This window comes from Paroedura picta, chromosome 8 (assembly GCF_049243985.1).
Source record: "Paroedura picta isolate Pp20150507F chromosome 8, Ppicta_v3.0, whole genome shotgun sequence".
Lineage (NCBI taxonomy): Eukaryota > Metazoa > Chordata > Lepidosauria > Squamata > Gekkonidae > Paroedura > Paroedura picta.
The window spans coordinates 40,649,774-40,793,952 of NC_135376.1; the positions used below are offsets into that span (position 1 = coordinate 40,649,774).

General features: G+C 40.5%; 4 protein-coding genes across 14 annotated transcripts in view; 2 read left to right on the top strand and 2 right to left on the bottom strand.

The window, feature by feature from the left end:
- Window positions 1-9,074: 9,074 nt before the first annotated feature.
- Window positions 9,075-83,374, top strand: GIGYF2 (GRB10 interacting GYF protein 2). 3 transcript variants are annotated; one of them, XM_077349287.1, is made up of 28 exons: window positions 9,075-9,182; window positions 19,483-19,538; window positions 27,711-27,840; window positions 30,448-30,543; window positions 32,508-32,616; window positions 35,554-35,665; window positions 38,221-38,261; window positions 56,639-56,818; window positions 60,699-60,916; window positions 61,004-61,166; window positions 61,249-61,446; window positions 63,724-63,905; window positions 66,176-66,335; window positions 67,019-67,185; window positions 68,186-68,277; window positions 68,796-68,897; window positions 69,514-69,614; window positions 71,299-71,399; window positions 72,071-72,226; window positions 73,153-73,311; window positions 74,034-74,270; window positions 74,764-74,886; window positions 78,600-78,809; window positions 78,963-79,171; window positions 79,505-79,659; window positions 80,082-80,242; window positions 80,549-80,696; window positions 81,692-83,374. In XM_077349287.1, exons 2-28 carry the CDS (start codon window positions 19,498-19,500, stop codon window positions 81,757-81,759), a joined length of 3,819 nt encoding a protein of 1,272 aa, XP_077205402.1. In that variant the 5' UTR covers window positions 9,075-9,182; window positions 19,483-19,497; the 3' UTR covers window positions 81,760-83,374. The 3 variants fall into 3 exon arrangements, with proteins under 3 accessions (XP_077205402.1, XP_077205401.1, XP_077205400.1); XM_077349286.1 differs by lacking the exon at window positions 9,075-9,182 and adding an exon at window positions 9,513-9,866 and having other exon boundaries at window positions 61,007-61,166; XM_077349285.1 differs by lacking the exon at window positions 9,075-9,182 and adding an exon at window positions 9,524-9,866.
- KCNJ13 (potassium inwardly rectifying channel subfamily J member 13) lies at window positions 41,396-57,084 on the bottom strand. 5 transcript variants are annotated; one of them, XM_077349300.1, is made up of 4 exons: window positions 52,617-54,110; window positions 46,136-46,187; window positions 45,089-45,569; window positions 41,396-43,747 (listed from the first exon to the last, which is right to left on the bottom strand). In XM_077349300.1, the coding sequence occupies exons 3-4, from the start codon at window positions 45,564-45,566 to the stop codon at window positions 43,128-43,130; spliced, it is 1,098 nt and encodes a 365-aa protein (XP_077205415.1). In that variant the 5' UTR covers window positions 45,567-45,569; window positions 46,136-46,187; window positions 52,617-54,110; the 3' UTR covers window positions 41,396-43,127. The 5 variants fall into 5 exon arrangements, with proteins under 5 accessions (XP_077205415.1, XP_077205416.1, XP_077205418.1 ...); XM_077349301.1 differs by lacking the exons at window positions 46,136-46,187; window positions 52,617-54,110 and adding an exon at window positions 57,015-57,084; XM_077349303.1 differs by lacking the exon at window positions 46,136-46,187 and having other exon boundaries at window positions 45,089-45,566.
- Window positions 83,375-86,243: 2,869 nt separating the features above from the next.
- SNORC (secondary ossification center associated regulator of chondrocyte maturation) lies at window positions 86,244-101,833 on the top strand. 2 transcript variants are annotated; one of them, XM_077349304.1, is made up of 3 exons: window positions 86,244-86,550; window positions 99,445-99,627; window positions 101,697-101,833. In XM_077349304.1, the coding sequence occupies exons 1-3, from the start codon at window positions 86,478-86,480 to the stop codon at window positions 101,804-101,806; spliced, it is 366 nt and encodes a 121-aa protein (XP_077205419.1). In that variant the 5' UTR covers window positions 86,244-86,477; the 3' UTR covers window positions 101,807-101,833. The 2 variants fall into 2 exon arrangements, with proteins under 2 accessions (XP_077205419.1, XP_077205420.1); XM_077349305.1 differs by having other exon boundaries at window positions 86,249-86,550; window positions 99,448-99,627.
- Window positions 101,834-104,031: 2,198 nt separating this feature from the next.
- NGEF (neuronal guanine nucleotide exchange factor) overlaps window positions 104,032-144,179 on the bottom strand; it is a 67,165-nt gene continuing 27,017 nt past the window's right edge. For 3 of the 4 annotated variants that reach the window (XM_077349294.1, XM_077349295.1, XM_077349296.1), the window contains 13 exons: window positions 138,563-138,802; window positions 137,667-137,809; window positions 132,653-132,927; window positions 124,495-124,655; window positions 122,840-122,992; window positions 120,745-120,874; window positions 119,845-119,919; window positions 117,210-117,299; window positions 115,360-115,523; window positions 113,615-113,770; window positions 109,584-109,663; window positions 106,205-106,309; window positions 104,032-105,778 (listed from right to left, as the gene is read on the bottom strand). In XM_077349294.1, the coding sequence (XP_077205409.1) occupies window positions 105,606-105,778; window positions 106,205-106,309; window positions 109,584-109,663; window positions 113,615-113,770; window positions 115,360-115,523; window positions 117,210-117,299; window positions 119,845-119,919; window positions 120,745-120,874; window positions 122,840-122,992; window positions 124,495-124,655; window positions 132,653-132,927; window positions 137,667-137,809; window positions 138,563-138,802 (1,945 nt within the window). In that variant the 3' untranslated portion in view covers window positions 104,032-105,605. Of the gene's footprint in view, window positions 105,779-106,204; window positions 106,310-109,583; window positions 109,664-113,614; window positions 113,771-115,359; window positions 115,524-117,209; window positions 117,300-119,844; window positions 119,920-120,744; window positions 120,875-122,839; window positions 122,993-124,494; window positions 124,656-132,652; window positions 132,928-137,666; window positions 137,810-138,137; window positions 138,305-138,562; window positions 138,803-144,179 lie in introns of those variants that run through there. The other variant, XM_077349297.1, reaches the window with a different exon arrangement.

Below are 144,179 nucleotides of genomic sequence, written 5' to 3' on the forward strand. Positions count from 1 at the left end.
GTCAGTACGAGCTTAAATGGACTCTGGGGAATGGCAGAGGACAGGAAGGCCTGGAGGATCATTGTCCATCGGGTCGCGATGGGTCAGACACGACTTTGCACCTAACAACATCAAATAAAATAAATACATTTTTTTAGCTTTAAGATGTTTAGGATTATTTCTGACTTTTCCTCTCATTGTAATTCTTATGATCTTGTTCAGGACATGAGAGCATTCTGTGTGAGGGGCAGACCAAGGCTCCTAGATTCCGTTTTGAAGCCAAACTCCTTGGACTGCATAAGCACCTATGCAGCTGACTTGAGGCTATTCCTATTACACATTCTCCTCAAATGGCCTTAATAATAAAAGCATTCTTTGCTCTAAGCACGGCCTTCTGAAAGGAAACCATCAAACCTTTTTGATTGCATGGAGTCAAGTAGGTACCACTTGTGGTCATCTACCCTATTGACATTCAGTGTTTACTTAAGCTACTTTACAGCACCCATCGTCTCCCAAATAGCATTGTTATTATTTTTATTGTTGTTGTTCTTATTATTTAAATGTATTCCCCGCCACTCCCAGCAAGCTGGCTCGTGACCAGTTACAGAATTAGAAAAACCCATAATACAATAATCCCCTTTAAAAACCCAGTTAAATTTACAAATTACAATGGCAAGCATGGCGGCAAAACAATCCACCTACCTCTGCCAGGGCTACAAGGCAGTGTCTGCTGGCTATCACTAATGGAGCAAAAATAGCATAAGAGTGATCCTTAGTAAGAAATTCAGTTGTAAACAACTTTATCATGATTCCTTTGTGCAAAATGGTAAATTGTGCTTTCAGTGCTGGGAGTTCTGATTTTCTATCTGTACTCCATGGCCTGAATATTCTGCCTCCTCCTGCCCCCCCTCCCCAATTAAGATATCCATTTGTCCAATCTGACACTGATCAAAAATCACTATTAGTCTCCCTGCCAATTCTGCCTGAGCTCATGACTTCTATTTAATTCTTTTCTTCTTTCAGTGGAGTGTTTCTATGCTCAGGCATGTGGTAACTGAGTCCTAGAGAGCAGGAGCTCATGGATAGCATAAAAATACATTTGACAGTATGTTGCACCTGTGAAAGGTAAAAAGCGATTTGCATGGAATAGACTGAGGATAGACTGGAATCCAATTATATGAATGGAACAAATACTTAAATGGAGGAGAAAACTCAGGAAGTTTGCAATGCCTGAAAAGGCTACAAAAGCTGAAAACAAAACATGCTGCATGTTTAAAGGAGGTGATCTATTCCACCACAGAAGGAAGAATTATGTTACTGGTGTCTTTGTTGTGACTAATATCCATTCTATGGGAGCTGCAACAGCAACATATTCCAGTACACCTGAGGTAGACTTTGAGTTCTACAGTACTTATAAGTAAAAGTGTTGAATTGACAGAGCTACTCTTATTAATATAAACCGTAGTCCAGGGGTAGTCAAACTGCGGCCCTCCAGATGTCCATGGACTACAATTCCCAGGAGCCCCCTGCCAGCATTCGCTGGGAATTGTAGTCCATGGACATCTGGAGGGCCGCAGTTTGACTACCCCTGCCGTAGTCATTTCTTGGCCACTTCCTACAGTGTCAGTCATTTGAGCTGGAAATTTTCTCCCATTCCCTGATATTATCCCAGGTTAAGTGAGAAAGGGCACAAAGCTGGAAAGGCTAAAAACATTTGATTGAGCAGCTGCACTTGTGGTATGCAAGAGAGATCATATAATGGCAAATCTCATTGTCCAATACTCCAATGCTAGGAAAAGTCAAAGGATGCAAAAAAAAAAAAAATAGGAAGAACTGACATGATAAATTAATTTTATTATTTATTTATTTACTTATTTCTATACCACCCTCCCTTGCAGTTCAGGGCGATTTATATCACAAATTCGCAGTTGACAACTTCATCCAATTTTGGTACAGTACATAATAATCAAACTCATTAACTTGTAAATTTGTAAAACTTGCAACTTGTAAACATTGTAATCATCCAAACTGTTAACTATACAATCTCACAAATCTGCCATTTAATGAGGTGGCTGGCCTTGACATTGCCTCGTGCTACATCAGGTGGCATACCTGGTAGAGGAGGGTTCTAGAGGGCCACAGTTGATGCTATTGGTTCACTGGCCTCAACCAAAACCTTGGTGGAAGAGAAGAAGAGTTGGTTCTTATATGTTGCTTTTCTATACCCGAAGGAGTCTCAAAGCAGTTTACAGTCACCTTCCCTTTCCTCTCCCCACAACAGACACCCTGTGAGGGAGGTGAGGCTGAGAGAACCCTTATCTGCTCAGTCAGAATAACTTTCTCAGTGCTGTAGCAAGCCCAAAGTCACCCAGCTGGCTGCATGTGGAGGAGCGAGGAATTTATCATGGCTCACTCCTAACCACTACACCAAGCTGCCTCTTCAACACCCTCCATACCTGGAAGTAGTTCTCCCTTTGCTGCTATCGACTCTACTTCCAGCCCTGTGCTGAAGATAAGGTCCAGGGTGTGGCCTATCTGATGGGAGCGGCCAGTATCAAATTGTCAGGGCTCTGGTGTCACCATGGCTCACACCAGTTCTATCCAGTTTTCAGAGGACAACAGCTCAGCATGAACATTGACGTCTACCAGGATCAGTAGTTTGGGGAACTGCAACGTCTAGGCCACCGCTGGCTTCAGCAGGGCTGGATGCGTTGGATGTGTAGTACACCAACCAGATGGCCAAGCTCTCAGCTGCATCCTCCCCAAGGCCAACAAATGCAATGCCTGGAATCAATGACGCATGGAGGGCTCTGAAAGAGTAATCCTCCTGGATTGGAATTGCCACCCCTCCCCCTCCTCCCCTGCATTCCACGACTGATGGAGTTCTTTTAAGGCAATTGTTTCACCCTCCCTGGCTCAGGTTTCCATAATGCACACCAGGTCTACCCTCTGTTTTGCAAAGTAAGCTTGCAGTGTGGAGGCTTTGTTGTTGATCGACCTGGCATTGCACAGCATCAGTGTTAGAGGTGGTTTTTTAGCCTTAGCCTCCACCCCTATGACTCAAGGGATGGGTCGGAGATTTCTATAAAGAAAGCCACAACCCTCAGATTTCATGACCAGAGTAAGGCTGTTAATTATAGGACAGCATTTACACACACGTCAAATAAAACTACTGTAATGTCAGCTGGCAGTGTTTTAGTGTGTAAAGAGTAAGTAATTTAAAAATCATACTGATAAATGAGAAAGATAATGCATGATGGACAAACCGGGGATAAGCATTTTTGAAATGTTTTCCTGTCCCCACCCATCCATGTATTCCAGATTAAAACTGGAGGCTGTTGATCTTGCTTTAAATCAGAAACTGACTATCTTTATGTCATATTTAATGACTAACATTCAGGTTAAGCCTTGTAATTTGTGGTTTACAGTTACAATTATGAAGGTATAGATTCTTTCGTTAGGGCTTTAGTCACTGACCATTTGCTTAATGGTGCATTTGGCTGAAGCTTTCCCTTATACTTTTAAGGACAGGGCAAACTAATAACCCCCCACAAAACATGTTCAATAAGAATCCTGCCTTGTATTGATTGATAAATTCATAGGCCATTTTTCAGGGGCTCCTTAGAAGGCCTTATATAATAAAATCATTAAGTAATTTTAACACAAAATAACAGCACTGGACCTGCTTATTAAAATAAAGATCAATCAGTTCTCAGTGTGATAAAAATCAAAACAGAGTTTCTAGCCAATTTGACAGAGGAAGATATTCCAAATAAAGTAACAAGATATTCAGCATAGATGTAAACCATCAAATAGTATATATTGATCCTTTTTTTCAAGCAGGCAGTGTCTCCTCATCTGAAATTTTATTTAAATGAGAATGTCTATGAAACCATATTTATTTTAAATGACTTATTCTCCTTTGACATCTATTCTCATCAGCAGCTATAGGAAGAAATAATCAGGGTAACCTAAACACACACATGGAAGGGGAAGTTTCTTCCATAATGCACTCCCTTGTCTGTGGCATATTACACTGCTTACAAACTCATTTTTAAATTGCAAGAAGGGGAACTGTCACCTCTGCGGGCAGTGTTGGTGCAACCCACCCAAGAGTCTACTCCCTTATTTTCATCCCTGCTTCTGTTGAACTGACCTTTGCCAGGCAATGGAAAAGAGTCTTCCTCTCCTACTTTCAGGCTTCCCCTGTCATTGTTTGCCCTCTAGTGGCACAAGTGGAACTGATAAAAAAAAATCTAGCAATCTTCTTATATTGGCCCTTTCTGCATGCCTGCAGATTACTTTTGATTATCATTAAATTAAATTGGGGTGCTTCCAATTCAAATCCTGTGTTTGCAATCTACACCTTTAAAAAAATCTGACTTTGCAGAGCATGTGTCCTGCATACTACTGAGAAAAAAGCAGATAGGTTGCCAGTGCTGAGGGTTTTGTTTTGTTTTTTGCAGCAGCAGTGTGGTTGATCTCTCTTAGTTTGTCAGTTTCGTCCAGGGCATGTTTTTCGAAACTGTAAGAAAAGATTCTTCCAGCTGCATTTACTGTCGGGTAGCCATCTTGGAAAAAGAAGAAGAGTTGCTTTATATATGCCTCTTTTCTCTACCAGAAAAAAGTCTCAAAGTGGCTTACAATCGCCTTCCCTTTTCTCTCACCACAGCAGAAACCCTGTGAGGTAGATGAGGCTGGAATTACTGCTCGGTCAGGACACCTTTATTAGTGCTGTGGTGAGCCCAAGGCTACCTGGATGGCTGCATGTTGAAAAGGGAATGAAACCTGGCTCACCAGACTAGAAATCGGCACTCCTAACCACTACAGCAAGCTGGCAAAAAAATCCCCCCCCCCCATCATTGCTTACTTTCGCCATCTTGCTAATTTCATGGTTTTTTTTTAAAAAAAAGACTTATTCCAAGTCTAAGGATGCATTGGTGCCTCACAATTCTTGATTTAAAAAAAAATCCTTGGTTTAAAAAAAATGAGGGAAATATTTATATGGTATGTGGGTGTGCTGTGTAAAGTTTAAAGGGATGTATGCCCTCTATTGAGAATACTTTGAGAATCTATATTTTGAGAATACTATTGAGAATCCCAGAAAGACGAAAACACTGCAGGAGGTCTAAGAAGCCTATTTGGATGAACAGAGGAACTAAGAAAGAAAAGGGAGATGTTCAGGAAATGGAGGGAAGTACAGAGCTCTAAAGAAGAGTACCTACAGGTTACTAGGCACTGTAGATCAATCATCAGAAAGGCCAAAGCTGAGAGTGAGCTAAGATTGGCCAGGGAAGCCCATTGTAACAAGAAAAGATATTTCAGTTATGTGAGGAGCAAACGTAAAGTAAAGGAGGCAATAAGCCCACTGTTGGGTGCAGATGGACAAACTCTAACGGAGGAAAAGCAGAAAGGCTCAGCGCCTATTTTACATCTGTTTTTTTCCCCACAGGTCAAAGGGTTTAGGCACATCTAGAGTTGGCAGTAGCCAAGGGATAACGTCTGGGTGGCAGGTTGACATGGACAGAGAGATTGTTGAGAGGCGTTTAGCTGCACTGGATGAGTTCAAATCCCCTGGGCTGGATGAAATGTACCCGAGAGTGCTCAAAGAACTTTCCAGAGAACTTGCAGAACCCTTGTCCATCATCTTTGGGATCTCTTTAAGGACTGGAGATGTCCTGGAGGACTGGAAGAGAACAAACGTTATTCCGATCTTCAAAAAAGGGAGGAAGGATGACTCGGGAGACCAGTGAGTCTGACCTCTGTTGTAGGCAAGATAATGGAGCAGATATTAAAGGGAGCGGTCTGCAAACATCTGCAGGACAATTTGGTGATCCAAGGAAGTCAGCATGGATTTGTCTCCAACAGATCCTGTCAGACCAACCTGGTTTCCTTTTTTGACCAAGTAACAGGTTTGCTGGATTGGGGAAATTCGGTTGATGTCGTTTACTTGTATTTTACTAAAGCTTTTGATAAGGTTCCCCATGATGTTCTGATGGATAAATTGAAGGACTGCAATCTGGATTTTCAGATAGGTGGATAAGGAATTGGTTAGAGAACCGCACTCAAAGAGTTGTTGACAATGGTATTTCATCAGACTGGAGGGAGGCGAATAGCAGGGTACCTCAGGGCTCGGTCCGGTACTTTTTAACATATTTATTAATGATCTAGATGAGGGGGTGGAGGGACTACTCATCAAGTTTGCAGATGACACTAAATTAGGAGGACTGGCAAATACTCCAGAAGATAGAGACAGAGTTCAACGAGATCTGAACACAATGGAAAAATGGGTAAATTAGAACAAGATGCAATTTAATAAAGATAAGTGTAAAGTTCTGCATCTGGGTCAGAAAAATGAAAAACATGCCTACTGGATGAGGGATACGCTTCTAGGTAACACTGTATGTGAACGAGACCTTGGGGTACTTGTGGATTGTAAGCTAAATATGAGCAGGCAGTGTGATGCAGTGGTAAAAAAGGCGAATGTCATTTTGGGCTGTATCAACAGGGGCATCACATCAAAATCACAAGATGCCATAGTCCCATTGTATACGGCACTGGTCAGACCATACCTGGAGTACTGTGTGCAGTTCTGGAGGCCTCACTTCAAGAAGGACGTGGATAAAATTGAAAGGATACAGAACAGAGCAACGAGGATGATCTGGGGCCAAGGGACCAAGCCCTATGAAGATAGGTTGAGGGACTTGGGAATGTTCAGCCTGGAGAAAAGGAGGTTGAGAGGGGACATGATAGCCCTATTTAAATATCTGAAAGGTTGTCACTTAGAGGAGGGCAAGATGCTGTTTCCGGTGGCTGCAGAGGAAAGGACACGCAGTAATGGGTTTAAACTACAAGTACAACGATATAGGCTAGATATCAGGAAAAAAAATTCACAGTCAGAGTAGTTCAGCAGTGGAATAGGCTGCCTAAGGAGGTGGTGAGCTCCCCCTCACTGGCAATCTTCAATCAAAGGTTGGATACACACTTTTCTTGGATGCTTTAGGACAGGGGTAGTCAACCTGTGGTCCTCCAGATGTTCATGGACTACAATTCCCATGAGCCCTTGCCAGCAAATGCTGGCAGGGACTCATGGGAATTGTAGTCCATGGACATTTGGAGGACCACAGGTTGTCTACCCCTGCTTTAGGATGCTTTGGGCTGATCCTGTGTTGAGCAGGGGGTTGGACTAGATGTCCTGTGTGGCCCTTTCCAACTCTATGATTCTGTAATTCCATGACTTACTGCAAGAGGAGCAAATAGACTTTCAAGGCAGCGTGCCTACTTCAGCTCACTGTGTCTGTCTTCCTGGGGTAACCCCTTTCAGGCTGAAACTCAGAAACTGAGAAGCTGTTCAAGGTACAGTCAGTTTAAAACACCAGCTTTTCAAAAGCAAAAAGTGTGAAGGCTATCTGATTATCAGTTTTCTGCATTGATTTTCAATGCAGTCAATGGTTCAGTTTGGAGAGTATTAGGCTGAAGATCAAAATGTCCCTGGTTCAATCCAGATTTGGGCACTAACTTTCCTCCCTTTCCCCCTTCCTCATCCTGCATGCCGCCTTCCGGTACATATAATAATTTAGAAGAATAATTCAGACTGGTCCCCTGAACCACCAATCCTTCCATCAAGGCAAAGGACATCAATCCTAATTTTCTTCCTACCTTCCCTGTACCCAGCTTAGGAAATAACTTAGCAGAGCAATGCAAGAAGGCAAATGAGTAATTTAAAATAAATATGGTTTCATATACAATAGCTATTGTAGACCAAGTAGTCGCCTTATGTACACAGGTGGGAGTCGATATCACAGACAGAGTAGTTCAGCAGAGGAATAGGCTGCCTAAGGAGGTGGTGAGCTCCCCCTCACTGGCAGTCTTCAAGCAAAGGTTGGATACACACTTTTCTTGGATGCTTTAGGATGCTTAGGGCTAATCCTGCGTTGAGCAGGGGGTTGGACTAGATGGCCTGTATGGCCCCTTCCAACTCTATGATTCTATGATAATTTTCATTAGCAATAATAAGTTTTGACAGTACATTCAAACTGATTTCTCTATTATACAACGGATCTTCTGGTCAGACCCTATCTGGGCTGTACCTACGACTTCATAGTTGTGATGTTGCCAACTGATTGCCATCAATACACATACCAGGGACTAGTTAAGAGCAGCAGGTTCTAATCCGGTGAGCCAGGCTTGATTCCCTGCTCCTCCACATGAAGTCATAGAATCATAGAGTTGGAAGGGGCCATACAGGCCATCTAGTCCAATCCCCTGCTCAACGCAGGATCAGCCCAAAGCATCCTAAAGCAAGTCCTTAGAACTGCTTGCACACAGCAGTTCTGTCAGAACTCTCCACCTATCTAACAGGGTGTATATTGTTGGAAGAGGAAGGAAAGGAGAACATAAGGAGTTTGAGACTCCATCTGGTAGTGAAAAGCGGGATATATAAAAAAAAACAACTTCTACCATGTCCCCTGCAAACTACTTAACTGTAAGGTAAAGGTAAAGGTATCCCCTGTGCAAGCACCGAGTCATGTCTGACCCTTGGGGTGACGCCCTCTAGCGTTTTCATGGCAGACTCAATACGGGGTGGTTTGCCAGTGCCTTCCCCAGTCATTACCGTTTACCCCCCAGCAGCAAGCTGGGTACTACTTAACTGTAGGGGAAGGGTTAATCTCTAGAGGATGCTGAATGGCTGAGACTAAGACGAGTTGCAAAAATGGTAGATATTTATTAATGATAAAGGCACTAACTATCTTATACGGTGAAATAATTTCAGCATTTTTTTATTTGTGGGGATTCCAAGCAGAGCCGCAAATGACGGGAGCACAGCCTTGAAATATCTCTCTGCGTTGGGCATTAGTTACCACAGAAGGCACCATCGCCAGAGTAAGGGCCGCGTCTGTCCGGCGTAATCCTTCCTGGTTAGTTAACGCGGCGTGGCAAGGCTGCTGCCCAGCGCTGCTGCTCTTTCGGCGGGGGGGGGGGGGGAGGCAAGAATGGCCGGCCCTCCAGTCGGCGTTACCGGCCAAGTTCCGAAGCCCGCTGTCGCCCAGGCGGACGTTTCTGTCCCCAGCCTGCGGGGAGAAGGGGAGGAGCCACGGTCAGAGCGGGTCACCTGACCTTGCGTGTCGACGCAGCAGCCATCTTGTGTTGTTGGGGCTAAGAATTGGTTTTGGATTCGAGAGACTCTCCGTCCGCGACCTCAGGTAAACCGAGTCTCGGTGGCCTCACGTTTCCCCTTTTAGGCGCGACTGTCTTGCAGAGTGTCTGCTTCCCTCTCCCGGTCTGGGCCTGTCCCTTTGCTGCAGTCCTTCCTGGGGAAAAGACGTAGGCCTCCCATGAAGCACCGGCCTCTCGTATGCGTCCTGTCCCACGGAGGCGCATGGGAAGTGGCGGAACAGTTCGGCATGTCAGGTTGTTAGCCGTGCTAGTTGGTGGGGGAGCGGAAGGAAGTGTTGGTGTGTCTGATCCTGTCTTGGGCTCCGGCCCGCCTCCAGACAGCTGTGGGCCTTGCCTTCTCCATGCGGTATGTTGGCAGCAACTGCTGGAGTGTGGTGGGCGGATGATACCGGGCTACAGATACTCGGCGGACAGTTACGGAGGAGCTTATAACTTCTCTGAGTTCTTGTGTCGACCCTCCTGCCTTCTTCCTGTGGGACCCTGCCTCATTCTGGAGGAAAGCACCCTTCTTTCACTTCCTACTCCATGGTTGTGGGTTGCCGGAATCGAGAAAGAAGATCGACTTCAACACCATGACAGTTCCTTCTCAGGGAGCCAATGACTGAAGAGTTGTAATAGCAAAGTGTGTATATATGGTTGTGTGCGAGTTTCGGGAAATGGAGGATCATGTTCAATTTAGGAGAGCTTCAGGGTGTTGTTTAAATAAAAGGGTAAGTAATACATGGAGTGAGGTTATTGTAATAGAATGTGGGTATTCTTAGCAGTTCTTGCTGAGAAGTAATCTTGGGAACTGTATAATGTGGAACATTCCTGTAAAGGTTATCTACATTTATTTTGCTAAAATATAGAATCCAAGCATAGTATCTTCATCTGTCATTTGGAAATACATTGTGATGTCTATAATAATGTAGTGATTAAAAAATCTCACCTGTTCAGAATCTATGCACTGTGTCTTTTCAACTTATCTGTTAGTAGTTTTATTTACAGGGATTTTAGGGTGCAGTGTTACTACTCATAACTGTCAATGAAATGAAAAGTGGGGATCTGATACTTATACTTAAGTAATAGTTGTTCCATGGTTTGTAGAAGATATTCTTACACACCCCGCTAACTAGTACTATTACACTACTTGCAATCATCATGGGTTTTTTTGGTTTGTAAGAAGTGAAACAAATTCTATGAATCTGTTTAATAATTTTCTTAATTATGTTATATAAAAGAATAGGAACAAAATTGAGTTTAAGTTTAGAAGTTTAAAATATCAAGATAGTCCATCTTTCATTGTAACGTAACTGAAAAAAATGAGAAGGCATGCTGAACTTTGCTCTTACAGGTGTATGCAAACACTGTTTAAATTTACAGAAGACTTTGTCTCAATTTTTCATAATGTAACAAGATTCCAAGGAAACAGTGTCACTATAAAGTGGCTTGAGGTGAAATTTCAAGCATTTAATGAATAAAGAACTGTGTAGTTTTTGCTTTCTTGCTTTGAAAAGTAATTAGCCTTTGTTTTTAATGACAGTCTTTGTAATATCCTTTCATACACTACACTGTCATCCAAAACAGACTTATCCCCTTCTGAGTGTGTTGAGGCTAGTAAATTTAGAAGTGTGTGGCATTGCTAGTCTTTCCTACTAACACTCTTAACAAAAACTTCCATAGTATGAAAGAATTCAAAAGCTCATTTTTTAATAAAACCTGACCAAGTTTACTGGTTTTTGTGTGTATGTGCGCAGCATGCTATGATAATTGAATGTCTATGCTGAAGAACAGTCATCCATCCATCCCCTCAATAAGAACCTTACTACTTATGTATAGTGTGTTAAACTGTTTTTGTTAAACTGTTTTGTTAAACTGTTTAATTAATCACATTGTTATAAATGTTGACATGATCATCTGCTAAACTATTTTGTGTAACCCTAGTGGACTACAGTACTGAAGTAGTTCTTTGTCTCTGATAGGCTTTAGATAGCTCATCTGTCCTCTCTGTGCCTACTCTTTTACCCTCCTTTGGTTTGTCATCTACAGTTTCTTTGAACCAAACAACAATGTTGCTTGTTGTAGTTTACTTCCTGGGTGCATCTTATTGTGACTCATCTAGAAAGTGCTTCAAATACTGTGTGTTGTGGTGTGTTCAAGAGCTGAGCTCTTAACAAAAAAGAGCAAAAAGTTTTGGTAGAGAAAACATAATGTTACCTAATAGAGAAGGTTTGGCTCCAAGCTATGAATGGGCATTTAAGCAGAGATAGTGGTTCTACTTTGCAGGACAGTACCAGTAACACTGCATTGTTAGTGGATTACCCAAAAGGGATTGCATGATTTGATTCAAGGAGCATGCCCAGGTCAAAAACGTTTGATCAGGTTGGGACAGAATATACTTTGAAGCAGCATAGAGTAGATAATGCACACAGGAAGTCTGTGTAGGAAGAAAATACAGGATTGGGGCAATAATAGAAGATTTAGAGAAAGTGGGTTCAAAGGCTGCAGGGAAACTTTTCAGCACAAGTTCTAAAATACAAGCAGGTACTCTATAGTAGGATAATCACCAGATTGTGAACAGTATTTTTGTTTTTCAAAAACTCTTTTAAGCTAAGGTGAACAGTAATCAGGTACAGCTAGGAGGACTTTCAATATCAGTTTTTTAGTCCCACGTAGTGGTAGAGTATGCATAAGGTACTGTGTCCAGACAGTATGTCAATGCCCATGCAGTTTCTGAGGAAACACTAAATAAGGTTTGACCTTTACTTGGTTGATTATAATAGGTAAACTAGCTGATTATAATAGGCAAACTAGCTGGATAAAGGTATAAAAAATAAATATTAACAATTAAGAGCCACAATTTAAAAGTATAAAATATGCTACAGTTTAATGTAAATAAAACCAAATTAAACTGCAGCAAATTTTAGCTTCCTGATGTGTCAACTTTTAAAATTATTTATTGTCTGGATTCAGTTCAAACCTTAAAGTTAATCCTTTTGTTTATTGTTTCAAGACAGTGAATAGGATACTATGGGATTCTTAACATCCAGCTGTGTATATTATTATGAATGTACTGATTGCGCTCTGTAGCTACAGATGGTCTTGCTTAGTGGCTTTGTGTGTGTGTGTATGTATAATAGAATAAATTTTGGTTTGAAATCCTAATAATTGTTACATGTAGACCCATGATCTGGGCATACTGTGAAACTGCAATTACACAAGTATGGCTGTAAACATCTGAGAACTTTCCCTACTTACGTCTCAAGAGCGATCCCAACCACTGTAAGAATAATTAATGGGTCATATTGTCATAATGCACTGAGAAGTATTGAACTAACATCATCATTCTTCTTGTTAACCATCATGTTTATCTATCCATCAGGGTTATTAATGTTGTCTTCATCCAGTTTATAATTCTGAAGACAGACTGAAATGGGTGGAGAAGGAATTTCTCATCCAGAATATTCTGGAATTGCTATGCTACCACGTTTAACTTCTGTCCCAAGAAAGGGACAGTTAAATACTGGTTTAAAATTAGCTATATTGTCAGTGTTCATAAATGGTTGATTAAGCAGAGGTCTCATCATCACCCCCTTACATGAACATCTGATTCCTTTCAGTTAGTGAGCTTAACTAAAACACTGTTTAGGTTCCTCAGTCCCAATCTGTCTTTCTATACCCTCAAGGTCCAGAGACAGAATTAAAAATGACTATGCGCGTTTTCTAAATATGCATATTTCATTTAGAAATATTTTCTTGGAACCTGTTTTGGATTCATGTACAAGCCAGTATTTGAAATAGCTGCATAAAATTACAAAGATATTATTTTCATACTTCTTTGAACATAGATTTTTCTCTGATGTCTGTATCTACTGTAGTGGCACTTTTTTGAAAGCATCCTAAGAAAGTTCAGTTGTTAGCACTAGTTTCAATTCTAGGCTTACTTGTATGTGTGTAGATGCTCTAGTTCAGTGGTTCTCAACCTGGGGGTCGGGACCCCTTTGAGAGTTGAACAACCCTTTCATAAGGGTTGCGACAAAGCAAGCAGCTTGGCCGGGGGGGGGGGGTGCACCATCTACTCAACAGCCTTGCAGGGTAGATCGAGATAGAGTGTTCGTCTGATTGGAGCAATGGAAAACAGCAAGATTGGCATGGTAGGACAAAAGACAGAACTGAACTGAGAAACCCGGGGAAAAAACAATTTATATACAATCATGAACAATGGATCTTCATGCCATTGGTCAGTTTAATTTCTGTGAAAGTACATTTCCATAATTTTATGGTTGGCGGTCACCACAACATGAGGAACATTAAAGGGTTGTGGCATTAGGAAGGTTGAGAACTACTGCTCTAGTTCCTTAAAACTGTGGTTAGCAGAGAAAGATAGTTGGAGAATGTGAAGAGGCCATAGATCATCACCTTCTAAAGGTCGCCTTCTAAAAGTGCAACACTGGAAATGGATAAGATCAGCAGCTGTCTGTCTGTTCATGATCATTGTCAGTGGTGGCTCCTGCCTAGTGGAATGGCCAGCTTGGGAGGATGACTGTCATTCTGCAGAATGTGCAAAACAGTAATGTTCAATTAGAAATTTTAAAATAGAGATTAGAAAAAAAATAGACACCTCCTTTGTCATAGAACAGGATTGTCATTAAGTGCAATGACTATTATAGGAATTTTTACTGCATTGCCTTTACCTTATAATTCACTTTCTCTGTTTATAGGATACCTTGCCTTAGTTTTTGTTCACTAATTCTATAAACTTAATCCTATTGCATTGTTCATTGGTTATCTTACACTATTGGACTGTACTGTTTTATATCCTGTAATAATCTGCCTTGAGTCTCAGGATAAAAGTGGGACTATAAAGTAAGAAATTTAATAGAGGTGAAATGGGGAAAAACCCTACTTTATTATGATAAGGAGCATGCTGAATGAAGTCAGTTGCCATGGCACAGTTTTGGAGGCAAGACTAGGCTTTAGGATTCTCTTTTACTTTGCTTCATGATCCTACTATCTTCCCCAGTGGCTTTGAATAGGAAGGCCTAAATAACTAGGAGGTGTTATCTGCATCTGAGGGATTCATGAATGTTGATTGGCTTCAGTCGCTAGCCATGTTTTTGTGTTTGTACTTTAACCCCTCTCCAAAACATCTGACTTACAAAAGACTCTGGAAAGCATTGGTCCTCACATTTTTCTGGCACATGAAAGAACTCTGAGAGACATTGGTGTAGGATTTTGTGCCAGACTAAGAAATCTTCTCAGAAACAGCAAATATATCTACTACATCTTCTGAGGACTGCCAAAGCATGGCATGAGGTGAGTGAATTAACTTCTCAGAGGACTTGGTGTGGGGAGTTCCCTCACTTCATGCTGTACTTTGGAAATGATCAGAAGGAGTAAGAGCTTCTTACTTTCCCCATAGTCCATTGGAAAACAGTTTCCTCTCTGCTTCCAGGTGTCCAGAGCCCACTTGGAGGTGAGAGAAAAAGTTATTTGTCTTAGGCTGCTGTCTAAATGTATGCCTATTCTCTCTAGAACAGAGCCGTAGGGGAGGGCAGTATAGAAATCTAAATAAATAATAAATAGTGTGTATATCAAATTTGTTTAGGAAATGTGTTTAGTACTTTAAACTGATTCTTGGAAATGTATTTGAAATATTTTTATTTATTTATTTATTTTTATTTATTATTATATTATTATATATCCTTATCCATTGTTGTTCCTCTATATATTTCTGAAACATCCTAGGGGGTGGGATGTGTCCGGCTGTCCAAGTTGGAATAGGGCCAATCAGGGTGCAGCCAGCTTTGTCCTGATTGGCCCTGCCCCTACGGCTCCTGCCCTCCGGCCCTGGACTCTAGCCTCTTTGCTCTCAGACGCCTCAGTGCCTGGAGCCAGCAGCAGGTGAGAGGGCCCTGGGCAAAGGGTCGTGGTGGAGGGCTTGCTAATGAGGGTCTGCTGACTGCCTGCTAAGGAGCTCTGTCTCGGCCCTGCTAATGAGCCGCCCAGCCCCCGCCCGCCCCACTTGATTTGGCTGCGAGCTGCCGCCCAAAGCCACCTTAAGCTGCCTGGCCAGGGACCAGGGGAGGGGTTTGAAGCTAGTTATTTATAATATATATATATAATACAATATGTAATATTATGTAAAGGTAAAGGTATCCCTTGTGCAAACACCGAGTCATGTCTGACCCTTGGGGTGACGCCATCCAGGGTTTTCATGGCAGACTCAATACGGGGTGGTTTGCTAGTGCCTTCCCCAGTCATTACCGTTTACCCCCCAGCAAGCTGGGTACTCATTTTACCAACCTCGGAAGGATGGAAGGCTGAGTCAACTTTGAGCTGGCTGCTGGGATTGAACTCCCAGCCTCATGGGCAGAGCTTTCAGACTGCATTTCTGCTGCCTTACCACTCTGTGCCACAACAGGCTCTTATATATTATTATATATGTTATGAAGTTTAGATTCTTGTTCTATCAAGAATATTAATATTATGAAAAACATTCTTATGTAACTTATATTTTAATTATTTGGCATTCAAGAGTGATTTTGAAAAAAAAATCTGTTACAGTTAAGATGCAACCTTTTCACATAAATATTATAGGATATTTATGTAAAGTAGTAACCTTAAATCTAACCATTATCAGTTAGTCAAAGGAAAGAATACCTTTTATTTATTTATTTTATTTATTTATTTATCATACTTATATACCGCCCTCCCCGGTGATGAGATGCAATTACACATTTCTTGATGCATCTTTTCAGGACAGTATGACTTCTTTATGCAGTGGGTTGTCTTTGTAGCTATTTGCTCTTTGGGAACTGTGACTGGGTAGTGGTTCTGCATTTCTTCCTTGTTTGCTGCTTGACCAGTAGTTTTGTGGGTACACAATTTCCAGGCAGTTTGCAAAGAGTATAAGTTGGATTCTGCCAGCTTTCTCTTAGCATTTATTTTGATCTTCAGAATGCTTTGCCAAGTATGGTGTGGAGGGGATGTGCGTGGACTGATAGCCCTGTGGGATAAATGGTTGCAGTGAGGGCAAGGATTGGATGAAAATCCAACCTTATGTATATCCAGCTCTAAATTTGTTATAAGAATGTGGTTGACCTAGCAAGTGTATTTTCTTCATCCTCATCAAGGTGTTCATCAGGATGTTGGAATAAGGAATAATTAATGTGTTGATAGAAAAGTTGTTGGTTGTATAATAAAGTTTTGGTATATATTAATTGCAGGTAATAAAACAGTTTGTTAATATATCAATGGAGTGGGAGAAATAGAGGAAATGCATTCTCTGAAGTAGACTGCTAATCTTTGTAGCAGTGGATGTGCTGATGAAAGGGTCTGTAAAAAGGTAAAGGTATCCACTGTGCAAGCCCTGAGTCACGTCTGACCCTTGGGGTGACGCCCTCTAGCGTTTTCATGGCAGACTCAATACGGGGTGGTTTGCCAGTGCCTTCCCCAGTCATTACCATTTACCCCCCAGCAAGCTGGGTACTCATTTTACTGACCTCGGAAGGATGGAAAGCTGAGTCAACTTTGAGCCAGCTGCTGGGATTGAACTCCCAGCCTCATGGGCAAAGCTTTCAGATGGCTGCCTTACCACTCTGCGCCACAAGAGGCTCTTAAGAGTCTGTAGGGAGGTGGAATTTCTCTTGAGGAGGTGTTGCTGAGGGTATGTGACCTCTGTAGCCAGAAATATCTTTTTAAGACTGGCTAAGGACTGTTTCCTATGTGTTGCTCTCTTCTGCCAGTATTATTCCCTGTCATTGTGGATGAAATATGCATTCATTTTCCCCATTGGAGTTTGAGGGGCATTTTGAGAGGAGTTGAGGGTTCTGTCTCTCACTGTCACACACAGATACACATGTTCACTATCCCTAGATCTTGTGCAAGTGTATAGGCTCTTTGTTGTTGGCAAATGCCTCACCCCCAAGTTAGCTGTAGATCCCTGCCTGCCATTATACCACTTTACTATTTATTTAAAATATTTTATTGTACCTTTCAACTAGTTTAGCTTTACTAATAGAGGGGACAAGATATGGGTCCATGAGGAATTGGATGGAAAAGCAGAACAGTATATTTATTGGAAATGGTTCTGTTCTACCTTTCCTTCCAATTAAGCAGTGAATGTTAAAAGCTTCCAGCATTAGAACATTTCCAGTGTTAATTTAAAATACAAATATGTGTAAAATAGTTAAAACAAATATATACTATATCCTATGGCACAACTATCGCCCACCATTCTTTTGATCATCTTTTCATTGCATAACGCTCTGGCCAGTGTCCATCTTGATCGTGTCTAGCCGTCATGTTCTTTGTCATTCTGGTTTCCTTTTACCACGGATTGGGTAGGGAGCCCTTAAGGTTCCCTGTTTCAAGAGCTTCCCCTAAACAATTTAATACTCAGAGATTTGAGAAGATCAGATTCTTCTGAAGTGTCAGCTGCTTTCAACATTCCAACATTGTAGTTCATAGTTTATTAATTTGCCACTAATTTACCTTTTGTATATATCTGTACTCTCATGATTCTTGTTTTATTTTGCCTGCCCACGAAAGCTCACATCTTTGTTGGTCTTAAAGGTGCTATTGTACTCAATTGTAGTTAAAAGTTAAATTAGTAATTAGTAGTTCATAGTAGTTCATTAGTAGAGTTTGTATCTTTTGGGTGCAGGAAGACTGAAGATTGCTTTTTGAACCTTTTCTTCATAATTGCCTGATCATTTGAGGTTTTATGGTTAATAGAGCTAAATGCTAGAGTTAATGGAGTTCTCATGCTAGCAAAGTTATGCTCAAAATCCTACAAGCTAGGCTCCAGCAATATGTGGACCTAGAACTTCCAGAAGTACAGGCAGGATTTCAAAGAGGCAGAGGAACTAGAGATCAAATTGCCAACATACGCTGGATCATGGAGAAAGCTAGGGAGTTCCAGAAGAACATCTACTTCTGCTTCATTGATTATGCTAAAGCCTTTGATTGTGTGGAGCACAACAAATTATGGCAAGTTATTAAAGAGATGGGAATACCAGAGCATCTTATTTGTCTCTTGAGAAACCTATATGCAAGTCAAGAAGCAACAGTGAGAACCAGGCATGGAATCACTGATTGGTTCAAAATTGAGAAAGGAGTTCGGCAGAGAAAGGCTGTATACTGTCGCCTTGCCTATTTATCTTGTATGCGGAGCACATCGTGAGAAAGACGGGGTTAGATGAGTCACAAATTGGGATCTGATTGCAGGGAGAAATATCACCAACCTCAGATACGCAGATGATACCATTCTAATGGCAGAAAGTGAAGAGGAACTAAAGATCCTGTTGATGCGGGTGAAGGAGGAGAGTGCAAAAGTTGGCTTGAAACTCAACATCAAGAAAACGAAGATCATGTAATCCGGCCCTCTCAATTCCTGGCAAATAGATGGTGAAGAAATGGAGATAGTAACAGATTTTATTTTCCTGGGCTCCAAGATCATTGCAGATGGGGACTGCAGCAAAGAAATTAAAAGACGCTTGCTCCTGGGGAGGAAAGTTATGGCAAATCTAGACAGCATCCTAAAAAGGCCAAGTGTCAAAGAATTGAGGCTTTTGAACTCTGGTGCTGGAGAAGTCTCTTGCGAGTCCCTTGGACTGCAAGGCAAACAAACCGGTCAGTCCTAGAGGAGATCAGCCCGGACTGCTCCTTAGAAGGCCAGATCCTGAAGATGAAACTCAAATACTTTGGCCACCTCATGAGAAGGAAGGACTCCCTGGAGAAGAGCCTAATGCTGGGAGCGATTGAGGGCAAAAGAAGAAGGGGACAACAGAGAATGAGGTGGCTAGATGGAGTCACTGAAGCAATAGGTGCAAACTTAAATGGACTCCGGGGAATGGTAGAGGACAGGAAGGCCTGGAGGATCATTGTCCATGGGGTCGCGATGGGTCGGACACGACTTTGCACCGAACAACAACAAGAGTTAAATAACTTCCCTGCCATTTCTGTACATACTCTGCTGATCTTAATGAGTTTTCTGTTTTCTTTTGACTACGCTTCATGGGAATTATTTGAGATATATTGTGCAATGTTAAGAAATTTCTCAGGCTATAGTCTGATCCCAATCCATGGGTACCTTTCATATATTTATATATTTTTCAGATTATGAACCTAAGGGAAGGAATCTCGAACATTATAGGGATTTTTATAAGTAGTGATAACAGAATGCAACCCCACAAGCCTTTCTGTCCTTTTGGGGAAGGAGGGAGAATTTCTCTTTGTTCTGAGCATCATTTGTTTCAACTTCCTCTGTATTTGGTGTTTAGCTTTAACTTTTCTTGTGTTAAAATGATATTTTTGATGCATTATCTTGTATTTCTTTTTCAGGTTTACTTAAAAAAAATGGCAGCAGAAACTCAGACGCTTAACTTTGGGCCTGAATGGTGAGTATCCTGTTTGTATGTGCATAGAACCGCCCCCCCCCCCCCCCCGATTTGGCTAATGTCTGGTTTAGGTGCCTTGGTTAGCTTTTTTAAAAATATTTAATTACATCCTAAAAGCCAATATCCTGTTGTCACTGTGTTAAGTTAATTTTATGTTATGTAGGGACATTCATATAGAACAGGGATTCCCAACCAGGGGTCCATGGGGCTCTCGAGGTTCCCTGGCCTTTCCCCTTCCTGCCTTAATGGACGTGACCACAAGGTAGGGAACTGACTGCTTCCATTGCTCCCTGTCCCGCTCCCCCCCCCCATTCTCCCTCGAGCCTGCCTATTAATGCAGTTAGTGATGTCACTTTTGGTGACATACCACTTTTGGGGTGTATGAAAATATTTTATTCAATGTAGAAGGAAAAGGTCAGGTAAAATGAAGGGTCGAAAGTTCTGAGCTAACTCAATATTAGTAACTCTGAGGTGAATTCATTACATACACAGACTTTAGTTCTTATGTATCAAATTAATGAGAGTTTTTAAAGCTATTCACAGTTAATTAAATCTTTATGTTAAAAGGCTTTTATTCCAGTGTTTTTCCAAACACTCTACTACACTTTCTTTGAGTATTCTCTGACTCTTTTGGTTTCCAGAAGGCTGGTACACTCCAGTCTCCCCTTCTCTTGAAATACCAGTACTTGAGTTTTTAACTGACTTCTACAGGCAGTTTTTACCCACACCAGATCACGAATCTCATTACTCTTCAGAGCTGACTCCCTGTTTGAGTGGGTAGGGAATTTTCTTTTCTCTTTTGGAAGATCTATTCCCTTTCTTTGACTTGAGTGGGAGTTTCTGTCTGACTCCTCATTCATCCTTGACAAAATTTCCCAGTCCTGTCTGTGATAAACTACTGTCAGTCAAGGCTGAATTTCAAGTGAATTTTCCTCCTCAGCATTCAGCTTTATAATCTCCCTCTGCTCAGCTGATGCTAACCAATCAGATCTCTTGGATGTAAGATGTGCAGGCTGACCTCTGACAGCGTGACCAAGGGAAGAGAGAGAGAGTGCATAAGGAGATGGTCAGAGGGAAGGAGGAGGAACTAATTAACTTCTTCCCCTTCCCAGTCCCTAGGCCATTTTATATATTTCACAGGGAAATCATTGAAAAATCATTCTAAGCAGCATCTTGCTAGCATAGTCTTAAAAACCTTTAACCAAATGGAAAAAAAGGTTATTTATGTTGCATTTTCATGCTAGTATTAAACACTTTAGATGTCTGGGACCCACATCAATCCAGCTTCCATCCTGGCAGTAGAGTGGAGGCAACTTTGGTCTCCCTGATAGATGATCTGCAGAGACAGCTGGACTGGGGTGGGTCAGCGTTTCTCAAATTATTAGATCTTATGACAGCGTGAAGTCTCATCGACTCGAGCATATGGGGGTGGCCCACCAGTGGGTTACTTCCTTTCTCCATGGTTGAGGACAAAGGTTGCAATCTATCTCTTGATGGACAACTGACCGACTCACTGGCTGGATGTTTTAAAGCTGTGTTGAGGTGGCTTAAGGGTAGTGGTCTGAAGCTGAACTCTTTGAAGTCGGAGGTCCTGTGGCTGGGGAGAAAAGGCCCATAGTGGGATGGAGTGACACAGTCTACTGATGTAACAGAATTGATTTTTGCTATATATTCCCGGTCATGTAAGAAGATCATAGTCTGACGAAGAGTATTTGCACTTGAAAGCTCACACCCTGAATAAATCTTTGTTGGTCTTAAAGGTGCTACTGGACTCTGATTTTATTGTGCTACTTCAGACTAACACAGCTATGCATTTGAATCTACTCCTGGATGGAGTGTAACTAATAACTCCTCTCTGGCCCTGGAGCACCTGGTGATTCATGAGACGGTTAGGGTTGAGTGCTCTGGCACGCTTTGGCCACTTTGGCGCGCACCGATACCCGAGATGGTCAGTGCCGCAGCCCGGATGGCAAGGGTAGTGGCAGTATGTGAGCTGGCACCCATGCACAGGCTAGCATGCCGCTTCCGGTGCCACCCCTACCCTCTGTGCTGCGGCGCTGGCCTCCTCAGGCATTGGTGCTCATGGAAGTGCGCCAAAGGGCTCAACCCTAGCGACGGTCACTTCTAGACTGGATTATTATAATTTGCTTTATATGGGCTGCCCTTGGCTGTAATCTGGAAGTTACAACTGGTCCAAAATATGACTGTACAGATCTAGTACAAGATGCCATGGACGACTCACATAAGAGCATTATTGTAGCTGCTGCATTGGTTCCCAGCTGAGTTCTGAGTTCAGTTTTGGTACTCACCTTTAAGGCATTTGCAGTCCAGAACCTGCGTATCTCAGGGACCATCTGTCTGAGTAGGTTCCCTGGAGAACACTTAAGTCAGCTATGGCCAATTGACTAGGAGCCCTCATCCCCAAAGAAGTGGGATTGGCCTCAACAAGGGCTAGGGCTTTTTTAACCCTGGCCCTTACCTGGTGGAATGAGCTTCCAGAGAACATCAGGGCCCTGATAAAACTAGCAAAGTTCCTCAGGGCCTGTAAGAAAGAGTTTTTCTGCCCAGGGGATGGTTGAGGTTAGTACATATGGAAGATCCGAAACATCAGTGAGCCTCCCCTGCCAGTTTGGCTTCTCCTGTATTTCCCCTTCCTTGTTGCAGGAGGTGTTTTTTTATCAGATAGTAATTCTGCATAAACCAACTGGATGGCAGCACACTATTATTGTTAATTAACTTTGAATGTATTTTAAAACCATTTTAATAGATTCATTGTTATATGGTTTTATTGTTGTAGTGTTGTAAGCTACCATGAGATGACTGGTTCAAGAGGGGTGGGCTATAAATATAAATAAATAAATAAATGACTAATACTAGTGTTTGGAGACATGCATAAGTTCAGGCTAGTGGCCAAGAGACGTGACTATTAAACACATAAACCGACTACATGCCACATGGTGAAACTAAGTTGTCCTTGGGTGGAGCAATATTATATAAGTCTGTTCATTAAGTCTTGTATGCTAATTTACTGTTATTCCAATCTTACCAACCATATTAATCCAATCTCAACTATAATTGCCCAATTACTTATTTATTTTGACTCTAACTACCTCATACTTGCAACACCCCCACCCCATGTAATGGTTGAAGAACTGTGCATAAACACAAGAGCTTAAACCTTCAAAAAAACTTTGTTGGTCATAAAGGTGCCACTGGACTCAAACTTTGTTCTGCTGCTTCAGACCAACCCAGCTACCCACCTGATTATAAGAGAACCATTGCACAATGCCGTTCTTTTGCCACATAGGATATTTGGAATACCTTATATCTGGAATACCTGCCTTGGTACTGGCCCATATGTCATAGTGTGTATGTATATACAGAAATTTGACTGCTGAGCAAGGCCTTGGAGACACTGTTTTAATGTGGTTCAAGGTTATAGACTTAGATATATTGAATTATTGATCCTGTATTATTGGTTCAAGATTGTAACCTAGAAATATCAAAATGGATCAGGACTTTTTATTTCAAATATTTACAAAAAGCCAATGTTTTTAAATCAGTTTTAGTATACTTTGTGATTAAATGGTTAATATATTTCTCAATTTTTCCGTCTCGCTCAACCTTTGAGTACCCAACATTAATAAAGGCTACTATATGGCTTTTGGTTTTAGATTTTGTTATAGGCTGAAGTGGCTACCTATTTTTTATTATTAACGCTGTCTCTCAGCGAGATTAAGGATGAATTCACATGACACGTAATCAGACTGTAGGCCCCATCAAAGTCAGTATTGTTTGCTCTGTCTGATGACAGCTCCCCAGGGTCCCAGGCAGCTTACTTTCTTCAGCTATTCTTATAATTAAATTTTTGCTGCTTCTGCTCAGGTAGCAGAGTTGTGGCTAGCTCCATTCACCCACTAGTGAGAAACCTTTCCTAGTATTTAGTCGAGAGATGAGCAAAGGAAAGACTCGGGGGACTGTGCCTACTCAAAGACCCAGCACAAAAGCCTCAGTGGTGACAAAGAGGGACTTCAAGTAGTTGGCTGAGAGGCTGCTCAAGGCTTGTGGGTTTGGGACTCAGAAGGCGGCATATGTAGGCATGCAATGGGCAGCTGCTACGGAATGAGCCCCCTGAGGTGTCTGGGGTGGGCTCCTCCACTGCCTGCCAGTCTCAGGAGGTGGACAACACAGAGTGTGGTGGGAGTCATGAGGGGCTGGTGTACCCCATCAGTGAGACTGCTCCGGTCTCTGGGAAATCCCAGAGGAGATCAGGGCCCTGATGGGACTAAAACAGTTCTGCAGGGCCTGCAAAAGGGAGCTCCTCCACCAGGCATTTGGCTGAGGCCAGGCCAACCAACCATCATCTGCAGGGTCTCTGCCTCCCCTCGCCCCCAAAACTGACTAAGACTCCTGGACCTGTTCGAGTTACCACTGTTTATGTTATGATATACTGTTATGTTATACTGTCACCTGGTTCATCAATTAATAATATTCATGTTATTATATGTATGGTTTCATGCATGGTTTCAGTTATATGGAAACTGCTCTGAGCCTTCGGAGAGGGCAGTATATAAATATGAATAAATAAAATAAATAAAAATCCCTAGCTGTGGGGCAGAACTCTTGCAGGAGCCAAGGCCTGTGAGTTGGCATCTGCCATAATGGCAGTGTTCACTTCCCCCCATCGGCACAGACCATAGCCTCCAACATGGGGTCTTGGTCAGATTCCACCCAGACAGTTCTGCCTCTGGCTGCCCAGGCGATCATGATGCCTGTTGCCATCCAGCCTGCAATTGCACAGGCAACAGCACTTCCCATTATAGAGCATCGTGTAGGTTTTTCCAGCTGCCCAGTTTTTCACACAAGGAGCAACTGTGATGGCCACTCCCACCAGCCCCCAGTTTTTGGCACTGATCCCAGGCCAGGGAGCAACTTTGATGGCCTTTCCCGTGCCTCAGACCTTCCTTTAGGGCCAGGGCAGCAAGGTATAACCTTTCACAAGCTGTTAGTGGCAGCTGTTAGGGGGGACCTGGTTCTTCCAACTGGTGTGCCCCCCCTCTTTCCACTGGATACAGTGTAAACCTCTCAGTCTCTTATACAGGGGGGAAGAGAGAGAAGCCTAGGGGGCAGGCCACTTAAGGCAGGGGAGAAGGAATTCCCTCCCGGGACCAATTCCCTCCTCCCAAGAAACAAAGGGCAACATGTGCCAGTCACCATCCCTCAGACTCTTCGACTGAGGCCTTCCATTTGTGCTTCGATCTATTGAGGGGAGGCAGGAAGAAGAGGACACTGATCATCACAATACTGCGTCACTGACCTGATACAAATTTGGCAAGCAATTTTTTTTTATTTTTACTAATGTAGGTGACCCAAATTTAACCTCCAAATTCAAGCCAGTAGCTTCAGTGGCTCGAATTTGGAGGTTAAATTGGGGTCACCTACATTAGTAAAAAAAAAAATGTTGCTTACCAAATTTCGACTTACAAATTGCTTCAGAAATTTTGAGATTTTTCTGATACCAATCATACCCTCTGTCATGCTTAATTTGTTAAGTTGTTAATTCATGTGAAAGGGGAAGGTTACTAGTACAAGTTTACTCAAATGACATAAGAACAAGTGCCACAAGGGGGCAACAAACTACAAAGCAATATTGTAAGTTCTAAATATGCCATTATAACATGTTTCACATCTTATGCTACCTTTTGTGAAAAATTGGTTGCCTATGCTGGACATCAGTTAAGCAGTTCTTTACATACATAAACTCATCATAATTAGGTATACCAGTATTTAATAAACATTTCAAAGGAAACAAACCACAGTATTTCAGTTTGCAGCTGTCAAAATATAGTGTGGAATCAGGTACAAAATTATACTTTATATAAAGGTCTTGGATAAGCAGAACTTTTAACTTCCTCTCTCACTGTCAGATATTATAGTCACAACTGTTATGTATGAGAGTGGGAAAATAGTGTAGGGGGGGTGAAGGGATGATAATTTAAGGGAAGCATGAAGGGAAGGGCATTCCCTGCCTTTTCCATACCCTAACAGCTAGGGGGGCCCAGATCAGACATTAGACAGCTGATCCTGCAAAACATGGTTTGGAGCAATGGGAAAGTGCTGCAGGATTACATGCTTCTTCATTTCGCTCCCTCCTCCATGATGTTGTGATTGGAGTTTACTTTCATATTTGAATCTAATAGCTATGCTTAGGAGGTAGATGTGAATTCTTTGTACATCATACAAAACTATGAGCAACTCAGGAAAGGGGAGATGTTAGAACATGAAATCCCAAAGCATGTTCCTCATCATCCAGATCTTGGTTTGTAAGTCATCTAAATAAAAGTATTTTTTTAGTTAAAATGCCAGAACTAAGAGTTAGATAAGACATCAGAAAAATGTATATTTCTTAAGTTTTGAACAGTCAAACTTGGCTTGAATCAAAAAATTCCCCCCCCCCCCTTCTGAAACAAGACCCATGTTTGGGGGGGTGAGAGGAACTATGTAAATAGAGCAGATCTGTCTACTGTATCCTCAATAACTTGGATGACTAGTTTAGAATAAGAGTAAAAGATGGCGGTACATACTCTGGTCCCAACCAGAATGAATATAGGGATTATTTTACACATATTGGGTTTGTCCAGGCTTCTATATTCTTCAGTTTTCAAGAGCTAGAAAGCAGCAGGCAGGACAGAGACCTGCTGCTTTCATGCTGCAATCCATTGTAGAGCAGGCTGTGAAGGTAAACAGCTTGGTAAAGACAGGCAAGAGGATAGCATTTCTGTGCACTGTGGAGTGCTTCCTGCATGCTCAGCTAGTCTCTGTAACTCCTAAAAGATGTTGAAAGCATTTCTTTCTAACCTTTAACCTGCAGATCAGTGTATACATAGTTCTTTACTAAATAGTGAGTTCTTTGACAGGCTGCATCTGTGGTGGTTGAACCTTTATGGTCCAAAGCCAGTGCAGAGTACAGTAGCCTACCACTGTCCATGTTCTGAGAAATTAGAGACGGGGGATTTCACAACAGAGAGGTGGGTATTGACAGCAAGAGAATGCATGTATTTTTTAAAAATTATAATCATATATTTTCATTACGTTGTTTATTTCAGATTCAAACATTTCTGAATAAGACCCTTTCCCCTCCCTAAAAAGACTTAGGTATGGGGCTTCTACTAGTTGTTTGGAATTGTTTTTACTTTTTCCATTGTACAGTTGACCTCCCATACCACATTACAAAGTTTTTTTGAAACTCCCTTTGGATCTAGAAGTAATTATCCATACATTATATGGGCAGGGCTACTATTAGAGGAAAAACAAGTGTAAAGCCTAGTGTAAAAACTAGTTTTGTGGTTCTTTGGATCCTGGCCATCTTCTTCCTTTCCCCTGTATTTCCAAATCTTATTGGCTAGGTGCAGTATTGGGATGACATGTGTTATTCAGAATCATAATGGGAATGGCCTTGTGGTTAGTTCAGGTATGCCTGAGTGGCTAACAGGTCTTTGTTAACCTTCCAGAACCAAACTGGAATAAACAACAGGCTGTACTGGGGTTTCCAAACTGTGTGACTGTGGTCTGGTAATTTTAGTCCCTGATGTTTTGCCAGCAACTGTGGCTGTCATGTAGGATATGGCAAGATAGGAATTTTTCCATGCCAAAGTATGGAGTGTGCTAACGTTTTTTGCCATACCTCTGAAGATGCCAGCCATAGTTACTGGTGAAACCACTACGGAGGGTGGCAAATAAATAAATAAATACATAAATAAATACATACATAAATAAATACTAGCAAGTAAGATAACCATCAAAGATTAAAACTACCAGACCATGGCCACACAGCCTGGAAAACCCACAACAATCAGCTGACTCCAGTTTTGAAAAGGCTTTGACAATTCATGGAATAAATTACTTCAGGTACAACTAAACCCTATATGATATCAAACCAAAAAAACATAATAATACCTGGTATGTGTGCATACTGTGTGAAGTGTATTTAAGAGTATTTTATGAATACTAAGGCCTTTGCTCTTAAGTTAGGTAAAATAGTTTTCTCCAGCTACTTCTATACGATTGAAAGGAGTTTAAATTGGTAATTTTGGTACACTAGAAGTCCACCTTCTGATTTCATAGAAGCAACTTGTCACTTTAATTTTCTTTTTAAATTTTTTTTTGTTATAGGCTGCGAGCTTTGTCTAGTGGTGGAAGTGTGACATCTCCACCTCTGTCTCCAGCTTTGCCAAAATATAAATTAGCAGATTACCGCTATGGAAGAGAAGAAATGTTAGCACTTTTCATGAAAGATAATAAGGTAAGTAGCAATAGAAGGGCTGGTCAGTAAATTTGGGAAGCAATATATTTTAATACCTGATCAAAGAAAAAACAATGCTTATTTCTAGATAAAAATCAAATACTGGAAACAAAATCATTCAGTCAAGGAAACCCCATATATATTTCAGTCAAGGAAACCCCATATCCTTATCCATCCATTGTTCTTCTTAATATTTGTGAAACAGCCCTAAGGGTGGAGAGTGTCCTGGCTGTCCGAGTTGGAATAGGGCCAATCAGGGTGCAGCCAGCTTTGCCCTGCACCTACAGCTCCCGCCCTCCCTCCCTGGACGCAGGCCACTTTGCTCTCAGACGCTACAGGAGCCAGCCTGTAAGAGAGAGACACAGAGAGCCCTATCAAACCGCAAACCAGTCCTGATTACCTTCTACAGCTCCTGCTGCGAGAGAGCAGCCCAAAGGAGCCCTCATTCCCTGCTACAAATAGCCCTGATTACCTCGTATGGCTCCTGCTGCAATGGAGAGAGAGAGATATATCTACGCCTGCCGGTGTCCCCTGGGTCCTAGTGCCCATTACATTCCTGGTTGCAATGGGCTTTCTTGCTAGTGTTTGTGTGTGTATATATATATGTGTATATATGTGTGTGTGTGTGTGTGTATATATATATATAATATTTTGTAAAACAAGCATTTTGAAAATATGTTCAAACTATTTGTAGTCATCATATAAATCAGCACAGCATAAACTTATACATCCAGTAGTCAGAATGTACTAAGTGTGATTAGTCCAGCTGTGAACTGTAGTTCATGTAAGAAGTGATGGATTATGCAGGTGTATAAATATGAATAGCTTGAAGAAAGAACAACTTAAAAATAATTTTATGCCTCTCTTATTCACTTTGATATGTCTTTTGACCCCCAAATAGTATCAGTTTTATATAGGAAAGTGTTGGCCATGGAGTGGGGAGGCCTGGGTTCAGATCTCAACACAGTAAAACTTACTTATTTCCTAAATTTGTATTCCATGCTGCCTTACGTGACTCAGGATGAATCACATAATTTTTAAAAGTTCATACAATTTAAAATACCATTTAAAACCAAATTTACATTAAAATCCAGGATGTAGCCTATGCTAATGTTGCCCTAAGTCCTAGTCCAGGACTGGGGAGGGCATTGCCAACTAATCAACTAGTTCATTCAGGTTTATATGAGAGGACTTCTAGAGATCAAATGTTGATTCTTGTTGGGCCTCAACTGTATGTCTGGCAGGACAGCTCTTTCTTGCAAGCCCAGTGGAACTGTTGTAGATCCCACAGGGCCTGCCATCCTTTGGCAGAATGTTCCACCAAGCTAGAGACAGGGTCAAAAAGGCCCTGCTTCTGTGGTTAAGTCCAATTTGATCTCTTTAGTGCCAGGGACCCTATATTGATTACTAGACCTTAGTGCTCTTTGGGGGATATAATAGAAGAGGTGGTCCCAAAGATATGAGGGTCCCAGGCCATTAAGGGCATTGAAGGTAAGAACCAAAACTTTGGATCTCATTCGGTCTTCAATCTGGAGCTAGTGCAGCTGTGTAAGTACCAGTTTTATGTGGGCTATCCATGGCGTCCCTGTAAGGACCCAGCCTGCTGTGTTCCGAATCAGTCTCAAGGATAGGCCTGTGTAAAGCAAATTACGATAATCAAGCCTGGAAGTGAACAGTGGCTAGGTCGGACATTGACAGATAGGATGCCAGCTGCCGCACCTGGCAGATATGGCAGGCAGTATTTGTAACCTGGGTCTCCATCAATAGTGAGGGATCCAGTGTCACACCCAGGCTCCTGATGGTCCCCAAAGATGTTAGTTAGATCCCATGAAGAACTGTTGATGTTAACAGCCTCTCAGCCTCATCTCCATTTCAGTGATATTGCAATAATAAAATGGAATCGTTGTGGTGTAGTGGTTGGATTAGGATCTGGGAGACCCAGGTTTGAATACCCACTGTCATGGAAAATTTCTGGTTGATTTTGGGACAGTCAGACACTCATTCTAACCTACCTTGCAGAGTTGTTGTGAGGATAAAATGGGAGAGAATGTTGTAAGCCACTTTGGGTTTCCATTGGAAAGAAAAGTGGGGTATAAATGAAGTAAATAAACATCCTCCTAATCTAGACCCCAATCTCAAATATTTGCTACTTGCCCACCTGGGAGCACAATTATCCATCTTATCAAAGGCCCATTTCCTTTTTTTGCAGCAATAGTAGCAAATTCCATATTCCAATCTGCTCCAATGAACTTCATTCCCCTTGACACTAATTTAGAGGGACTGGGCAGGAAAAACTGCTGTGGCATGCTGTAGCAGCCATCAGCAAACAGGTTCTCTTTCTCTGTAGGAACAAGGATCATGAAGATGTTTAGTTGATTTATGTGCTGAGTGTTAGGGACAGTGTGGGAGACAAGAACACAGTTAACTGTAGTATTGGAAATGTTTGATTTCTAGCTATGACTGGATAAATATTACAAGATGTAAAATGAAAGCAGAACAAAATACCTTAAGTTCTTCATGCTTTTTTGACCACAGTGTCTTTCTTTGGCATTTGTGTTTTGAGGTTCAGTGTTTTCCCCTTACCTCCCCTCCCCAATTAACTTCCAGGTACCCTCAGACCTTCTGGATAAGGAGTTTCTGCCCATTCTACAGGAAGAGCCCCTACCACCATTGGCACTAGTACCTTTTACAGAAGAAGAACAGGTTGGTTTCAAGTAAATGAAAAATGAGTTCTTAAGTCTTACATTTGATAATTGCAAGAAGGCTAGAATATACAGATACCAAAGCACATCTCATAAATAGATACAAGCAGTACTGATGTTGTTTGCATATTTTGAGAGACGTATAGCATCAAAGCTGATAGACTTGTAAGAAGAAGGCAGGACCGATACCTCTTGGGTTTGTACTGAGTGAGCAATCAATGTTTCCCTGGAACTTCTCTTGTGTGCTGCAAAGCGTACTCCTAACATGCAAGCAGTTGTGGCTGTAGCACTCTAAAAGAAAGGAAACTTAATTTCCATTGCCACACACATATGTATACGTATGTATGTACACAAGCCATCCCTTTCATTTTAGGAGTCATCGGTGGTAAATAAGAAAATTGGGTAACCCCAGCACTGAGTTGTCAAAAGTAGCGATTTCCACTTTCCCTTCTTGTTCCTTAGCTGTGAGGGGGAACAGCCAGGCTCCCCCTACACCACAGTCAGTTACCTGCACAGAATGAGAACTTGCCAATCTGTGCCATTTCCACTTTAAAGACAACCTACATAGTGCTGTGAATAGGATATTGAGCAAGGAATGAGAAGACCTTGATCTAAATCTGTACTCAGGATTTGGAGGCTCACCAAGTGGCCTTTAGCCAACTGCAGTCTCTCAGGCTATTCTAGAGGCAGTGAGGATGAAATGAAGAGACCGTGTAGTATTTCCAGAACTTAAAAGAAGATGGTTCAAGCAAATGTTCTAAATCTCCAGATTTTCCTTCATTCTATCACCAACAAGACAATGACATTTCAAGGAGTCTCCCATTCTTCCATATCACAAATGAGGACCTGAAGGGAGCACATAGTACACAAATATTAGTAACTAACAAAGAGGAGTTCTGTGCTGCTGGTGTTAATACGGTGAGGGGGATAAGAAGGGGAAATTTTGCATTCTCTATGCATATATGTATACACAAGTGCTCCCTTCTTCCCCAACCTTAAGAAAGGGGTAACTGTGTTCACAGTTAGCATCATACTGTGCCTTCTTAGAGGTATGGAACTTAGTTGCCAGTCATTCTCAGCTGCTAGGAGTGCTTTAAAATTGAGCTGTGGTAGCAGGAAATTGGTCAGGCTTTGCAGCACTATGATTGTGGTTGGAGTTAGTTCAAAATCATGACATTCTCACATATTCCTTAAATTTTGTGATTAATTTGAATAATTATTTTGTACTGGTCTGAAATATTACAAAGCCAACAAAACATTAATTTGACTAGGCAATCTTACTAATAAAAGGACCATGTCAAAAAAGGCATCTGATTGCTGAGAAAGGGGGGGGGGATTTTTTCTTGCTATTGGGAATTTCCATCATAGAAACATGCAAGTGATCACATAACTGACATCCTAGATGTTGTAGAACATCCTACTTTGAAAAATGAAATGCAAATTCAGGATTCAGGTTGATAAAAATTGGAAGGCAGTATCATATTGGAAGTTCAACTGCTTCCCTGGCCACTTGCTATGTGTCTCACATTTATTATTAATTAATTATTATTAATTAGATTTATTTCCCGCCAATCCCCATAGGCTCGTTGCGGGTCACAACAGTCCTACCCCCATTAAAATACCCATTAAAAGACTTTAATATTTCTATCCTTTTCTTCCACTGTGGAGCCTAAGGTGGTGCACATGAATATCTATTTTATTCTCACAACCACCTAGTGAAGCTGAGAGTAATTTAGCTGTCATCCACTGTGCATTGCCAAATAAGGGTTTCAATCCAGGTGTTCCAGGTCCTATTTTGATGCTCATTTACCATTGCATTCTACCATATCGACTTGGTAACTCATATGGAAGTGATTTCAGTTGCAGGTAATATTTTATACCCCAGCAAGGAAGTGGCACGATAGATCTGATTTTTATGTTTTTGTTGTTATAAAATAATTTGCTCCTGTTCCCTTTCTTTGGCAGAGAAATTTCTCTATGTCTGTAAATAGTGCTGCCGTCATGCGATTGACGGGACGAGGAGGAGGAACAGTGGTAGGGGCTCCTCGAGGTCGAAGTTCCTCTAGAGGCCGAGGTGAGATGTTTTGTGAACACTAACACCATTGTAGTGGGAATGCATGCATTTGTAGAATTTTATGAAACTTAACCAGTTCACCCACTATAAAGGGTTTGGGGATATGTAATCACATGGCTTTCCTTATTCTGGAAAGAAGTGGAGGAAATGTTTTGAGTAATTAAATACAAGTGAGAAAACCTGCTGAAAAGAACTGGCAAGAAGGCACCCAGTTCTCAAAAAACATACAGAGGAGAGTCGTGGTATCATAAGGTAACCATATGACTTTTTTTCTGTTTTTACTGATATTACTATTCATAAAATTAATAATAGGAGAATATGTGAAGTGTTTTTTTGATATGATTTGAGACTAGGTGTGGTGAAACCCTGAACTCAGAAGATAGAACAGGCTGTAAATAATGATATTGAACCACTAAAGGTAAAGGTAAAGGTATCCCCTGTGCAAGCACCGTGTCATGTCTGACCCTTGGGGTGCCGCCCTCTTAGCGTTTTCATGGCAGACTCAATACGGAGTGGTTTGCCAGTGCCTTCCCCAGTCATTACCATTTACCCCCCAGCAAGCTGGGTACTCATTTTACCGACCTCAGAAGGATGGAAGGCTGAGTCAACCTTGAGCTGGCTGCTGGGATTGAACTCCCAGCCTCATGGGCAGAACTTTCAGACTGCATGTCTGCTGCCTTACCACTCTGCACCACAAGAGGCTCATTGAACCAATAGCAGATGATAAAAAAGGAAATGAGACCTTATGTCCTAGCACAGTAGTCTTAATCTCGCTGTTCAAAATGAAGTAGTATTAACCTGCCCACCTCTCTTGAGAAAGCACAGAAATTTGAAACTAAGGTATGTATGAATTCAGTTTAACAGCCAGGGGAAGGATTATAGAGACACTGGTTAATTGTATAGCTCCCATTGAGTCTACTTAGATTGTGATAGAATTGAGCAATGATATTCCTGTATTGATTCTACCACTGCAGGCAAAGTGATATTACCAGTCAAACTTTCCATCCAAGTTTGTGCTGCTTAGAATGGGATAGCGGCAAGAAAGTTGAGTGCAACATATGTTTGCTGTTAAAAGCAACAGAAATAACCACCATGTTATTATTCCCTCCCTTTTTCTAGTTTAACTCCTAATGACTTCAGCTGGTATGAATCTGATGTGGGAATGGGAATAAAACTATATGTGGGAAGTGTAAGAATGGAATTATTCAGTATTTTGTTTCCTTTGGGGGTGATGGAATATTCTTAGCTTGGCTTCCTTCCCTTTAATGTTCTCGCTAGGGAATATAGAATGCAAAGGAGCAGAAGTAGGGAAATAGGAGAGAGGAGTGCAAAGTGTTGTATCTGCACCCATCCCTTGTGCTCTCTTGCTCTCTGTGCATTAGATTCCACAAGTGGGCCACCAATTCCCAGCAGCTAGTACTTTGCTGGAAAGCCATGCTCTGTAAAGAAACAATGAGGGTTGACTTCATGAGAAAATTATATAAATTCAATTTTGGCGCAGGAAAAACCTCTGATCATGGTGATCCCGAAGGAACTTTGTAAGGATTACTAGATATTAACTGCAATAAACTGTCTATTTATTGATTAGGTGGTATCACAACAATTAAAATTCTTGTATCACCTAAACTACTTTTTCTATTTAACAGGATACCATTAATGGATAGGCCAGTAATAATTAAACAGTGGCTGAAATGGAAGCTTGGATTAATTGGCAAGGAAAACATTCTCAGATAACAGCAGTAACATGTTATCTGGGAATCCAGATTAGTGCTTGATATTTTCAAGCAGCTTGGCGTAACATGATGCTGAGGTGGTCAGCAATTGAAGCATTACCTAAGAGGAAACTGATTCTCCTTGTCTGATTTCAAGAATGAAAATTCAGTTTAGATTTATATCTCTTGGTTTGAAACAATTTAGTCTCCTTTGAGTCCAAGGATATCCTCACTGATAACAGTGAACAGCTACATGATTTAAACCACTTAAGATATATGCAGCAGTGGGAGGAGGCTGACCAATATTCTATCAAGAGCCTAGAACAAAATAAGAAAATATTATATATTGAAATAGTAGAAAGGATGGGAGAAAAGCAACCCAATAGGTTAGGCATGTTTTATCAGTATTGAAAAAGTATAATGAATATGCTTAAACCTGTTTTGAAAAGAAAATGTATGTGGAGAGGAAGGATATTATAGAACCAAGAATCCCTTAATTATAGATACTTTGTAAAGTGGATAAAGATCAGAAAAAGTATTGTAGTCAGTGAGGACCCAGTATAGTGATGTATGCTGGTGTCATATATTTCTGCTAAGCAGTTTCATATATTTTGGGAATGTTCTATGGCTAGTATTGAATTCAACACAGGAAATTACAGGATACAATATCCCACCTGACCCTAAGATGACTTTACTATGACCGTTTATGCACTGGAGGTTTCATGCCAGGCTGCAGGCTGGAGTTTTAGTCGTGGCAGTCTGCCCCACCTCTTCCTGCACCCACACGGGGGAGCATTTGGCCCAATGTACCTCATCTGCCCCCGATTTGTGCTCCTGCACGGGTGCTGGGGCAGTGAAGTTCCCAGTGCGTAAACGGTCTATGGTACCTTTAGCAGTCAGATGGAGGATTCAGATGTGATGATATTGAGTTTATTAATTACTATTAACTGCCCCATGCTAGAAAGAGAGAGAGCCTCATATGATTTCTATTTCATTGTACAATATCACGTGGTTTGCTTTTTTAAGCAAATACATTAGACATTTCTCACTTTAATATTTAGGCAGTTTTATTGTAAGATGGACCTATGTTATTTAAAAACAATTTAAAAGATAGGACTGGACCTTATGTAGTTTTTTTTCAAGGTATTGTAATTCATTATTATACATTGTTGTTTTGTATATGTTTATATTTAGTTTTTCCCCAAATACCATTTTATCTTTTTAGGCAGAGGCAGAGGTGAAGGTGGTTTCTACCAAAGAAGTTTTGATGAAGTTGAGAGCAGTTTTGGCCGTGGAGGAGGCAGAGAAATGCATAGATCACAGAGTTGGGAGGAAAGGTAATTTTAAAAACTTATGCATTTAAACTGGTTTGGATCTCTTTTGGACTTGGATAATTGACTTTTTAGAGAGCCTGCGGGGTATAGTGCTTAAGAGACGTGGCTTCTAATATGGCAAAACAGGTTTGATTCCTTGTTCCTCCACACACAGCCAGCTGGGTGACCTTGGGCTTGTCACAGCCCTGATTGTGCTGTTCTGACCGAGCTGTCTTGTCAGAAGCTCTCTAAGCCCCACCTACCTCTTTCGTGGGAAGAGGAAGGGAAGGCAATTGTAAGCCACTTTGAGACTCTTTCAGGCAGTGGAAAGTGAGGTATAAAAACCAACACTTCTACAATTCTAGCTGTCCGTGCAAGTTCACAGTTTTAGGGGGCCTTGTTGTATATTTTATTTTTTAGATGTATACCTGTAAATGATAAAGGTAAATGTGATAAACTTATTTATCCAAACACTTTTATAATGCTAATACTGGGGTGAAGGAGTTCAGATGGGCTTCAGCTCCTTATACTTGGGGGAGGAGGCAGTTTTTTCCTATACAGTGTGTGAAATGGCCCTAAGATTCTTACTGTTTAGAAAATCGTGAGGTTGTGATTTGATAGTACAGTACAGCTTTTTCTTATGAGCACAACTGGATAAATGAGTAACAAAATGCAATTAAAAATGGGATGGTATTTAGCAAGATGTTATCCCATTGGGAATATGGAAAAAACATGAAATTTCATGAAATCGTTAATTTAGTACAAGCCTATAATCACAAAGAGAATGAGGAACTATTGAGTATGCATTTGTAGATAAATGATTTGGGAACAAATTAAAGTCAATAAGAACTAGTTGTGCACGCCAAGAAGCATTTTGTTACAGTTTCATATCTAGGTTTTGGGAGGGAAAATTTTACTGTGTGCTTCATTTTGGGTAAGGTATTACTAGTTCAGATTAAAAATCTGTGATGTGTTTTCATGTTTCATGATTACTTTCTGTGCAGTACAGAGTTCCTTGTTTTTCATGCAGAGGCAATTCTAGGTCTCTTGTGTAGCATTCATGACACATAACCACCAAATTTGCACAGAACACAATCCTCAATCTCTTCCCCAGACCCCTGAAATCCTAGCTATATGTGGCAAAACAGCTGTTTTCTTGGGTCCCAATAAAGTAGCATATTTCTCTACATGCATACTGCAGACATAGTTTTTTCTAATGAACAACTAAACTGAGGGTCTCCCATGCAGCATTTATAACACACAATGCTTCCAAAATTACATGGAACTGTAATTTTATCCCTCTCCTCTTCAGACACCCCTAAATCTCAGCCATATGATGTAAAGTGGCACTGTTTTATCAGGCCCTCAAAAAGTAGTGCATTCTTGTTCCTGCTGTATTAGAAAACATCCAAGCTTGAAACTTGTGTTTTTGGGGGGAAGGATAGTTCCATTTCACTAAGAATCTCAGATTCCTAATACTATTCTGGGAACCTAAGGCATTGTCCCAAAACAATGGTTTTCATGTATAGCTTTGGCTTAAGATTTGTGTTATGAACACCACTGGTAAGAACTATAAAACAAGTTAAGTGACCTCCAGGAGGCCTAATGGTTAATTCATGGCTTCAGATCTGTTCTGTTTGAACAGCAGGTGCCAGCAGTACACAGCAAACTGCTTTTAAGTTTGAGGGGAATTTCTAAAGCCGTTGGTGGCTTGTCATGGAGGCCAATGGTTCAAAGAAGAGAGAACAGACACAATCCTCTTGTGTTGAGCCTGATTTGTTCTTTATATTCCATCCAAAGAAGACCATACTAATCAGTCGAAATAAATCAATAGTTCAATGGAAACAAGTACAGTAATTTATCAAGATAAGGTGAAATCTCCTCTGAAACTCTGACTGCAAAAATATTGCTTATATTTTTGCAGGAGGCAGACATCCTGCAAAATAGGGATTTTCACACTATATTTTGTAAATAACTTTGTAATTTCAGAAGTAACTCATTTTAAAAATCTGGATGAAAAAGTCAGGAAGGTACAAACATAGTGTAGCAGAGAAATCAGATTAATAACTGAATGAATATGGATTGCTTTCCCCACTGAAATTGACAAAACTGAAGGCATAATGTTTAAGAAGAGTTGTTTCTTATATGCTGCTTTTCTCTATCAGAAGAAGTCTCAAAGCAGGTTACAGTCACTTTCCCTTTCCTCTCCCTGCAATAGACACCCTATGAGGGAGGTGAAGCTGAGAACACTCTGATATTACTGCCCAGTCAGAACAACTCTATCAATTCTGTTCCATGTGGAGGAGCGGGAAAATCAAACCTGGCTCTCCAGTTTAGAAGTCAGCATTCCTAACCAACCACTATACCATTAAAGTCTTATGTAATGTAATTAATGCTGGATTATTTGGGCAAATGGATAGTTAAAATTGATGGTCTTCATCTTTTTAATCTAAAATTTGTCAGTCAAAGTAATGCAATTAAAAAGTATCATTGAAATAACTTTTCTTCTAAACTTCGAAATTTTTAAAAAGTTCAGTTGTTCTTGAATGCTTATGTAAAATTGCTTTTTGAATTTTCAGGGGTGACAGGAGATTTGAAAAACCAGGGCGAAAAGAGCCAGGTATGTGTATGTATTTTTTTAAATTGCTGTGTAGATATGACAGTCTATATTTTATAAACAGTATGAAATTCATGTATCTATCTAGAATATAGAAACAATTTTGGTGTTTAGTTTATAGTGTCGTTAAGCTAATAGGATACAGGCTAGTCTGAAGGAAATAAGGGAAAGTGGTTTTTCTGAAGACAATGTTAATTATTTAATATTTTATCTCATTTAAAATTGATCCTTTTAATGTTGAGGTTGTTATGTTATAATTACTGTAAAGCATAATCCTTAATCTTTGGTAGCCCAAAGATTCCCATCCAAATAACACTGTGAGTTGTATCTGGCATGAAGACCCTCTCCTGCTGGCAGAAGTCTCACTTTGATAGCAGAATGAAGTTTTAGATGATCATTTGTTTAATTACTACTCAGATCACCTATTGAAAACTATAACAGAAACAGTTTTGTCAAATGATCGGTCTAGATTATTTACTGATTCATACAGGAAGTGTTCTCCTTTGTATTATGACAATATTCCTACAACTTCTTTTAGAGTTGCTAATTATTTGGTTACTATCAAAAATCCTAAACACAGACATTTACTTCTTTTGGAAAGATGTAATTTATTCTCAACAACCAAATACACCAGAAGGCTTAAAGGTATTCCTTGGAATCAAATTATTCTTGTTATTCTGGAGCAGTAGAGACCATTTCACATTTGCCATTATGTCGTCCTTTGCTGATACTAGGCGTGATATATTAGGATCTCTTCTCAACTCTGACATTCAGTGCTCTAATCATTACATTATTCTGAAACTGTTAAATTATATGGACTGGCTGGAAGTTATTGATTTGCTGTGTTCTTGTTTTCTTCATAATCCCACCAACCTATGGTTGAAGGGATTGGAAATGACAAAATTCTAGAGATTGTTGAACTACATTTAATTTGGACTTAAGTTGGTTTGGATTGCATAGTCTACCAGATGGTTGGCCAGAAGAGTGCAAGTTTGTAACAAGACAATATTAATGTGCATCACAAGTTAACACATCATCTTTCCAGTTTTTGATCGTTTGAACTAATAAAAAGTATTTGAATGAAAGTTCTTCCTGTTCTTTAAAGAAAAAGAAACAGCAGAGTTCTTTCTTTGTTTCCCTCTAGCATTATGGTATGCTTTTTAGAGTTGTTCGTGGTTTTTTGGTAACAGTTCCACTGCTGGCAGGTAGAAGAGAGAATCCATAGACTCTTTTAATAGTGTCAGCAGCAGCTAAGCTCCCATTCCTGCAGAAAGTCAGGAGGATTTGAGAACCTAACTTAGATTTGCCCTCCACTGTATGAGATTTTTTTTAGATATCTAAACCCTGTATTTTGTAACAATGCCAGATTTCTATGGTGATCTGTGCCTGAAAATTGTGTAAATCTTCATCTGTTTTAATGCCCTTTGAATCCCCTTTAAAGCATCTAAGTTATTTGGTTTGCTGTTCTATTTTAGTTCTTATGAATTAGTCTGGTACGGCAGAATTAAAAGGCATGTTTCTAAATCTATTGTTTTTAGTCGTTCATAGCTTTAATTCTTTTCGTTCCTTCAAGGCTGTTTGTTAAGCTTAGTGATGTTTGTTGTATGCTATGTTAATATTTGGGAGTTTTTTCCCATTTTTATAGCACTTTTCATTGTGTAAATGCTAAAGGATTTCATTAATTTTTCCTAATAAATTCCTGTAGGGTAAATTAGGCTATAAAATAACATGTCAAAGCATAAACTGGTGAGATTTAGGGCTGAGGAGGTACTTGGAGAGACTGATTCCACAATCTCTCTGCTACAAAATAGAAGTTACACAATTTTTAGTTATTGTTCCCTTGGAAACAGCAATTTATTACTTCATATATGTTGATGACTGCAGTATTTTACAAAGCATCCTCTGGAGATAGGACACAAAATGATGGAAGGGTATCCAGAGCAATTTTGGGCTATTTTGGTAGAATCCTGAGAGTCAGTGGGATGATGATTTAAAGTGTTTCTGCATTCCAACCTTTGTAGAGAGAAATGTGAAAACACTTCAAATGTAGAAATGAGAGATCCATTTTATTTTAAATTGTAATCTGCAGAGGGATAATAAAGGCAACAAAAGATTCTTAGTTTTTCTCATCTAAATATTTTTGGTGGATACTCTTGGACAAGTCAGCAGTTCAGAGGAAATCATGGCAAACTTATATGACAAGATCATTTTAAGGTTAAATGAGATTGTAGATCATCTTTTAATTATCCATTGTCTAGATAAAAGATGTTTAAAAGAAAACAAGGTCAGGATCCAGTGGAAGCAAAGCAATTTTCCAGTTGTTAGTGGAATTTATTTAAGCATATTGTCAACTCCATCTGTATTGAAATCAATAGGATAGAAATGTATTTAATTTTTAGTGGATTGTATCCAAGGGAAAATGGACAAATTTATTGAGGAAGCAGCAGGAAATTGAAAGTCGTTGAGTTAATGTTAATTACAGGTATAGCTCAAATGCTCACTTCCCACAGAGGTAGACCTTGTGCAGTGCCTTGTGGAACTGGGGCCCTGTCACATGAAAACTCATGCAGTGATAAAGTAGTTAGTGCCAGAAGACTCTTTGGTGCAGGTCTCAGAATGTTAGGATATTTCCAATGTTGTCCTCAGTGCAGCCTAGGGTAACTGCACTGGAAGTTGCATATGTGTGGTGCTTAAATATATGCAGATAGCTACAGATACTTATTATTGGTTTACACGAACAATTTGAATTTGTAAATTGGTATCTAAATCAGAAATTAGATTAGAATGATAAAACAGACCGAAAGACACTCTGCACATGTAGAAAACTATGAAAGAAAACTATTATGACAGGAATATTTAGTCTTTAAATAGAATTTTCCAGCAGTTTTATTGTACACATTGAATATATTAAGCAGTGGGCTCTCTTGAAATACTTGTTTAAATTTTAGTGGGTGGATGGATGGTTGGATGGTGATTTTTATTGTTAGGGCATCAAAAAGGTTAAAACTGCACACAGATTCTTTAAAAAAACACAATTTTAATTTGACTGATAATATTGTAAAGGGAAGAGAAATCTTTAACGTGACCATGATGAACAAAGAATATAGTGAGCATAAATGCAATTTAATGTGTATTAATCTAAAATTGTGATTGCTGTTGCTACTCCATCTCTGCATTGGGCTATACCATTATTACAGTTCACTGTGAATGAAAGTTTAAAGCCTTAGCACAGTCAAGGGAATAATATGTTCAAAATCCTATAAGAGAACATGAGGATCTACTGCTACAGTTCCAGATATAAATTACTTCTTGTCATGACTGCTTTCTCTCTTATGCTCAGTTGCAGAATGAACTTCCTCCCATCTGGGTACATGCTGACTACAATAACAGGTGTTTACATGGAACATCAGCATTAGTAGCATTAATTTAAAAATATTTTAGTTTTCTTAAGAAATTTGAGTTGCTGGAAGCTGACAGACTGTCCATCATGACCAGCTAGTTTTCCAGAGGCCTCTCCCCCCCATGTTGATAACAGACTATGACCTCCAAATGTTTACCTTCAGATATAAAGCTGTTCTTTAGATTTGGTAAAGAGAAACACAGTTTCTTAGAAAATACTTTCATGATATGGTTTGATAACAAGACATCAAAACTAGTATATACATATAAATACATTTATCCATGTTCAAGAGCTAAAAGCGAGGCTCTTCATAATTACAAGTCAATAACTAAAAGGCCATTTGAAAGTAAAAATATTGATACTTATGTTTTCTGACAGGAACCTTTTAATTGTCCTTCCACATAAAATATTTAGTGATGTTGATGATTCTTGGTAGTTTGAATAGAGAGATTATTGAGGAACCCATAAGTGTTTCTTTGACCCTTCAAAAACAGTGTTCATTTTCAAAAATGTCATTAATTCTGGTAAATGATTCTAATAACATGGAGCAAACCTGGCACATAGTCATTAGTTTAAAGCCTCATAGTAAGCTTCATGTTTGTAGAATTATTCTAGGGTCACCAGCATTATTTGAACTGAGTATCTGCTCAACAGTGTGTTCTTCTGATATCAGGATTACAGGTTTAGACTCATAGCTGATACAAGAGATGTTGATTGTCCTTCATAAGAGAATTACAAATCAGTTTCTTTCTTTGCTAAATATATTGCTTGTTTATAATTTTGAAAAGAGTCCAGGTTTAGAGTGTTGCGAGTCTAATATACATCAAGGTTCTTGTCGTTCACTTTCAACACAGAAATGCCTACGGATGTTGAACTTGTTCTTAGCTGCTGGAACAAATGCTTCAGCAAATGCTTGTGATTTTTCTTAATAAACAAGCACAGCAGGCTTGCAATTTCATTGCCACAGAAAATACTAGCAACATTCTTCATGGCATGTTTAGACATCAGCATATTCTCTTGTAACCATTATAGCAAGAAATAACTAATTCAAAGAATCTGAGGGCTTTTGAACTTTCCAGGTGAAAATTCTTTTTTAGTGGAGATAGTTTACTAAAGTTTTGTCCATTTTGCTACAGATTTTACTCTCCTGTACTTCAGATTTTTGCCAAACTGTGGGTCTTGAAGTCTCTTGTTTCAGGGTCAGTGCAGTTTTAATCATAGTCTACTGAATTCAGCAGGTAGCACTTCTGTTTTCCCAGAATTTTTGTAGTGCTGTTTGTCCCTGACTGTTTTTGTACAGTTAATCCAGTGGCTCATCACCATGAACATACTATGCTCTTTATTTTGCACACTTTTCTGAAGTCAAAGTTATTGAGGGGAAAAAAAGAATATAAGGACATGGTGAGGAAGAAGAAAATATTGACATGGTACTCTAGTCCAATGAAAAAGAATAATACCACTTTTGAAGTCTATTCTGTCAGACGAGTCTCACAGATCTGGAAGTTATCAATATGCTGTCCATTGATGCGGATCTCCATATCAGTCCTCTTCAAACTTTTTGAGTCTGCAGCTGGAAGTTCTGGGACTGTCTTATCAAAATTCTCCATCTTGATTTGATATTCCCCTTTGGAGCCTCGAGCTAACATGGAGGCAAAGTGGTGGTGTAACATGATCTCAGATGGTAGGTAGGATGTCCTCCTTTGACATGTTTCTCCTGTGCCCTCCTGTGTGGCTGAAAGGAAAACTACTAGCTCAAAATGACGATGAGCCTCCCTTTGTAGGAGAATGGCTAGAGGGCTAGATGGAGTTATAGAGTGATAATAGGTTAAGGGGAAAATGAAGAATGGGCATTCTTCAGAAGTGATGCTGTCCAGATGAAAATCCACGCTTGTTTGATACAATTGACCATTTTCCCGTTCTTCATAAAGCACTGCAGAAATCCGAACACTGGTGAGTGGACTTGGGCGAGTATTAGCCACTTGGAACATTAGGTATGGCTTTCCTTCTCTGTGTGTCACTACTGCAGAGTAAGTGAACCGGATAGACAGAGCTCGGTTCTTTGGGCGGGCAATTTTTGCTACAAATGCACCTAAATAAAAAGAGAATTGGAATATTGATCATACTGTTAAGCATAGTTTCATGGTGTGTAGAAGACACAATCTGACCACCATTAGGAAGTTGGTTCTGTATTTGATTAATGTTAATGCTAGTATTAATATTTGCATTATATTTAATAGTAATTCCAGAATTATATAGGTCTGCCACAGCGATTACTATAACATAAAAACACTGTTGACGGGCAACTTAAAAAAACAACCAATGGTTGATATTTTCCAGTTTTTTTGCCACCATCTTGGTTACCTTTATTACAGAGAAGAATAAGAGCCAGCAGCTGATTTGTAGTTTAGAGTTTTGTGTTACACCTACATCTACTATCTGGTAGGCGTAACGTGTAATAAATCTTTACTTATATTACACTGACCCTTAAGCTTATAGTGATAGGAAATAACCTAAATTTTTCTGTACTAGCTCATTTAAAATGGCTTTAAATAAAATAGAGCTTGAAAACCGTCTAATGTTTAATGACACTTTGTCAGTAAAATATCTTAAGCTGCACTACTAAGTACAGTTACCAGGAAATATATAGAGTTTTACTGTTCATTTTAAGCCACACACACGTATATGGGCAGTTCCATTGAAATCTATAAAAAAGATACCATTAACTGTTCTTACACACTGTGGTAATATAGGAAAGAGAGTTCAAATTAAAACACTTCTTATTTGGAAGTTTGAAGAACTGTACAGTTGGAATAATTACACATAAGCCATACAGTACTACACAATGAATTTTTTAGATTGAAGTGGGCAGCCGTGTTGGTCTGAAGCAGAACAAAGTTTGAGCCGAGCAGCGCATTTAAGACCAACAAAATTTTATTCAAGGAATAAACTTTCATGTGCATGCATACTTACTTATAGACACAATAAAATGGGTTACCAGTCCATGCTTATAGGTAAAGTGTGTGCAGTAAATTAACATACAGCATAATGAAAATGTTTAACAAATTCCAGAGCCAAACAGGAATAACAACCTTAATTTATAAAGTTACCATTTGTATGGGTTTGATTCCAAAGGATAACATAGTGGAGGAAATAAATTTGTCAAAATGGGTGATTAATGGTCAGATGTATCTAATTGTGGACTGCTAAGAACAAATAACTTAGTTAACAGTTTTCAGTTCCTATCACTACATTGCTGTACTCTTTCTCACACTATAAAACCTTGTCAAACCATTCAGAAATACATTTTGTATTTTTAAGAATGCTCCATAGCATAACTATGTCCAATCCTTTGACCCCCTCCATTGCTGTCATAACATTTTTATTTAAATAATAACTCAAAGTATTTAATAGTGAAATAAGAACTAATTACCTGTGATGAAAGCTTCCAGCATGAGTCCCAATACCATTTGTATAGCCAGTAGAGCAATTGCACTTGGGCAGTCTCCACTTGGAAACATAGTGCCATAACCAATAGTGAGCTGTGTCTCCAGTGAGAATGAAAATGCAGCTGTAAAGCTGGTGATGTACTTTACGCAAATAGTGTGGTTTTCAGGTGGGGAATCATGATCAATTTCCAGATCCCCATTCATCTCTGCTAGTAGATACCAGAGAACAGCAAAGACCAGCCAGTGGAGGACAAAAGAAGCAGAAAATACTAGCATCATCCATCTCCAGCGCATGTCCATTAAGATTCCCCAAGCATCTTTCAGGTATGCAAGGCCTTTCCCATGAGCACCCTCCATCTGGAGAGTGCTATGCCCATCTTTCGTGACCATTCTCGGGTATCGTTGGGCAAGGAGAGGAGCACTAGGTTTGGTGTTATTGCCTTCTATCACTTCCGTCCTCATCTTCTGAAAATGAAAATAAAAAACTGTTGGATGCTTGTTTATTTGTAGCTCAGATGATGATCAGAGAGTCTGACACATTGGCAGTAGACCAGATGCCACCTGCAGCTAGCCAAGGGAGTCTTAAAACATGCCGTTCTGAGAAAATTAACTTTGGAGAGCCGGGTTTGCCACTGCTTTCATGGCACAGTAACGATCATCTAAAAAACATTAAAGATCAGATTACTTTTTTCAGTTTTCTATATCATTTAGAAATGTAAGCTCTTCTTTCTGATTCTAATTCATGTTTTCTTATGGGTTTGATATTATAGTTCTGAGATAGTTAAGTAGTATTAGAAGTCAGATTTCTGAAATTCAAGTTTAGTTTGTTTTACGAAAAGTTGCAGATAGGCAGTTTAATATTAAACAAGGTAACTAGTCTTCTAAATTCTTTTAAAGATGTATATAATATTTTTATGGTCTTAAGACCATTGTATTATTTTTATTGCATGAAACTTTTTTGGGGGGGGGGGCTATCTAAAGATTTTGAGTACTAATAGCTGTGATATTTTTATCGTCTAGAATTGTGGTACCTGGGTTATAGCCTCTTCTGCTGAACATACTCAGGCCACTGCTGATGTAAAGCTGCATTAAAAAGGGGATAGAGAATAATACGGAAAATATTATGCAATTATATAAACTGAGAGGAAACCCCGAGGAAAGAAGTCGAACTCTAAATCAAATATGTCAACAAGAAAAATTGAGTGAGGGAAGCATCTGTTGGACTCAGTTTCTAGTTAGGCTGACTGGTTTTCAGAACTACTTTAGTTCCTGTAGGAGGTTTTTAAAACCTCTAAAAATCAGGCCACTTTTTATGAGCTGGACTTGTTACAGCTCAAGAATGCTCAGATGTGAAAACCATACTATAACAAAAAACAAAATATCCAGTTGTTTTCTACTATAGATCTGCTAAATAAAAAAGTTTTGCTATATAAAGTAGTGCTGCTGATAAATGATATTGCTGTAGGTTACTGAGTTCGGATAACCTTAATAACTGATGATAAAATTGAAACTATATTCAGATTATTGGACTTCGATGTACAGCAGAGCTTTTGTACAGTATATATACAACATGGGAACTTGCACAAAGGTAGTAATGGGTTAGTAAATTTTCCTGGTAATCCTCTGGCTGTATATACTTTAGGGGAAAATGCAGTTCTTTTCCTATACATTTCCTCTTCTTCTCCCCTCATGTACACATGTATAATTTATTGTTTTAAAATGTATGTATTTTAATGTGTTACAGTCTGTTTTTTCTCTTCTGTGACTAGTGCAGATAATCTGATTTTAAGTTTTTATGTTCTGTTTTTCCAGTGTTAAAAGTACAAATCAATCGGTCTTTCTCCTTTGGAAAAGCGTTTAGGTAAACTCTAGCATTGGTCTGGCTACTGCAGATATTTAGTCTAGCTAGATATTTAGTCTAAAGTCTAGCATTGGTCTGTCTGCTGATGCCCTAGAAGTTTTGAGTTTGGGTTTTCCTACAGTCATTAAAACCTATGGCAATTTTCTCATTAATATGGAATGTGAATGTCAAACTTTTACAGGGATGGGCAAAAAATTGGCTCATGATCCAAAATTGGCTCTGTTCATAGCCCCCAAACCAGTGTTCAGGAATGGTGCCTTCCCCAAACATTTACTGGAGCTTTGTCTGGTTTGGTTCAGTTGTTCAGGCCATTTGAACCTAACAGCTAAGCAGGGTAGGTTTGTTCATCAGCTGTTAGATTTAAATGGCTGTGAGCCATTCCAAGCATGTGAAACTAAACAAACCGGTGAAAAAACTCACAGCCATTTCAGTCTGACAGCTGATGGATGCACCCATTCCACTGTTAGTCTGAAATGGCTACCAGCTATTTAAACCTAACAGCATGGTGGGTACACCCATAAACTGTTAGGTTTAAATGGCTGCCAACCATTTAACCTTTCCTGGACAATCTCCCCCCCCCTACTTTCACAACTGGAAGGAAGAGGGATCCAAACTAGCTAATATGGTTCAAGAAAAATCCAGTTAAGTTCAGGAGCCACTCTGAAGTGGAAGTTTTAGGTTTGTGCCCATCCTTAAACTTTTGTGCAGCCAATTGTCTATTATTAGCCAGCTGGTTCCAAGATTGTTTTCCTAGAACCTGTATCAGTAGCTTGGTACAGGTTTCCTAGAGATGTAATTATGACAATGAAAATGGTTTAACTGTATTCTTAAATCTGCAGGATAATGTCCTCTGCATTTAAACATGTCTTTCCCCCATATTGCTACTTTTGTTACAAAAATAATTTCAGTGTGCCATACCAAGATACCAGGAATTAATTTATGTATAGTGTGAAACAGTATTTAATGTGTAGCTCATATGTAATTGCCATGATGATTATCTCCTGTAACATGTTTTTACTTGGGCAGTATTCACTACTACACAACCTACTGCTCCCAAGCCTTTATATCTAGTTTTTGGGTTGGGTCACCATTCTGTGCCACAGATATATAGTTTAGTTCTTGCTGAAATCCTGTGGATTAGAAATTGTTGTGCTTTTTAAAATTCCATGTCCTGTAGCTGGGAGTAATAAGACCAGGGCCAGTGCATAAAGCCAATGGTACCAAAGAAGACTATTTAACAGCAATACTTTGTAGTTGTATGGCACTTTAGAATTTTCTGAAAGGTTTCACACTTTCTCAGCCATCCTTATAAAAACCCTGTTAAGTAGGTCAGAATGATTATCCTCAAATTGCAGGGCTAAGTATGAGTTCATAACAGAGGCAGGTTTGAAGTGCAGTTCCTTACTTGCTACTCTGCTGGTTCTGTGAAGAATGGGGTGGAATGTAGAAAGTGTCTATTTCATTCCAGAATAATTGATACTCCCTTATTTAAGGGGAGGCTTTGTTTCCATTGGGAAACACAGGATGTTTACTTTAGTATTCTGTTACTGAAGCTATATGATAAACGAAAAGTAAGTTGAAAGCTAGCAAAGAGCTGTCCTATGATGCTGGATGTGCAAAGTTTTAAATTATATGTAGACTGTGTTCATTTCAGCGCACCACAGCTACCATGCCCAGAATGATCAAATTGTGCTCAACTGGAATTGTGGGGTTATGTTTTTGACCAAAGGGGGTTGAGCTGATTGAAGATATAGTAGGGATTTATAGGCCTTTTATTATACATGGCAGCTATGGGCAGTGCCTACAATGGCAGTGGCATTTAGTGCTGCTGATTCTAATTCATCTTTTACAACTTATAACATTAATTATTAGCCTTAATATTAAAACTTCATTATACCAATCAATTACTATGGAGAAGAGTATACTTAATAACAGCATGCTGCTTGCATAGATATATGTGCCAAATTCAGCATTCAACTAGGCCAGACTTTGTGAACTATGGTTTCGTGAAACCCTGGGGTACCTTTCCCAAATGGGTGGGAATTAAATAATTTTTAATATATTTTTTTAATTTCTTAACATTTATTGAGTGATATGACCATATATGGTCATGTTGACACACCTCCCCCTTCCAAAATGGCCAATGATGGGCCCGGAGGTGATGGAAAGGAGAAGGGCTCTGGGTGGGTATGTAGACAGCTATATTTCCCAACCATATTCAGCATGATTTCACCACTTCTGGGGTTTCTCAAAGCCTAAAGAATGTTTCAGGGGTTTCTCAGCGGTAAAAAAGTTTTGAAAGGCTGAGTCAGGCATTCCAGTATCTTTGAGATCAGCTCATATCAACATTTTGTACTTGCCTTAGTGAATTTAGGTTTCCCAGTAAAATAGAATTAAATGGGTTTAGACAATGGACTTCTGCTTTGGGGGCTGCATGTTGAGAAGGCTAAAATGCATGTGTGTAATAGAGCAAGAGCATCCATTGACACTCCTTATCCCAAAATTCTCTTTGTACTTATGGTTATTAGGAGTAGTCAATAGGATTTTTTAAAAAAATACAATCTTACAGTATTCAAAAAGGCCCCTGTACACTGGAGGGCTAGAGTAGTACATATATATCATGCGCATTTGCCCTCCCCCCAAAAAAAAGCCAACTTGAAGTACTGAAAGTGGCTAATGAAGTTATGTCTCCTCCCCTAATAGACATGTGAGAAGGAGTATGTTATTTCTGTTAAGGAAATAAGAGCCTTGTTGGATCTGCCCAAGGGCCTCCTTTCTAGTACTGACCAAGCAGATGTTTCTAGAAAGCTCTCAACTAGGGTATGCTGCATTTCCCCAACAACAAGTATTTATATGTTCCATTTAGTTGTTTTACCTACTAGTGATTTTGTGTATCTATCTTCCATAAAACCAGCTAATTCCTTTCTGAAGACTGCTAAAACTGCTAAGGAGCAATTGATGAGGGAGTTTGTGAAAAGTTTTCTGGAAGTCAAAGTAAACAAAACTAGTGGACGCTTGTTAGCTCTTAAAGTAATAGTTCAGGAATAGTCTTTTGGTTGCTGTACATTGTTAAGAAAAGTACAAGTAACAGACCAAGCCTGTTACTGAGTTTATATTACAAAAGGGAGTTATAGCAAGGGATGAATCAGTGTTCCACTTTTTCCAACAAGTTGGCTTTGCCCTGTGGTCTGCCTTTCTGGAGAATTTCTCACATTAATTTTCAAATCCACATGTGTTCAGTTTACCACAGTATTCAGTTTGAATCCTAAAACTATTTAAGTAGGAATGTTAACTCTGTCAGTCACATCAAGATTACTTTTACATCTTGAGTTGATTGCAGATTGGTACAAATTGGAAAACTGACAAATGGTGCACGTTCAAATCAGTAAAATTCAAAGAATGGCAGAGCACTAACTCATTCATGCCAGTCTTCCAGCAAAATCAGGTAATTCACAATCTCAAAATTCTAAAGGAAAATTTTGTAAGAATCCCTAGTTATACGGAAAGCTACTATAATTTATTTTGTTTTCCAAAATATATACTCTGTTGTTGTGCCCATACAGGGGACACTAGGGCAAGTAACAAGTTAAAACATATATGATAAAACCACATTATAAAACTATTTAAATTAGCTCAAAATATCATTAAAACCAAAACTAATACAGAAAGTAAAAACAGTTCAAAACACTGGTCAGGAAGGACGATTCACTGAGGGAAGGCCAAACAAAACAAAACAAGTCTTTACCACAGGGGGAAAATGGCAACCGTTACAGCTTTTCATGCACATGTGGCTGTAGAGTTTATTTGGCTTGTTGTACTAATCTGAAAATATTCTTTGTTGTAATGATTTGTGCAGCTTTTATATAGTTATGTCACTGACTTTTTATTTAGAGTGAGCAACAGTTATCCCAAGGAAGCAGCCATTGCACCTCTGCTTTCCTATTACCATTCATCTTCCACTATGCTCATTTGCCTACATTCTTATCGTGCCACTTTCTCTTATGAGAGCCTGTATCAGTTCTTTAAAGCCAAAATGAAGGGAATGTGTATTGGGCCATGCTGCATTTTCATTTATCCTTACTGCCAGAGCTAGAGCCAGTGTATGGGATGACACCATGATTAAACTGGGAATGTGGATTGTAAGAGTCTAGGCAAAATAATTTTGCCTTAGTTGGTATGCTTTTGAGTAACCTAGATAAAATAAATGAGGCATGTCGCTCAACATGTTGCTCTAGTCACAGGCTATTTAAATTTTGTATTCCTAAATCGGAGGGGGAGATACATATATCTAAATATCAGTTGAATATCAGTCGAATATCAAGTGAGTCTAAATATCATTTGAATATAAATAGGGTCTGTTACATCGACTTTATCCCTTCACATTTACTGAGGTTTAAGGTACTCATGATGAGAATGTGGAACAAAGAATTAGCAGAAGCTTAAGTGGTAGATTTGCTATAGGTCAAACACTTTTTTTTTGTATTCTGCATAGAGAGGGGGCTGTGTTTGATCCTGACATTCTAAATCTGATCAAAAGCTCAATCCTGAGGTTCACTGCTACTGAACAGAAGTACTGGATCCAACATACCTATAGTTAAACAAAGGCTGCATCACAAGACATAGCACTAAATCTGTGGTGGCATTACAGGTTCACATAGAAATTCAGATAGTTAACAATTAGATGCCAGAAATGCATTACCAGATTTTTAGAAGTTTTAAAGTCTTTAAAAAATACCCCAGTGAAATATTGCTGTGCTTTTTTCTTTCTTTCAAATCTCTATGTGCCATTCACTTGGCTCCTTCAGACTACATCTCCTGTTTACCCTCTGGTGAATGCAGGATTGCAAGCCAGGCTGAACTGCTAAGGAATCATTTAGATTCAAAATGTGCAGTATGTCTCCCACAGCACATTTGTATCCAACAGAGGAAAAAAGATATTTCAGCCAGCTTGAGAATTACTTGATAGTAGAAAACAAGAGGAACTGCAATAATCCCAGTGATGGTTATTTCATATTATTACAGAATTTGCTGGTTAATGCCTACATTTTTCAAATTGATGAAGTTATATTGAAACTAAGGTAACAAAATAATCTTTTCAAAATTTTTAGCAATAAAGATGAAAGATTGGGCCTGGAATTAATTTTTTTAAATATCTTGAATCCTTAAAATAAATGTTGTTAACCTAAACTGTGTTAAGTACACAGTCATATAGTTGTTTCAGGACTATGAACTTCCAGCCAGTTTTCTTAAATGCTTACTTTTAAGATAGTTGTAGGAATTTTGACAGACTATTTAAAATTTTAGTGGAGATTAAAATCTGACTCTAATGGTAGGGCAGTTAATTTGTGAAGAAATGTCTCTTTGGAACTAAACAGCCAGGAATAACATCATATTTTTGCTAATTAAAACTAGATTGCCATGGAAGATGCTGTGGTTATTTTGAATGATCTACCTGTATAGAAAATGAGTTTTTGCTCTGGAAGTTGTCTGAACACAAAGGGAAGTTTAAAAGACCAAATGAAATAATCACTAATTATTTTTTAAACAGAAAATCTTTTCAGTCTGCTAAATCCTCAAAAATCAATTTTTGTCTTAAACTACACAGCTAGAAATATGAAAAAAGTGATGCTCTGTTAGCATCATGTACTTACCAGTATCCTTGTTGATTTATCTGCCTGGCAGGGAAAGGGAGGGAGGTATATAGCGTGGATAGGGAAATCGGACCAAACTTTCTTCTATATACAGGGATCCCAAGGGAATGAAGAAGAAAAAAGTTTTGGCATTTAGTATGGAAGGATGTTTGTTCAAAATGGGCGTACAGGTCTCATTCCATGGTTTATAATGTGGGGGGTTGGTTTTCATATGAAGCTGATGTGATTGGTCATTTGGTCTGCAGGGGGGCCAATTAGCTGTGGTCATGTGGAAAAGAATGCTGGTTTGTTGGAGCTTTCTTTACCCTAGCAGCTGTGGAGAGATTCATAAGAACTTACTAGGAGAAAGTAGTGAATTTCCCCCCTCTTAATCAGGATGGGGTTTTTTGGTTTGCATAATCTTATTTAAGGTTTTACTTGAAAGTTCAAAGGAATGAAATCCTTCAGAACTGTTTTCCATTTAGCTTTTTTTGTTACAGACTTGTAAAGTATTCACACTTCGTAATATTTTCAAGTAAGAAAGTCAGGTAGGTTGAGGTGAAGGTATAGTTTCTGTTTCACTTTCCTCCAGCCTCTTTAGATCTTTTTTATTGCTGTGTTTTGAGATTGGCAAACATGTCTCCCATAGGGAATACCGATAAGCAGTAAAACAGGATTCCTACTTAGACTGCTACGTGCTTATGCCTGTAGGTGTCAAGGCCTCTGTAATCGACTGGAGCATTATTTTGCCATGCCTGCTTAGCTTGTTTTATTCCTAGGACTGCCTTGAAATCAGGGGAAGTAGAAATATGTATATAAGCTGGGATGGAAGGCATTGTTACAGCGATCTTAAGATAAAAATTATATAAATTTTGCAACTTGTAAATCTGTGATCTTCCAGATTTATGCTGCATGGAATTTAGTGTGTAGCAACTGACTAGTAAAGACAGTAGCTGAAAACTACCTTAAAGGTCCACCTTCCAGAACCACTTACGTGATCTGTGAGGGTTACTTTGTAGTGCAGCAACATTTCACATTTTTCCTTAGTTAGCTGCTGATTGAACGTCAGACATAAGAGGATCTGAGGAACAAAGACTGTGATTGTTTGCAGTAAAAGTACTGAAGACCTGCTGTGAAAATTATTAATGTAGACCAATATAATGCTACTTAGAAACTAAAATCTCCTTCATGTTTCTCCTTTTAAAAAAAAACCCTATAAAATACAAAACATTAATTCTAGATTTCATTAGTGGAGAACATTTTAATACATGTTGGGGCATGGCACCATAAAACTGAGAGACACGCTTTGTGACGTTCTTGGTGATGAGGAGATACTTCACTCATTTAAGTCATTTAATTCTATCCAAATCCCTTAGTGTAAGATTGTGGTTTTATTTTTAAAATACAGGTACTGTATGTATTTGGTGGTAGTTTTATACCAGTTCCTTTTTTTAAAAATTGTCTCATAATGTAGATATATTTGCATGTATGCTTTAAAAGCTTTGAAAATTTAGTCTGTGCCATAGATTAGGATGTTGAGCAGTATGCTTCAGTATGAAAGGAAACCTGCCATATCGTGTTTAGTCTTTTTCCAAAACTTCAGCAACATGTACTCGTGTGTAAGAAAATCTTGCAAAATTTGGAAATATTTGCTCTGCAGTGTTGCTCTTGTTCAAGTAAAAATCCTTTGATTGTAGGAGGAAGAAGCACATCTACATAGGAAATTTTCTAGGCTGTACAAATTGAATCAAGATGGAACAAATGCTGGTCTGGATTCGTCTTAGAAATCATTGCTAGATCCACATCTCTTTAAGTTGAATGCTGTTTCAGGGGTGTGTGAATAGGGTGATCTTTTCTGCTAAAAAAGCCAGATATATCAATTTCTACTCATCCATCACAAGTTCCATTTTACTTTGGGAAATTTGTCCATGCTTTACTTTGGGAAGTTTGTCCATTTTACTATGGGAAGTGTGTCACAATGTATTTATCTCAACATGAGAGATACTAGAAGTCCGTTTTATTATATTAGGGAACAATATGGGTGTTTGTGTAACTTATAGAAAGATTGTTGACATTGCTGTTTGCTATTCTAGTAAAAAATCCTCAGTAAACAAGTTCTCAAAAGATTGTATTCCAGAGCACCACTTTAGTACTTTGAAGTTAGTCCCTTTTAAAACTTCAGATTACATAGCTGTAGACTTTGTTGGCTGGATATCTTTGTTGTATCTGAACTTTTCCATAAACACCATAGCTGGCTTTGGGTCAGACATGGAATGCAGGTGCCCTTTCACTGCTCCTTCTCCTCAGGAAGTCCAGTCAATTAGTTTGAGGCAAAGCCACAGATCTTTTTTTTTTCTTTTCATCCTGGGAAATCATGGCCAAACACCAACCTCTGTGTTAAATAATTTAAACCCACTAAAACACAAGGGGTATAAACTTACATACATATTTAAGGAACTTTGGGTTTTGCAAAACATTTTTTAAAAATACAATGACCAAGTCTCTGTTTGGTTCCTCATTTTTCAGTAACTTCCGAATATAATAGCTAACATTTTTAATCTAATTTCATGCAGCTTTCTGTAACTATATTTTGATTTGTTGACATATTTGTGTTTTTTTAAAGTAGTAATCTTGCTGAATTTTAGACATTCTAATTTGAAAATAATCGCTCTAAATTAATTGTGGCACTCACTAGAAAGCATGCATAGGGTCACAACCTTAAATGTGACTATGCTTCTCCCCCCCCTCCCACACACACACACATTTTCTTCTAACTTTCATTCTAACTGAAATCATTGCAGCCATATAGAATGCTATGGCTGTTGCAGAGCGAGATGTCAAATATTTAGGTAAGAGATGTGCATTTGTGGCTCCTCTTTTTTTGTTGTGTCTCCTAAAACATGTATGAATCACGTTAAGAAAGAATGGGTGGTCCAGAGTCACCTAGTGACCTTAAGAGGTGAATGTGGAACAGTACCTGAGTTTCACAGATATTCTAACCTCTACACAGTACTGGCTTCTCCATATCATTATTTGAAATGCAATGTTCTACATTTCTACAAAAGCCAGTTTGGAGTAGTGGTTAAGAATGGCAGCTTCTAATCTGGCAAGCATGCAGCCAGCTGGGTGACCTTGGGTTTGTCACAGCCCTGATAGTGCTGTTCTGATCAAGCAGTACTGTCAGGAGCTCTCTCAGTCTCACCTACTTCACAAGGTGCCTGTTGTGGGGGGGGGGGGAAGGCGATTGGAAGCTGCTTTGAGACTCCTTTGGACAATAAGAAATGGGATATAAAAACCAACTCTTCTTCTACATGCATTAATCATATGTAACGCTAGCAATTTCATGTTGCCCTTTGACCCTGCACTTGCTACTGATCAGAATATAATTCATCCAGAATTTCTGTAATTATTAATGTAAAATAAGATCATGTTGAATGATCCCTAACAGATGTTAAATAGGAAAGAATAAAGCTTTTCAAATGAGTTGGATAATGCAGTGTTTAAGAACACGTCCCATGCAAACAAAAACAGAATTGCTGTGCCATGATAAACTTTGCAGTGACTAGGAATAGTGTCTAGATAATGCTGAAAAGCGATCTCATTGAACATCAGGTGGCATGAAACTGTTTATGCAAACAAACTCTGCAGATGCTCCTCCATCACTTGTTGCTGAGTGAACTTTTGACATTCTTAAATGGTTACAGCTGTGCTGGAGCACAATCCTGTGCTGGAGCACAGTCCTGTGCAGAGTTGCTCCAGTCTAAACTCATTGGTTTCAAAATGAAACGAGTGGGCTTACAGTGGAGTAAAAGCATAGTGTTGCCCTGGAAATCTCCTTTAAAATTTTAAATCTTAAAATTCTAAATTTGGTTTTTATCCTACAAACTCCACAGAAGAATTTGTCCTTAGAAGAAAGGCAAAGAAAAATACCTTTGGTCTTCTATCCTTTCCTTTGTGATCTAAATTGTGCAGTTCTTAAATTACATTCCAGATACTCTTCATGATGAATATATTTATCACATGCACACTTATTTTGTTTGCAGCAAGACCGAACTTTGAGGAAGGTGGAACAGTAGCAACAGGAAGGAAGCATGAATTTATACGCTCTGAGAGCGAAAACTGGCGCATCTTCAGGGAAGAGCAAAATGGTGAAGATGATGATGGAGGCTGGAGACTGGCTGGTTCACGGAGGGATGGCGAGAGGTGGCGTCCTCATAGCCCAGGTGAGAAGAAATATAAGGAAGGGAAATCGCAAACTGGTCAAAAGAGCAGGGAGTAAACAAAGTTTGGAAGGAAAAAAATATTTGAAAATCTCTATAAAACTGCCCTGTGATGGAAATAATCACCTAAAGTTTTGAAATGAAAAAAACTTCAATAATTCTCTACTAATATATAAGACAATAATTGAGCTATTCTTACCTTCTATGATATTTTTTCCACCAAATGTTCTCCAGGTCTGATTTCTACTAAGAATCCATCAGGATCCTGAGGCTGCAGTATTATCAGATGCTTTCTGTTACTTGGAAAGAATGTTTGTCACAGAGAATGCTGCATTGTGTGTCTTCCTGACGTCAGACATAACTGATAAATGCACAATAAAGCAGCAGTGTGTCTAACTTAGACAGTATTAAAACAGCTGAACCAGCACCTCATGATGATCAGATGTGAGAGACTTGGTTAGGACATGAGTATCTTGCTTAAAAAACAAAGAACACTACTGAATCACATATTTTTTAATTCAGAAAGGCTGTCTACATGACAGGCTCGTGTCTAGATTATTCCTGAGGCTGAAGCACTGTTAGATACTTTCCACTACTTACCCACTAGACAGAAATACATGTATTAAAGAATGCTGCATTATGTATTGTATGAACATTCTGTAGCTTCCCCTTAGTTCAGAAATAAATTTAAGGAAATTGTTGAAATTTTAGTTTATACTAAACCAAGTATATAAAGTAAGATCAAAAAATGTTAGTTTGCTGTAGGATCAGGTGGTAGTAGTTCAGGTTTTACAAGACTAACAAAAGTAGCTTTATACTATGAGATCTGTATACCCTATTAAAACAGAATTCTGTTCAAGGATTACAATAATACTTGATCTCTCTGTCTTTATAAATCTCTCCATGTTCCAACTTGCAGTTTCCTTTCTGTGCTATGGAATGTATAGGATCATTTCTGAGAGGGAGATTTAAGTGTGCAAAATAATAGCAATAGTACAATTCTTCTGAATATTAAAACAGTTGTTTATATAAAAGAGATTTATTAACAGTAGAACTTGCTGTATCTTCTTTAGAAGATGGGGCTCTTACATTTGAAACTGAAACAATTAAGTTGTGTTAAATGGAAGGCCTCTAATATTTCATCTCTAAACTCATCCTAATACAAAACGGGAGCTTTTTGATGAGGTGTGTTCAAAAATAGTTTCTAGCTTAGGGTCCCAGCTGCCTGGAGAAAATATACTATGCCCTTTTATTTGGAGATTAATGGGGTGCTATTAACCAAGTGATGTTGCACCCCCTGTGGTATGAAATTTTCAAATGCCTGTTTCAACGCACTGAGTCTCTGTGAAAGGGACATATCTAGGCCTTTTGGCCTTCCCATTCTGGTAATAGAAATTACTACAAGCACCAGTTTAATCACTGCAAGTAGGAAGTGCCCTAATCGTATACACGATTTAGCACTTCACATACCCGTAGTTGAGCAACAGACTAGGAGTTGCAGTAGCTTCAGACCCTCTACTGGTTGATCAAAATACTGTATGTGTTTGAATAAAGAAAAAGATTTTCTGTATTAGGTCTTGCACTCAGTGAGAGGTCTTGAAGGTTTTTTAATTCTGATAGGAATTTTGTCAGAATTGGGGTTGCAATGCAGCCTGCTGAGTAGCAGAACCACGCTTATGAAGGTAATGGCTTATGCTGAACTCTTTCTAGTCTGACTCACACACTCGGACAACCAACTTATTCCAGGTTACAGATAAATGCATTGGAATCTGCAGTTACTGACTTCCATCTGTCCCCTCTCTGCCTCATTCTCATGCTCACTTATCGTCATGCAACCATTTAAAGCAAAACTTTGAAATAAGGTAAAGGTAAAGGTATCCCCTGTGCAAGCACTGGGTCATGTGTGACCCTTGGGGTGACGCCCTCTAGCGTTTTCTTGGCAGACTCAATACGGGGTGGTTTGCCAGTGCCTTCCCCAGTCATTACCGTTGACCCCGAGCAGCAACCTGGGTACTCATTTTACCGACCTTGGAAGGATGGAAGGCTGAATCAACCTTAAGCCGGCTGCTGGGATTGAACTCCCAGCGTCATGGGCAGAGCTTTCAGACAACATTTCTGCTGTCTTACCACTCTGCGCCACAAGAGGCTCATTTGAAATAAGTTAGTCAGCTATAAATCCTTTCACAGAATTATTGTGCTAGCAGACTACCTTACCAAATTCAACAGATGGAATCAAAATCACAGATTATACCCCCCCCCAAGAAGGAGGATTGGTAGTGAGCAGTTGGAAGCCCTATTCACAAGCTATAGTAGGTGGTTGATTTTTCTTCATATGTGCATTGAGTAATTCTTGTGTTGCATTCAGCATATGTACAACTGAAGGTGTGGCTCAAACCCCACATTTATCCAGGTACAGGCTCTCTAATTTCATTTGTAAAATGTAGGCTAGTTGACTGTTCCTAACAAAATGATGTGTGCATTTACCTTTTGCAAACGGATAGGACTAGAGGGGGAAAGAAATCCATTTGGAAGAGGCCGTGTGTGTGTGGTTGAGTACAGAGGTCACTGACTTTCATAATAGAATTCATCTACCTTTGGTCTCTTGTGGCGCAGAGTGGTAAGGCAGCTGTCTGAAAGCTTTGTCCGTGAGGCTAGGAGTTCAATCCCAGCAGCCGGCTCAAGGTTAACTCAGCCTTCCATCCTTCCGAGGTCAGTAAAATGAGTACCCAGCTTGCTGGGGGGTAAACGGTAATGACTGGGGAAGGCACTGGCAAACCACCCCGTATTGAGTCTGCCATGAAAACGCTAGAGGGCGTCACCCCAAGGGTCAGACATGACTCGGTGCTTGCACAGGGGATACCTTTACCTTTACCTTTGGCATTACAATACTCTGATGAACTCCATGTTACATTTACCCATTCTCTAGAATAGCTTTGCTAACAAAGGCTGCCCCTTTGTGGTTGATGTAGGGGTGAGGTTCAGTAATACTCAGTAGTAACTGCTGAGGAATTGATTGGGAGAGTGAATCTGCTTCAGTTTTTAGACAATGCCTGTCCTCCTGAATATGTACACCTTGTCAACCAAAATATAGGAATAACTATCTGGACAAGATATATAGCAGAGTGGCTTGGATCTGTTTGAGTGTTCACATGAAAATTATTTGTAAACTTGTAAATGTTGCTCAGTTTTTATTAAATACAAATAAGGAGATGATATTTAGAGATGTCATTATTCTCTTCAGTGGGGAAAGTCATCCAAACTGGTTAGGTTATCCCTGTGCTCGCTCAAGTAGAGCAATGCAAATCTGCGTGGCTTCCGCTTGAAATGACCATAGGCTGACCCTCCCAATTTAGATGGCTCTACTGCTCAGGTAGGAGGCTAGAGCCCTGCTCTTTTGGCCTTAAAAAAAAAAGTTGAGGGAATTAATGTATGTTGTGCACTAGTTGGTACCTTTTCTCTTCAAAAGAATCATTGTACTTTGGTTAATCCATTCTCAGTATAGATGGAAAATGGGAGAAACATTTTTTTAATCAGTCTAAAACAGGAAAAATAAATTTAGACTGGTCGCTTGTCATTGCATACAGTAACATTTAGTGGTCTTTCTGTAGCTATGTTTGATCCAGTTGCTTAGAGTTACATTGCACAGGTATTCTTAAGTTTCCCTTGTTTGTTAATATTAACATAGCTAAGAGTCAGTGGTCTTTAAAGGGAGACAAACTTGTACAAAATACTTATATCCAGGAGGATCAGAAGCTGCAGTGATCTTATGGTTATGTCAAATTGTGCTGTCTTCAATGTCCTGTTTTTCTCTGTTCCTTTCACCTTCTACACATTTTCTTTCCCTGTAAAATTCTTTTGTAAAGTAACTTTTATGCCCCCTTAGATGGTCCACGTTCTGCAGGCTGGAGAGAATATATGGAGCGACGGCGAAGGTTTGAATTTGATTTCCGAGAACGAGATGATGAGCGGGGTTACCGAAGAGTGCGATGTGGCAGTGGCAGTATGGAAGATGATAGGGATAGCCTTCCTGAATGGTGTTTGGAAGATGCAGAAGAAGAAATGGGAACTTTTGACTCATCTGGGGCATTCCTGTCTTTAAAAGTGAGAAATTTCCTATGGACATGGTATATCATAATCTGCTATTTATACATAGTGAAATAAAGGTGAATGTGTGTGTTTCTTCTTTAGAAGGTTCAGAAGGAGCCAATACCCGAGGAGCAGGAAATGGACTTCCGCCCTGTAGAGGAGGGTGAAGACCAGTGTGATTCAGATGGAAGTCACAGTGAAGAAGCCAAAGAACTAGATAAAATGCATGTGAGGGAAGGAGTTACGTCAGAGCGAACAGCAGCAGGTAAGAAGGGTTTCTTAGGTGTATTTCTCAAGTATTGTTTCCATTTTCCAGACCAGTTAAGTAAAAATATCAATGATTTCAGAAGTAACAGAAGAAACAGTGAAAGAATCTTCACCATCTGCCAGGTCAGGTACTCCACCAAAATTACAGTCACAGGAGCCATTACCAACAAGCCTGCTTGAAAGAAGAGAGGACCATGATCCAGAAGTAATAGAGAAAACAGCAGATAAAGAGAACCAAATGGAGGATATCCCACCATCCAAAGTGCCCATTAGAGAAGGTAATCAAAACAGTGTATTCATTTTTAAAAGCAAGTTATATGGGATCAGCTAAAAAAATCAAGCTCTTTTTCAGTGTTGAAAATCTCGTTTTTATTGGTTAATTTTAATAATTAAGTAGTAGAAAGGGCTACTGCAGACCAGATATCTTAGATCCATCCCAGTCGGGTTTCCGGCCTGGTCATGGGGTGGAAACAGGGCTGGTCACCCTGATGGATGACCTCCATCGCCAGCTGGATCATGGCACATCAGCGCTGCCAACATCACTTGACCTTACAGGACATTTGACACAGTCAACCATGAGCTCTGATGCCAGGATATGGGGGACTGCCCTCCAGTGGCTGATCTCCTTTCTCTGGAGTTGCAGGCAGATGGTAGCAATTGGAGACAATCAAGCCACTGCCAGCTCACATGTGGAGTGCCACAGGGGGCAGTCCTCTTTCCAATTTTATTCAACATGTACTCTAGTGCTCAGCTGGTACAGAGTTTCAGACTTTGGTATCATCAATCTGCCGATGACACCCAGGTATTCCCTCTGATGGATGGCTGCCTGGATTTCATCCCCCAAGTCCGTAGCAGTGATGGAAGTAGTCATATGAAGCTCAACCCTTCAAAAAGAGAGGTCCTGTAGCTAGGCAGAAAGGGTACAAGCAAGAAAGTGGGATAGCTCAGCCTAGATGGGGTGCAACTGTCAGTAGCTCACTCGTGATGGTAATTTGCGCTCCTACCAGGGTGGGTAGGCGCGCTGCCTGGTCCTGCCCTCTGCCTCCCAACCACAGGACCTCCGTCTTGGAGGGGTTGAGTTTCAGGCGACTCTGCTCAAACCATTCAGTCACTGCTTCCAAACATCTGGCGAATGGTTCCAGGGGGGAGTCCGGGCGGCCGCCCATGAGGAGATAGAGTGGGGTGTCATCAGCGTACTGGTGGCAACCCAGCCCAAAACTCCGTACCAGTTGGGCCAGAGGGCGCATAAAGATGTTAAATAAAGTGGGGGAGAGGACTGCGCCCTGCGGTACCCCACAAGGGAGTCCGTAGGGACGCGAGAACTCTTCCCCCATCGCAACCTTCTGGGTCTGGTTCTGGAGAAAGGAGCGTATCCAGCGCAAGGCTGTGCTCCGTATCCCTGTGCTGGCGAGGCAGTGGATCAGAAGGTCGTGATCCACGATGTCAAAGGCCGCCGATCTACTGAACCCCCCAGAAACCCCTCCTATCAGAAATGCCCACTGGACACATCGTTGAGCAATTTCAATCTGACCAATCTGCTGAGTTATGGACAAAATATTAAATGGCTAAAATAGTGTCAAGTCAAGTCTTTATTATTACAGTACTAAGAATCATTCTGGTTTTAAAACTCACAAGCATTATCTCAAGCAATTGAGATTATCTCTACCTAAATTGCTCCGAATCCAACCAGCTCTTCCTTGTTTTGATTGCTCTCCAAGCAAATCTGGCCACAACAGAAGTTATTTCTGTGCTTTTGTCTGACAACATGTCTGTGATTGCCTCTGAGTTGGGCTTATTCTGTAGGGAAGATATAAGTTCTTCCTTGAATTGATCGTATAGTCTACATTGGAGTAATACATGTTCAGATGTCTCAATGCTCCCATCCTGGCAGATGCATAAACAATCACAGATGGGTATTTTTTTTAATAAGCCTTCCCTAAAAGTGGATGGGAGCATGTTATATCTTAAGAGAGTAAGTGATCTCCTATGTTCTGGGAAAACAAGATTAGATAAATAAGGTAATGGCCTCAAATTATTAAGTGGAGGCATTGGAAAAAGTGGATTTTTTACTTGATTGAAATCCTGTTGGCGATGGATATCTAGGATTCTTTGTTGTATCATTTCCTTTGCTAAAATAGTGAATGATTAAATGTTCAGTGTTATTGATGTTTATGCATTTACCGAGTTTGTGTTGTATCTGTCGTATTGGATTCATGTTCTCTGTGAACCATCCTGTGCTTCAAAGGAGAGCAGTATAAAAATGTAATAAATAAAATTAATTCAAGTGTAGCTTGGCAACTGGATCGGTTGGACGGATGTAGGAAGAATTTTCACTATCCTTTTTCCTTACTGTATGAACTACCTCAACTGATATTACCTGTGCATCTAGTAGTGTTAGGTGAAGGAGGGTCAGAATTATTTTACTTTTACCCTTAGACAAAGATATATTTATTAGGAACAACTTATTTGGATAATAGTTAATTCAGAGCTCCTCATGAGTCAGCCAGCCACAGAACACAGAAAGAAATTTACTTTCCATTCTTCTCTTCCTTTAGAACCAGTTTCCACTGTCCAACCTTCACCAATTACTCCAGATGTAGCTTCCCCTGCTCAACTTCCAGACTCTAACCCACATCCTGCCTTAAGGCCTGTTCAGATATCAATCACAGCTGCTCCAGGTATGGGAAATATTCCAGCTGACCCAGATGATGAAGAGGGCCTCAAACATCTAGAACAGGTAATGAATCTTTTCTCAGAAACATATTACTGTTAAATTTTATTTGTGCTTTTGCTAGCTGCATTTCCCCAGCCACGAGAAGAATATGTCCAGTCTTTCATAGTTATGATTACATCCTAATGCTGTAAAACCAATCCTCAGTCCTTAAGAGAAGGAAATGATATTGAGATAATGGTTAGGATCAAACATATTGTCAATTTCCCCTCTAGCCTCAGACACAGTTTCCAATGTTACATTGTATGCCATCACAGATTGGTGAAGTAGCAGCAAGAAGGTGTGTATGGGAAAGAACCCTGTGCATGTACACAGCATTGTACATTGTTGTTGGAGTCAAGCCAGTGTTGAAATAATTTAATGTATCGTTTGACATGTGGTTTGCTTCTGTAGTGGAATAGCCATAATTTCTGCTCTTATATGTACAGAGGAATATGAAATAATATATCTCATATGTAGGCAGATGTGCACATCATATGTAGGCAGATGTGCACACATACATGGGTTAAAAGTTTTAAAAAATTACATTGGGGTGTTTAATACCCCCTTCCCCCAAAGTGATCTGCAAATCTGCAGATGACTTACCTGCGCAGCCAATGGAGTGGCTTCTGGGGCCCTGCTGTAAATGCAGTGGCTACTGAGGGGGCCCTTGTTGCTCATGCTGCAGCTGAAGAGGTTAGTGGTTAGAGTATGAGACAGTTCCATTCTGCTCTGGACGCCCACTGAGTGACCTTTTCTCAGCCTAAATACCTGACTGCCTCATATATTGCATGGAGCCGCTTCATGTGTGACATACTTGGGTTCTGATACCTAAGTAAGATAGAGAGACATCTTTTCCAGTTTAAAATACCTATGAACGGACATCCTTTCCTATGTCTGCTGTGTATTTTAAATTTAAAAATTTCCATTTATACATCCTTCATGTCTGAAGTGATATGCATTTTTGTTATACTCAGTTATTGGGGCCCAGTTTCAAAATATCATCTAGAAAATTATCTTTGCACACAGAAATAGCAAATCAAAAGTTATGGGGGAGGCAGACTGAGTTAATCTCTGTTAGCAAATCTGGAGAGAGATAACACAGAATACTTCATTGACCAGCAGCTCAAATATTGTTGTACATATTTGCAAGAGATTTCAGTTTTCTAATAATTTTTTGAAAATCATCAAATATATATATATTAGTGAATCTGAAAAATTTAAGTTCCTATTTGCTCATCCCCGAAAATACAATTGCTGCTTGAGTATTGCACTTATAACTGTTGCCTATTGCAATGTGGTATTGAAACAGAATAGTTTTAAAATGGAAAGCCTTGGACACAGTAGGCCTGTTTCAAATTAAATAGGCATAGTATTGGACTGCATGTACCTTCCACTGGGTCTATTTAAAGTATAGTTCAACTTTTTAATACTTGGCATTTTAGTAATCCTAAAGTACCTGTATGCATACATGGACTCTTTGTCAGCAGTAAAAGACATTCTTGTGTGGCTAAACAAAGGAATGTGACCAGGAATTAATAGCAAAATAGAGCCTGTGTATGCCTGTACCTTGCTGTTGCAGATGTACATAATTATGTATTTGAGGTATTTAGCTTGCAGTATAATTCCAATGTGGGTTATGCTAACAGTAATTTAGAATCCAAAATATGGCTGGAAGGTCCCAGCATAAAGACTTCCTGCTCCCAAATGCCTTTACTTGAAGCTGCAGCATGTGGGCTTCAGTTCCAACATTATTATCCTATGTGAACTTACTAAGAAGTCTAGCCCAGCAGTGATGGAGAGAATCAGGTAGACTTGTCTGTTGACAAGTGTGGCACGTCAATCTTTGGAGGATTTGGAGTGAGAATGGTAGTATTTTTGTTTCTTCTTATATTATCATAATTTAAAATCAGAAATACTTCCCTCCAAATACTTCCCCTCCATTTGTAAAGCTGCAGATTGATTGTCTATAAAAAGCTTTGTGTGCGGGGAATCTGCCTGATTCTCTGCCTCAGAGGTCTTCCCTGCTAATAAAGAGATCTAAATCCAGGGCTGCAGAATCTGTAGACCTGAATGATAAAGTGCAGGTACATCACTTGACATTTCTTGATTTTAGAGTATGAGTTCAATTTTTAATCATAACTGTAGCATTATACAATCCCAAAGAAAACCAGGGAATTTAAAGGGTTTTTTTTTACCCTTGTACCTACCAGCTGCAGTTCATAGAATCATAGAATTGGAAGGGACCTCCTGTGTTATTTTTCATAAAGTCCTCTAAGCTTCAATTTATTTTGCAGCAAGCTGAGAAAATGGTGGCATATTTGCAAGACAGTGCCCTGGATGATGAAAGACTAGCCGCCAAGCTTCAAGATCAGAGAGCAAAGGGCTCATCAGTACCATTACTCCATGAGTCCATGCAAAAATGGTACTATAAAGATCCCCAGGGAGAAATTCAGGGTAGGCTCTGTCTCTTGATTTTTGTAATAAAGTGTGTCGAAAAATTGAATACTTTCCTCTCTATATAAGCAAAAGGTACCAGTACATTCCTAAAGTAGGATTGGCGTGAGCAGAAGAGGTGGGTGATTGGATACTAGAGAAAGGTAAAGGTATCCCCTATGCAAGCACTGGGTCATATCTGACCCTTGGGGTGACGCCCTCTAGCGTTTTCATGGCAGACTCAGTATGGGGTGGTTTGCCAGTGCCTTCCCCAGTCATTACCGTTTACCCCCCAGCAAGCTGGGTACTCATTTTACCGACCTCAGAAGGATGGAAGGCTGAGTCAACCTTGAGCCGGCTGCTCGGATTGAACTCCCAGCCTCATGGGCAGAGCTTTCAGACTGCATGTCTGCTGCCTTACCACTCTGCACCACAAGAGGCTCTACTAGAGAATATGTGTAGAAAATTTCTATCAGAATGACAGTTGCCACACTTTATTTATCATGTGAGCCACCATTGCCTGTCTTCAGCCATTTATGCCAATAGTTGGTGGGGATATGTCAATATTTATATAGTGCTCTTCCACATAACATTCTTTTTAATATTATGATTACTCTAATTGTTGAGCTCAAAACCTGTCGGAGGCATCCTGTATTAACTCCATGGAATTTATTACCTTATGTGTTGTTGGGTGATTTCTGCAGGTCCGTTTAGTAATCAGGAGATGACCGAATGGTTCCAGGCTGGGTATTTCACAATGTCTCTATTGGTGAAAAGAGCTTGTGATGAGACCTTCCAGCCACTTGGAGACATCATGAAAAGGTGGGGAAGGGTCCCTTTTGCTCCAGTTCCAGCACCACCTCCACACTTGGTAAATACTTAAGAAACATAATCTGTACAACAATGAACTTTAAATGAAAAACATTTTATTAATAATAATAATAATAATGCAATCTGTAGAGCTAAGTATGAGGTAGTATAACATGATGGCTAACAAAATGAGATGGGATTTGAGAGGTTTCCAGTTCAAATTGCACTCAGTGCCAAATTTAGTAAGTGGCCTTTCACCTGTCTGCAGTCTGGGAATAAATTTGCATTTCTTGTAAAGATAACTCTATATGCATACCTAACGGAACTCTATATGCATACCTAACCCTATATGCATACCTAACGGAACCTAACGGAACTGTATATGCATACCTAACGGAACTTTGATTAACTTTGTGCTACCAGAAAAATTGTGACCTTTAGAGATACTTTGTATTAGTCTGGTTTTAACAAATATTAAGCAAGGAGTCAGGAAAGGAGATACAGATTCTGGTCATTTTTAAAAATATATTGATAACATTTCTATTAAACAAAGTTGCACTTACCTGTAACTTGTTCATTGAGAATCTTCTGCACAGTTACACATACCCTCCCTGTAGTCTTGCTGCATGCTGCATTTTGACAATGCTATAGGTACTAAAGGTTGGGGGCGCTGTGACACAGGAACATAAGTGGAAGCAAGTTTCTCACGCTGGTGCATAGCACCCTGGAGACTCTTAGCTGCATAGACCACTCTATTGGTAGGCCTGCTCATGCGCAGTCCCCCTGTGTGCCTGCAGAGAAAATACTAGATGAACAATAGTTACAGGTAAGTGCAACTTTGTTTTCCCCACCCTCTCAGCCTGAACATGTGAAGCTTCCTTATACTGAATTAGACTTTTGGACTTTTGACTGGCAGTGGCTTCCCACGGTCTCAAGTAGAGGATTTTGACATCTCTCTCTTTTTTTAACTGGACATGCTGGGCATTGAAGCTGGAAACCCTCTGTATGCAGAGCAGATGCTGCATCACTGAGTCATTTATTTGCTTATTTCTCATTCACAGGGTGAGTTGGACCAGGAAAGACTGTCTAGACAACAGGAACTCACGGCCATGTACCAAATGCAGCATATCCAGTACCAGCAGTTTTTGATGCAGTAAGTCTAGAAAAAGATCTGCTAAAGGCTGTGTAGTGCTGCTTTAGTTACCTTTGTCAGTAGTTCTTAATAGGAGCTGCTGCTCCTCCACAATGTGCTGGGCATTTATATGCTGTTTTGTATTTCTGTTTTCATGCAGCATGTGGCTATTTTTGCCATCTGCAAGAGAAAGTATCTGCCTTACTGTAGCCCCCAACCTGCCCTTACATTATTGTGATAGTGAACATTGGGCCTCCCTTGTATCTGGGTGTCATGTGAAGAAGCTATACTGAATCCTCTTTGTTGAAGTAAATACCTAAGTAACTGGATTTTGGTCATTTCTGCCTCTTATGTCGCATGTGTTTTGGGGGCATTTGTCTCTGTATGAACGTTCCGGTTTGAAAGTTGTGAGATGAGGTAATGGAATATGTCCTAGCAATTGTATTCTTCATTTTTAAATGAAAAAACATCATGAGCTACAAGAGTGGCATAATCATTCTGTAGATAAGCATTAAACTTTCCCTCATTTTTATTCAAAGACAACAATATGCACTTGCACAACAGCAAAAAGCAGCCCTCTCATCTCAGCAACAGCAGCAGCTGGCTCTCCTCTTGCAACAGTTCCAGGCACTTAAGATGAGGTGAGAATCCAGGTCTTAGAGCACTTTCACATATTGAGGTAGCTAACTACTGTGTTCACTCAACAGGAAGCTGCAGTCGGTTACCTGTAGGTTGCAGACACATTTTAAAATTTCTTGTAAGCGACACTGAGCCGCTAGAGAAGTATGGGGTATAAATGTAACAATAAATAAATAAAATATTTGTTACATTCACACTTTACATTTTTAGATTGATATTTAGAACATCATAGGTTTATATGTAAAGATGTAATATATAATGTGCCATTTTTTAGTTGCAGCATGACACACACAAAATTGAAGGCCCAGTGTCACTTTGTTCATAATAACTTTGTTCTTGTTAGTCTTTTTCCTGTATTTAACACATTCTACCCTTCACTGCTGTCAGTACAAAACTTTGCACTGAAATGTCAGCCAGTGTTGATAGAAGGCTGCTTTGTGAAGTTCGTGGAGCAATACTCAAATTTAAGGAAGTTTTACAATAATGCCTTAATATGATTGTTCAGGCTGCTAAGAAAGGAGAGTTCAGAGGTGATTTTAAAATTTAAAACTTGTCTGATAGCCGAGTAGAAATTAGCTTTTGAAGTCAGCATGCTGAATCATTATCTTTACATTACAGGAAGTCTGAGCAGAACATAGTACCACCTGTAACGAGGTCTGTGCCAGTGCCAGATACGGGGTCTATTTGGGAACTTCAGTCAACAGCCCCACAAGCTACAGGTGTGAAACCATTTGTGAATATTTTGGAATCCAGGTCCCTTTAAATAACTTTCATTTTCGATAGTGTGTTTGTTCCAGCTGGTGTTGGAGAAAGTGGATATGTATTTATCATTGACTATATCAGGTGAATTCTGCATAAATAAAAGGGGTTTTACTTTCTGCTTGTATGCAGAAGAATGCTGCAGTAGGGGTATAAAGCTATCTTCCAGTTTCCCCATTTTATGGGTTTAGTTTCTGACACAAAGATTAAAATATAGGCATCAGTGTTCTGTTAGAAGTTGGAGTGTGGCTCAGAGGATGTTATTTAGAATACATGAGAAGAATTTATTGGAAATACTAGAGGCAAAGCCCATTACACCCTGAAAGGCAGCTAGTTCTAGCTTGCAGGCCTTTGTGAGATCTGTGGAGTGAGGTCTGGAGCTTGGAATGGGCAGTGCTGTAGGGTTGCCAGTCTCCAAGTGAGACCTGCGGATCTGGCCATCTCCAACCTAAAGAGATCAGTCCCCCTGGATAAATGGCTGCTTTGGAGAGGGGACTCCGTGGTATTATACCTGTTAAAACAGGAAGGCTTTTGTTGTGGCTCCGCCTCTGGGCTCAGCCCTTTGGTCTATCAAAGTCATTACAGCCTAATGACAGTAGCAACAGCTTTCCAAGGTCTCTGACACAGGTCTTGCTGAGACCCCACTACCTGATCCTTTTAGCTGGATATGCCAAGGATTGAACCTGGCACCTTCTGCATGCCAAGCAGAGGTGCAACACAGAGTTCTCCAACCCAGGGCCAACCCTCCTCCTGCCTTACTGTCAGTGGCTCAGGGTTGAGTTGGGGAAAGAGAATCAGCTCCAGGCCCCAACCGGTGTTTTGCTCTAGTGCAGGGCTGTCTGTTCTCCCAATCTCCTGTGTTTCCAACACTCCAGGCCCCACAGAGGGGGTTGGTACTCCTTCCACTCTCCTGCATATCTGGTGGCAGTGTTGGGCTGAAAGAAGTGGCCCAGCAGCACGAGCAGTGCCAAACAAAGCCAAGTAGTGGGGAACATTCCAACCTGGGTCCAGCTCTCCTCCTGCTCTTATGCCTTACCCTCAACAGCTTAGGCTAGGTTGGAGAGAGGGAACTGGCTCCAGGCCTCAACGGGTGTTTTGCTGCAGTGTGGGGCCATCTGTCCTCCCACTCTCCTGCGTTTTCAGTGGATAGAGAGTAATGGACATTTGCTGGATAGGGGGAGGGGAGTGGGTTATATATTTATTATCCGCCATCGTGATATTGTGTTTTAATTATGTTTTTATGAGGTTTTATGGGATTTTATTGTCCTTATGAATTCTGTAAACCGCCACGAGACATTTGAGAGTGGCGGTTTATAAATATAAAAATAAATAAATAAATACAATTTAATTAGAGACTTTTCTGCAACCATTTATTTTCATGTTTTTATTTTTGTATATTTGTTCCCTATTCTGCTCTTTCTGTGAGGGAAAAGAAAATTCTTTCTTGATGCATTTTAGACTTTCAAAGAGTACAATCCAAGAAACAGAAGGGCTCCTCTAAGTGAGGTTCCATCCAGACCTATGTACTGTGATATTTGTTAATTCTTAGTGAAATGGTCAGCATACAATACACAACTACACATTTATGTTCTCCTGATGTAATATTCATTAGTATTCAGCCTGTTTTCCCCATTTGTTTTGCAGTCTGGGAAGGAAGCAGTGTCTGGGATCTCCCAATTGATACTACAACTCAGGGACCAGCTCTAGAACAATTGCAGCAGCTTGAAAAGGCCAAAGCTGCAAAGGTAAGAAATGGTCGATAATAGGAGTATTTTATCACTGGCAGCTCCAGTTGTAACCTCTGTCATTTCCATTTTCAAGGTGACTGACATGGTCTGTGTTGCCAGAGTTGGAGAACAGCAAGCGATGAAGACATTGTTAATTCTGGAGCAAATGTTGCTCATTCATTGATTCATCTTAACATATTTATATTCCACTTCTCCAAGCTAAAATTTCATGGAGGTTTATAATAAGAACTGGTACAATAAAAAATAATAAAATATAAAGAGTTGTCAGCACATAATATATGAACATCAGTAGATTAATATGAAGAGAATCTGAAAACAATAAAAAGCACCTAGATTAAAATAGCATTCAGTTAAAAATACAGATATGAAAGGTATAATAATAAGGTTAAGGCAGAAGAAAAATGGAGTGAAAGTCAGTCATATAAAAGTATGAAATCTGCTTGCTGCCCGTCTCTGAACTTATTTCCATAGTTTCTGAAGGTTAACTGTTTTTACAAGAGATCATGTAGACATGGCTTAAAGAAACCTAGCAAATCCAACCAGTAGCTAAAATAAAGGATGGTAACATGAAGCCAGTTTGTACTGTAAGAGCAAGAATCACACTATATGCTGTAGAGATATTTCACTTACTGTGGACTTCACTTCCAACACCAGTTCTGTATTTTCAGCTAGAGCAGGAGCGGAGAGAAGCAGAACTAAGGGCCAAACAGGAAGAGGAGCGAAAGAGGCAGGAAGAACTTCGGAGGCAACAGGAAGAACTTCTTAGGAGACAAGAAGAAGAGAGAAAAAGGCGCGAAGAGGAGGAGCTAGCTCGCAGAAAGCAGGTAATCTCTCAAAAATTTGCTATAAATGTTGCAGCAATATCATGACGAGAACCCATTGTAATGAGTTAGGGGGGAGCTAGAGGGATAAATTTTGCCTGTTCCATCTCTTATGTAAAAGTGTGGTCTATTTTATGTAAAATTCATCATACATTTTTCAAAAACAACTAATTTTGTTAGTCCTTAAGTGGTTATCTCCTGTAGGATGCATAGAATTCTATTTTTGTCTAATAAATGCTAAGGTTCTCTTTGTGTGAGGGAACTAGGATTCAGTCTGTGAAACTGCAAACATAAAGAAGTCAGACAGCCAACATCTTAATTACACCAGCCAAGGCAAATAAAACATATATCCAAAAACTATATTGCAATTAAATAACAAATGCAAGAGAGATTTGGTTATGTTGACGCTAGATAAATGAAATTAGTTATGCAAGTAGCAATAGTTAGACCTATCCTCCTCAAGGATAAAATTCAGTGTAACACATAAATGTATTTAGAACAGATATTGCACACATGGTCTGGTACAAGAGTATTCCAAAAGCTGGTGTGAAAAGTCCTCAATATGTTAAAAACCACAATCTCACTCCTTTTTTTTCTGATATCTTTCTGATACTTTTGCACACTTTATTTAAAATCTGTAATACCAGTGAAAGTGTAAAATGAATCCTATTGAAAGCCATTGAAGTTTTAAACGGTGTGTACCATCACCATCTGCCTAACTGCCATGCCTTAAGGCATTAATTATTCTGTCCTTGATCATGGTCTCAGCTATAGCAATATAAAACAGAATGGCCATGTAAAGGCTAACAAAATGTATCCCAAAATACTTAAAACTTTCCTGAGTCAGCACTCAATTTGGGCAGCACTCAGCAGTTACATTGGAATAATTTTTGCTAATCTCTGCCTGACATTTTTATTTCCCTGTGTAGGAGGAAGCCCTGAGGCGACAGAGGGAACAAGAAATTGCACTAAGACGGCAGAGGGAGGAAGAGGAACGGCAGCAACAGGAGGAAGCACTTAGAAGACTTGAGGAGAGGAGAAGAGAAGAAGAGGAAAGACGGCAGCGGGAAGAATTGCTTCGTAAACAGGTGAAAAAGAGGCAGTGTTGCCTTGTTCAGAACGGTCCGATTTGCAGAGACACTTGGTAACTGCCACAAAAGTCACACATCTACTTATGAGCCATTCTTGTTAATACTTGTCATTACTGCTGTTTGGCCTGACACCAACCATAGAGCTTTCATGTTTCTTCACATCACCTCAGACACAATATGTAGGATTCAGGAAGCCATGAGCAAACCTGCTTTTCTACAAAGAGCACTTGCTCAAAAGTCCATATGGTTCATAGCAGTTTGGTCCTTTGTCCAAAGTGAGGGCCAGAGAAGTTTCTGCTTGAGATCTGAAAGGCTGAATAAGCTGTTCTCCCTCGCATGTTGTTCTTTTTTTCCCCTCCTACCTACCAGTGTGACTTTATTTTCTTCTCCTTACGTATGGGCGCCAGCTATCGGTAGATGCTAAAATTCCTTGATTTTTATTTGGTTGATTAAGTAGGACTTTACAAAGATTCTGTATTTTAAAAACTGATAAATGGCTTAAAATTGTTAAATTGAAAATAAGAATGTAATGGAGCGCCAGGAATTGCTTGGAGGGTGTTTTTAATAAATTGTTTCCATCAGTCCGATATTTTGGAGTAAGTTACATTCTTTGAAATTTATCTGTGTAATTTATCTTGTGTAATGCATCCATTTGTTTTAAAAAAAGAAAATCCTTAAAGCCACTTAGAGACTTTACATGTTATTTCTGTTCTGGGAAGGAAGAGGAGGCTGCGAAGTGGGCACGTGAAGAAGAGGAGGCAAAGCGCCGGCTGGAAGAAAACAGGCTGCGCATGGAAGAGGAAGCAGCCCGACAGCGGCACGAAGAGGAAGAACGAAAGCGGAAGGAGCTGGAACTCCAACGCCAGAAAGAGATTCTGCGGCAAAGGCAGCAGCAGCAGGAGGCTCTGCGCCGGCTGCAGCAGCAGCAACAGCAGCAGCAACTTGCACAAATGAAGGTACCTGCTCTGGTCTTTCTACTTGTACAAAGTTCCTCTCGTAAATTGGGCTCACGGCTCAAACCAGCACGGAATCTGCTTGTTGGTTGTGTTAAGATTTGCCTTTCTGTTTCCAAAGCTTGCCTTTCGACTCTGGAAAACTGAAATGCGTGAGGGTAGTTTTAGGTTCAGTCAGTGGGCAGCTTGATTTTGTCCACCAGTGTTTTCATTCTTGCTGAGTCCCCCTTTGCCAGTCAGTTGCACCATTGAAGATAAGCCCATTTTGAGTACACACGCAAACTGTTCAGCATAGTTAGGGAACATTTGTTTTTAGACAGCAGTCGTCTGCTTGATTCTCACCATTTTTCCTGATCTATAATTTTTATTTTTATGTCACAATTTGGGTGGATGGGATTGTTTGCCTAGCTGGAAAAGAGGAAAATTGATGTTTGTTTTCTTCCTTACTTCCTCATTTTTTTAAAAAAACTGTCAATTTTTGGGTCTTTACCTTCAGCTTCCTTCTTCATCAACATGGGGTCAGCAATCAAATTCAAGGTCATGTCAATCCCAGGCAACATTGTCATTGGCAGAGATTCAGAAGGTTGAAGAAGAAAGAGAGCGGCAACTTCGAGAAGAGGTAAATTTTACAGCTCGGAAAATAGGTGTCCAGTAGCTACTAGTTAAAGCAATTGTTTGCTTACCATACCTCAGCAGTATATTTTGAAAGGCATCCACATCTGACATCCTTGAATCTCTTACTGTTAAGAAATCCATCCCTGCTTCCTGATTTGGCTGCAGTTGTGTGTTGTAGCCGCTAGATGTCACTGTGATACCTAAACTTTCCATGTTCAGTTTATCTTCCCGCTGCAGTTACACAGGGAAAAGCAAAAGCAGTAGCTGGACAGATATGGATACTTTAGGCTGATCCTGTATTGAGCAGGGGGTTGGACTAGATGGCCTGTATGGCCCCTTCCAACTCTATGATTCTGTAATCAAATAGAAACAATATACTCAATAGAAGGCAAAGCAGTAATGTCTGTGTCTTCAGCCATCTCCTCTTCTCCCACTGTATGCCAACTCTCAGACCCACTAAAATAATCAAAGGCATTAAATGGGACTTCTTCCATCTGTGTAACTCATGCATGTATATAACCTTTTTCTAGTTGTTTGTGGCGTTTTTCCATTTTCCTCTGCATTTTTTATTTCCTTGTTACATTCTTAAATTTCAACACCATGCCTTATTTTCAGAATATTGTAGAACTGACATTACACACATGTCCTTGTTTACAGCAAGTCAGTGAGTTAGTCCTTCCTCTGGCTTGCAGGCAGCTTGTCTCGACTGTTTTGTCCCAGCCCTTGTCTTGTCCCAACTGCAGACTTTGTAATTCCTTTTCTGTTAGTCTTTGAGATCTCATGGCTGTTATAGATAGGCAACCAATTGATATCATAATTGATATAACTGATGCATGTTAGCAATTGGAACAAAATGTTACCCTTAGAATTACCTGGGGAACTTTGGGGATGTTGATATACACATGTATATCCAACAGTTATTTCAACTAGAGAGAAAATTCTCAGAGAATTATGTACCACTGGTATCCGACACCTTCTAATACCCTAGATACCCAGATTTAGGTTGAAGATGTCACTCTAATATAACCATTTTGGCAGCAAATCCCTCCCCGCATGTGTTTAAAGTTAGTGGGCCATGATCTACCATCTGATCATATGGTTGCTTTATTACGTAAAAGACTGTGTCCCTCAGTTAGATAGAGAGCTTATAATGAGCTTGTTATCTGCTGCAAGACAATGTATACCATTCTACTGGAAACCCTCTCTGGTCTCAAATATTAATTCCTGAATTATTAGAGTATGTGAAACTGATATTATGTCGAAGATGACATCAAAATAAAATTACAAATCAGGAAGCTATAAGGGCCAATAAGTTCACGGAAAGATGAGCTTTGTTTTTAATGTCATGGAGGAGAAGTTCCTCTTTTTGTGATTTTTGAAACTTTGTAATGAGTTATCGTTTTGCATTTTTCTCCCTTTCCATTTTCCCCTTAAGAACAGAGGAGGAAACAATAACAGCAAACCTCTAAGTTTCTGACTTCTCTAAATGAGGGGTGCTGTTTAATACTAGTGAAATAGCTCGAGGGCCCATATTTTATTATTCTTGAATTCCTTGACTCCATTCAAAAAAAAAAAAGTAGAACTGCAGGGTTTTCATAGGTAGAAAACCTTAGGGAAGAACTCAGTGAAAAGGGGAAACTGGGCATCCCAGCCCACCATGCGAAGCAGCAATTCTCTTCAGTGGAAATCATTGATTTGCAGTTAAGTCCGATTTTAATTGCATGTAGCCATAAGCCATTTACAATATTAAAAAGATTTAAAACATTTCAATCATATCAGTAATAAAATAGCGAAATAAAAGAATGAGCAACACAGATTACAATTAATAGTTACAGTAAGAATAATAAGAACATTTCTAGATTACATATACCTATTTACAGTTACTCTAGATATCTGCGCTCTGCAGGATCACTTTGGCCCTTATCTTCTTAGCCACAAGGGCAAATAATGACATTTTGTTAGAGACAAATGAATTAGTTTCTGATAGCAAGAACACAAGATTTTTCTGGTTAGGTTTATCATTTAGCCCATTTAGCAGGTCAGTAAAAAAATTGCCCCTAGGATTTGTATACAATGGGCAAATTAGGATGTAATGTGGGAGATCCTCCACAACTAAGGCTCCACAGATACAGAAGCATGGGTCTTTTGGTGTTTGATGGTATCATCCATTCAATAGAGCCATTGTTTGGAATTGCATGGAAGTAAAAGCAACTCTGAGACTATGAGTTGAAAGATGATCTGAAGTTATTTGTTTTGATTAATTTGTACCAGAGTGAGCTTTTAGATTGCAAAATTAATGATCTGTCAGTCAAGGTATCCGAGGTATACACCCAGTCTCTGAGTTGGGAGAAACTGGGGCAGCACTTGCTTGTTTGAGAAATATCTGTGATTAAGTATTTATTATGATTCCACAAAAGAAATCTACAGCAATAAGCTAATAACTTTTAAGTGGATTGTCGCATGGGAATATTCATCTGAAAGCTAACATAATGCAGGTGACATTTCCATGCAGTAACTTGTAGCTTTAATTGTGCTTGAAAGGAGACTGCATGAAAGCTCTGATAGCTACAGAAGTTTGATATGTCAGTTGAGACAGGAGATTAGTTTCATGAGAGTGATACCAAACCCAAAGATTTTTCCTTGACTTTCTGTAAACAAACTACTATCTCAAGTCAGCAGCACTGAAATCATGCAGCCGTTAATATTTTATTGTGTAGCATTGGTCTAAAAGCGTTGGCATAAGTGGACCTCACCAGTGAGGAAGACTTCAAAAGCACAGTCCAGGTGGCATGAACAGTTTATTCCCAATAACAGAAATCAGATGATTAAATTTCCTTTCATTATAGGTAAAATCTGAAAAGTTTATCACCATGTGTCTTGATTTCTTCAGTAGATGCCTTGTTCATGTGATGACCAGACTTGGTCTGTGATGCGAGTTTCGGCTAGACGTTTCACGCAACTTTTTGTGATGTCCACATATACAACATTAGGCAGAAGATACTTTCAGGAGTTTCTTTTTAGAAGTACATTGTCCACTGTTTGTGCAAAATACAATCTGAGGGAAGTAGAACCCTGAAAAGTGTGCCTGGTGCAATTGTTAGCTCTCTTGTGTTTCTTTAAGTTTAAAAAATATGATTAATTCCATTTCCCATGGTAGACTTCCCAATAAATCGTTTTTGTAAAGAAGTCATTTGCTTTGCCATTTTGCATTCCCCTTTGTTGTTGACATGAAAGTCAAGCAGGATATATAGGTGGGTATATATGTTCATGTATGCATTATAGAAGTACTAAGTCAGCCTTATTCAGTCATATGACTGTGGAGGAGCCCCAAGACTGGCCTGAAAATGATGTCAACTGGCCCCGTTTCCTTGCCACACCCAAGAAGGATGCCGGGGAGAAAAAGGAGGCGGTTTAAGGCAAGAGTAGGCATCTAGCCTTCACCACCAGGTCTATGGAAGCGACTGGTTCCCTGCTTTCATGGCGATGCCAGGAATAGCTTGTAGCTGAGTCCGTTAAGACAGGATAATGGGGGAAAGCTGGAGAGCTCTGGGGAGCCCTGGTTGGGAATCTCTGCACTTAGGCAGAAAGTCACTTTTTTACTTTAGGCAAATTTGGGCAACAAAACACTTCTTAAAAGCCATAATTAAAATTCTGTGTAGAAAATGATGGCAGATTCTCATGTATATAGAAGCTGGAATAGTCTGCCTTATCTTCTAGCAAAGGCGCCAGCAGCGTGAACTAATGAAAGCCCTACAGCAGCAGCAGCAGCAACAGCAGCAGCAACAAAAACTCTCTGGCTGGGGAAATGTTGCCAAACCTGCAGGCACTACAAAATCTCTCTTGGAGATTCAGCAGGAAGAGGCTAGGCAGATGCAGAAGCAGCAACAGCAGCACCAGCAGCCACCGAACAGGTCCCGCAGCACAACAGTGAGTACCGTTCCCAGTTACTCCATTTTTAAAGAAGAGGCCAGAGAAAATCTCCCCAAATAATTTTACCCTGTTGTTGGGCTTATTTAGTTGGACCTGTTGCTTTTTCTTCTTAATTTAATAAGCATCTCATCCTATTTTCTTGTGTTCCAGCAACATTCTAACCTGCACACCAGCATTGGCAATTCTGTATGGGGCTCTCTAAACACCAATCCTAGCAGCCAGTGGGCATCAGACTTTGTCAGCAGCATTTGGAGCAATGCTGATACAAAAAACTCAAATATGGGATTCTGGGATGATGCAGTAAAAGAAGTGGGACCTCGTAATGCAACCAATAAAAACAAGAGCAATGCTAGCATCAGGTAAGCACCTTCTCCTTTCATTGGTGAGACTCAGACCTGTTGTCTGTATTCTTTCAGTGGATGAGAACGTTATGTGAACCCCCCTGTTTGTTCAATGAATCTCCAGGATCTCATAATGTTCCATGGGCATTTTTTTACAAGGGAAAGGCCAAATTATAAAATATGTTTTATTTTAGCTTGTGTGTACTTTCCTACTCGTGGATTTGGCAGATGGCAGAAACTTCCGTAAAACTGTTGGAACTTAGCTATTTTCAGTCTTCTGCAGCATGTGTTTGTGGGAAATGTATCTCCTCTCCTCACACTATGCTCTCATGTGCTGTTTGTCTGCCTTAGTAAATCTATAGGTGTTACAAGCCGGCAGAATAAAAAAGTAGAAGAAGAAGAAAAATTGTTGAAGCTGTTTCAAGGGGTTAATAAAGCCCAGGATGGATTCACTCAGTGGTGTGAACAGATGCTTCATGCACTCAACACAGCCAACAACTTGGATGGTAAGAACTAGAAAAGACCGCGAATGTTTCACGGTGTGTACAGATACAATCAGGTTATCACAGCTGTACATCAAACTTGTGGTGGTCTGCTCTGTCCACTGTTAGAGCCATTAGGAAGAGATTCCAGTACTCGGCTCTCAATGTTTTTTAGCATTTTAGCTAGAATCAGACTAGATGCTATAATTTAGGTTCTGAATTGTTAAATTGGAGATTTCATCACATATCTTATGCTGGTTCTGAAAAAAATAATGTATTCTGTATCTTAGTGATCAAGGGCTTTCTGTTACTTTGCAGGTCAAGATGATTTTTCAAAATATATGGAGAAATTATAACAACTAATACAGGACTGCTCTGAACTATTTTTTCAATGTCTGTATAATCTGCATGTTCTTCTTACGGTTCATCTTCCCTTCTTGTTGCAGTTCCCACATTTGTCTCTTTCCTGAAGGAAGTGGAATCTCCTTATGAGGTTCACGATTATATCAGAGCCTATCTTGGAGACACCCCTGAAGCCAAGGAATTTGCCAAGCAGTTTCTTGAGCGTCGTGCCAAACAAAAAGCCAGCCAACAGCGACAGCAGCAGGTCATATTTTTGTTTTGGGTTCATATTTGTATCGGTTATTGGAGAAACAGACCTACCTCTTTGGTTGTACAGGTAGAAGAATTGTTTTGGAAGGAAAGCAAGCTATACTGTTGAATTGCCCAGAAGACAGGTAGTGTGTTAGTAGTGCAGCTGTCTTTTGATAACTTTCTGTAGATTTCAGGTATCAAAAAATATTGTGCAAAGAAGTATGGCGTAAGGTGGTTGTATACTGAGTATGTACTCTCTGTGAGTAGGCACAGCTTAATTCCAGCGCATAACAAATAACATTATTTGTTTGCCTTCCAGGATTCTGTGTGGGGGATGAACCATAGTTCATTGCATTCAGTCTTTCAGACTAATCAGAGCAACAACCAGCAATCCAACTTTGAGGCAGTGCAGAGTGGCAAAAAGAAGAAGAAACAAAAAATGGTTCGTGCAGATCCCAGCTTGTTAGGTGAGTTCTGGAACTCCAAACTGGAATCAGATTGGCCTAACACCCTGATTATAAACATCCTACCCATCCTTCTGCAGTGTTGGAGTAACAGCTTGTTTTAAGATGCATTAGATTCCAGGGGTGAAAACAGGCAGTGTTGGTGAGGCACTTTCTTTGCTGTCTTGGGGCTACATCCATGTTTAGTGACTTCCTGCCTGGCCACCACTGTTCCAGGAGTCATTTTATGCCTGTCCCTTTGTTCTCACGATGTTCTTTCCCCAGCTAGGATGGTTGGTAAAGGTGGGGAAGAAGTTGCAGAAGCCTACCCAACTGATTTCAGGAAAAAAAAAAAAGGTTTTTCCAGTCTGAACCAGAGATGGGGGAGGAGATTTCTTGAACATTTTTATATAGAAGACTTTACCAGAAGGCATGCTTACTTGTTCCTTTTAAAGTAAAATAGAAAATGAGAGCATTTCATACCTCATCCTGTCTGAGTAGTTAAGCAGAAGTTTAGTGCCTTGGTGACACAGCCAAGTTCTGCCTTGAATACTACTTTAAATCTCGGATATTTTAAGAATCAACAATGTTCTGAGCTCTTTGCCAAACTGTGGTGATTTGAGGGAAGTGTCACTTGTTAATGTCCAGAATGGGTTAATTTTCCTGTCAGCATGAATGATAGTGCCCTTAAAATGACTAAATACTGTATTTACTCAAAAGGAAGACAATCCTATATGAAAGACAACCTAACTAAAATTGTTACACAAAAAGTTTATTGTTATTGAACATAGCTTGAATTTGTATATGAATTTAAGATGAACACACACACACTTTTTATGGCATACGTGGGAAAAACCTAGTCTTGCTTTTGAGTAAATACTGTAATGTTCTAGCCTTGCCCACTTTCCACTTGTCTCACAGTTGTTGTCTTTGACTTGAATCACTTTTGTTCCTTTAAAGGGATTAGTGTATAAATGTAGCAATTCTGTGTATTAAATATTCTCTGTCTTGCTTTGTAGGTTTCTCAGTGAATGCCTCATCAGAGCGGCTCAATATGGGAGAAATAGAGACTTTGGATGACTACTGAGTATATGCAACTCGACTGGCTTTTCGTTGTCTGTTAACCATGCATTCTCCACTGCTGGACAGTACTTTCTGTCTCCTGCAATCATCTTTGCCTTGCAAAATGGATCCCAGAATCAAATCATCTCAGGCTGCTTTTTCTAGCCTCAACAAGTTCTTTCTGCCCAAGATTGCACGATCTCCTTCATTTATATCAGCCTCTGGTTCTTTCTGCTGGGTAGGTAGGAAAGAAGATTTATTCATGAGGCTGAGGGCAAATCACTGTGCTGTGATTTCTTCTCCCAAGTTATTTGGAAAGCCATTTGGAGGTCTACATATGGTAGCTTCCTTCCCTTCCTTCATCACTCTCATCATATCTAACTGGTGCAATCATGGTGGAGATCTCATGGTTAACAGATGTCATTCAAAACCAAAATGGCACGCAGATACTGACTTCCGTGCTCCGTCAGGGCTAAAAGATGCCTTCCAAATCTGGAGGTACATTCATAAGCTACCACTAGAGCTGAAAACAGCAGGAAGTGATGGGCAGCATACAGCTTGGATTGGATTGGAATTGCACGTCCCTGCCAGCCCTTCTTCCACACACTGGATCTGGAGAGGAAGTTTACGTCTGTCTTCATCGGGTAGTGATGTCAGAGCTGCTGGAAATCATTCTTCAGCGTGCTCCAGCCTTCCTGGACAGTTGGGGACTCAAGTTGTGGGAGGAAGCGTACATCTCTTATTTCAGGCTGAATTTTCCTGTAATTATACTTCCTCCAGAGTGATTGGGCCAGTTATTTTGGACCCTTCTGCTGTGAATTTGTCTCGTTTCAGAGACGCATAGGATCTTTACCATATGTATCTTCACCTGTTGGTTTTGTGTGGGAGTTGACACTACTTTTGGAACTTGAAACCTAGCCAGATTCATCTGGTGACATATGGTGATGGTCCAGAATTTTGTAAGTTCTGCAGCAGCATTAACTCGAAGAGCAGGGGAGCTATCATCCTCCAAGTGAAATAAATGAGACAAGGAACCTGAGTATTGGCAGCGTCTCTGTTTGTAGAACCCACATGGAGGGATAAAGTAAGGAGTGCTGGTCCTCATTATGTAGCACACTCTCCCATCACTTCCAGTCAATTGTGCTTAGGTACCTTGACATCCAAAGTCTCCTGTCCCTGCCACCAGAAATGTTAAACCGTCTGAAATGGCCAATGCACTTGGTTGTAGTCCCCTGCCCACGCTCCCACTTGCACAGGGTTGCAGTGTGCCCATGGAAGTTACGCTGCTGCGTGAAGCATCTTTTTCTACCATTGCCGCCTGAAGAAGAAAACTGAAGTTACTCCAGAGCAGTTTGATTTAGATTTTATTTCATTTGATTTTTCTTCTCTTCTTCCTCTTCCCCCAATGTGTACAGTAACTATACAGAGATGGCTGCAGACTTGTATATAGTTTTTGGATCCAGTAGCACAGAGAGGCTAGGAAGTGCCACAGATCTGGTCTCCTGATCTCCTTTGCTTTGTAAACTTATAAAGGGGAGGAAGGGGGTAGTTAATGTTTACAGAACTTTAAATTCCCTCTGAACTCTTGCTAATACGGGGGTGAAAAAGAGAGAACTTAAATAAAACATGGTTGTATTATACCTGAGCACACATCGTTTGCTTTTGTCAAAGCCAGCTTTGGCAATTTTTCCTGGTGCTAAAATAGACCTGAAAATCTACCCGTACCCCTTTCATTCGAGTAACAATCAAGTATACAGGACATGGAAGGACAGCAGCAGCTTTATTTCATGCCCTAGAGGAATGCTGGTGGTTTTTCTGCTTGATAATTTTAGAGGTGAAAATAAACATCAGTTAAATTGAGATTAGACATGTTTGGAAAATCTTCCCTTCTTCCATCCACAGACACACTCCCTTTCATGCTCTTGCCTTGTTTATGCAAGAGGATCAAGCCTGGCTAGTCCTTTTTAAAACTGTAAACATGTATTTAAAAGAGAAAGAGAGCCCAGTGTGAACAAAACAACTACTACACAGAAACCAAGATAATTTTTTTTTAGCAAACCCAAAGAGATCTCTCTCTAACCCAGACCTAGAATATTCTTCCCTTTCGGGACACAGGAACATTTATGCAGCTCTTAAATATAGACATAACCAAATTTCTTGTTTTTCACTTTTTCCCACAGCTAGTTTTCATTGACTCCTTTGTGATGTCAAAGGAGTGAGATGTGAGGATGAGATAAAGGACCTGATGACCAAATCAAAGGAAAGAGTGTGGATGCTATGGAAGATTCCAGATCTTCTACTTGTGCCTTTGTGCATTTGTGTCTGTCCTTGTTGCATGGTCACTTTTAAATTAAAACGCTGAGAATCTGTCCAAGGGAACCTCACCCAGTACATTTTTTTAGAGCTTTAAATATGAGTAGCTATTTTGCATTACAATTAAGAATATAACCCTATTTTTTGCAGTTTTTTAAGGGGAATTCCGGACCATGGGAGAATTATAAAGCCCCACTAGATGTAATTTAATCTGGCCAAACTTTGCAGCCACTAGGGAGTTTTGAAGCTTACAGCATGAGCCTGTCTTCAAGCCATGGTTTCATATGTAAAGAAACCCATCTGGAGCTCGTTTTGGTGAGTTTTTTATCTCATAGACTGAGGGCTTTTTAGAACATAGGGTTTGATTTTTGAGCGAAACGGCAGAGAATCAACTTCTAAAACTCTCCCAGTCAGAATAATCCTTTACAGTGTGCAAGTTTTATTACAATGAAATAGCCAGTGATTAAATGACCATCATAATTTGTGTTTAGCTTGAGAGTACTGTCACTTCAAAAGTGACCAGCAAGCAACTTGAAAGAACAAGATGGCTCTATTTATGTCAAGTAAAGTCAGTAAACTCATAATGAAGCACACATAATAAACACTAACGTTTATTTTTTAAAATCTTGTCCTTTTAGCATTGTGTTAAAGTTTTGTACTCATCTGCAAGAGTACCTCTAAGCTGCAATGTAGAGTCAACCTACACTTAAAAAAAAATTCTGTTGGAGTGAGGGTGAATTCAGAGTATGAGATTGGATTAGTTCTTAAAAGAGTTGTTGTCTGTCCTTCATGATTTTTAAAATTATTTATTAAACATGAAAACCGCCCTGATTGTAGGGCACACAAGTCAGCCATGGAAGCCATTTGAATGATTTTTGAGTAAAACAGACAGAGTAAAGACATTTTGTGTCTCTTTTGAATGTAATTTAGACAGCTGCTGAGAATTTCGTCATGCTGAATATCCTGGAAATGTTTGCTCAATGTATTGCTCACACGTGAACTGGACACTGGCAAATGCCACCCTGAAATGATCTGCCTCTAGAAATCTGCCTTCTCCTCAAGTGCTGGATCTGTAGGAAACGCTGTAGCTGTGCCCTGCTATGGTGCCCTGCTATGGTGTTTGCTCAGTTAAAAACTATGGCACTTCAATATGAATGCCTTTTAACTCAGTCGGTTGCCCAGTTGAGCCGTTTAAAATCTGCCAAATTTTGCATATAAGCAGCAATAGTTCTCAGGAAAAAACAGTTTTTGATTTTAACGTATCCGCAGATGTTCTAGCACACGGCAAGGGATGCTTGTTAAGATGATGCTCACCACCTGCGATTTTTAGAGGTACTTACCAGTAAGTTGGATCCTGTGAATCCATCCCACTAGCAATGATGCCTTCCCCTGGCACAAGAGGAGGAAGGAACCACTTTTGGATCTGCATGAAACCTGTTATTCAGTTCATTGATAGGGACCATCATTTTAGTTGATCAAAAATGCATCTGTTGGACTGTATGTTACATTTTTAGATTGGATATCGAGGTATCTAATCTGGCGAGCCGGGTTCAATTCAGCGCTCCCCCACATGCAACCAGCTGGGTGACCTTGGGCTTGCCACAGCACCGATAAAGCTATTCTGACTGAACTGTAATATCAGGGCTCTCTCAGCCTCACCCACCCCACAGGGTGTCTGTTGTGGGGAGAGGAAAAGGAAGGCGACTGTAAGCTGCTTTGAGCCTCCTTCGGGTAGAGAAAAGCGGCATATGAGAACCAACTCTTCTTCCAGATCTGTAGCTGAAGAGAAAACCGGGCTTTAAAAATTTCATACTTTTTAGTATCAGTTTGGTGAAATATAGTGAATATCTTGTTGTTTTTCCTCATTTGGTCTTGATAATGTCATGATCAAGCAGACACTTCTGACACCTATAACCCTAAAATTGCTGTGGTCATTAATTTTTGTTATAAGCTGGCGCTGAATTCCTACAGGATGTATGGTTTAGCCTATCCAAATATATGCCTCCCTTTGGCTTAGCATTTTTAATGAATGCTGTTATTCACCACTGTCCTTAACGTAGGGTGATGTTAGATGTGTACTCTGGTTGTTAGACACTCGGTGCAGTCCTTGGCGCCTTTGGGGTTTTGCAGCTAACTGCCAGAGGGTGTATACATTGCTCTGGTGGGAAGGGTTGGGACTGGAGGGGGGGAGTGGGGCTAACTGTAAGAGGGTGGAGCTGCCTTCTGCCTTGAGGAGATTGATCTGTCAGAGTCAGTAGCTGTGTGTGGATGAGACACTACAGAGGGTTTGCAACTCTTGTGGGTACACATGTGAAGAGATCTGAGAGCTTATGAGACACGGGTTTCATTTAGCCTCCAAAACCTAATTCCTCGTTAAGGCTTCAAAGAGTTTGAACATTCCCAAAGGCATCCTGATTCCTGAAGGAGGCAATGCCCCACACCACGGTCCTTCGTCTCATCCTGTTGACACTCTCTGGAATCCTGCTGTCTTTTGTGAAAGCAGGTAAGTTTGATTTCTTCTCTCTGGCACCATTATACCCTAAGTTTCCAGGCTGTTTTATCTCCTCACCTTGTTCTCCTTTGCTTTTTCTCATGACATTCTACATTCCTTCCCCTATTAGTGTACTGGTAACTACTGATCAGCAAGAGAAGGCCCTAAACCTCACCCACATTTGGAAGGGAGAGTGAAAAGAGGCCTTTTAGAACTGCTGAGCTAGTTGAAACTACATCACTAGGATGCACAATTGTGCCAGATGCTCAGAGGGAGTTAGCTGATCATGTCACTCCGGCCTGTGTAAGTTGTGCTTCAGTAGGGATAATGTACAAACAGTGCTTCATGCTAAGTGTTAATTCAACCCCTATGATAAATGCGTGGGTATACTAGGTGACTGAATAAACCATATAGTGGTCAAGAAGCAGGGTTTTGGTGTCTGTTTTGCCTCTCATATAAAAATTAGCCAATGTATTCCAGAGTGCTGAATTTAGATACACATGATATAGGCTGTATGTTTTTCTTGGTGCTGAATTCTCTTAACATTCAATCGTAATTACTTACCTCTCTGGACTGTCTAGGTTACCGTCCAGTTCAGGCCCATTTCTTCATTGTTCTGGTTTGTACATTGCAAATAGCAGCAGAATTCAATGTTAGGAAAACACATGGTTGGCTCCTACCATCTTTCTCACTTAATACTGCCTGATTTCTCCTCCTGGTTGCAGCTCCCATTTGTCTATGGCGGTCCAATGCTTCCCCAGAGTACCCTTTCTGGGTCCTGTGTCTTGAGCATAAAAGTTGATAGGTCCAATCTATAGGAAAAAAATGTAATGTAAGTTAATTTAAGACGGCAAATGCTCCTTTTAAAACAATTGGCAATTCCAGAATGCACATAATTTGCTCTTGTGCTGGGCCATCTCCTTGTATGACGTAACAGAATTAATGGATGGGGCCCATTTGGGAAAGGAATTAGCAAAATTTTTGTTTCACTTTTTCTTCTGTGTATTTGGAATGATGTTAATATTAGTATCATTAACAAAACTCGTGGGCTCCTGTTCTGCTTCATTCAAGCTTTTAAAGAGTTTTTTTACTTGACTGAAGGCTAGAAGCCTTCTTGATCTTTGCATAACATTTTAAACAGAGGTAAAATATGCAAGACGTATGTACCCAGAGTGTGCCAAAGTGAAATTCCTGTTCTTTGATTTACACATATAAATGGGAATAACTGGCTGAAGAGATTCATAATCATAGTAAGAAGTTGTATGGGTACCTGGCCTTTGTTAAATTTGTAACTTTGCGCTGGTTCAAATGTTGTGTAAAATACATTGACAAACGGCCAGTCAGGTGGGACAAGATGAAATCCTTTTACACAAGAAAATGATACCTGTGCAGAATCTGAAATTACATCTGAAGCCTTCTTATAACAAAATGGGCTACAAAACTATGCACTGCACATAGAGAGCCAGGATGGTGTAGTGCTTAAGAGCAGCAGCCTCTAAACTGGTGAACTGGGTTTGATTCCTCACTTCACCACATGCAGCCAGCTGGGTGACCTTGGGCTCTTCACGGCCTTAATAGAGCTGTTCTGACCAAGCAGTCCTGTCAGAGCTCTCTCAGCCCCACCTACCTCACAGGGTGTCTGTTGTGGGGAGAGGAAGGTAAGGTAATGGTAAGCCTTTCTTCAGGCAGTGAAAAGCGGGATATAAAAACCAACTCTTCTTCTACTTAATGTACAAGGATAGTACCAGAGCATTAAAGTTTCTCAGTGCTTCATTTCCATTGGCCAAGTAAAAGATCGTTCAACAAAATACAGTATTTGCTGGCGTATAAGACTACTTTTCCCCCCTGAAAAACATGCTTCCAAGTGGGGGGGGGGGTCGTCTTATATGCCGGGTGCACTTCAGTTGGGATAGACATAGCTGCCCATAGTGGCCCATAGTACTGTATTTTGAGTGGGAATGTTGGGGGGTCGTCTTATACGCCGGCAAATACTTCTTTTTCCTGTCACAAAGACTAGTTTCCTTTCCAGGTGTGTCATCAAAAAAAGAAGAGTCTGTCTTAAATTCACATACCATAATAATAATAAAGACCCTTTTGTGTATAATGTCTTACATTCAAATTTATCTAGCTTTGAAGAAAATAAGAGTATATAATTTTAAAGTATGAAGTTAGAAAGTGAGAGAAGCTGTTAGCCAGTCTGATGAATCCTGTAATTTGATGGATTTTTAAATCTGCATTATAGGGCACAGAATGTTAAGGCCACATTGGTTGCACATTTGAAGTGTTGTTGAAGCTGTTGTTGAAATGCTAACTTGAAAATCATTTGTGTTTTCCATCTCTAGAACCACTGTAGCCAATATGTTTATCTGTATTGAATGAACACATTTCCTGTTTGTTCTGTTGCATTCTTATTTGTTAAAAACAGCAGTAATCTCTTATCCATGAAACTCTCAAGGCAGGTGATCTACATAGCATTTCCTTATGCTGGTTCCCTGTGTAGCAGCCCAATAATTATTTGTGTGTTGACTGACATTCATTTTGTTTCTCATTTATTCAGCACTCAATTTACAGATGTATGTGTGGTTTTTCCACTGAAATAGTTTGATTTCATTTACTTCTGTGACATTTGCCCTGGTGTGGCTTATTCTCCTGTTACTTGATAGTGCAGTTATCATGTGATGGAGTTGCGTGTGAGAGTTTTCCCTTGCTTTCTGGGCTGAAATATGCAAAGATCACCTTATGAGTTCATCCTTGGTCTAACATTTGTTTGTTCGTTTGTTACTTGATGCGTATATCTCGTATTTCCTTGTAATTCAAGGTGGCTTACAATACTACAGTATTTGCTGGCGTATAAGACTACTTTTCCTCCAAGTGGTGGGGTCGTCCTATATGCTGGGTACACTTCAGTTGGGATAGACATATCTGACAAATCTGCCCATAGTGGCCCATAGTACTGTATTTTGAGTGGAAATGTTGGGGTGTCGTCTTATATGCCGGCAAATACGGTAGTTAAAAACATTTTCAGTTTAAAATCAGAAATGAAATACAAAGCACTAAATGTCTCCCCACTTCTTTAAAAGATGCCTGCCATTCAAATCCCCTCAAAAACCCTGACTTGCAGTACCTCCTGAAGGTCTCTAAGGAGGGGGCTCCCTCCTCTCTTTAGGAAGCCCATTTCATGGAACAGGATCCATGATGAAAAAGCTGATGCTAGACAGGCCACCAGATAGCTGCCTGATTACCATAGTTAGTGCACAGGAACATAGGGAAGGAGACTGTCCTTCAAATAACATTCTACGCACCAGACGAAATAGATGTGGCTGCCTCTTTGGTGCTACTGAGTGGAAAAGGTATGTCATTGTTGAAAGGTCCTGCAAAGGGTTATTCTTTTTTGCCTTTGCATTTTTGGTTTGTTTGCATAATTGTGGGGAAAATTTCTTGCTTAGTCCCAACAAAGCGATGAAAGGGGTACAGGCAGTCCCCTAATATGCCCAGATTTATACATAGTCCCAGCCTTTTTGTAAACAAGTTTATTTAACATTCAGCACAACTACGGTGCTCTGTGTGGACCAAGGCTTCAGTTTGCACCATCACAGACTTCCCTTTGTGCTTCTGAAGAAGGGCTCTTTTCATCCACCCACTGGCCATGTGCCATTGTGGCTACCTGAATCCGTACTGCCCACTCTTAGTCTCCAAATGCACTTGGTCCCAGGTTTTTCTGTGTCAACGTCTCCTGGTTTTCCACAGTAGAGTCCTCCAAAGTGGGCAGGGAGGACTTGATCTAATCCCAAAGGCACTACTCATGTTTTAAATTTTAGCCGTTAAAAACCCAAGGGACTGGCCCTTACCACTTTATGTCACAGTGCTAGTATGAAAACCAGTTGAGTACCTGAAATCTTCCACCGTATTGCAAACAGAAATCAAAGTAACTGAATCCAGAGTCTATTCTGATCATCATCAAAGAATAAATCAGTATTTGAATATACTACTTTCTATTACAGACGAAAGCTAAGCCTTCTTCTGGGGCTTATCTGAGCCAAGGCTGTTTTAATCCTATTGGTAGTTTGAAATGCTGGTGCTCAGCTCTGCAACAAACTTAAGTTTCTTTGAACATGTACAGAGTGTATGCCCTCACTAAAGTGTTTTGTAATACTAACGGACTAACGGAGAAGCTCTTTTTTGTTGTTGTTTATGGCTTAAACCCACTTAATCCAATATATGAAGTTGTTATCCAGATTACTCATTAACTACACCAATCACCATATAGCAATATAGTAATCCTTCCTGGCCCTTCTTTTGTACCATTCTGTAGGGCAAGAGTGTAATGGACCAAAGTGACTGAACAGTAAGGTGACCAGATTTCAACATTGGTAAAGCGGGGCACCATTGACCGGGGGGGGGGGGGTTCTTGATTAAAAATTTTGTCTATATGGAGCAACAAAAAGTTTCATAGAACGCATAGAACGCAAAAATAGTATTGTGATATATATATATATATTAATTTCAACTTAAGTACCATTTACCAGGTACCCCCAGATGTCTCTCCAAAAGTGGGAATATCTGGTCACCTTACTGAAGAGTGATAGACTTGGATCCATTCTGGGAAGGTATCAGATTTCCTAATATCACCCACTGTGCACATGGCTTCCTTTATTTAAATTTTAATAAAGTTTAAAATGGACAGTTTAATGGACAAGATTAATAGTACCTGCATAATCCTTGTGGGTGCCGAGAGAAGATAAACAAAAACAAAAATTAACATCTACCCACCTCCGACTGTGCTTGTTCTCAGATACTTTATTGTCATTTATTCAGCATAAAATAAACAGTTGCCATTTCCCTATCTTCAGTGTCACTGAAAGAAAGCTGCTGCTGCTGCTGCAGCTATTTTGTGACAGCACCCACTGTGCTATGTCAGAATCCCAAAGGTGTCCACAGACTCAAAAAGGTTTTTTTTTATGCCAGATGTAGGAGAAAGAGGCAGAAAACGCTAATTCTATTAGAGTTGTGATCTGGTTTTAGACCGTAGTTGTTTGAAATTCATACTCCAAAGTGTTTTTTCCCCTAAGTTCCATCATTATATATCTGTCACCCCATTATAAGCATGAGCTCAGTCTATACTAGTCAAAACACATCACAGTTTAAGGTCCTGTTGCTCATTCTTGTAGATCATTACAAAGAATCCAGTGTCCATGACATCTCTTCAAAAATATAAGTGTTCCCTCATAGTACTAATCCACCCATAAATTACCCTGAAAGTAAATCCTGTGTGAGAAATTTGTGATAGAAATGCTGTATTTTGGTGGACTCAGCCACAAGCATGTGCTTCACCTCTCAGGTTTTAGGTACAACTTCAGGCTTTCAGTACTTAGAAAACCAGTTATATAATTCTTTAGACGTTGGAGAGGAGATGGCAGGAAGAAAAGGTCTCCTGTTTACGATTGGAGAGAGGGTGGCGGATTGCTGTAAGTAAACCTTCCCTTGCTGTAGTGTCTCTCCTGCTGGCAACTCTTCTATGGGAGGAAAAGTACATAACAAGAATTCCAACTAAAAAACTGTTATCAAGCAGTGAGGAGGGGGAAATGGGCCTGTTCTCAACCTGAATCACCATGAGGGAATTGCAGGTGAGGTTTTTCGAGCCCTGGAGAGAAGCATTACTACCTTTACTAATCATGTTGCTACTGAAGGCTGATTGCTCCTATTTGTGTCATCAGAGTGCGGGCAATCTCTTCTAGCCCCCTTTGCATGCCAGTCAGTCTGCACTTGCAGCAGCAATGCTTGCTGCCATCTTACAGACCTTTCAACACTTCCTAACCTCCTGGCCATTGTGCAAGCCGTTTTGTGCGAGAATGTTAGTTAAAATGAAACCTAATCCTGCCCCTGGCTTCTCAGCAGCCATGCCCTGTTCTAAGTGATTGACTATTAGCAATAAATAAATATAAGTTTAAATATGTTTAAATTGGATGAATATTAAATTAAATGTTAATAGATGGTCAGCAATTTGGTGGAAGATCAGTGCATTGATTGTCAATCTTCACCTACACTGAGACGAGAGGGAAGAACAAAATGGCAGGCACATTCCCCTTTGGTAAGTCATTTTGAATGCAAAGGAGAGGGTGAAGGAGGGCACTTTTTACTTCCCTTATCTTACTGATGCTTTAGCATTCATTGGCTAGAACACAGCGAGGCGGGAGCCAGATTGCTGCTCACCAAAAACTTAGAAAAGGACCCATTGACTTGTTTGAAAGAGTCGGCAAGTCATGTTTGCTTGCTGCCCCCTCACTGCGGAACTGATTCCCTAAAAGACCATGAGAAGAAGCTCTATGGGCCTGCTAGAAGAACGGGAACGTAGTCTTTGAGAGAGCATTTGGTTTAGAGTAGTGTGGTTGATGCAGTTTTGAAGTATCAGGTTCCTATCTGAAGTTTATTTTGATCCCCCTGGGGCACTGAGTTCCTTTGGAAGATCTTATTTATGTGAATGTTAATAATTTTCTTGGAAGTCACCCTGGGCTATTCAAAAGGTGGGATAGAAACTTTAAATATTTCCTCTGTGTCCTCCAATGACTGTGGTTCAGTTTATTCTCAAAAGACAGATGTTAACATTTGATGAGGAATTTATTCTGGACACCTTCTAGAGAACTGGGGAGGACAAGTAAAAGGGATTTCAGGATGAGTAGGTCTTTCAAAACGTTTACAACATTTTCCCCCAGACCAACCATTTTTACCCACCTCAGACTCCCTGGAGAAGAGCCTAATGCTGGGAGCAATTGAGGGCAAAAGAAGAAGGGGATGACAGAGAATGAGGTGGCTGGATGGAGTCACTGAAACAGTCGGTGCAAACTTAACTGGACTTTGAGAAATGGTAGAGGACAGGAAGGCCTGGAGGAACATTGTCCATGGGGTCGCAATGGGTCAGACACAACTTCGCACCTAACAACAACAACATGCATCACAATCTTTATGGCAAACTGGTCCAGCAAGTTCTTTAACATGAGTGACTGGCCAATAGTCACTTGCCAGGCCACTTTGGGGGTTAACTCCAGCCATAAGAAGTTGCTCTTGAAAAATTTACAGAGACTCATTTAGTTGTGATTTGTGATTCAGGGCGTGTGTTCTAAACGAGTACAGTTCCATTGTAGATACTAACTTTGTGTTGTGTGTACAAAGTTTATACAGAAGCAAGAGACAGACTTGAAATGGCTGAATACCTCAGCTTCACTTGCACTGGTTTTATTTGGCAAGAGGTAGATGGCCAAGGGACTGGTGTTGCCAGTTGTACTTTGCATTTGTTGAGGCTATTCTCCATTAAATGTTTTAAATTGGATTTATTTACTCTAATTTGTTTTGCAGAGCTTCTGGAAGAAAAGTGGTTTAAGTTTAAAATACAAATAAATCTTATTGGTAAGAAATGCAAAATTGTGATTGCTTGTACTCTTTTCCTTTGCACTCTCCCATTATCAGCACTAACTTGAAAAGCAATTATTAGGTGCTTAAAGAGACTGGTAGCATTGTGCATTAAAAGTATCCAAACCCTGCAGCACTACAAAAATGTATACCAATAAGTGATACAAGGCACTAGACAAGAGTAAGGCATTCCAGATACATATTATAAAAACCCTGTAAAACAGTCCAAGGTAAGAGTATGTATAACTTTTCTTGTAACTAGTATTATAGTAGTATAATACATTTAAGGATTCTTAAAATGAAAGCAATAGTTTTATACAGCATGCAGAAGCCATGTCAAGAGATGTTTTAAACTCTGCTTGCTGCTTAAGCAGAGGCTTAAATTTGGGCTGAAATTATCTGCTAAAGAGAATTTATGCAAATAGTTGGCTCGGATCCCAAAAACTATTTTCATGAGTGTAACAATTTCCACCCATACAGTGTGAGTTTCATGCCTTCCCACTTTGGAAGAAGCCCAACTCCCCCTCACACACACACAATATCTGTTCTCAGGATTCTGGATTCAAGCCATTATATTCTGTTTATTATTAAAATATATATACCTTACCTGTCAACTGAAAGACATGACAGTAATCTGGCTGTGTAAGAGAATGAATTCATAGCAACTAAATGGGATTACATTTGCCTGATGGGAATTAAAGAGGCTGATCCTGGATTGGTAGGATTTGCCATGGGTATGTAACATCTGGACTCTTTATTGGGAAGCACTTATTTAGCTTCCTCTACTTGTTCTGGAGTGCCATCCACCACTGACTCGTGTAATTTTGTGTGCCTGCCCAGCATCTGTGTTGGCTGCTTATTCCTGGTACAAACCAGAATGTCTCACTTTCTGATATTAACTTTCTAAAACCCAGGGTGGGGCTGTTACTTGGCATGCAGAAGGGTCCCAGGTTCAATTTGTGACATCTCCAGTTAAAAATATCAGATGACAGTTGATATCAAAAATCTCCCCCTCAAACCCTAGAGAGCTATTCCTAGTTAGACAATACTGAACTTGATGGACAAATGGTCTGATAATGTTTAAGAGAACATTATGTATTTAAGTCATATTTTCAAATATCCTTGTATTGATAGTTGGTGACCTCTGGGGCCCTTAGAATTTGTACAAATGTTTCTCAGAAGAGCAAGGCCAGCCTCACCAAGCATTTTATGCACCAGTGATATTTCCCTGGCCAACAAATGCCATGAATGGATATGAACAACAAAAATAAAAACTAGATTCCTTACCTTGATATCTAATAAATGTCCATGTTTCACTACTATAGAGAAAGATGCTGAAGACCTGATAGCTTTTTTCTAAGTGCTTTCTATGGCAATATTTCTGACAAACTTCAAAAGCTACCCAAGGGTAAAGTCTGCTTTCCAAATGTGAGCATTTAACTAAGCAAGAGAGCAAAGTTATCCATTGCTGTAGATTAAAAAGTTGTGATTTTTTTTTGCCCGAATGGTGTTTGACCAGGTGTGACAACAACTTTCCCCATAGCTATCATTTTCCGAATACTGATGTGGGACGAAATGTGGAGGACACACATGAAAGGCTTGCCCGTGAGGTGTTTTTTAAAGTAGATGGGACTGTTTCATGTGTGACAAGTGCAGCATCGTGTGATCAAGATGATGGATCTGTCTCGTTGCAGGATGAATTTGTAGTGCAGCTGGCAGTTGCTTCCAGTGGAATTCTTTGCTTGTATTCATATTCAGTGGTACTGAATTTCTCATTCCCCCCATAACAAGACTGGAAATGAATTTTGGAAGGATAGAGATGCCATTGGCATATTTCAAAATCTTTAAGTCTCAGAGGTCTAAATCAGTGGTCCCCATCCTTTTTATCACCGGGGACCGGTCAACGCTTGACAATTTTACTGAGGCCCGGGGGGGGGGTAGTCTTTTGCTGAGGGACATCGCCTCCTGAGCCCCTGCTCCACTTGCTTTCCTGCCGGGCCCCTGACTTCCCGCCGCCCACTGGGGGGTGCTGCCAGCAGCAGCTGTGCAGTGCTAGGCTGAGGGGAAACCCCAGCCATGGCGACCGCTGGAGATCACCAAAGGTGAGCCAGTGGCAGAGTGGAAGAGCAGCCCCCAAGGCAGCAGCCAGGGAGGAGGACAAGGAGGAGCCACAGCCCGGTACCGACTGATCCACAGACCGGTCCCGGTCCCCAGACCGGGGGTTGGAGACCACTGGTCTAAATTACTCTGGATTGCTGGGTTCTACTTGTCTTTTTGCAGAGGCAGCCCAGCTGCTTTGATTTCTCTTGCTGGCAATGATGCATTGAAGCTAGGCACATAAATGAAGAACAAAAGCTCTAGCACTACTTTCATTTGTGGCTTTGTGGGGGAGAGAATCCCTCTTTGGTCTGAAGTCTGCATTTTTCTAATGTCGTGCATTTGTATAAAATCCCTTGTATGTGCTCTTGTTTTGGCAAGCTACTTGTTAACTTGGGTCCTTAACTTCATTTTCTCGGAGGCTGGTTGATCATCTTACAGTGATCCGATGGGCCTTCTCCAATTGAGTGCTCTGTTCAAATTTGCAGCATGGTGTGACATTTCCAGTGGTTTCAACAGGGCCCTGCTGAATGTCTCCAGGCCTTGTGAGGGCCTCAGCTTCATCCTGCCTGAACAAAATGAGCATTGATATTGCTTTCTGCACCCAGCCACATATAAACAGAAAAGGCTTTTTTAGTCTCTCCAGAGCTCGCTGGGGGGGGGGGGGAGAGGTTGGAAACAGGACATGAATCTCAACATCAAAGGAAATGTAGTTTTCACGGACTCTCACCTGAGAAAGCATCATAGGGGCACAGTTAGGGGAGAGTCTACCTGAGTTTCAAAGCTGTGTGTTCTGTTTGTACTGTCCTGGCAGACAAACTTCTGCTGCAGGAGGGAGAAGCTAATAGTGGAGACGAGAGAGATTGGTGGTGCAAAGGTCCATCTGTATATGATACTGTCCTGCTAATGGGCCAACGATTTGAAACATTGCAAGCTTTTTCAAGCTGAACATACTTCAGTGGGCAGAGCAAATCATATATAAATATATATTTTGTGAAGTTCAAATAGGTCTTGCATAGAGAAATGGGATAAAGTTTCTCAAATCATCCAGAGAGAAAATGGAATAAATGAAAAATTTGCAACATGCAGAGTAGAGTTACCAAAATTCAAAAATTCTCCTCTACTTCTATTTGAGCTTCAGAGAACAAAGAAGCTAGAACAAAATTGCTTTTAGCAGAAGCTATGTGGGGAAACGGGTTGGGTAGAAAATGATCCCATTTTACCTTAATGGGTTTACCTAGCAGTCAGGGGGTTTGTTATCATGGCCTTGCAGAACAAAATTAATTCTACTTAAGCTGTGTAGAGTTTAGCTGTGACTTGCAGCTAACAATGAAATCTGAAAAACAAATAAATAAATAGTCAAGTTATCACTTAAAAGATTATCCGATATATTCAATTTCAGACTAATAACCATGAATCTTTTTTTGCAGCTAGGCAGGATACTTGTGGCAACTTAAAGTTTTGCACCCATCTGTTTTATTACTAGCTCAAGCAGAATCATGGGGTGCCTTTTTACCCTTATATAAGACTTTGTATAGGATATGTAGCATAACCACAGTTAAAAAATGACGAGAAGGGAGTAAGATCATGCTTTCTGCCTTCTAGCAGAACAACTGATAGGATTCAGCCCTACCAATTTCTTATTCTAACAAACTTTCATGGACATTTCTTTATGCATCTGGAAGAGTGGTTTGTAATATATGAACGTTTGCACTGAAATAAATGTTGGTATTTTGCCTGATCTGTTTTTACTATATGCTTTTGAGAACCATAGTCCATGTCATCAGGTGCATATTTATATATATAAATAGAGAGAGAAAGAGATGAAATGGAACAGTGGTGTTAAAAAAGAATTCCAGTAGGGCAGCCATATTTATCTGTTTTGTCAGTTTTTGTTTGCCCCTCTAAAGCAACATCCCCCATTTATTTATTTATTACATTTCTATTCTATTCTGTTTCTGGCACAGCTGGCTCATGTTGAATCACAATTCATATAAAACCAAAACCCATCCCACCCCCCTTAACCCCCACCTCACACCAGTCCTCAGCTCACCCTCCTCCACTCCCCAACCATATACCTGGGAAGATGACCATTAGAGAAAACCTCTGAGTACATTAGCCATAAACCTCTAATGAGTACATTAGCCATTAGAGAAAACCCAGAGTATATTTGCCCACCAGAACACCCAGATATAGGCTTTCCAATTTTATGTTGGGAAATTTCCTGGAGATTTGGGGGTAGTCTGAGGAGGGGCAGAGTTTGAGGAGGAGGAGAGCCTCAGTGAGGTATAATACCATAAAGCCCACCTTCATGGCAGCACTTTTCTCCAGGGAAACTGATCTCTGGATATCATTTGTAAATTGAGTTGTTGTCCCCACTGGTTGGATGTGGGGTCCCCTGCTGTGATGTCAAGCCCACCAGCCCACTGTCAATCAGTGGGCTGGTGGGAAACATCAAAGGAGAAAGAGGAAGTGCCTGGCTATGTTGGCCACATTGTCCAGGAAGTGATGTCATCAAGCCGGAGATGTCTAGGTGATGCTGTGGTATTTTGGCAAATAAGCCTATGGTAGAGCTTTTTTTTTTTACCACAGAGCATCCGCCCAGATACCAGAGCACTGCAGTGTGATATCATCACATCCTGTGTGATACTAGTAATGTTGCATGGGCCTTTCTCTTCCTCCTGGTAAATCCCCTCCCCTTATTCCCTGCCAGTTGCCAGGAGGGACCTAGATATTTTACAATGTGCATGTTGTCATTGTGGAACACACTTTCTCAACCAAGGTTTTGTGAAACCCTGGGGTTTTTTGATGGCTCTGGAACAGTTTCCTGAATGGATAGGAGTTAATTAGTTTTCTATATTTTGTTTCAAATTTGTTAAAACATTTATTGTGTGATATGATCATATATGGTCATGTTAACCCACCCACCCCTCCCAAAATGGTCAATGATGGGCCTGGAGGGGGGTGGGAAGGGGAGGGGTCCCAGGTGAGAGTGTACTCAGCTATGCTTCCCAACCATATTCTGCATGATTGTGCCACTTCTGGGGTTTCTCGAAGCCTGAAGAGTGTTTCTGGGGTTTCTCAACAGCAAAAAAGTTGAGAATATAAAGTAACATGAACATAGATTCATTTTTGGCACAAACTATTGATAGAAAAAATGTAAAGAGAAGGGCAAAAATAAGGCAAATCTCTGCTGGACATTACAGGCTAGATGTTGGAGGACAACTGGACAGTTCTTGATACTTTATCCAGGATGGAGTAATGCATTCTATGCAGTTGTACAGAAAGGTGAATCTGGAACATTGCTGAACAAGGCAGGAAGCCTTTGAGCATCTATCAGCACAACAGTGCTGCAGGGGTAGGTTTGGCGTGTCAAGAGACTAACTGGACTTGTGTTTGTTCCAGCAGAATACCCCCAGGGACCCCTCCCTACACTGTGGAATGATCCACCAGAACTGCCCTCCGGAGGGGGGCCCTTAGAAACCACCACCACTGCTCGTTTCTCAGACTCTCCGGGATTTCCACCTTATACTTCTGATTATGAACCGGAAGACACTACCCACCTCCACCAACTGGATGACGGGAATGGTATATTCCTTCTTTTTATTTATTTCTTCTTTTTTCATTACTATGTAAACCATAATTGCCAGCAGTACAGATCTTATCATCATACATTTAGCCACATGGCTGGCTCCCCTTGGCATTTCACTAACTCACTTTGTTCCGAAGAACATAAACTGGTTTTCTTGGTGTGGATGACTGGCAGTGTGTGCTGAGGATAATATTGTTTCTTATAAACTACATCCTGAATCTTATTATGCTCATTCTGGAGATCATTTTCTTAACTATTTATTTATTTATTTTATTATATTTATATACCGCCCTCCCCGGAGGCTCAGGGCGGTTTACATAAGAACAAACAACAATACATAAAACAGTCTATAAATATGTGAATAACTTTATAATAATAACTAATGGTTGTAACTGTATAACAATGGAACAGTATAAATAATATAGACAATATCCTATAGAGGATTTCCTGTTTGTTTGTTTGTTTGTTTATTTATTTATTTAGCCTTCTTACAGGAGTTGTTATTCTGTATTTTCTTTATGTGTATGTTGCCTGATCTTGAAACTGTAAATCTGAGTTTACATTCCCCCCATGCTCCAACACTGCAAATAATGCATGAGTTGTATAGCTGTGCCCATATATCTGTCAGTAACCGTGAAGCAACATATCCCACAAAATGGGTAACCAAATTAAATTCTGTCAGAATTTCTTAGGTTGATAAAGAACATTCTGGAAAGCATTTACTGGGCCTCATAAATCCTTCTGTTAAATGGACAAACAAGTCCCCAGTTAAACTGGGAATACAGCTATGAATGAATTATCTGGGCTTTCTCACCATACAATTTTTCTCAGTCCTCATTTTGTTCAATTTCCAGATTATAAAATAGGGTTATTGAGCAAGCTTTCATAGTAGTGGGGGTGTGAAGACCTAGACCCTCTGAGACACTGCCCCTCTGACAGGTCATCAGTGTTCAGACTTATGGGGTTCTTTGTGGACACAAGAAACCAAACCTTTTCTTTAAAAAAGGTAGGAAAAGATTTATTAGTTAGTAAAAGAAAAAGGAATACCACTAAGCAACATAGTCTGCTGGATTAAATAGCACAAAACCAATAAAAATTGACTTTTCTAAGACATTGACACCTGGCACAATCACAGAGCCCAAAACCAGAGGCTTAAGCATTCTTCTATGATACAGCATAGTCCACACCTCTGTTCCATAAAAATCACTGTCAGCAACCCCTTTCTTTTATTAGATTTATTACCTGCTGCTCTCATGAAACGTCTTGTGGCAGGTTACAAAAAACAAGCTGAGGGCCAAAGAATAATTGAGCTCTAGCTCAACCTGCCATGAGACATTTCATGAGAGCGGTGGGTAATAAATCTAATAAATAAATAAATAGTATCAAATGATGCTCCAAATCCAATCAGGGCACCCATTCACAGGAACTTTCTAGAAGACTGCACCATCACTCCTGCAGATGGCAGATCTTCAGAAAGACCTGATTGCCACATTCTTGGCTCTGCTTTCAAAGAGCCTGTCAACAAGATAGATTAATTATAGATATCTGCAAACCTGGAATTGGTTCACTAATACTCACCTCCACCTTTAGGAGGAAACAGGGTGCTTTGCTTCACAGTGGGGTTCAAACCTGTAGCACTAATACTGCCCTAATTTGACACAGGAGGACAGATTTTCCTTAAGAAATTGTTTGAGGTCTTCCAAGATGTAGAAAGAACAAGATATCATCTCAAATATACACCTACCTAAAAATGCTTAAATATGTAGCATAGATTAGAAGCAATTTATTTATTCCTAGTTAGAACCATTTTTTAGCCTGTAAGTGTAGCCATTCTGTTCCTTTCCTGTATTTTTTCTTAACCCTATTTTCTAAAGCCCTAGGCTGACTTACCAGCTAAATTTAATGTGCATCTACTGGTTCTAGAGAGTAGAGTTGATGGGCTTTAGAACACCATCCTCAGGCTGATTCAGTGTTATCCAAGCACTGTAGTTGTTAACAAAAGAATATGCTGGAGCATAACATTCAAGTGCTCTCTTACAGCTTTTTCTCCCCTTATTCTTTGCAGGGTCTCTTGGTCCAGGAGCTATTGGTGCCATTGTGATTGCTGCTCTGCTGGGCACATCTGTGATTGTGGCCTTGATTGTCATCACCCTGCGAAAGTTCTCTGCTTCTTAAAACCAATAAAAGGTGTTTTTTTTCCTAGTACATGCTTATCTGAGCTCTCTCCTTCCCATGTGTGTTTTCTGTGTGAAGAGAAACAAACAATATACTTTGCATACGTCCAGTAAGATAGCTTTTCTCTTCAACCACCTGAGAGCAAGGGTGCTTTGCATATAACTATTTCTGTTATGGATGCTTTGAAAGTTTAACGATTGCATGAAGTGGGAGTTTTTAAGCTGTGTGTACAGAGAATGGGAAGTCATTGTATGTGGCAGCTTCCTGGTACGTATACAAAAAACAGGCATTTGCACCACTGTTCTAGTGTTAAGTACATGAACAAGCCATGTTCTGAAACATATAAGGCCCAGTTCAGCATGAGAAAATGGACTGCTTTTAGCTGGACTTTAGCTCTAAAATGCTGCTCACTGCTTCTGCAGTATTTATCATTGTGGTAGGGAACATGATACCATGTAATTATTTTTGGAATGCCCAATTTTCTGTTTTAATTAAAAATAATCCTTTTAGTCTAAACTCACACATTTGCCGTGGCTTATTCAAGAAGCTGTTGAGTGAGCTTTGTTACTACATAGCTGTTGAGTTAGTTTTGTTACTATGTAATGCCATGATGCTGAGTTTTAAAAGCCATCTGCATTGGTCTTATTATTGTTTGACTGGAGTTTCTGTTGGCTTGGGTTTCTGAAGTGTTCAAATTCAGTCCAGGGTGTGGTCGGAGTGGTTCAAAGTTCTCGGCCTCTGACAGGGCAGCAGCTGGATACAAAGATGCAAATACTTAGGTCTGAATATGAGAAGTACATTGAGTCCAAATAGAACCACTCCCACATGGCAGAACTAAATCTATCATCTATTAGAGCCAGCTTGATGTAGTGGTTAGGAGTGCGGATTTCTAAACTGGTGAGCCGGGTTTGATTCTGTACTCCCCCACATGCAGCCAGCTGGGTGATCTTGGGCTCACCACAGCACTGATAAAGCTGTTCTGACTGAGCACTAATATCAGGGCTCTCAGCCCTCACCTACCTCACAGGGTATCTGTTGTGGGGAGAGGAAAGAGAAGGTGAACGTAAGCCACTTTGAGACTCCTTCAAGTAGAGAAAAGTGGCATATAAGAACCAACTCTTCTATTATGCAAAATGTCTGGTGAGTGGGTGGGGGCTACCTTCTGGATAAATCAGGTCAGTGGTGGTTTTCTAATGGGTCTGACTCCTCCCTGTATCTTTCAGGCCTGTCGTGTGATGCCTGTGAAGCTTGTTCTGAGAGCTTTTGTTGTATAGTAGCAGGTATGACTACAGCTCCTCCCTGTTCCATAATTCAGCCACTACATTACCTGAGCCCTGAACAATTTAATCAGCTACTATTCAGGAGGAAAATTAAATTAAACAGTATCATCTGTTTAAAAAAATTGCTTTCCAGATTGTAAGATAGTGTTACTGCCATAGTTAATCATGATTTGAAATAACTGTACCCAGCTTAGCTGAGCTGCAATAAAATCAAGTTGCCTTCTGTTGTTAAAGCTTTCTGATGTTGGTTTTAAATGGAGTTGTAAGCAGTTGCTGAAAGCAGGTCTGGGGCCTGAGTTAAGCCACAGCACTCCCACTAATGCCCACATCAGAAATTGGATATTCCTAGCAATGCCCCTCTGGAATAGACCAGCGTTACCAATAAAATTTAACAAGGCACAAAGACGGCTGAAGATGGACATCCAAGCTGAACTTTTATTTGGCTCCATTATGTGAACCAAATGCACTGCTCTTTACATCCCGTTTTTTCCCCTAGATGCCTTTAGTAGTAGAAAATACAACTCACCACGTGTTGGATAGGTTTCTTTCTTCTTGATCAGAAGTATGTATGGGCAATAAATTGTTTCCACTTGCTATGGCATTTTTATTACTCTGGATTTATATTGCTAAAAGCTGCCTTAAGTGTCAAAGGCAGTCTACCAATTCAATTCAGATTCAAAGGCCTTGTGTGCAGATCTTGATTTTATCTCTAGCTGGAAAGATCTGCTAGAAAGGTCAAGAAAGATTTCTGCATGAGACCTGAGAGTGGCTGTCAGTAAGACAGCAGGATTAATGGGATGACTTGCTATGGCTGTTTCATTAGGCAATTCCAGTGGGTCATGTTAGAACTATAATGTGCACAAGCTCCTAGCTACCTTTTCTGTATATTGTGGAAGGGCATTTCAATGACATTTCATTGGAGTGGACCGGTTAAATAATCACTACTTATTGTCATTTATGTAACACTTTTTTAATACACAAAGTGCTTTACAATCTTCTGTTGATCTCACTGTTGCATTTGTCTTTAGTAAAGTTCTGTTCTTTCAGAAGCTCCTAATTGGACAAAAGGAGGAAATGCTATTTTGTTCCTTTGGCTTTCAGAGGCTTTCCTATATACACCAACTTGAAAGTGCTATACACAGAGTTCACGCACACAGCTATTTGGCTCAGAGTGCATGGCTAATGAGCAGGAGACCTTCCTACTGCTTTAGTACATCATTTGCAGATGACATTTGGTACAAGAAGCATGTCACCCTCTGCCTCAAGCCTCTTTTTGGCTAGCCCGGTTCCTCTTTGCATAAGCATTGGTTCGTTATCTGAGTGTAATCTCCTCTTCTCTTGACAGATGCATTTTGTTCAGAACTGTGTCAGAAATTCATTAAAATGCTGTGTTCAAAGTCTATATGTACATGAAGGAAAGTCAATAGGCTACACAGAACTAGGCAGGCCACAGAAGAGATAGAAGACTTGCCAGACGTAACACCTGTTAGAATATCATGTGCATCTTCACTGTTTTCCAAGATAATGCCTAATCATTTGCATCACCTTAGAAATAAAATCTGTTTATGGGGCATCGTTTAATGATCTTGCTTGCCCTATATCATTCAGTGTTGTTTGTTTAGGGCAAAGAAAATTCTAAATGTGTGGTATCTGCACTTTCTCCTTTTAATACGTTTGTACACTCATACACTGTTATCTGGGGACAGAGATGTGTGTATTTTATTTTGATACTCAAAGACAATTAGTAATTAAATGCAGAAGAGAAGGATGAATCCTGCAAGAAAGAACCTTCTAGGCCAAGATGGAATAGCGACGTAACCAGCATGGCCCAAGCAGTGAGCAACAGAGGTGAAAACTCCTACAGATTTCATCTTGAGCTTCCAGTCTTGCTTCTGAAATTGGTTGCCTGACTTTGGAACAAGATAACTTCCCTGTTTCTGTCCTGCCTTCTCCAAATTGGGAATTCATGAGGAGTCTGTCTTCCACTGATGCAATTACAGGTCTGCCAGTGTGCCTTGCAGGTGGTCCAAATTCATTTCCTTAGAAGGAGATTCCTGAATGTAGATTTCAGTTAAGATGCTGGCGATTTACATACTTTCAAAGATACTAAGCTCCCCAAATCCTGTCTTTACAATTGAAAGAAAAAGGCAAATGCTGTACCTTGTGGTACCACTGCTGAAGATTCAAGCTGGCAGCCTCCTGGGCCTAGGCCTAGTTATGTTTCCATTAATTCAGTGTTCAAGGTTTCCTCACCATGCAGAGTCAAGAAATGTGTGGAGCTGGCAGGACATGTGAAAATATGTTTTAAGACTGCTCCTAGATCTGTACAGGTGCAGGATAGCCATACCTCTTCTTCAGAGGCATCGTCCACACGCTATCAAGTGTGCAAAAAAGCCTGCTGGCTTGGAGGTGAAAGGAGATATAGCAAATATCCCATACTGCTTTCCCAGTTAATCCCTATTGCCTCAGCCTCTGCCATAAGTTGCTTTCCAAACAAAACAGAAACCTGTGCCCAATAATCATTGTTTGTTTCTGCTGCCCATCTTTCTTCGCTGGCTGTCATCCGTCTTGTGCACACGGAAGCACTCCTTTAGATTCTGGGATCGTATCTTGGGGTTCAGGATTTCCTCGCCCATAGAGCTGGGGAACCAGCCTCTTTCTTGATCATGCAAACGCTCCCCAAATATCCAACCTGCATAAAAGGGGGAGGGATATATAGCGATGCATTAGTACAAAGGAGCCATTATTGAAAAGCATGAGCAGCCTAAGTGGTAGGCTTCTATAACACACTGGGTTGCCTGCTGCTGCTACTTCTTTTAAGTGTAAATAAACTGACACAATGAAGGGGGGTGTATTCAGCTTCACTGGGGCTAGAATGCCTTGCAACTGATTTTTATGTAGATGGAGAATGACAAAAATACGCCCATGCCTCATTAATTTCCTTAAGTATCTTAATTAAAAGCTCACATCCCACTGTCTGAAGGACAAAGGATTATATTTCTTTAGAAGTAATCCTGCCACTCAAAACCCTACCGTTCCAGCCCCTCTATTCTAAGTGCAGGATGAAGGCTTATGGTTAAAGGGCAGCTGTAGAGGCACCTAGACCACCGGCCCTTACCATCGTCTGTCTTTTCCAGGATGTTCAGTACATCGGCCAGTTCCAGCGACAGCTCATCAGGCTGCTGTGCCACATAAGGATGGACACACTGTATTTGGGGGCAGTCTGCCGAAAGGAAAAAAAGAGTTAAGGCAGAGTTCGATGCATTGTGACTGCTAGAAAGTAAGCGGGGCCTGAGGAAATGTTAGGTGATGACTAGACCAGTATTTCCTATATTGAATGCTGATTCTCTAATTTGTATTCAATGCTAATATAGTCAAAGCTGAAAAGAACAACACAAATATTTGGAAATATTGAATATTTTCAGTGTCATTGTACCCCGTGGGGGTATTAAACTCAAGGGCAAATGTAGCCTGAGCCTATTCTGTGGTCTGGTGGGGGCAGGGTTGGAGGGCGTGGTGCCAAATCTACAGCATATCATAGTTTCCAATGGGGGAGGGGGGATGGCTGGGCAGCAGTACAAGCCCAGCAAAATGTTCCAGAAAGTTTCTGCAGTGAAAGTGAAGGGGGGCAATTTTGATAGGCCAGCTCAGCAACCACACTAGTGCCACTAGTGCTAAAACCCAAAGGGACTAAGTTCACACAGGATCATCTCTGAAGTAGAAACCGAGGGGGAGGGGGCATTTCTGCAGGGACTGCAAAACCAGTGCAATGTACTAACGCCCAGCAGTAGAACCCAGTGCCCCATTGTGGCAAATGTATATTTACTTATTTATGATTAGATTTCTATCCTGCCACTTCTCAAAAAGACTTGTGGTGGTTTACAAGATAAAACCACAAAACCCCTAATAACAAAAAAACCCCTAACAGCAGCAGCAAGATTGGTATAAAGCAAATCTCTCGTCCCCCTCCCAGAGCCACCCCCTGACAGGATGCACAGATGTAAATGCAGAGGCCTGATCCCATGGAGGGGCCCAGCTGATCTTAACCTCCCATCCTGGCCTCACCCAGTGACCTGACAGGAGAGCTCCATCTTTCAGGCTCTGTGGAACTGTGAAAGCTCTGACAGGGCTTCCAGGAGCTCATTCCCCAGGTCAGGGCCAGGACCAAAAAGGCCCTGGCTTGGATTGAGGCCAGGCACTCCTCCCTGGGGCCAGGGACCTCTAGCAGATTAGCATCTGCATAGCAAAGAGCCCTGCCGGGGGGCGGTGAAACATAAGGAGTCAAAGTAGGGCCCAAGCCGCAAATGGCCTTAAAGTTTAGTACCAAAACCTTGAACCTGATCTGGGCCAAGACTGGCAACCAATGCAGCTGCCTCAGCACTGTCTGGATGTGGGCCTTTCAATGTGTTCTAGAAAGGAACCTAGCAACTGCATTCTGTACCAGCTAGAGTTTTCGGGTCAAGGACAAGGGCAGGACTGCATAGAGTGTGTTACAAAAATCCAGTCTGGATCACTGTGGTCAAATAGTCCAGGGGCAGATAGGGCGCTAGTAGCCTCGCCAGGCAAAGATGGAAAAATGCCGTGCAGGATTTCCTGTGACCTGGGCCTCCATAGAAAGGGAGGCATCCAGAATTGCTGCCAAATTCCTTGCAGAGGCCAAGATGTTGAGTGGCATTCCAGTCAAGGTGGGTAAACACGCTTCCCGTCATATCCTTTTTCTGCTCAGTCACAGGACCTCCGTCTTGAAGGGGTTGAGTTTCAGGTGATTCTATTCCAACCATCCAGCAATGGCTTCCAAACAACTGGCGAATGTATTCAGTGGGGATTCTGGATGGCCATCCATGAGGAGATAGAGCTGGGTGTCATCTGCATATTGGTGACAACCTAGCCCATAACCAGGTCAACAGGGCAATACCACAGATTCATAATTCAAGTGAGGGCCAGTTGGCTTGCAAGGGCAGCCAAACAAGTGTAATGCTGCCGAAATGCTCCCTCCCCCTCAGTTTGTACTTCTGAGATTCTCAGATGTGAACTTAGTCTTGTTGGGTTTTGGCACTGCCGCAGTGGCACTGGTTCTGCTGGGGGAATGGACCTTGCAAAACTGCCCCCTCCACTTTCACTGGAGAGATCTCTGGGACATTCTGTTGGGCTTATATTGCTGCTTAGCTACTTTCCCCCATTGGAAACAATGGAGAATGGGAAACCTACTTTGGATGCTCATAGAATTGGACCTTCTGGTACAATATTTTGAAACTTGGGGGTACTTTTTAGTAGAGGTTCCAGAAGCTATGCTGCAAATTTGGTGCCTCGACCTCAAACCTTGCCTCCTCCAGACCAATGAATACACTCAGGCTAGATTTGCCATTGACTTTAATAGCCCCTAGGGTACAATGGAGCTGAAAATATTTGGTATTCCCGAATATTGCCAAATACTGATATTTTCCAGGTCCAATAGCCCCAAACCCAGAAAATAGAGATTATTTTTTTGTACATGCCTAACCTGGGCTATCCAGGTCAGGGCTAGAAATCTGCAAAAAGTCGTTAACGGGGAAAGGAACACACACAATCTATTCCTTTGAAGATACACTGTGGGAATTACTCCATGGTAAATAAGCACTGCAGCCTTCATCAGGCTGAGTCACCCTAGCAAATGCAGTAATGAACTGGCTGGTTGCTGTTAGTGATAAAATTGGCCATTTGTTTATATAAATACAGTGTGTCCAAATTCCTCTTTGTTACAGCATTAGTGCAAGCATCCTTGTTGGGAAGGTCACTTCAGTTCTGTCAGTTTATTCATCCCAGAAGCTTTCCAAATATTTATTCATATGGTGACTGTACAGAGCACATGTTGTTGTAGGTAGGGCAGTGGACCAAAACTGTGCTTGTTGCTGGAAGTCAATGTGGTTGTCTCTAAGCACACAGGCTCCTATTTGTGCCCATATGATGAAAAGCTGGGTACAAACAGCTCACCTGAGACAACTTCCACTCAAGAGCTTGTGATCTCACTGCCAAGGCTGGCTGTGGGGTAGCCATGTCCACAGAGGCATCATGGTTGGATGAGGCTCAGGCAATGAACAAGGATCTCATGGAAGAAGGCTTAACAGGTGGATTTAAAATGTGGCATCATACTGCCACTGGGTCGAGTGGGGTGGGTGACTAAACAGAAGACAAGCTGAACAGCAGTTCTGGAAAGCCTGACTCAAATCCTGAAATTGATTATGTCAAGTGGGATGGGAAAGAGAAAGTAAGATGGGTAATTTTTATTGACCTGTCCGTTATGGATAGATAGGATGGGTTCAAAAACCTTTGCTTTAGAGGCCAATTCAAAACTGAGCTTCAAATTCAGTCTCAATCACCATTGAATAAAGCACAATGTGACCTGCATCCTTGAACTGGTATTGTTAGAGAGCAGCAAGCAAGGAGAAGTGATTATGGTCTTTGGGCAAGGCCTCATGGCAGCTGCTCACCATCCAACCCCCTTCCTTTTCCTTCCTTACCCATGAGCCTGGACGTAAAGGAAACAAACTTGGTTCGTCGATTTGGAGCCAGCAAGATCATCCAGCGCTTCATCTCACTTCTGAAAGGGTGGAGGAAGAAAGAAGGGACGGGTAGAAACAGAGAGTGAAAAACAGGTTCACCAATCATTCTTTCATGCGGCACAGCAGCTCTTTAAAATCTTTTCATAGGGTGGAATTACCATACCAATTTTTTGTGTGTCAACATCAGAAGGCTTGTGTATTCCTTTTCTGTATTATTCAATGATAATAACATATACGCACACAGATTTACTTAATTTACTTTTCTTTGTCCCAGTCTGGCTCCATGTACACTCTTCTGAATTGTGAGCAGGTGAAATCCACAGGTATTCATACCTTCTAACTCATCTGCTGTCACTCAGTTATTAGATTGTTGATGCACAAGATAAGAGAGTGAGGCATTCGTGGCAAATCTGTGGCAACCAACACAGAGAATCCAGCCTTTTTACAGAAAAACCTGAGGGGGAGGGGGCAAGGCAGAGAGAGCCTATTGTCCCTTTCCTTTACAATGCCACTTCCTTGCAGGCATCCATTTCTTCAAGAACCTGCTGCAGCCACTCCCTTTCTTGCCTTCCTGTACTACCCTCCCTCTTGTTTCTGCTATTGCTTGTTTGCTGATGCTTCAAGAGGTCTTAAAGCATGCCAACTTCTCAAGGAGGCCAAGCCTGACTCCCATGGGTTCCCAGAACTAATGCACACAAAAAAACAACCCTTTAAATATATATATATATGAAGTTTATTTGAATAAGTTTTAGAAATGGTTTTATCTCTAGGCAACACACCACTCTAAAATCACACAGCTAAGCTGTTTTTTCTTGTTTTCTTTTGCCATCTAACCTTAGACGGCACAATTTTAGAGTTCCACAGTCAAATGCAGTAGTTTGATTGTTCTCTACCTTGCTGTCCATTGCAATATAAGCATATTCCAGTTCAGGCCTTTGGTCCATCAGAATCCAAGCTATTTTGTTTTCTTTCTCCAGGCTCTTAGCCCAATTATAGGGGATTTTTTTGCCAACTGGCAACACAGGATGATGACAATCCAATCAGGATACATTCTTGCTGGAACCCTCCGGAAGGTAACCTCCTCACTCCTAATTCCGCCCCTCCCATCCTTTGGGCAACAGGTTCTCATGGAGAGCTAATTATCACATTCCAAACTCTGGCCTTGACCATGATAAGGGCACATAGGCCAAGAAGCCCAAATGGTAATGCTTGTAAAATAGACTAAGCCTTCTACTACTGGGAGGAATCAGGGGTGCTTTGCCTAACGTTAACTGATGAGTAAAAATCAACAGAAGTGAAAAAAAACCCAAGAACTTTTCCAAAACATTTTTGCCCCATTTTTATAGGGCCCTGATTGACATTAGGGTACTAATCATAACTTTAGTCTGCGGCTCCAACATTCGGAAAGCTGTGAAACTGCTAAAATGGAGAGTGGTTACATCAAAGTACGTGATGGAGTTAGGAATAATTTTAAGCAACGTGCAAATGAAAGGCAGCCTTTCCCCTCTAGGTGCAGGGAGATATGCTTTTCTGCAATAATAACCTGGCAATGAAGGCTGTGCAGAGGAGAGCATGAAGAGGCAAGCCTTCAGACAAGCCCCCACAATAGCTCAGTGCCAAAAGTCTGGAACAAACTCAAGCCAACCTGCTTTGGCCCTCTAAACCTGTCATGTGGGTGGGTGGACAGCTGTGTTTGCTACGTGTTTGTTTGAGCAGGGCACTTCCTGGCTGAAGGCTGTGGCTGTCCCACAGCCAGCTCTGGGAAGTCTCTGCCAAAGTGTAGGAGGGCAAGGTGGGGGAGAGGGAAATCCTGTTTGCCTGCCATCATCCCTTCCCAGGACATTTTGTTATGGGGCCCCGCTTCTCAGATCTAAATAACGGCCACGCCTGGAGAAATGGCAGTTGGACTACAGCGCTGAGGACAAACCTTACTCCGTATATTTCACTAAATGTTAGCAGCAGAGCTAATCTGCATATACCCAGAAGGCATCTGGCCACACTGCACAGTGTGTGATTTAGCACAGAAAGCAGAAGTGCTGGAAGCAGTGCCAGGAGGAAGAGACAGGGAACTATGAACCGTGGGTCTTGCACAACAGCAGTCCCCAGGCTTTTTGAGCTATGCTACTGGTGTTTGTCTTTATTCTTTGGAGTAAGGAGATTGGTATAGTGCTTGGCTGGCAGGTACTGATAGGGCACATCTAGCATACTTCTGATTGTCCGATGACAGCTAGATGGCACCATCAAAGAGCAGAATTGATTTGTTATTTAGTAAATTTCAGGATGAAAAACTGGGATGCCATTACTGAAAATGCACATATATGCATTAATAGCAGTTTTGCCGACGTCAATCCTACAACAGACATTGTAGCCTACATGCATGTTGCTGGTAGTTACGTCTCTATATATTTAAATTTTGGTGCCCTACAGTTTTAGGAATCATTGAAAAACTGTAATGCTATAAAAACCATTGGGGTGGATCCAATGTACTGTGAAAAGAAAAGAAAAATCACAGAATATCTTCTCCATACGCCCCACCCAGGTTCACTGTCTTCTTACCTCTCTCTGCTGGAGCTACACAGCCACAGAGTGGCCGTCACTCTGACAAGATGCAATGCCTTTCCTTCTGCAGTGCTAGAAGGATGGTACAGACAAGACCTTACTGAGGAAAGGGTCTGCCATTGCAAAGATGGTGAGGTCAAAAGTATAGAGCATGTCATTCTTCAGTGCCCATTAGATTCTGATGTCTGTAGCAAGATAATGACTCCTTTGCTTGACAGCTGCCACTCAGGTTTGGAAATACTAGAAGATGGTTACCTGAAATTTATAGTACCAGTTGCAAAACTTTTTGCTATGGCCTGCAAAACCCATCAGGGGAAAATGTGGCAGATTTGATTGCTTACTTATTTAGAGGCAATTTTCATGGGCAATATTTGATTATCTGGGCTATGGTATGGACATTTATTTAATCCGATACTTGTGGGTACTTTCCTGCTCCCTGTCTTACTTTAATTTTAATTATATTGTGCTGAAATTGCTGGCAATTCTTTCAAATTACCACTAGATGGTGAAAATGTGCTTCTTACAACATTTGCTCTGAGAACTCACAAGAAAACCTTTGAAAATAACTTGTCTTTCATTGTCAGTGATAGCGAGGGGGTAAAAAATCCAGTTGTCACAGGAGACTGTATTTACTGTTAGGCATGGGCAGTTTGACTCAGACCAAGCCCTATGAAGATAGGTTGAGGGACTTGGGAATGTTCAGCCTGGAGAAAAGGAGGTTGAGAGGGGACATGATAGCCCTCTTTAAGTATTTGAAAGGCTGTCACTTGGAGGAGGGCAGGATGCTGTTTCTGTTGGCTGAAGAGGAAAGGACACGCAGTAATGGGTTTAAACTTCAAGTACAACGATATAGGCTAGATATCAGGAAAAAATATTCACAGTCAGAGTAGTTCAGCAGTGGAATAGGTTGCCTAAGGAGGTGGTGAGTCTTCAAGCAAAGGTTGGCAGTCAATGGCAGTCTTCAAGCAAAGGTTGGATACACACTTTTCTTGGATGCTTAGGGCTGATCCTGTGTTGAGCAGGGGGTTGGACTAGATGGCCTGTATGGCCCCTTCCAACTCTATGATTCTATGACTTCAAGGTAGAATACTAAAGTCTGGTTGATATTCCCTTGTTCTACATGGAGAAAACACTGCATTTCAAGAGACAAATCATGATTGACTGAAAATCTGTTCCCAGTGTTTGTTTAGCAACATGTAGCATTATCTGTTTGAGTAACTGTTTATATGACTAAACTTCTCATTACAACGCTTGGCGGAAACTGATCTGTAACCATGCCTGAAGGATGGCCTTAACAGATGCTGCAGTGAACAGTGGGCCAGAAAACTGAACCCAGAGAACCGTCTTCAGAGAACTTTGCACCTTTTCCCTAATGCAGCTGTTAGGACACATAGCAAAGAAGCATCTAAGCAAGGGCATGCTGTACTCACTGGGACGATGCTTTCAGCATATAGCTGACTTCACGGTCATCGGTATTTTCCAGCAGCCTCAGGATGAAAACATTGGCCAAGCTCTGCCCCTGGTCCTCCAGCTCCTCCACCCGAAGAAGCCCTCGGGGAGCAGAATCAAATACCTGGTATTTGTCACTGTTATAGAAAAGAAAGAGGCATGTGACTTGAAAAGTGTGACACAGAAGCAGCCAGAATATTTTTACATTTTCAGAGAGATCCTCTGGAGGGTACAAGCATTTAGGTCAAACCAGCAAGATGCTGAAAGATGTGCATGTAGGGGCTCTCTCTCCAGTGTCCTCTAATTGCTAAATACCAGCCACAGGGGGTCCCAATTTTAACCGAAGTCACAGTGCAGGGTTTTAACTCTTCCCTCTGGCTCCATTTCTCTGATCTCATCTCTTCTTTCCATTCATGTGTGTCTATGTTTGTTTTAATAATGTTTTGGTGTATATGTAATTTAAATATTTTTATTGTTTGCCACCTTAGAGACCATAAGTTGAACATTAAGGTGGCTTTTAAACATTTAAAAACATATAAGATGAATTTCAGAGAGGTTGTTTTCCTAGTTGGAGGAAACAAGCAACCTTAAATAAAATCCATAGGACAATTATTAGCGGGGGGGGGGGGAGCAGAATTTGTGGCTGAGAAACCAGATGCATGACGTTAAATCCCCATGAATCACAGCCCCAATATGGGGGAGGGGGGGCTACTGCAATGTATTAATTAAAAGTCTCAATATTCTTGTTCCAGCATCTGCCCTCTTTTGCCACTGTACAGCTTGGTGCCTAAGGAAAAAACCACATGTATTTTATTGTAATTAACATTTTCATACTATGCAATATTTAATATCAAATTATTTAAATGTGGCTTTATAGATACTGTGAAGCCCTAATGGTTCTCCTTATTCTTTTCTATAGTGCAAAATGCTTCAGAGGAAGGGACACTTCAACAATGAGAAAGTAAAGTAGGGTATTTCCTATTGTTTCCCCCTGAAACCTCTCCCCACACCACCACAAAAGCTGTTGTAGAGATGGAAAGTGATTGTCTGGGCAATGAAGGGACAGGTGCTCCCCTCTCTCCATTCTACTCTCCAATGCAAATCACCTTATCCCAAGGACATTTTGCATCAGTGAAGAGCCTTTTTTTTTCTTCCGACAAATAGCTGCTGGGTAATGTGAAGTTCTACTTAGGAGCAAGGATGAGAAGTATGGAAAGCAAAATTTTGTTTTTGAACCTCCACATGCTAGTTTCATGACCCTGGAGGTAAATATACATTTCACAGAACTATTCGTCCCTGCGGCTGTTTTTCCATGACTTCCCATCGAGCAACCACCTCTTCTTTTACAACCTACGGGCCATCTCACCTTTCCAGACCCTAGTCCTTGCCATGTAATTCAGGAATGGAGAACTCCCAATTTTAAAAATTCAGTATAAGAAGGTAGGGAGATACAAAGGGACGCAGTTTGCTGTTCAGAGCCTTTGCTTAGTGCTAGGTTTGCAATATATTGATATACTAATAAATTGAAAGCTGAATATTCGCCTATCACAGATACATGTTAATACAATAAAATCAGAGTCCAGGAGCACCTTTAAGACCAACAAAGATTTATTCAAGGCATGAGATTTGAACATGTTAATACCTATGCAATAATGGGGATCTTTCTATATTTTGCAGTCTGAACTCACAGATTAGGATGCACGAGTCTTCTCTATTTCAAACTTACCCAGGAATTTGCCTGCAGAGCACTAGCAAATCATTGAAGAGGAACAAGTAAATTTCTCGGAAGAGTTTCTTTGTCCGGAGGGTACGTGATGTTTTAGGGCCATTCATTTGTTGTAGATCCCCCTGCTTTAGCAGCCAACGGGAGTGAGAGATGATTGGAACAGACTAGTGGGGATAAAACAATAATTAGAAGTATAAGGAAAACTGCAACCTCGCACCTTATATTTATTCGTTTGAAGTCAGAACTAAACAGAGAGACTGTTGGTGTTTGCAGCTATCAGTGAATTATATGACACATATTTCCAAATCTCCTGCAGAGGATACTAATGATCTATATCTAATGGCTGCTTTATGCTATCAGAGAGACCCTTTTGGAGGAAGGGGGTGATTTATTCCAGTTGCCCTCTCCCTCACCATTGTGCTTGACGCTGTTACTTGAAGGTCCCCTGAACTCTATGGACAGTTTTCGGGGACACAGTAGAGCTAGGAGAAGCCACAAAAGTACCATTCTATGCTCCCTGTCCTGCTCAAGTCTCCTGTTTGATGCAAGCTAGTATTTACTGTGCCTAAAATTAAGTGTGCAAAAATGGTTTGCAGACTAATGCAGCCCTACCCCAAGTTCTACCACCTCATCAGCTAAATAGTAGAAAGAAGACAGGCTAGATGACAGAACTCAAGAACTGATAAAAATAAGGCAAAGAAGGCTACCCAGAATAAACTGGCCTGAAGAGACATTTTTTTAAAAGCAGAACCGGAAATAACTCGAACACCCAACAACACACAAGATTGCCATCAGTTGACCTTCTTAATAATTGGTTTTAATGCTTAGTGTTAATATGTTTTCATGTTAATTAATTATGAAATGTTATTTTTACTGTCATACATATTAATTGGTATTTTTTTAACTTATTGTAAACTGACTCAAGCTGGTTTCTAGTTGGCAAAACATACAATCCAAACATATGTGGGGATTTTTTCAGAGCAGTGAAAACATAGCAGAACACTGCAGGACGAGGTGCTGTTCCCTACCAACACCTCTTCAAGTGCCAGAACAGCTTGTGTCAGCATTACAAATTTTAGAGCCCAGTGGCACCTTTAAGACCAATAAAGTTTTATTCAAGGCATGAGCTTCTGTGTGCATGCACTCTTCCTCAGATACGGTGCCATGGCATGACAGTAATCAGTTCAAATATACAGACAGAGTGTGAGAATAAATTAGTACGCAGTATAATTCTCACACTCAACCTATAAGTTTGAACTGATTTCTTTCATTCCATGATATTGTATCTGGACAAGTGAGCGTGCACACGAAAACTCATACCCTGAATAAAACTTGGTCTTAAAGGTGCCACTGGACTCTACATTTGTTCTGCTGCTTCAGACCAACACGCCTACCCACTGGAATGTGTCAGCATCTGAAAAGGTGCAACAAAATTGTCTGGTCCTGGTCACAACATGTTTAAATGGATAGCTTCAGCTTTAAAGTGGTGTCGGTGCCCGTGGTTCAACCCCCCAGGCAGCACATAACCTCTAGTGTTTACCTAATGTTTTAGGTAAAATGAGCAGTGGCACAAAGGAATTGTACTACCGCAGGTTTCTTCAGTCTGGACCAAACTCACAATATAATCCCCTATCCAGAATTTCTTCTGTCCAAACTCACTGAATTTGATGGGTCTAGATTTGCAGTGTTAGTTACTTTAACTAGGCAATTATTGGGAAAGTTTGTTGTTATAATATATGTCAGTATGATCTCAAGATTTACCAGGCCATACCTTTTTTTTTAATATAGATTTTTATTTTTCATTTATAGAAAAAAACAGAGTATATATATATATAAAAACCAGGCCGTACCTTGATCTTAAATTCTAACTTCTTCTGGATGCTGATCATCTGTTCTGTACGGCTCATTTTCCTAACACCTTCATTGCATGCCTTCACCACCTAGGGATGACAGACAAAAAGAGAGAGGAAAATACTTCACATCCCAAACTGCTGATCTAGTTCAGAACTCAAGCCACAGTTTATGTAAAGAAAAGCAAGTCATTTTGCTCATGGTAAAGGAGAATGCAAGACACAGAATACAATTTTATTAACATCTTGTACGTTCTTGTTTCATACTTCCTTCGGGGAGGTCACAGCAACATACACAGTTCTCCCTTACACATTTTATCTGCACAACCCTAGGAAGCAGATTAGGTTAACAGCATGTGTCTGGTCCAAGATCATCCAGTGAGCCTCATAACAGTGGGGGTTTTTATGAAACTGGGTCTCCTAAGTGCTTATCTGACACTTCAAGCACTACACAGTGGCTCTCTAATAAACAAGCAAACACCACCAGAATTTGTATTCAGAGACTTCATAGGCTTGGTAATGCCTATGATGTCTTATGGGCAGTGACTTGCCATAAAGAGAGGATACCACAAGTTGGCTGAGGGTACAGCTTATAACCCCTCCTGATCCAAAACAAGTTTGAGTGCCCAAAGCACTGCTCCCCCCCCCCATTTGGAGTTATCTCAGCTGCATTATTTATTCAGACTCAGAGTGCCTGATCCCCTTCCCGCCTTCTAGGCTATGAGATTCTGAGCTTTCAGTGTGTGTGAGGGGAACTGAACCCACTTTTATGAAATCCAATCCCCATTTGCCCTGGCCTGGATAGCCCAGGCTAACCGTATCTTTTCAGACACCAAAAGCTGAACAGGGTCTGCCCTAGTCAGTGTTTAGAAGGGAGACCACCCAGGATCATTACATGAATTCTAAGTGATGGCAAACCACCTCTGAATGTCTTTTCTCTTGCAAACTCCATGGGGTTGCCATAAATCAGCTGTACATAGCAAAAAAAAAGCCTTTTGTGTGTGTGTCTGCCACTAGAGAAATCTAGTTAGTGCTTAGTTTCTGATACACTTTTAACCTTGTTCTGATATTTATTTTCATATGCCAGTCTTCTTGGATGACAGGAGTGCTTTCAAGTAAAATAAAGGTTTTACCCCTTTAAGTATTTCAAACTATGGCTAAAAACTGTTCACTTGTGGGCCCAGCCATTCACCTATACAAAACTAAAGCACCAGACTCTATTCTGCACATGTTGGATAATGTACTTTCAGTGCACTTTAGAAGTAGATTTTCCTGTTTTGCACAGGAAAATCCAGCTGCAAAAGCACATTAAAGATACATTAGCCAATGTGTACAGAATGTGGCTACTTTTATCTTTTTATCAATAAGCATAAGGAGAAAATTAGTATCTGCTAATTCTGCACAAATTCTAGCTAAATTGTAACTCCGTGTTGTCCTAATGGTTTTTTTTGTTCTTGCATTTATTTCCTACCACTTTAGTTTAAACTTCTTAAATTTTATCCCATTATGTAAAAATGATTTAACTCTTCTGTTGTGGCACATTGCTTTATGTGGGTGTATATGCGGGATTGCTATGGCCTCTGGCAACAATAATAAACTGATACATTTCTGACAACTAGATCACTGGCACTCCAGTTCCCCTGGGAACACCTTAGATTCCAATAGTTTCACCTTTAGGACTAGGGTTGTGGGATTCAAAATTGATTCCAAAGGGGTAGAATTCTAGTGGCTAGAAAAGAAAACGACTGTCCACCCCAGAACTTTCCTAGACAGGAATTTGGCTCTATCCATCTCTAATGACAAGGGATTTGGCCTAACGCAAAATATGCCATGGGTCCAGGCCAAAATATATAAGCTGGCACACAGAAAATGATAAGCAAACATTACTTATTCCATTGTACATGCTCAGAGCCCTCCCAGAAATGGAACTCAAAATAAGCTGATGCTCTCATTATAGGTATCTCATGACCCAGGCAATTTTGAGTCAGGAAAATCAGTTTGCACTCCTGGATGAAATCTGACCTGCTAACAATCTTCTTCTGAGGGCAGCTAATTAAACTATTGCTCTCCATGGATTTCATCACCTTCAAGTGTCTGATAAAAGCTTTTGCACTCAGGTATTTTTCCTCCAACTGCCTTCTGAGAGCCAGTTTGGCATTGTGGTTAGGAGTGCGGACTTCTGATCTGGCATGCCAGGTTCGACTCTGCGCTCCCCCACATGCAACCAGCTGGGTGACCTTCGGCTCGCCACGGCACTGATAAAACTGTTCTGACCGGGCAGTGATATCAGAGCTCTCTCAGCCTCACCCACCCCACAGGGCGTCTGTTGTGAGGAGAGGAATGGGAAGGCGACTGTAAGCCACTTTGAGCCTCCTTCGGGTAGGGAAAAGCGGCATATAAGAACCAACTCTTCTTCTTCTTACCAGATACTGCAAATGTACACATGTTTAATTTCCAACTCAACAATGCCTCTTCAGTCAAGCACTTAAATAGCTTGTTTTAAGGCCACACACAGGGGAAAACATAACTGTATAGTAGTAATACCACAACTGCTTTCCTGGTTTTGTTTAATTAAGATAAGTAGAATTGTACAAATAACCAACATTCTTACAAATTCTAGATGCCCCAAACTTACTGTTTCCAATTCCTTGTGTGCTTCAAGGGCAGTGATCTCCCGTTCTGATTTTTCTTCTACTTTCTTCAGAATATTCTGCACAAGAAGCAGGAAGGGTTGTGTTGATTTATACATCTACTTGGTACTATAAATGTTTTTGAGCAATTACAGTCTTTCGGTTTTAAAAGCTAAGAATAAGTCCAAGCGTTTTAAAGAGGGCAGATGGTCATACATCTGAAACTTTTCTATTTCTATTACAATCCAGGATGTTATAGAAATAGTACTGTCGTCAATTCGGTTGTTATGCATTATGAAAAGATAGGCTGATAATGTCACTGAACAGGTTCTATTCAAGTGCATGGGTAAGAAAGAGCAGAGAGTTTAACACTGTTGCCAGAGTAGAGTTGCCAGGTTGGGAGATACTTGAGATTTGGGGGATGGAGCCTGGAGAAGGTGGGGATTTGGGGAAGGGAAGGACGTCATCAGGGTACAATGCCATATAGTCCACACTCCAAAATAGCCATTTTCTCCAGGGGAACTGTTCTCTATTGTCTGGAGGCCAGCGGTAAATCTGGGAGAACTCCAGCCACTAAGTGGTGGTTGGCAACTCTACCACTTTAAGCTATTTGGCTATTGTTTCCAGGGATTTGCTCTCCCCCCAAGGAGAGTAACCTTTTCCTATATTTCCCTCCCATTCAGTACATGAACATTCACATAACAGCACCAAGTCCCTCTGTGCCATGTACAATCCTTATTGTACTCTCACAGAAGTTATAAAATGTCCATGTTTGACTTTAAAATGGCACTGTCATCCCTAGGTCAGACCCAGATTTACTGTCACGTCTACTTTGGCCATAAACTAACTCAGTATAGGGCACTGTGGGGTAAGCCATGAGTGATTGCCAGATAAAGATGCTGTACCTGTACCAGCAGCTTCAGTCTAGTGATCCTTTGAAAAGGCAAAATCAAGAAGGATGAGAAAGGCAGGCCTTTGCATTTTGGATCCATTTCTAACTGCGAGATTACCTCCCGGAAAGCTGGCTTGTCCTGGCTGACAACAGAGAGAGATGAAGAAAGATTTTGTTTTCTTGCTTGTTTTATTTCCTTGTGTTTTAAACCTGTGTGACTAGTCGACATGCTGCATTTGGTTCTCTATACCATGATACCATGTACCTCAGACATAGCATTCCTTCTCTGAAGATTGTGGGGAAATATTTATTAACACTAAGTGAATTTTAAAGTTGGGGTCTATTTATAGTATTGGGGAATGAAAAATAGGCTTTTAATATGTAAGTCAGAGTCAGAGTAATGGCTTCACATGTGTAGCACATGCAGACTTAGCAGCATATGCTGTGTGTGTGGGTGTGAGTGAATGGAATGTGTGTCCAAGTAGATGAGTCAGAGAGGCATAATTATACATCTTTACACAGTTAGATTATTGTGGTGAGGTGAAATACGTATTGTCATAAGAACAAGGCCTTCCATAAAGTGATTTAACTAAGCTAGGCCTAGCTGGAAATGACAGGATGAAAAACTCATCTGGCATAGGAGGGAAGCTGAGATCTGTCAGTGCTTTTGCTAGTGTGAATTCAGCGGCTTTTTAAAAAGCAGCTCTTTTTTCACTTTAACAAAATTCACAATATTGGCTTCCTAGCTTGAAAACAAGAGCACTAATGTGGGGAGTTTCCTCAGTGTACAATATGTCAGTGAGAAAAAACAACAGCCTTCTCAAATTATCACAGCTCATAGGATGATCCCTAGAGCACCTAATTCTGAGCTGGGAAATCCCTGACATTTGAGGGTAGAGCCTGGTGAAAGTGGGGTGTGAGGGTTGGGAAAGGGAGGACCTTCAGCAGTGTCTGATGTCATAGGGTCCACTCTCCAAAGCAGTCATTTACTCCGCAGTCTGACTGGATGTGAGCTCTTTAGGGAGGCAAGCAGGACATAAATATAATTACAGCATACATGAGACTACGTTTGACCTTACTACTGCTCTGACAGACTTTCTGCTCAGTATGTCCAGATGGGTTCCTGGAACTTATACTTTCTATAGGAGAACTGAGGATAACTATACTTGAAATGCAGGTAGCAAAAGGTTCTTTTAGGGGCTTGGGGGGGGGCAAGTGCATGAAATTGTACACATGGAAAGGATTGCATCAACACTGACAAACAATGCAAACTTTCAAAGTGGTGGGTTGCGGGAGACTAAAGTGAGCACTTCTCTAATCTTGCTTTGGCAGACTGTTAATTTCACAGCTGTCTCCCAGCCTGGCTGAATTTTGGTACTGGAACCAGGCTAGGAGAAAAATGGCAAGTGTATGTGTAGTTCTTAGAAAAAACTCCCAGTGCAATTTGAAGAACCACACCTTTCTCAATCCATTGGCTTCCTTAGGCTTAAAATAGTGCAGTTCTGCTTGACACTAAAAGCCTGTTACAAAACTGCTGATGGAAGCTTATGCATGTTTACTCAGAAATAAGTCCCATTCTGCTCCAAAAAATTTGCTCCCAAGCATATTTGCACAGGACTGCAGCATTTATCATATCTGTTCCCACTTACAATGGAAGAAGAACGACCACAAGTCAGCAACTCAAACAAACAAAAACATTTCCTGTGGTGCAGGCAAAAGTTAAGCAGAGGCATTGCTCAGATTGCATCTGTCATGTGCACACTGAAGTGCATCCCAAACAGCACTGTCCTGTTAAAAGCCATTCCACTGGACCTGCAGTACAACTATGAATAATTTCAAGACACATTCCTTTGGGCTTTGATGGAATCAGTCAGTTATTCACACAACACAGTATGCATACTGCTTGAATGTAACTCCTTAATATAGTACACTGGAAAAACTGCAGAGTTCACTAAGGGCCACAAATAGCATGAGATTTACTAAAATTTAGTGAAAATAAGTTATCCCTGTGTGCTAAATGATTTTGTCCTTGTTAGGCATATATTTGTTATCAAATGCTCACCAGTTGATTGGTTTTAGAAAGAAAATATGCTTAGATCATTACTCACAGAAGCTGCTTGTAAGCTCTCTCCTGGTAAGTCTGGTTGGAGACATAGGTTACATACACTGAGAAATGGTTAATAGTATGATGATAGACAATGTCGCAGATGTCTGATATCACAATGTTCTCTTCTAAGCGCTTCTCAAGGTCCAAGAGGAAACTAAATGAGAAACCCAGAAAGCATTTACAGATAGCAAAATAGACAAACACAATAATGGTGTAATCAAGACCAATCCAAATCTTCACGACTTTGTGATGTGTTCATTGGTTCTAATATCTGACATTTCTTAAAGTCCAAAATAAATAAACGGAAAAAATAGAAAAGCAAAGTAAAGATGAAAATAAACTTTTGCTTGATTTCTTTTAAGCAGGAAACTGCAGATCTTACCACTTTCATTCTTTGTGTTTACGGACAGTGATATAATTCTTTAGTTTCATATTGTTGTTGAAAATATGATGCCTTTTAGCAAAACAGAAACTTCATTGACTGATGTTGAATAGTAAAAACTCAGGAAATATACTATCACATTATAATTCAAAACTATGAAGGCTGAGACAATACAGTTACCTCCACTATGAATGGAAGAGATCCTGTTAATGAGGGTTTTCTACTGGTTTCACAAAATGATACGTGCTACTCTCTTGGAGGAACATGAGCAAAGAAATGGGGATTACAAATGTCTGGATTTTGTTGAAGAAAATTCAGTACTTTTCCAGATACAAAGATCAATCTGGAGCAATATATATATATATATATATATATATATATTTAGAAGTATCTCATGTCTATGAAGTGAAGGCAACATTTGAAAGTGTATAAGTGTAAAAAGGAATGTGCAAGCATGTCTATGAGTAACAGTGTGTGTGCTGATTCTACAATAAAATTTTTGGCAGATACATGCAGTGAACACCAGGAAATCTGCCATTTGGCTCTTATATAACTTGGATCTGCACTGAGCTATAATTAATTTTGTCCTTAATCAAGTTAAAGAATGTAAACTGAAAACATACATTCATAAAGATGTTTTCAAAATGAGTATTTGCAGTTCTATTTTGGTACTTTGTAAAAGGTCAAGATTCCCAACAAGATTTGTGATACAAAAAAATGGCATAGAAACTGAAAAAAATCAGGTTGTCATATTAAGGATGAGTTGCTGTACCACTGTGCTATTACACACACACAGAGTACTTCCACTGATTCCCTGTGGCACAAAACCATTACATACCCAAGGGAGATTATGTGCCAAATCTGGTGAGTAAAATGGAAAATGCAACTGATGCATGGATCTGAGAACTCATCTTCTTTATGTAATGCTGAGACAGCACAAAGTGAAACGATCTTCGGACTGTCTTCAAATCCCTCTTCCCCCTCCCAGGCATTTATTCAAAAAGAGGGATGGGACTGTGCAAAAGATATAACGGTGTAAACTGTACAGGACTTTGTAATAAAGCTGTTTCACAGTGGAGCTTATGGTCAACGGTGTATTTCTACAAGAAATTAAAGCAGGAAAAATACAGTAATAATATAATCTTGGCAGTTAGAAGACAAGTACAAGCCTGCATTCCATGATTCCGCAGACAACAACAAAAAAAAAGGGCAGAAAGTTTTAATCACACAGAAGGATTTATTTTTCATATAAAATAATTGCTAAAGAGACGTACCGCTCACTGACAGCCATGACATCCTGGAGATTGGAGAAAAGGATATGAGCCTCTGAGGGATGTAGAATCTTTTTCAATCTCTCATTTTCCATGAAATGATATATCAGCAGGTTCATGCTTTTATAGTATGAAGCTTCTGAAGTGACCAGTTCAAACATGGCCTGCAGAATCCGAAAATTGCATGTGAGGGCACCTGTCATCTGCTCACGAACAGTGTGTAAATAGTCATGATTTTATGTAATTACAGTATCATTTCCTTAGACAATATACAAATACCAAGTTCACATCACAAGTGGCACATCCTAAAAGGCATATCTAAATACTAGTTGGAAATAGAGAGCCTGTTGAACTATTTTATTCAACCTGTATTCTGCACACAATAGATAATGCACTTTCAATGCACTTTTGAAGTAGATTTTCCTGTTCCGCACAGGAAACTCCAGCTGCCAAAACACATTGCAAGTGCATTATCCTATGTGTGTGGAATGGGCCCTGGATGCAATACATATACTTTGGAATACCAGGAAAATTTTCACTTGCAGTGGACTCAGATGCTCATTCAATCCTACTCATCTGGATAGATATACAATTGATTTGAATGGTACTGTGCTTCCTATTTGCAGTGACTAATCACATGCAATGAAGGATGGTTACAGATGGATCAAGAGCTGAATATTTAAAACAATCATACTTTCTCGGCAGTGGTGAATCTTGAAAAGTCACATGAAATTATTATTTTTCTAAGTTTATATAAGATAATACAGCACTGGAATGAAAATATCACTATTTCCCCTTATTATAGCACTTTAATTTTTTAAATGTCACTGTATAATTTGATATTACTTCTTCAACTGATGTTGACAATTATAGGTGGGAAGACTGCATGTGGAGGAGCAGGGAATCAAACCCGGCTTGCCAGATAAGAATTTGGCGCTCCTAACCGCTACACCAAGCTGGCTCTCAATTAGGTAGAGCAGTGGTTCTCAACATGGGGGTTGGGACCCCTTTGGGGTTCAAATGACCCTTTCACAGGGGTCGCGGCAGGACAAGCAGCTTGGCTGGGGGGCACCATCTATACAATAGCCTTGGGGTAGATCGAGATAATGCATTTGTCTGTCTGGAACAGCGGAAAAGAACACGATCAGCATGGTGGGACAAGAGGCAGAACTGAACTGAGAAACTGAGAAGCATGAGGAACTGTATTAAAGGGCTGTGAAATTAGGTAGGTTGAGAACCACTGAGGTAGGGGATGTTTAATACTTATGACCACCGTCAGGAGGCTGGGCATGATTCTGATGCCTCTCTAACTATGGAGGCCCAGATCACACAGGTCACCCTCCAGGCTTTCTACCATCTTTGCCAGGCACTGTGGCTTGCATTGTACCTATTGGCCAGACCTAGCCACCATGATCCACACAACAGTCACCTCAAGACTTTTGTAACTCACTCTCTGCAGGGCTGCCCTTGAAGCTGATCTGAAAGCTCCAGCTGGTCCAGAATGCAGTGACACAAATTCTTACTGGGATGCAATGGAGAGCTCATTTAACAACAATGCCCTCCCAACAGCACTGATTCCAGATTGAAGACCAGATCAGGGTCAAGGTTTTGGTGCCAACCTTTAAAGCTCTTTAAAGCCCTTAATGGTCTGGAACCCACACATCTACAGAACTGCAATTATATCTCCATTTAATGTTTATCAATGTGTGTGTGTATACAAACACACACACACACCTAGTTGCTACCAGCTCTGAGTTAATCAGGAATGGTGGCCTATAAAAATTTAGTCATTTATATTATTATGAATTTTCCTCATGGCATTTATGTCCTAAAATATTAAGTGTTCCTAGTTAAGTATTTATCATCTTGGTTCTTGCATTAGGCATGAACAAAACCAATGGTGCCTTGATCTGGATGGCCCAGGTTAGCCTGACTGAGTCATATCTCAGAAGCTAAGCAGGATCAGCACTGGCTAGAAGAAGAAGAGTTGGTTCTTATATGCCGCTTTTCTCTACCAAGAGTCTCAAGGCGGCTTACATTCGCCTTCCTTTTCCTCTTCCAGACACTTGAGAGAGAGCACTGATTTTACTGCTCAGTCAGAACAGCTTTATCAGTGTTGTGGTGAGCCCAAGATCACCCAGCAGCTGCATGTAGGGGAGCGGGGAATCAAACCTGGCTCCTGACCACTACACCAAGCTGGCCCTCTTACTTTATGGATGGGAGTCCACCCAAAAATACCAGAGTCGCTATGCAGAGGCAAGCAATGACAAACCATCTCTGAAGTTTCTTGCCTTGAAAACCATATGGAGACACTATAAGTCAACTGTGGGGATACAATACATCAGAACGTAGTTAGTATGTGCTCAAATACGACTGAAGAAATGTGAAGACTGACCTGAACAAGAAGGCAAAATTGTATTTATATCTATTACAAGAAAAATAATTTTATGTTGTCAAACTTGCTTTCAAGCTTTAAGTCTGTGAAGCTAGGTACCCAATATTATAGTGAAAAAATGTTTGTACTCTGCAGTAATAAACTACTAAATACATGTAACGAATAGGTCCTTGTTCCAGTCTCCTCCATTACTGTCACATTCTCAGTTATTTGCTCTGTCAGCTCAGTATGAGAGCCTGAGTAATGTATCCTTTAACTTGTTTTCCTATTTTCTGCTCATTAAATTGTCTTCCCTGTAACTCAAAAACGTCCTTGGTGATTTATGGCATTCTGTCTTGATGCACAACAGATGTCTAGATAATTAAAGCTATTCATCAGCAATAAAGTCATTTTTATCATTATTGCATTAGTGGTTCCCCCTTTTCTTATAAGCCCAGTGGTATGATGCACTTTAGCCCACGATATTGTGCAGTTACCATAATTTTCAATTAAGATAATTTTACTTTTCAGATTTATCGGAAACTTAAAGCCAGAAGTAATTACTTCCCTTTTGCCTTTTACACAAACTCTTATTGACTAGCCTTCACAAGGAAGATCCACAACTAGATGAGGAAGTGTTGGCTTAGCCAACATTTATTTGCTTTTGTCATACATCAGTGGACATTGCTTCAATTTATTTTTGTGCCTGTTTTGATGATGAGTGATATAGCTTTCCCAGTATTTCAAGGTAACGATTGCTAACTTTCTTGTTTTGATACTATTGTTTACCTCTTGCAGGCTTATGTAAATCAACAAAAACACTGCTATGATTACCTTTTCTTGGCAAATTTCCCTTTCCCCCCTTATAACTATTTTGGGAATTGCTGCAGTATAGAGACCATCTAGCTATCGTAATTATACTACACCAGTGCAATCAGAGTATTATGCTGTAATGGTACTTCAGCATCCTGTCTCACTTTTATCTAAAACAATGGTTAATAACTAATAATAATAATATTAATAAATTATTTATTACCATTTTTTTCCTGAAGTCTTATGGTGGGTATCAACATATATGTAAACAATAATTCAATATAATATATTCAATAGTTGAATCCTTCTAAGTCCTTTCTGATGAGAAGGATGATGTAAACATAGAGGCTTGATGGATTAGCTGATGTGCTGATGTTTTGGGCAGAGAGGCCAAATTTCCAGTATTGTCTCTGGCCTCAACCATAGGCCTGGTGGAGCAGCTCTATCTTGCAGGCCCTGTGGAACTGTCCTAGGTCCTGCAGGGCCCTGATCTCGCTGGAAAGAGAGTTCCATAAGGCTGGGGTCAGGGCCGAAAAGGCTCTGGCCCTGGTCCAGGCTAATTTAACATCTTTGGGGCTGGGGAATTTTAGGTAATTTAGGTAACTAGCTCTTAATTTCCTTTGAGGGACATAGTTATGAAGCAGTTCTGCAGGTACAAAGGTCCCAGCTGACTCCACTTGAGCCAATCATCACAGTATCCAGACAACTGCCTAACAAATTTTGGGGTGTGGACAGATGCCTGTCCATCAACAGGTACAGCTGGGTTTAATCTGCATATTGATGACAACCCAGCTCTGGACCAAATGGGTGAAAGGGCACATACAGAGGTTATTAACATTGGGGAGAGAATAGCTCCCTGCAGAACCCTGCTTGCCACGGCATGCCACTGGAAGCCTCCCTCCCCTAGCGTCATACTTGTTTGAGTTTTTACTTGCAGCAGCATGAAAAGCTGAGGAAACCAGCCACACACAGTAGCATGGCATACAAGAGAACAATCACAACTGAACTCTTCCTTGAAAAAGTTCCTTGAAAAATCTCCCTTTTTTGTTGCCTCATGGATTAGCTATTCACACTCTATAGCAGGGATGCCAAACCATGGTTCTGTGGACCCCAGGGGTCTGCACATGTTCCAGAAGGGGTCCATGGCCTTTCCTTCCTGCCTTAATGGTTTTGGCTACAAGCTAGGGAACTGGCCACTTCTATTGCTCCCCACCCACAAGCATGAGTGAGTTCACTTGTGGTTTCTCTGCCTGGGAAGGGGTGGAGCCTGCATGCCTGCTCTGGCCTTAAACCACCCACTATTTCTCTCCCCTGTACTTCCTGAGCTTGTCTGTTAACACGTATGGTGATGTCATTTCCAGTGACATGTCACTTCTTGGGGAGCATAGCAGGAAGGTATGGCCATCACTTACAGGGCTCCTCAAAGCCTGAAGAATTTTCAGGGGCTCCTCCATGGCCAAAACATTGAAAAAGGGTGCTCTCTATAGTAATGACAGTATAAGTATCAATACTCTACAGAATTCACTCATGTAAATATCTCTCATTGGGTAATACGGTGCAAAAAAATTCTTTTTGATTATATCTGAAACAGTATTTTGTTTAATCAGTGTTGTGTTATACATCTAATTTTTCCTATCTTCTCAACTCTGTTTCCCACCTTTGTTTGGTATATCTTTAAACTCTTTATTCAATACACATCAGAAAAATTGGTCTAATATTTTCTCTTTCCATCATTATCCTGTAGAGTTTATTTGCTATACATTCTTAAAACATTCCTTAAATAATAAGATTATCTTAACAACAACACAAGCCATAAACTAAGATCCAGAAAAAAAGCAATTTAAATTAAGTCACATTCTGAGCTCAATTTGCCCTACTAATAATCTGCAAGGTTGGAGAAAAAAATATTACTTGTGCTTAATCCTATAATATTTTCTCTTTCCATCATTATCCTGTAGAGTTTATTTGCTATACATTCTTAAAACATTTCTTAAATAATAAGATTATCTTAACAACAACACAAGCCATAAACTAAGATCCAGAAAAAAAGCAATTTAAATTAAGTCACATTCTGAGCTCAATTTGCCCTACTAATAATCTGCAAGGTTGGAGAAAAAAATATTACTTGTGCTTAATCCTATAATGTCTCATTTTCAGAGCTCTGGTATTCTGATCCAGAGTTTCAGTATGCTGATGACACCCAGCTATTACTGTTGATGGAGCTCCATTCATTGACACCTCCAGATGTTCGACCACGGTCAGTAGCCTGGGTGTGATTCTGGATGCCTCCTTAGCCATGGAGACATCCAGAAACCCAGATCACAAATGTCGCTCACCAGACATGACAACTTGAACACTACCTGCTGGCATCCAATCTAGCCACCATGATCCATGAAACTGTCATCTCCAGGCTACACTACAGTAACTTGCTCTACACAGGCCTGTCCTCGAAGCTACTTGAGAATTTTCAACTAGTTCAGAATACGACTGCAAAGGGCATTAATGGAGAGCACACATTAAACAACCTGTGTTCTCCTAGTTGCACTTGCTCCAGACTGAGGTCTAGATTAGATTCAAGGCTTTGGTTCTTACCTTCAAAGCCCTAAATGGTCTATAACTTTTTATCTATGGGATTGCCTCTTACACTATGTCCCGCAAAGAACATAGCAAACAAAAACAATCTGCTTGGGATTCCCGGCCTCAAGGAAGAAAAATTGGCTTCATCCAGAGTCTGGCTCCAGCTTGGTGAAACACCTTGCCAAATGAGATCAGAGCCCTGCAGGAACTTAAACAGCTTTGCCGGGCCTATAAGACAGAAGTATTCTACCAAGCATATGCTTGGGGCCTAGAAACATTATAGCTGACCCCCCTGTCTATAACCCATCCAAGTACATGGATTAATTTATGATTCTGAATTAATTTTTTCCACTTGGGGAAGAAAGCGATTGGAAACTGGTTTAGCTATTTTATATTTAATTATTAATATTTTAATTTTAATTAATATTTAATGTTTCATTCTTTATGTATTTTAATCCTTTTGTAAGCTGCCCTGAGCCTCTTGGAAAGGGTAAGGTATAAATGCAATACATAAAATGTCTGTAGATTAAGTGTCACTTACTAAACAGGAAATGACACTAATATTAATATAAAATGTGAATCAGAATAGGATTAAATTTTCCTGAGAACCTGAAAGCCAGTACTGGAGTTAGAAGTATCTTACTACCCTTATACATTTTAACTATTTATCAGCCCAGAAAGTATAAAACTGAAACATAACTGATAAGTCAGCATTTTCAGAAAAATAAGCTTTTCACAATAAACTAAGGCAGGAGAACCATTATTAGTAGAAAATACCTGTGAAAAACTAATATTAAGAGACAAGTAACTACTGATGGTAGTTTTATGGAAATCTCTTGAGACAATGGGATTGCACTGACTAAATGACACTATTAATACTGAGAGTAGACCATTTAAAAAACCGATCTATACCGCTAAAAACATACTCCTAAATGGTCTAAATTCAATGTCAAAAAACTAGATTCACTGACAATTTTGATGTTGAATTCTGAAGCAAGAACTAGAGTCCATTCTTTTCATAAGAACACAAACACACACATCACCATGAAGGACGCCACACACAGGTTGCCATCACTTTTTCTCCCACAGTACAGGCCTCTAGGAAGTGCACTGATAGGACATTATAGTGATCATTAATTTCTACTGTCTGTCTGATTAACATCAGTTAATCAGAAGGACCCTCTACCAGCTATGAAAGGGATTAGGCAAGTGAGTAAGAGTATCACTGCATCTTTTAGCAACTAATTTCCCAATTTAAGTATGTTTTGGGTAAAGAACTACTTTTTTGTCTGCTCTGAACCAACCACTAAACTCAGAGGATTACTTCAGATTGCAGGACATTGTTTTAATCTCTGTTCAGTCATCACACCATGTATAATGCGCCATGCACTCTGTTTTTCTAAAGAAAGAAGCCTCAACTTCTGCAGGCTTTCATCACAGGCATTTTTCAACCCACACCAGCTGATCACTTGAATTCCCCTTTCTGTGTCTTATGCAGCTCAAACACATCTATTTTGTGATGGAATAACAAAAAATTCAGCATGGTATTCCAGATGTGGACACTGGATCATTCCTAATTACAAACTTCTTGACACTTTCAAACATTCAAACATGTTGGCGAGATAAATTTTCCTGTTGCAGGAGCCATGCTGATTTTTATGCAAGATGCCTTGGATGAGAGGAGGTTTATAAATGTAAACATGCTTCACATCAACATAAACCTTAATAGTACTTTTTACCAATCTCTCTGGGACTTGTTAAACTGACAAATCTATAATTCCGCATATCCTCTCTCCCCTGAGATCCTTTTGTAAAAGTGATGTAACACTGGCTAGCTTTCATTCTAGTTCTTGTGATAAATTACCAATTTTAGTTAAAAGTAACAATTTACCATATAAGTTTGTAAAGGGCTACTGGGTAAACACCAAGCTTTTCAGTGACTTGTTACTTTAATTTTCAATTACATCTCTTTGGCATATAGCTCATCTTATGCACTGTCCAAATACAATGGTTTAGGTGTTGGGCATTTCTTCAGTATCTTCCAAAATGATGCAAAGAATTAACTTTCCTCTGGAATTTCCTTGCATAATTTCAGCATTCCTTAATAACTTTAGCCCTGGCTAGATCACCTGTTGAAAGTACTTCTAAGAACCCAATCTTATAGTACAGGGGCAACAGAGCAGAAAGGACAGAATGAACATTGTCTCTTTCTTTTCTTTGAGGGGAAAAAAGAGAGAGAATCAGTTAAACATTACAAAATTGTAACTAACACGATACCTTAGGGTTAATTTTAAATTGTGCCATCTTGTATTAAATGACTCAAGTCCCAAGAACGTTCACCAGCGTGCCAAAGAAACAACACACTTTCCCCACGCCCTGCCCTGAAGAAACTATTACCTCTTGAAGTTTGATCTCATCTGGCTGGAGAATATTCAGGACACCACTGCTTCTGACTTCTGGAAGATCTTGCCATAAATTAAATCTGGAAGTGGAGTTTCTGAGCAGGTTAATCTGGGGAACAGCTTTGTTTTCCACTGTATCTGTAGCTTCTTTTTCTGATGGTGTCTCCTCAATAGCTGTGCAGTCTTCAGTATCTGTCTGTGAATCCTGCAGCCGTCTAGTTTCTATCTCCTGACGTGTAGATTTATCCCGATATTCTTGATATAAGAGCCCTAAAAAGCAATGATGTAGATAGAATGTAACTGAACAAAGCAATCTACTTGTTTCACTAAATACTATATTAGTGTTGAAACATTTTATTTCAGAAAAAAGTACTGCTAGGACCCATTAATAAGCTCGTTTTATTCCTCAGTTTTAACAAAGGAATGCAATTAGAACTCAGTACAGTTGTACAACACAACAGTTTCAATTACATGCAGTTTTAAAACCGGGCTCATAACGAGGGAAAGGTCTTTTCTAAATCTACCCCGTAAGAAGAATTGTAGAAAACAGACAGGAACAGAAATATAATTAAAGAAAGGTGGTTCACTGTACTATTGAAGAAGTAGAATTCTGTAGCTACATTATTGGGAGTGCAGACACAGAAATGCAAAAGTTACTACAGCTCACGTTGAGTCCTCAGAAAACAATATATTATTTTTGTTTGTGAAACAGGGCTGTTTCATGCCTTAGGAGCCACGGCCAGACCTAATGGAATCATAGCTGCTGGTCTATTATCAGCTATAGGTAATGAGCATCCTGGATATAGCTGGAACAACTTGAAATGAGGCTAACTGGAACCTGATAAATGTCAGGCAATATTCCGTTCTCTAAAGTAACTGCTCTTGTAGTGCTACATTTTTACTTGTAATGTTCTAAGTACAATAAGTTAGTTATGATATCAAAGCAAAACAAACAAGCCAAAACCCAGGAACAACTAGCCTGTCCAGGAAGGAGAAAAATTCTTCCCAGTCTAAACATGATGATCAGTCAAACTCTATACATGAAAAAATATCATCCAAACTAGGGTTGCCAGACACCCTCCAAGTTGCCAGCAGGGGGGATGCCAGATCCTGGTTGAGAAACTCCTGGAAATTTGGGGGTGGAGTCTGGAGAGAACAGTGACTTCAGTGGGATACCATGCCATGAAGTCCACTCTTGAAAGCATCCATTTTTCCCCAGGGGAACTGACCTCTGTAGTCCAGAGATAAATTGTAATTCTGGGGAATCCCCAGGTCCTACCAGTAAACTGGCCTCTCTAATCCCTACAGCTGACCCAAGTGAAATTTTATATGGCCAAGTTCCATGTAACTGGTACATTATAAGCTGTGAAATTCCCTGATATTTCAGAAATAATGGCCTACAATTCTTTCATAAATACATCTTATACTCTCTTCAGCAAACTCAAATTATTTTTTCCTGTGGCTATCCTAGCAACAGAGTATTCGAGAATGTTATGCCATTAATAGGTATAAATCTTCAGATAATAACTGCAGCCATAAAAGCACTAAAGCAATATAATATTAGCAACTCAAACCTATTGGGAGATACATCACTGTCTGATGAAGCCACCATATGGTTGGTCATTATGACCCAAACATGGTTCAAGCTTCAAACCATGTTTGGGTAATGAGAATATCCTGTGGGCTTGTTTGTTTTCTCTGCCTCTTTTCTCCTTCACATTTTGTAATGACCATGAGGTGCCATGACATCTGAAACAACTAAATGTAGTTTGTTCTAATGATGGGTTGGACCCAACAAAAGGTGATAGCAAGTCACAAATCTTTCCCATGTTCCCCTCCTCCCAGCAGTCCTTTCCAATTCCAGAATATTATATTCCATGCTCTTAGGTACGACATGCAGATCCAGAGGCTACGCTAGGGCAGAGAAACGGAATGTTTCTCCCATTGGTGCAACTTCACTGATGGAAGGGGAAGGAGGGAGAGATATTTGCTCTTTCGTCATATCCCAATTGTCGCCTTCTGATCCATATGGCTGCTATTCCAAGTGAACCCTATGATCCTGGAATGAACTTTTGTGGGGTCAGAAAGGATTGCTCAGGGAAGAAGAATGAGGGGAAAATCTGAAGATATGTAGATCACTGAATCCAGATCCAGGAATTGCCTCAAATCATTACTTGAAACCACAGATGGAAGTAGTTAGCTTCCTTACTAAAGCCCAGTCAAAAAACATCAAATCAGTTGGATAGGGATGAAAAAAGCGGAATATCATCAGCATATTGATATAACTTAAACTGTCACAGAATCTAATTTAGACACGTACAAACATTACAAAAAGGAAATGATATACAGCGAAAATTTGTGGGATCGCACAATTCACAGAGAAGTCAACAGTCAGTATACTTGGTGACATCCCATTAAGATCAAGGTATAAAATTCAATAGCAACTTCACAAATGCACCTCTGTCTCTACAGAAATATGTCATGATTAACAAAAAAATGGCTGCTGAAATATCTTAAACAAAAATAATAAAACAACTTCATCAATCTTTACACAATAACAACAACAAAATCCCATTATTTTTTTCAGAATGGAGTACTAAAAATTCTGCAACATTTCATATCATTTCTTTTTGGATTTTCAGTGGCTATAATCTAAAAGAAAACAGCAAAACCTTGCATTGTAACATTTACATTTTGATATCTAGTACCAGTAATAAAGCTAAAATTACAGAACCTATTTCTGACAACTATTTTAGGGCAGATTATTAATTATATGTATCTGAACTATGAATCAATGGGTTGAATCCAGTGATCCATCAACATGGGGAACACCTATTGTACTGCATTCTCTCTACCAGCAGTCCCATTCAATCTTTGAAAAGTTGTTTCCTGGGTAATAGGACTCACGTGGATTAAAGCCATGTGGATTTATTTATTTAAAGTCAAAGTCAGAGCACCTCTATTGGCATAATCATAACAAAGCAATTTGTGTTAAAATACAAGGTTTTCCAATTCCCAATTCATTTGAATAAAATCCTGTGGAGGAATTTTGCAATAGCTTTGGTGATAAGAGAAGGTGCACTGTTGTTGAGGCATCGTGAATCTTGTTCTCCCTCATGAGAGGATTTATGGTTGTGCTTTTATTAGCTTTTATTAACTGCCACTCCTGGACCCTGCTGGCTCATGGCAGATTGTAAGGGCTACAGCGAGGCAAGAGAAGAGGATGAAATCACCCTTTCCTCATTCTTCCTTAAATAGAGTGAATTCACCTCCTTCCTGCTGCTCACTGTACCCTACTGACCCACATGGCTATTATTCATATGGGTACTGTGACTTCGGGAATCAACTTTCCCAAGGTCCAAAATGGCTGCTGGGCAGGGGGGGTGGAAATCAACATGCAAAAGGGCATTATGCTAACAGACTGCTAGATCCAACCCAATTCTCTCAAACACTGAAATCTGTGCTCATCTGCTAGGAACCATTTGCAAAGTAGTAATTTATTTCCATTTGTTTTGTTAAATTGTAATTCATAAAATTGCTTGTATGTACATACATCCCAAACATTTCAATATTTCTTTAGACAAAACTATAGTTAATCATCTTAGACATACACAAAATTTATCATGGGATGTCAGCCATAAGGACATTTTTCTGCACACTGTAAGTGTATTCAGCAACCGCTTCTTTCTAAAATGCTGTTCAAAATGGGATTAAAATAGCAATAGGAGAAACTGTACCTTGGAAACCATGCACTTTCCTGTTAGCTTCCCACACTTTACTGAAAAGGAGAGATCACACTTAAATGTATTATGCTGCTCTTGCAGAACTACTTACATAATCCTTCTTGAACTACTTTGTTATATATTTTCAGTAAATGCTGTAATGATTATTAATGCACTTAGAATTGATCAAGACACTGACTATGGAAAAGGAGCTAATCTTTAGTGATTGCAGCTGGAGCTTTGAATGAATTCAGTGTGATAAAAGTTGTACCTTTCACCATCAATATCTAAGAGCTAATAAACTACTGTATAGAAAAAAGTAAAATAATTCACTTTAGGGATTAAAAGAATCTGATCCAAACCACTGCACTGGAAAGATCTTCCCGGTTCATAATCCCAACATTTTGCATACATAACCCAAATACCATTAGCAAAAGAGAGCACTTCTACCTTCTTGTTCAAACAGCTGAAACTAACAGGGATCTGACTGAAACAGGAGCAATAAAGATAGCATCTACAGCTGAGGCCATCTACAGCTGAGGAATGGTGACCCAGAACAATGTGGCTTATGACCTCTTTTTTAGAGGAAGCATTCTTCTCAAAGCTATAGCAACACAATCTTACTTTTTTGTTACAAATTTTAGACCAAGTTCCTTTCCAGCATGTATTAGTTTTCTTTACTACACATACAACCTGTATTTAACTACTGAAATAGAAATATATTTGAACATGATGAATTTCAATTTAAACCATTTTCTGTAAGCAAGCCTTCTTTCCTATTTAGGCTTGTTATAGCACATTAATAACCTGATGCCATGCATGTTTGCTCAGAAGTTGTTCTTTTGTGTTCAGCAGGGCTAAGAAACTATCTACATGTCGCATACAAGCATACGTACTAGAACCTTGATATCATGTATTTATTTTGAGGGTGGGGTGGGGAAATACTGAAAAAGGAGCAGCAAGGTTTAATTGTTTCACTGCCCATTGTGCCAGGCTCCACATCAGCCCCCCCATGTGCAACCCCTCCCTCCCTAGTTGATAGTAAGAGCAAATACTCATGTGAAGATCGATAAGCAGAAAAGCATTTTGAAAAGAGGCAATGTGAAGTTGGAACAGTGGGCTGCAATGAGTTAAACACTCCCTCACTGTATCACTCTCTTGCCCCATGCCTCCTTTTCTCAAAGAAATCAAGGTGCCAGAGCTTTAGCACGTTCACTCGCACATAACTTGCAGTTACCCCCTTCTTCCCAACAGTGAGGCAGGCTGCCGACAACGGTGTTCCTTTACCTATTTGCTCAATGAAGTTCTTCCAGGAGTCAGCTGTCATGGGGTGAATCATTTGCAGGCCCTCGGGGAATGCAGCAGGATCGTCTTGAAGCACAGGGCTCTCTTCAGGAATGGGAAGTGGTCCATCCATGGAAGGGGATTCACTTTAAGAAAAGGAAAACAATTGTCAAAAGTATGTTCACCTGCATGCAGGAATGGGGCTGAACAATAGCAACTACATCATCATGAAGTGCTTAAAGGGCTAGGAATGAATCAGATCTCCATCCCATTTTGTTCCCTACCTACAGGAGCCTATTAAACCCTAAGAAAAAGAAGCAGATGCATGGGGAGGAGGCAAAAACATGCCCATGTACATGCCCAAGTTCAGACCCGTAAAGGCAGATAAAGATCTTAAAGGAAGCCAAAAGTCTATGGTGGTCATCATTCTTTAGTGAAAGATGCCAGGGCGCAAACATTTCTGCAAACTCGCACCCTGCTTGTGAAAAGGCTTTGTTGCCGTGTCTCCCGGAAACTCAGTCTGCGGGGGCTCAGGAGCACTGGCAGCAAAATACTGAGGCGGGGGCAGCGGGTTGGGGGCCGGGGGGAGCAGGGGGGATAAGGGCTCCGATCCTGTCATCGCTCCAGGGGCAAGAGGAGGGCTGGGCAGCAGCCGGGAGGACGCCAAAGCCTGATGGTGACGCGCGGGGTGGTCGAGGAGCCGCCGGGAGCCCCGCGCTGCCCTTCACCCCCTCCAGGGGGCAGCCAGTGGAGACGCGCCAGGAGGCCAAGTTCCCACGCCGGAGTCTTTCGGTTCGCGGGAATGCCAGAGGCTGGGACCGGGCGGGGGGGGGGGGGGGAGGGGGAGCCGCTCCGTCCCGTCCCGTCCCGTCCCGTCCCGTTGCGTAGAAGTCTCTCACCTGCCAGCCGAGCGGGCTCCGGCCACGCTTTCCGCGGAGCCTTCATGGTCCAAGGCGCAGGCGGCGCTGAGCGCGGCAGCCAGCAGCTCCATGTGAGGCGGCGGACACGACGGCAGCGACAGTAGCAGCGAGTCCGGCAGCGAGCGGCGGCTGCTGCTGCTACTGAGCGATTCCGCAGCAGGCGCGGGGCTGGGGGAGTCCGGGCGGTTGCCACGGTAACCGGGGTAGGAAGGGAGCAGCCTGCGCGGGAGAGAAAAAGGGATCGGCGCCGCCTGAGGGGGAGGCAGGCAGGCAGGCAGGCAGGCGCAATGCCCCGCTCTCCAGCCCCGCCACCCCCTCAGCCCTGTCCCCCGGGTCAGGGCGCCTACCCCACAGCGCCCACCAACCCACCCTTTCGAGGCAGCCGCCCCCCAAGAGTCACCCTCCGGAAGAAAGGTCGAGAAGTAGTAACTGGCTGGCCCCAAGAAACGAGGTCCCCTCACAAACCCCCCACATTCTTGGAAGCAACTTCCCTGCCCTACTCTATCTCCCTCTAAAGAGACATGCGAGCACCCCCACCCACTTGAAATGCAGAAAGGGAGAAACACCCCCCCCCCCCCGCAAGAGTCTTTCCAAGTTCAGAAAGCCACTGGGAAGGAATTACGTGAATTCCTTTAGAGTCCATAACAATTTAAGGAGAGCACGGTGGGAAACTAATGTCCTTTCCAGTGGGACATTAGTTCACTGGCAGAGGCTTGCCAGCAACTGCTTCTAGAGAGCAGCCTGGATCTGGCGCCACAGGAGCTTTGGGGCTGGGGAAACCAAGCATGGCTCTCCCTGCCTTGCAGCCAACTTTGAACACTGTGAATCCCTTAATGCTGATTTTTAACAAGCCTTAACCAATTTAGCTGTAGTAAAAGGATGAATTTCATAGCTATCGTCAGCCTTTTGGACCACTCAGGTGAATGAGCAAGAAAACTGATGGGGGGCAAATATCTGCCCATATATTTGCTTTCTCTGATGTGGCCCCCATCTTACAGAATGGCTGGCCTGATGAGGTCAGGGAGGTTCCCCCTCTCCTGGCATTTTGCAAACTTTTATTTAAGAGAGCTTTTCTGCATAGGTAATAGGGTCGTACTGTAACAAAACAGTGCTGAAATTTACTTGGGTAAAAGGTGAGGAACCTAGCCTCTGAGCCTGTACAGAATACCAAAATCCAGGCTCACAACAGGACTGTGGTCTATAGTACTACTGTGTATAGTTTGTACTGTCTGTTGCTGTGTTTTCTGTATTGTTAACATGTTGTGTTAATACGTGTGCTTTTCTTCAGTTTTATTTTCAGATTTCTGGCTGGTTCCAGATTTCTACAATCCAAATCTAATTGCATTGCTTACTGGATGTCCCATCCTGGTGATTGTATTGTCTTACTCTGTGTAATCTGCCTTGAGTTACAGTGAGCAAAGGAGACTAGAAATAAATAAATATAACAATGCCCCATAAATGTGTTATCGTTTAAGGGGTCATAAGACTCTTAGTTATTTCAAACATCCTTTGTGATTTCAGCATATCAGGTGGCAAAGTAGCAATGTGTGTTAACTAATTTGAAGTAAAAGGTATGTTGTGCTGTGGTGTTAATCAAATCAAGAAATTAATATCTGTTATACAGCCTAGAAGAGAGGTATTTTTAAATTATGAGGAACAGGATTACCATTCATGATAAAAATGGGACCACTCTGAGGCAAAGTAGATGGTGATCTCAGCACTGTATTTTTGTGAGTTTATTAAAAACACTTGGGTGGTCATTTTTGGAAGGATGGTGCTGTGCTACATAGACATTAGGTTTAACCAAGCCAGGCCATTTTATGTTGAAATGAAGTCCATATATTTTTTTGCAAGCTGGAGTGTAGGAGGAGAGTTATTTTCTACCATTTCTTTCTATTTTGGTATATAATGTGCACTTATTTTTACAGAATGAAAAAAAATCACTAAGAATTGTTCGGTTGATACATGGATGTCCAGATCCAAATTGTAGAAAGAAACCATAGATACCTCAGATGTTAGAAAATCTCAGGAACTGCTTCCTCTTGCCTTACCTTCTAATCTATCATGATCTCCTCTCTGGAAATACTTTCTCTTAATAAGGCAGCAGAAGACTGTTGTGCACAAACCACTTATGAACATATATTGAATTTGTTGTCTATTCTGACTCAAGGATATTTTTCAAATGCCAACCTAGTTTTCTGAGGTGATATTTTATGTCTCAAATCGGTCCAACCTTAGATATTTCCCAGGTTCTTCATGCTAAGTCTGAAACAAACTTTCACTAATCTTTCAGGTATGCTCTACAGGCATACTTTAGTTATCATTTGTTTCTCTGGAAATAAATGCCTGGAACATAAGCAATAGCATTTAGAAGCCCATCTCTATATCTCTGAGTAAACAGAAAATCTGATTTACCAGCTGCCAATCTGATTTACCAGCTGCCAAACCTGGGTAAATTTTTCACTTATGTAATCTACCTAGCATAAATTTGGGTGTATTTGCATGAATAGAATATAACTATGATGGTGTTTGAGCTTGACCTATATTACGTGTATATATGAAATAATGTGTATGTATTGTGAGAAGACAGAGTTGGTAGTAGAAATACTGGATGGTTTATACAGGATTTAAGGGAGGTAGACAGAGCATTACCACTGGGTTTGGCATTTGGTTTAGTTTAATATTTCAGTCGTTTCCCCCTTGTGGATGGAAATAAAGACTGCATGATCAGAGAGCAGCAGGCACGTGTATTTTGGAGTTTTTTTTAAAGGAAAAGAGAAATATTGTTGGTGGGTTCATTTTACAAATTATTAATATAGGGGAGTAAAACCACTCATTCACAACATGGCCATAGTAGCCCTAGTATCCTTTATGTTAAGAAGACTGGGATGATAAAAGGAAGATATGTGTTTGTGAGCATAAACACATAGGAAAGTTGTGTTTGCCTTTGTAGATACTATGTCGAAGGTTGGTTACATGCACATTCTAAGTTATGGGTGGTTGTGTTTTGTATGCAGAACAGGTTCTGAAGAGCTCAAGGTTCTTCTAAGAATATGTTTTCACCAGGCAAGGCATGCTTCATTTTGGTTATAAGAATATGTTTTCACCAGGCAAGGCATGCTTCATTTTGGTGGTAAATTTCTGTCTGTCATTAAGAAAACAGACTTGAATTGACTTAATGGGAGGGGCTTGGAGGAAAAAATTCCAAAATACCTGCTTTAGACAACTATTAAAGGATTAAGAATTGGACATTAATTCAAAGTATCTCTGGGTTTCTCTTGAAGTAATGCCAGTATCAACATTCTTAGTGTTACTAGAAAAATCTTAATATTTGGTACAAGTTCAGGCCACTCTAAATCAAAGAAAATTCTCAAATCCAGGACATTTTATATCTAAAATTCAGGCATAGGTTAGAAAGTATTGGAAGCCTTTAAATGCAGATTACAACAGAATCACCAGGCTATGAATGGGCTATCAATGAACAAGTAATAAAAATTCAGGTGATAATAATAGAGGACTGCAGCTACCCAGACATATGCTGGAAAATATTACAGGAAAAAATAGAAGTACCTAAATGTCAGCTCCTAGTATAAGCTTATTTAAGATTCCATAGTTGTTTATCTATCTGAAGGGTCTTTACAGCTTAAACCTAATCAATGTCTGAGTGACAAAAGAAAACTCATGTCTAGTGGTACCTTTAAGACTGAAAAAGTTTTATTGTGGGTATAAGCTTTCGTGTCCATGCACACTTCTTCAATCATTGGTCTGAGTGAATTTCATCTAAAATATCTTAGCCCCTTGTATAACTGCTAGAAAATAATTCTTGAATTGTTAATCTCTGTATTATGACTCATTTTTAAAGGAAAAGCATGAGTTATCTTTAATCATTACATTCAGTACATTTTAATGGAAAATTCAATCCACTGGCCAATTGATATTTCATTTTTATGTTTATAACGGTTACATACATCTGGCCATTTCATGACAATGTACTGTTAAATTAGTTTACTTTCCTCAAATATTTGCACAGTTTGTCTATTAAATTCTGTCATATTGGTAGTCAGATAACGGTCACCTCAAAAAGTAAGAAAATTGAGGGGAATCAGGGTTTCTGGAAAATTGTTTCCTAAGAATGTTGCAAGTTTAGCGTATTGTCTTCTGCCAAGCTCAATACATCTTTTTTTCCTGAGTAATCAATGAAAAGATGCAAGAAGACCATTTTAGCTACTGTTTGATATTCTAAATGACTTTTCATTGACAGTAACTGGGGTAAGGGTAGGAAGGTAGCCTTATAGGGTTGTATTGCTGTTGCTAGTATGTCTTTTTTTAACTGCCTAAATTAGCATTCTCCATACGGTAGTGGAGTATGTGGGATTTTTTTATTTCCAACACAAATTGAAATTGACAGCTCATTTACATTTTGAAATCCTGTTCAGATTTGCTAAGTGTAGTTTGCTCTCCTAACAGCTGAGGTCAGATCAGGCCATTTGTTTCTGTTCAAGGACCAGACTAGATATAAAATGTTGTGAGGGTCCAATTCTGATTGAGCCCATAGTATGGCAGGCTAAAGCTCTTGTTTCCCCCTCCATGCCTTGACAACACACATCTCAACTTTTTCAGCAACTGAAAATGTGCAGGGGAGCAAAAGTGCCATGCTGTAGTCACAATTAGTTTCAGGCCATCACAGCAGCAACCATGATGAAGCCATTAAGTCAAATTAGGCCCTTAGACGGCTTTTAAAACTGGTATAATTTTCACCTCTACCATGTAACTTCATGGTTAGAGTTGCCACTGCATTTACCTACTGCACAATTTCATGTTATATTCAGGGCTTCCTGGCCTTATGAAATGTCCAAGGAATTTTAAAAGAAGGATAAAGGGTCAAGAATGATGGATTGAAACTTTATGAGAGAAGCATGTTTCTCAGCCTCACATACTTCATAATGGTATTTAAGAGGCTGGGTGGTGGTGGAGGACTGAGACCGGTTATAGCTGATAGCCAGCTTGCTGTAGTGATTAGGAGTGCGTCCGGCGAGACAGGTTTGAATCTGCGCTCCCCCACATGCAGCCAGCTGGGTGACCTTGGGCTCGCCACAGCACTGAGAAAACTGCTCTGACTGGGCAGGAATATTAGGGCTCACTCAGCCAAACACACACCGCAGGATGTCTGTTGTGGGGAGAGGAAAGGGAAGGCGACTGTAAGCCGCGTTGAGCCTCCTTCAGGTAGAGAAAAGCGGCATATAAGAACCAACTCTTCTGCTGCTGCTGCTGCTGCTGCTGCATGGGAGTTAGAAGCTGAGCTGGTGCTCACACAGCAGTGGGGAAAATTCCCATGGATGCCTGACTTAGTCGCTGGCCCAGCCCCCTCCTGGCCGTGGCCCACTTTAGAACCTGCAATACCCCGTGTTAAGGGAATGCTGATTTTTCCACATTCCCTTTTTTAACATGCGCACCATCAGCAGCCATGCTGGGCTGGGCTTGTGCACACAGGAAGAGCTGGGAAGGGAGTTGCCAGGAAGGGAAAGTTAAATTACCCCACCATCATCACCTATATGTAGGGTTTGAGGGAACTGTTTTCAATGTATCTGAAGAAGTG

What these genes read in the sequence shown, in the direction of transcription:
- GIGYF2 (XM_077349285.1), top strand. Translation starts at nt 9,789, where the DNA reads ATGGTTGTGTGCGAGTTTCGGGAAATGGAGGATCATGTTCAATTTAGG. An exon ending in CAAAGTGCCCATTAGAGAAG is followed by an intron (nt 61,447 to 63,723) that starts GTAATCAAAACA and finishes CTCTTCCTTTAG; the next exon opens with AACCAGTTTCCACTGTCCAA. An exon ending in AGCGGCAACTTCGAGAAGAG is followed by an intron (nt 74,887 to 78,599) that starts GTAAATTTTACA and finishes CTTATCTTCTAG; the next exon opens with CAAAGGCGCCAGCAGCGTGA.
- KCNJ13 (XM_077349301.1), bottom strand. Translation starts at nt 45,566, where the DNA reads ATGAGGACGGAAGTGATAGAAGGCAATAACACCAAACCTAGTGCTCCT. An exon ending in GCTGGAAGCTTTCATCACAG is followed by an intron (nt 43,748 to 45,088) that starts GTAATTAGTTCT and finishes CTTTTTATTTAG; the next exon opens with GTGCATTTGTAGCAAAAATT.
- SNORC (XM_077349304.1), top strand. Translation starts at nt 86,478, where the DNA reads ATGCCCCACACCACGGTCCTTCGTCTCATCCTGTTGACACTCTCTGGA. An exon ending in GCTGTCTTTTGTGAAAGCAG is followed by an intron (nt 86,551 to 99,444) that starts GTAAGTTTGATT and finishes TGTTTGTTCCAG; the next exon opens with CAGAATACCCCCAGGGACCC. An exon ending in CCAACTGGATGACGGGAATG is followed by an intron (nt 99,628 to 101,696) that starts GTATATTCCTTC and finishes TATTCTTTGCAG; the next exon opens with GGTCTCTTGGTCCAGGAGCT.